The sequence below is a fragment of the Oenanthe melanoleuca genome, chromosome 1A, assembly GCF_029582105.1.
Source record: "Oenanthe melanoleuca isolate GR-GAL-2019-014 chromosome 1A, OMel1.0, whole genome shotgun sequence".
NCBI lineage: Eukaryota > Metazoa > Chordata > Aves > Passeriformes > Muscicapidae > Oenanthe > Oenanthe melanoleuca.
This window is the reverse complement of record NC_079334.1, coordinates 34,483,547-34,626,376: the sequence shown is the minus strand read 5'-3', so window position 1 is coordinate 34,626,376 and position 142,830 is coordinate 34,483,547. Positions and strand designations below refer to the sequence as shown.

General features: G+C 39.7%; 2 protein-coding genes across 3 annotated transcripts; one reads left to right on the top strand and one right to left on the bottom strand.

Moving 5' to 3' along the window:
* Window positions 1-21,716: 21,716 nt before the first annotated feature.
* On the top strand, window positions 21,717-84,286 carry ZDHHC17 (zinc finger DHHC-type palmitoyltransferase 17). The gene is made up of 17 exons (XM_056516314.1): window positions 21,717-21,801; window positions 38,025-38,128; window positions 43,044-43,166; window positions 46,406-46,483; window positions 47,819-47,963; window positions 54,063-54,127; window positions 55,365-55,527; window positions 60,072-60,197; window positions 61,412-61,554; window positions 63,837-63,939; window positions 71,053-71,175; window positions 73,075-73,137; window positions 74,252-74,345; window positions 77,632-77,715; window positions 78,100-78,257; window positions 79,060-79,154; window positions 81,161-84,286. The coding sequence occupies exons 1-17, from the start codon at window positions 21,739-21,741 to the stop codon at window positions 81,297-81,299; spliced, it is 1,869 nt and encodes a 622-aa protein (XP_056372289.1). The 5' UTR covers window positions 21,717-21,738; the 3' UTR covers window positions 81,300-84,286.
* Window positions 84,287-85,910: 1,624 nt separating this feature from the next.
* CSRP2 (cysteine and glycine rich protein 2) lies at window positions 85,911-94,464 on the bottom strand. 2 transcript variants are annotated; one of them, XM_056516389.1, is made up of 6 exons: window positions 94,355-94,464; window positions 90,694-90,812; window positions 88,598-88,766; window positions 87,524-87,656; window positions 86,824-86,917; window positions 85,911-86,218 (listed from the first exon to the last, which is right to left on the bottom strand). In XM_056516389.1, the coding sequence occupies exons 2-6, from the start codon at window positions 90,803-90,805 to the stop codon at window positions 86,142-86,144; spliced, it is 585 nt and encodes a 194-aa protein (XP_056372364.1). In that variant the 5' UTR covers window positions 90,806-90,812; window positions 94,355-94,464; the 3' UTR covers window positions 85,911-86,141. The 2 variants fall into 2 exon arrangements, with proteins under 2 accessions (XP_056372364.1, XP_056372365.1); XM_056516390.1 differs by having other exon boundaries at window positions 94,044-94,372.
* Between the last annotated feature and the right edge of the window lie 48,366 nt (window positions 94,465-142,830).

Sequence of the window (142,830 nt, the reverse complement as noted above, 5' to 3'; positions counted from 1 at the left end):
CCATTGTACTTAATTGTGTGTGAACATAATTTAATGAATTTGAAAACATTAGCCTAACCCCCACACTTTTTTTGAATGGAAAATTCTCCTTCCCTACTGATCAAATAAAATCCAATTTAATTTTGTCTTTATAGCTTGTGTGATCAATTCTTGCTTCTTAATGGGTAAAAAGCAATTCTGGTCTTGCAGAAGCAGTTTACCAGCATTCATATGTCCAGAAATAATTGTTGAAAGACAGAGAAGAGAGATTTTCAGTATGACTCTTTGTAACACAGAAAAAAAGAGAGAATATTTGATGTGATTGGCAGGTAAGGTTTTGTGTCACCAGGCCACCACCATAATTGAAATGAATTGGCAGGTTTTTTTCCATGGGTGTGGTTAAATCAATGCAATGATACCTAACATCATTAATTCAAATAAAATGTTGAAAAGAAATGCAAAAAATGGAGAATAATCTTTTGAAGGTGGCTATAATATTGCTCTTTTATACACATCTGTAATGGTAAATTGTCATAAAAGATTTTGGTGGAAACTTAATTTTTTTTTTTTCCAGGCCAGGCATTGAGCATCTGCTTCCCTAATTGCACTACAATATAATTCTTTATCATAAAATGAGATTTCTCCTGTGCACAGCATGTAATTTTTACTGCCTTTTATAAGTCCAGCACTTACTGTGTATTTATATTTTTGATTATTCTATTCAGCAATTAACAGTCTCATAGTTAATGAATTAACTTTTTCTTTTTCCCACTGGGTATCTGTGGCTAAAAGAAGAACTAATCTCGATATGTTGATCATGTTACACATGAATGAGAGCAACATGCAGAATGCTCAGAAATACCCAGACACATTTAACACTGGCAGCCACTAACGAGACTGTCAAGTGCCTGTCGAATTTCAGATGTTTCCCTTGCAAGGCTTGGTACTGCCTATGAGCACTGCCAACAGATTGTTAAAATAACCCCAGGAACACACCCTTTCTAGGTCACAACCAACTGTGAAGCTGAGTGCACTGTAATTATAGTGCACTAAATGAGTTACAGCTTGAGCTAATCACACCCCACTGAACTAAAAAGCTGTAATTACACAGGCAGATAATGTGAGCTTGGCAGGATCTCCTGTGGCAGCCTATGGTTTTCAGGGAAGGAAGATCATAGCTGATTTGCTGGTCTTTACAAGCTGGGGCTCAACTGGGCAAGTCTGTAATTCAAGAGTTAAAATCAAGTTTGTGGTCAACAGAGGGCAAAACTTAGTAGTATTTACCCAGCTAATACAAAAATGTTTCCATTGAATGTTTACTTGGAATTTGTGATTTTTGTCAAACCAACCAATATGATACTGGGATTATGACAGCATTGTGCTGTTTGAAGGAAGCTAATAAAATCTGTTGATGTAACTAGATAAAGAACTTGGGCCTCTGTATTTTTCTAGTGTTACATCTGTTCACCTTATGTTCCACTTATGAAAAAGTAATTAAATTTAGGGCTTCACATCTACCTCTTGATTTCCTGATTTTCTGAAGGTATAAATTTTACCTTATATTCCTGGAAAGGTACTACTATTTAGGCAAATTTAGCTTTATGCTACTAAATATTTAATTACTGGTTAGATCTTTATGAGTGGATGGGTTTGGTTCTGTTTGTGATGTATATGGGCTGTGTTACAAGCAGAACATTTGATATACTGGACCTCCTTAGCACCACAGAAATAACTATATCAATCTTCAGTGAAATGCTAGATTTTTGTATTTGAGAGCCTCCTGGTGACCTCCTCTTTACAGAGGAGCAAAGCTGTGATAAAAACAAGAGTGTGTAGGTGTAGGAGAAGAGATTACAGGCGACCTCTGGATCTCCTGTAAGGGGAGGGTTTGGGGCTGGAATGCTACATCAGTCAGCCTCAGGAGTAACCAGGAGACAGAATCATGCTCAAATCCTTGGGCTAGGAGCTGAGTTGTTCTTCACAATCAGTGAACTTTCTTGTCAGCAGCCAGGCCCAAGAGGAAGAAGGCTGCTGTGTGAAGCCTTGGCTATTATCAGCTGGTGAAAAGCAGTTTTTGAGTCAACAGGTTTGCTGTAGGCATAAGGCAGTGAAGTCTCTAGAAGCCCCTCCACAGCCCTCAGTCCTTGCATGATCAGTGTCTGCATGTTTCTGGTGAAATGTATACCAGAAGAGAAAGGGCTATGGTAACTATTGACATTTTCATGATGCCCACATGGAAATGAGTGCCCATGAACTCACATCCTTAGTAGAAGAGATTGGTTAGGACTTTGGTTCATTTTATAAAAGTTTCACTTATTTATATGTATGAAGGCAAAAGAGTCAAGCTGAAAATCTAAAAAATGGGGAGTACCATATAAATATTCAACATAATTAGATATTTATATTTCACGTGCTGTATTTATAAACCTTGTGTTTGTGTCTTGGCATTAAAGCACTGCATTAATGTAAATATTAAACTATTCCAAAACTTATATAAGGTATTTTTTATGCTACAAAGAAGGTTGCAAAGCAGAGTTTTCTTTTTAAAAATCTCTAAAAATCTACAAATAACTGGCTTCATTTTTATATTCTTCATTTTGTTAGCAAAGTGATCAATGTGTGAACAATGGTGGGTCTGCACGTGCCTTCCCCAGGAATAGTCTCTCATTAACCTAAACTACAGCAGTTCCCTGGAGCCACTGCTGAGACAGGTGATGCAGGATTAAGCCACCTGCACCCACTGCATCCCTGGAGACCCCTGTGGTTTTGTAGAGACCACTATGTGTAAGATGCCTTCCAAACCATCACTGTAACACAGGAAGGCCATGGTCACTCAGAGGCTTTGGAAAGCTTGATTTTTTGGCTGGGGGTCAAGGTGGTCAGGCACTGGAAAATGGATCTTCAGAGATTGCAGATCTTCCTTGGAGATGTTTAACTAACTCTTGATGAGATTCTGAACAATCTGTTCTATCCAGGCTTTCTTTGAGCAAATGATCTAGGTGACCTCCAGAGGGCCCTTCTAGCTTGAATTATTCTATGATTTTGGCAGAAAATCCCTCTCTACTGGGTCATATATAGGAATTTGCATTATTTGTAGATACCTAATAAAAGATGCTTTTATTGCCTTATTTGTTGGAAATATGTTTGATTTCTTGTTACTGTAACTCTCAACAGTGTCTGTACTTGTTTGACCCCATTGAGAAGGTAATAGAGGTCTCTGAGGCACACTATCCATATATATTGTTTAATTTAAACTCTGTGCTGCAAGATGGTGCTAGTCTTTCAAATTTTCTCCTTTACCAGGGCCTGTAAGTGTTTATGTCCTAAGCTGTATAACATAATAAGGAAAATAGCAAATTAGATTCTTTAGGAAATTGTCAGCATTTTAATGACAGTGCTCAGGCTGGAAATGCTTTAGAGCATACAGTGAAAGTTATTTGGAGTCCAAGGCCATCATGAGAATCAATGACACAGGTCTGAAAGCATGAAAGACTTGCATATTGTTTAGATAATTTTCAGGAATTATTTCCAATTCCCTTAAATGCATGGAAGAATAAGGTATTTGTGGTGTATCACTTCAGTGGGGTTACATCTGGGATAATGTTGTCTATCTTTCACTGTCAGCTGAGGGATATTTCAAGCCAAGACCCCAATTAAGTATACAGTATTCATGAGCTATGCCTGTGTTATTTACAGGATTGCACTTCATAATAAACACTATTCTGTATTGCATGGTAGATGACAATCAACATAATTACTGTAACCTGGGTAGAAAATTGCTTCTGAGTTATAATGAAGCATTTTACAAAAAATAGAATTACTCCAAGATGAGATAACAGCTTTAATGGAACATTACTCTTTTTTTTTTTTCCTCTCCCACCCGCTTTTTTTCCTCAACTTCAGTACTTTTAAGGCAATTCACCTCAAATGTGCAATTCAGAAGACCATAATCAGCAAAGTGGAAGACTGGAAGACTAGAATTTATTAAGATGCTATATTTAATGCACTCACATGTCTCTCTGGTTTGTCCTTACTACAGCAGTAAAATCATTATCAAAACACAGGGAAGTCTGTGCTGTATGTAAGTGTGTATGTATGTACACAATCACCCAGACCCATACATGCAACAGCATCACCAAATCCCTGTGTTGTATACTTTAGGGAAGAAAAAAAGTAAACTATTTGGTCAAACCATTACTAGAGGTCCTTCAGTATCAACCCAGATGGCATTTAACAGCTGCAGCCTGGTTTTTTGACAGGAAAGGGAAAACTAAAGGGAAATGACTGGCTATTGTATTCAGTTACATGGCCATGCAAGATTTGGGTAGCATAAAATGGTGCAGCCTCACCAATACAAAGAGCAGTTCCTCTCCTTGGTCATGTTGTGCAGCCAGAGGATAGCAGCAGCAGTGTAATTCCCTCAGCCAGCAATTCCCAGCATATGGAGATGTCACCACCTGCAGCTGGGCCCTGCAGCTGCCCTGCTTCTCTTTCTGCTTTTGTTTCTCATATCACCACCCAATTTTTGGATGGTTTCACCCAATCAGTTTTTCCAGAACTATTAATGGGTTTTAACCTCAATTGCTAGGTTATTTCCCAAACTGTGTACCAACAGACATGTTTAATTTTAGCTACCAAGATCCTAAGTTTATAAAAATTGTTCAATCCTTGTTTCAATTTATCAAGCAGATGATCTTCCCTGAAATCCATTTCTCTTCCTTTCCCCCTCCTAAAAAAGTTAATATTCATGCTTCCCCAATTATTCCTTGTTGCAAGGAAGCAACCCTTAATCGTTGAGACCTCCTGTACCAGTATTAAGCATTAACCACTGCCAAACATAAAAGTTCTAGGCACCTCTAAAAAATTATTTTATGGAAATTCCTCCTTTTGCTTTAGTCAGCATAGGGCTTACTTGAGAATGACTCATTTATATGTTTTCAGGATATATCATGAATGACAAGCTAAAAATCTTTCATCTCTTGTTTGTACATAGTTACTGCAGCTTGTCAATAAGCAATTTGGATTTTGCCCAGTTCTTGCAATGAAAGGCTGAAACTTCTTGTTTAATTGAAAAATATTTACCCTGTATGAATAATGGTATATTAATTACATATGGATTCTGAGCATGCTCATTTTGATTACATTGATTTTCTTCCAGAGCCTAAGGATTATTTTATCTTATCAAGGTATCATGCATCTACTATAATTTCTTTTTTACTGAGTCACTACTGAACAAAGCTATCTTAGGAGCAGGAAAGTCAAACTAGATGGTTCTACCAGTTGATGAGGAAAAAGAAATTCAAGATACAGCTTTTCCAGTCAAATTAAGCACCTTGTTAATTAGAGAAAAATTATGGGAGTGATGATACCAGTCCTGTAGATAAAGAAGAGTACAGACTGGGACACTGCTTTATTAGCTGCTGCTTTGTACCAGGAGGTGCTAGATTTTTAAGACCCAGTAAGAAAGGCATTCAGACTGTGATTGCTATTTATTAGCATCAGTGTTATAGAGAAAGACAGGTAGAATAGATAATCTTATGTTCTTCCAGATGCTGCTAATGCTGTGTTGTGCAGCTTCAGACTGACCTCCAGATCCCATCCATGTAGAAGTTTACACTACTTTATATTTTGTGTTAATTCCTGCTCTTTCAGGATTCTCTTGAAGCAAAACTGTTCATCACTTGTGCAGTCAGATAAAAGGATGTTTACAGAAGAACATGCTGCTGCAGTTTCAGATAAAGGCAAGGAGATGCAGGTGGTGTGTGTGCTGATACCAAGCTGCTTGCAGGCTCCTCTGTTACAAGCAAGCACCCAAGTCTACCCTGCAGCAAAGGGACCTGAGCAGCACAGCACAGGTCAGAAAGCCAGGCTGGAGCAGGGCACACCTGTGTGCATCACTCATGCCTCAATGTACAGTGATCTTCTGGTCATGAGCTCAGCATCTGCTTGCTACATCTGCTTTCTAAATCAATAATCATGTTTAGCATTTCTGTTACCATATCTTTATATAATTAGGCAAATTTTACGAGCAAATCATAAAAAAAATTACTGCAAATAAGAAGGAATGCAATTGCATGTTAAATAGAGAAGGTAATTGCCTAAGTCAATCTTACAGTTCACTTGGCAGAATGATGTATTTGGCACGTGTGAAGGAAGAACTTTAACTGAACCATAAAAGTTAGAGAGGTTAAACCTTTGAAACATGTTTGCTGGCAGGTTTGGATGCTTTTCTCTGGAGACCCTTTAATAAAAAGCCCTGTATATTGGTCTACTTGTGCTGTGACAGTCATAAATATGCCAAGTGAAATGCAAGCTAATTAGAAAGCACTTATTCAAGTCCTCCAGAGTGTATTAAGATGGCAATTTCACTTTCAGTCTACAGCTTACTCCTTTCTTATTCAGTCCTATTTTTCCTGTTGTGTAGCTAATATTGTCATCTCCATTCAGTGACAGGGCCATATATCTAGCAGACTTTTCAATGGAGATTCCTTTCTGTGGTCCTATTGAGCACAAGTCATTGTCTGGGGAGAGTCAGTCACAAAAGTCCTTGAGGAAGTGTGGCATCAGCTCTTTTTGTCCATCTGAGATTGATTACCCCTTTCTCCCCCTTCCCCAAATCAAACACACATGTCTCTTTGAAACTCAGAACTGGTGGAACTGGGCTACCTCCAACTGGGGCTATGGGATTTATTAGACTTGCAAATAGTATTAAGTTCCTGCTGGTGCTATATGCTGCTCCCCAATGGGATGACATGGTACTGACTCCCCTACAGCTACATTAAGAATACTCAGTAAATTTACTTGGTGCTTTTGGTAAAGCAAACAATCTAATGAGATCAGGAATGTTTATTTAATGGCAAGCAAGTTAGTTGGAGATAGGATGGTGAAATTACTCAAAACTGAACATTTAAATGAAGTTAAATGAAATTGTATCTTTACATTACTGACATTTTTGAGATAAAATATAAACCTCTAGAGTCCTTATAATTAAACTACCCTCTTCTAAAGCATTATCCTTTCCTGTGGATCAGTTACTTGAGTAATACTTAAACCTTGGTTCTGTCTGCAAATTAATTCTAAGACAGACTTGCTTGAGCTATTCCTTACAAGTGAAAATATTTGCTCTATTGAAGAGGGCTGGCATTTCGCTGCAGGTGCAGTTGGAAAATGGGTTGCTTGTGCACTGATCCTATTTATCTATAATTATGACCAATAACATCTCACTTGGCCTTGTTTAAACACTGCCAGTTAGAGAAGCAGAAAGTAGCCTAGATTGGGCAGGAGTGTTTGAGTCTTAAACTTTTGCATTTTCAAATTTAGGGTAATGGAAAGGGACTCTGGCCCTTTTCACTACTTTTGAAGGTTATATGGCAAGAATTTGACTGGAGCTGGATCTGTTGGAGGAGGGGTGTTGCCAGTAAGAGAAGAGAGAAGCCTTTGAGATGGATGGTCTGAAGACCATCTCTTGGGTGAAAATGAGGATGGGCTGCTTGGATGAATTTGAGTCCTCAGCTGTCTGGGTGTGGTAGTATAAGTGAACACAGAGATTAAGTTCATTATTTCAGTTTTACACATTGAAGGCCCCACAGAAGAGGATCTACAGAGGAGAGGGGTAGGCTCCTTCTGGACTGGGTCAGGTGTAGGGACAGCACAGTGGCACTGCATTGATCAGGTTTTTGGGGCTGATGCACACGTCTCCCAGTCACTTGCTAGGCTTCTGGGAGAAGCAACTCAGAGGTCTGACCTTGAGCAGGTAAGCAGAGGATAAATGAGAGAAAATGCTATCTCATATATGCCACAAATTTTGAGCTTCTTATTCCTGATATCCTCAGTTACAGGGGATATTTGGCAATGCTACCACCAGGTATTGGCACAGAGAAAGGTCTGTGATCCACTTTCTCTGACATGTAATAGGATTGACCACAACAAGGGCTAGGTCAGGACCACAGTCTGACAAATCTCTCAGGTTGCTTGCTGCAATGTCTCACTCACATTCCCAGGGCCAAACTAATTGTCAGTTTTGGTGTTTATTTGAGGGTTAAATTTTTCCTTCATGTCAGATTGGCAGAGGCTCAGCAGCTTTTCTTTTCCTATAGGGCATAGTGCTGGGTCCATCTGCCAGAAATCTCCAGGGATGTTTCACTAATGGCAGTGCTGTGCCTCTCTTGTGTTCTCTTTTCAGTGATGCTTTGGTGTAATTTTTGAGGGTTTTTGCCTTTTGCACGAATGGTCTTGCAGCTGTTACAGTCTCAGAGAATGCTTTGTGACATGAGGTTTAGGTGAGGGAGAAGATCTGTCCAGGATCTATCTGATCCTAATGTCTATGCCATGACAGTGTGGTTGCAGGGAGTTGAACTCAGTGATGCAGAGGCTCTTTCCCACCTGCTGCCTCACCCACTGCGAACTCACAGATATTGTGTCCCCCTTTCTGTTTAATTTTCCTATTTACCTGCTGCTCTTCAATTTCCTCTTCTTTACATATATGCTGCTCTGTCTGCTTAGAAGACTACCTAACAGTCTCAACAGAACATTTCTGAGATAATTGAATATGGTTAATAATAGCGACCTTGGAAATTGTACTATTGTAATAATTCTCACCCCTATTTTTAAATTCCTGATTTAGCTTTGGAGCCAGTATTTCCACAAAGTGCTGGAGTTGGAGGTGAATCTTTATATAGCTTGGAAGCTGTGACTATATGTTTTCAGATGAAACATGGCATTTTTTCAAACATAAATCACTTGGAGGCAGCAGCCACTTAAATTGGGTCAGAACCAGTGAATCAATGCAAGCAGAGAGGATGTTAGTGAAAGTAATGTGATTTTTATCTTCAAACTCTCATGAACCACTGAGCCTAGAAAACAAACTGCTGTACATCTTTGGAAAGCTGGACTGAATGATTAGCCTTCCAGTGGCATACTGCATTGATTTTTGTTCTTAAAGATATCCTGAGTCATCAATGGTCAATGAATTTTCAAATCAGGCAAACACACAGGCCTTTTTCTGGGAACAACAGGATGTTCTCTGCATCTCAAGTGTCTTGAACCACTTACCAGGTATCAGCCCTGGTGAAATAAGGACTACCCAGCAGGAGTAAATTGATCTTTAAATAAATAGGTTTTGTTCTCCCAGGGAGAATAAGAAAAGCAGACTTAGATATATCTATACCTATACCTATACCTATACCTATACCTATACCTATACCTATACCTATACCTATACCTATACCTATACCTATACCTATATCTATATCTATCTATGCACTTCTATGCACTTCTCAGGCAATGGCACTAATGGCACACCATGCATACAGTCTTCAGTTTTAACAGGTTCAGTTGCCTGATTTTCTAATTCTGTATGCATTGTTTTTGGAAATGTCCTCTATCTGCAAAGCCCTGGGGAAGAAAGTATATTCTTTCCAATTTTTGAGTGTGTGGGATTTGAAACACTAGAAACAGGCCAAAGCTTTGATGCTATTCTTGACATTTCAAAGTCAGCTAGGTTAAAAGTCAAACACAGCTTAATCACAGAGAAAGAAAAAAATTATGGCTAGTATTGCACTTCAGATGCACGAGACCCCAGGGCCTTGTTCCTTGTCCAGCCTGCAGGCTGTATACATTGTATAGCAGATTTGGTACAACTGGAAAATTACAAAGCAGTGCCTTTATGATTAACAAACACTTCATGAAAAAGAAAACTTTGTTTCAAGAGAAGATGGGTCAGAAATCCCCTATTCTTTCCTAGCCACCCCTTTTTTCCTCTTTAGTACCCTTCTTTCTCTATCATTTGCTGCCTGTTGTAAAGATTTGTCTGCAATTCTCTCTATTTCCTCCAAAGCTTTACAGATTCATGTTATTTCCTTTCTACTCAAGGGTCTTTTCCTGGTTTCTCATGTGCCCCCACCCACTCCTTAATTTGCACCTTGTCTGTTCCTCTTTGTATTTCTCAACCTATTTATTGAGATTGCTGCCAGATTAAGACAAGGCTGCTGGCAGAGGGCAGGACCACATAGGTGAGCTCTTTAAGGAGCAAACAACTTAAGAAGTCATTAGGCTTCAGTAATCTGCACTGTGCCCTTGGAGAAAGCATTGAGGTTCATTAGTGCCTAATGCAATAAGCACAATCACAGAGTGGCAACTTGTCACTGGGGCAAAAGGGAAGAGCAGATGCTGATCTCAGAGCATTGATTAATGGAAGTCTTAAGTAGTTTAATTGATATTAATGTTATCGTCCTGTCTACACCAGTGTTTGCAAAGATACCCACTGATCCATTTACTTAATAAAAGACCCCTGTAAATACTGGGCCTGGCTCACAATTATCAGTGCAATTTTGCACCAGCAGAACTTCAGTGCTCTCAATGGAGGTAGGCCAAGTTCAGTGATATGAGACCAGGAGCAGCAAACCTAGCCTGTACATTTTCTGAGTATTTTCCAAAGTCTTCAGTTGTGTTTTCAGAGTCTCTGCATTTCTGTTCAAATTCAATTATTCATGTTTGACAGAACCTGCTCTGGCACTATTGTGCTTTTAAAAACTGAAAACTCCTCCAAGGTACAGTACAGAAAAAAACTCCCAGAACCACACTATTGTCCTTGAAGGAAACATTGCAAGGCTGCTGATTCTGTTATTTCAAGCAGACTGATAGCTTTTTGTCCTATTGTGTCCATTCATAGTTGCTGAATATATTCTAAAACATCTCAATTACTCTCTACTTTACAGACATTTTTATTAGATCTATAATCTCATGCCTCATATCCTCAGAGGGTCCTCAGTACTCTGCCATTGCTAAACAATTATCAAGGGGATGCATTTTCTCCCTGATGGATTATAAGCTTTTCTTCCAGAGGCTAGATTTTATTGCACATTTTATGTCAGGACAGCAGAGGCTCGTTCTCTCTTAATTGTTCCCACTAGAAGTCAAAAGCATAAATACAGAAAGAAGAGCTGGAGTGATAATCCAGGCGAGAGAGAGCGAGCAATTTTTGATGTCCAACATTCTCATAAAAATTCATTTCATGTTCCTGCTGACCTCTTTCTTGTTGATTCATAGCAGATAAACAGAACACATCTCTCTTTTCCTCTGTCATAATGCATCAGAGAGGCCAGGCTCCTCTCCTAGCCAGCCTTTACTGCAGAATAACAGGCTACAGATAATTTTGCAAACTTTCATATGTTTGCTGTTCTTTCTGCCCATTCCTTTCACTTCATCCTCTTCATATCCTGAAAAACGTAACTCCACAGAAATCACCACTGAAAAAGCTTGTTAATGCTGTCCCCAGAACATGGTATTTCAGATATCTGTTGTGCTTGTACTTTCCACAGCAAAATTACACAGAAATATATTCCTGTCTTTCAGATAAAGGTGTCAAATTTATTAATCAGCTTTCTAATTAATGTTAAGTCTAAACCTCCATTGTCTTTCTTCCAGTCATCACAGTAGCAATGCCATAGATAAACAAGACTTCTTAGAAGCATTGCACATGACCTGCTTCATTCATATAATGGGCACTTCCAAATAGATATTTTAAGGAATATATATCTTAATGAACTGAAAGCTCAGCATGTGAAGGAATCAGGCTAGATTTCTCAGTATCAGTATTTGGGAGGTTTCCTACCAGCTGGCTGCCATGAAGTTGCCAGGACTACAGACTGCTGACATTCTTTAGGATCAAAGGAGAAGATGGGGAACCCAGAAGTCACCAACACTTTGAGAAATGAAACAGCAAGATAGTCACAATAGAATTTCTTAACATAATTCCAGTGGGTCCTAACAGAAGCAAGTAAAAGTGGAGCATTAGATTTTTCACTAAAAGGCCAATCACTACAATGATTTCACTGTTTTTGCTGAAAAAATATAAGGCTTGTATCTGCAAAAGTCTCACAATTTCAGGCTACTGCTGCCAAGTTTTCCTCATTTACTCTTCCTTCATTCTGAACACCTTCTTTGCTATGCATTTGACAAGCACTTGAAATACCACTACAAAACAAATGCACACAGATTCAAGCCATCATCCTTTTGCATAAATGTATTATCTTCAGAAACACCTACATTACTTTGGAGCCAAAGCAATTTTTAAAAATATCTGTCAGGGAAGTGATAGGAAACCGTATCACTCTCCAGTGGAATGCCAAAGGCAGTAGCCTCTGTTGGGTGTCACTCACAAATTCTCCCATCCTAGCAAAGTGTCTGTTGGGTTGATGTCTGAACAGTGCTATAGCTTCCACAGGTAGGATGTAGGGTCTCTCTCACCACCACAGGAACTGGCTTTTATCTACATAGGGTGCATGAGAGAAGTTGGACCAGGTCCCTCATTAACCACCTATGTCACCAGTAAACTGAGATGCTTCACTCTTGACAAGCAGCAGATTTGAGAAGGAGATAAATACTCATGATTAATAATAAAATATTTAATGTTTCCAATCCACTCTTGGGTTTTTTCCCCACCTCTTGTAAAACAAATGTTGCAAAAATGTTTGGGATTCGGTTCTGATGTGCATCTCTGACCACGTGCACAGCTGGCTCTGCATGATCCTGACCCTGAGCTGGGTTCACATGAACTGGCTCTGCTAATTCTGGAGCTGGGAGCCTTAGGGTGTTATCCAGCTGCCATCTGCAGAAGTGCTGCTCAGTTACTCCTGGTGCCACTCAATCAGCACAGAGGCTCCTTGCTGCAGCAGAGGGCTGCTCAAGCTTGGTCAGCCCACACCCGGGCTGGCTGTGCCCTGCTCCCATCCAGCACAGCTCTGCCTGTCCCTCTTTGACACAGTTATGCACAGAGAGGTTTTTGGGCAGTTTAGCTGGGTTTGATTCTCTGTATTTGGTTTTAATATTCTGTGAGTGGCAGAACCAACCTTGTCTTGATGGACAATTTTCTGCAGAAAGTGCAGGTTTAGATTGCATATGTCTAAGTTTTTATCTGCTTCAGTACACTACCTTGGGCAGAAATGTAGGAAAATATTTGCCATACAATTGTGAGGGAAAATGGAGTTAGAAAAGAGGATTTATTGATCTACTCAGTACATGAGGACCACAATGTTACCACCAGCCCTGACTGTCCCTGCCCACACTCCTGGGGCTCCCCCACACTTCCCACCCCATGTCAGCCCCCCAGGGCCATCAGCCCCTGCTCCAGAGATGCCACAGCAGCACCAGCCTGCAGCTTCCTACAACTCCTGTCCCATCCCCAGGGCAGTCACTGATGCTGGTGCCCCCCTGCTGCCCCCTCCCAGCCCAGCAGCTCTGCTCCTTTGCCTGAAGCTGTAGAAGTGATGCTAAGAAAAATTACTGAGTTAAAAACTGGGAATGCCAGACACGGGCTGTCAAGAAAAATGAAGATATTCATAAGAAACTAAGCATATGGTTTCTAGGTCTGTATTACATTTCATTTCATTTCACCTTCACAGAATTACCCCTTCTCCCTGTGAGACAGGCAGGGACTGGGTTAGTGTTACACAGGGGAGTTCACATCTATGCAACTGCCAGAGTATTCTCAGCTGCAGTATGCCAACCTGCAACTTTGCAGATGAAATTATTATTTTTGCTGTCAGCCCCCTCCTGCTCTATTAAAATTCAATTCTGTGGTGTAACTTTCCCTATGGACATGTTTTGTTATTTGTTTCCAAGACGAGACAGAAACATTCATGTGCTTCTAGCAACTGCTGAAACCTAAGAGAAAGAGCTTGTAAATTAGCAGCAGCATGCTACAGTATAATAAACTCCTTACTTCTTTTGCTACAATATATGACCATTTCTAGCAGTTTTAAAGCTCAGATATATACTCATCTATTAAATACCATTCTGTGTGCCAAACCTCTTACTTCCACTGTATTAAAGCATGAGTGAGCCTATTTTCTTTTTATTTTCCTTTTTTTTTTTTTCCCCAGGACCACTAAAACCACCAGCAGTAAATGAAACCCAAGGTGACCAAGGTCCTGCAAGTTTGGAAGTGTTGCCACTTCCCATTACCATCAAGATGTGCAGTCAGAGTGCTGGGAAATCTCTTAAGTGATGATTCTCCTGAGAAAAGGAGATGAGAGTCTTAAACTTTGCAGCAATCCAAGGGAAGTCTGTCTCATCAAGCTGCAAGAACCACCGATGCTATTTTGACTGTGTCACCTCAGCATCTGAAGGGAGATAACACAGTCATTGCATTGAAAATGTCTTGGCATCTAGAGACTACTTTTTTTATAAAAGAATCGAGAAAGAGGGTTAAAAAATCTGCCTCTTTCTGGAATTATCTACATTGCCCACGGTTTTTGATGTTTCTGATCAGGCATGTTTTTTGACTTTGATCTGCAAGCTCAGAAAGGCAGACTTGGAATAGTTCATCTGTAGATTTCCATCCTCTCCCAACCCAGATCTTTGCACAGCAGATTAGAGCTGTGTAGCAGGGCTGTCAGCTTTAATGTGACAGCTCTGCTGCCTGCATTTATTCCAAAAACAGTGCCACTGGTTCATTCCTCACAGCTTCAAGATTTGATTATACCAACTGTGCACCTCCTATACATTTTGATGTCTTTTATGATTCCCAAGTATACCATCTAAACATACAACTTTCTGAACTCCAGGTTTGTTTTTTTTTATAATCACACAGCATGATGTTTAACATGGTGCATTGAATATTAGGGATGTTTGAGTTTGCATTTCAGATTAGCCATTTTTATTCAAACATTATGAATGTTTGATGTATTTTACTTACTTTCTTATTTTAAAGACTGGTTGTGGGGATTATTTCTTCATTTGGTACCTTCATTATTCTGGCAGTCCTTATATGAATATAATAAAGGAATTTTCCCTCACTGTATCTATGAGTAAGTGGAAGAGGTTGTTGCTATGTATCCTTGCTTAGTCAAGGGCAGAAAACTGCTACCATTCTTTCCCATTAAAACACAGTTGAATTTATATTGGCCCCTATGCTTAGAGTACTTGCCTGTATGCAACCTTATTCACCATAAATTCAGCAAAAACCTAAATAAGATGGTAATTCATGCAACATTTTCCATCACAATTTTGAAAGCTTTTCATAAGTGCTGTTGGCTCATTTTGTCTGTCCTTAATTCCACTAATATAAAAAATCTTAAATACCCACATGGCATGTTTTAAGGACTTCAATAAGCCAATTAATTGTTCCCTACAACAAAAAACCCAAACAAAACCAATCACAGAGAATTTAAACACCTCCCATTAAAAGCAAATAGTCACCCCTGAGGTGATCAGGCAGTTGGACTAGATGATTATTGTAGGTGTCTTCCAACTGAGCAGTTCTTGTCTCTTGCTCTTCTCTAATATCAGAACCGGTCTGGGTTTAGTATTTTATTTGCTTTTTTACTACTTTTGATAAAGTTTCCCTCTTTTATATTTTTCCTGTACTATTCCTTTTTTCTCCTCTTAGCTTTCATGCTCAATGAACAAGCAGGTCCATCCCTGGCAATACACCTCCTTTGACAATGGGCTTTCCATATTTATTGCCATGACCATGATGACAACAATTCCTGAAGAGGAGTATAAGACAATAGCATTCTATGATCACATTATCTATAGAAGTGTCATATTATTTTATGTTTGGACAACACCTTAGTTACTGAAAATTATTTTAATTCAGCTAGAAAATTTTCATTTGTAAAGGAGAAGGCTGTTAGTCCCTCAGACCTTGCTTTAGATATAAGCAGGGAAAATATTTACTTCATTTGATATAAAATAGCAAAATGAATTAATTTATTAATTTTCAATCAAGGATTTAAATGAAATTTTTAATGTTATTTTTATCTTATTATATCATTAAGCCCACCTCAACCTAAATTCCTGAGGATGCAATAATTCCATAAAACCATTGTTGAATATTTATTGCTTCATTCTCAATGGTATCTTTTTAAAGTAGTGGAATTACTATTAATTTTATTTTATTGGTTTGTCACTGGTATTCATTTTGGCAGTGAGTTTCTGCCTCAGAAACTGCCTGTGTTTCAAAAATTCATTCTTTGGATATACTCTGCACCTTCTCCAAGGGCAGCTAGAATAATCAGCCCAAAGCAAAAGATGTAAAGAGAGGTCCAGGAGAACAAAGGATAATGAAAATGAAAATAAAAAAGGAAATAAGTTCATAAAGTGTAATCTAGTCTTCAGTTTCAAGTCTGTTCATTTCCCTTTACAAATATGGAGCATAATCCAGTGTCAGATGTTTTACAGGCTGTATCACAGTAGTCCTGGATTTCCCCAAAGAATGAGCACAGGCAGAACAAACTGGTATGTGAGGCGTGTTACTGAATGTGCCAAGAACAAGCTCTGGGGGAAAACTCACAGGAGACTAACAGACTCAGGTAAGTCAAAAATTATTTTAGTGCACAATCAGATCTACCTAGTCTAACTAACAAGAACACTTGGTAATAGCCACTTTGACTCTAATGAACAAAGAAAGGAGAGATGGTCCTCTGACATAAAAGAGAGCAGCAAAGTCATCCATGAGTATCACATGGTATCAAGATAAGATATTTAAAACACAATGAGTGGGAAACAGAAGCATATCATCTTAAAGGGGAAAAAAAAAAGTAGGAATAAAAAGTCAAGTTAGATAACCCCACTCATTTTCTGCACTTTAAAATCAATGCAGAATTTGTCAGCAGTGGAATTGCATCAGCAAAGATAATCACCTAGGGAAAAAATATGATTGCTTTATGTCACTCAAGAGCTATACATATTTCATGCTAATAAGATTATTTTGGCTGAAAAAAAATATACAATAAAATGCAAAACCACCAAAAATAAAGAGCAAGGGTGCTATGCTTAGTAGCAGCTTAGTTCTTACCCCTCTATGTTCAAATACTAAGTAATGATTCTACAAAAAAACCTATTTGAATGCAACAGAAAGTGACAAAAAGAATCTCTCCAGAAAGAGAGAAAAAGATATCGGATTCACAGGCTGATGTGCTTACTGTTTTGAAAGCACAACATTCATTTAGACATTTAGGATTCAACAAATACAATTTATTCAGGGTTTTTTTTTAACAGATGTCTAGCATCTTGCAGTTGGTCCCTGTTTTCTCTACGTGCTTATGTCATGAGCATCATATTTCAATAACTCTATGGGTAAATATCACTGAATATAATTTAATACAGGGATTTCGGGTCCAATTACACTGTGGGAAACTACATGTAGAAAAGGCTCCCTTTAAATGAAATGGGTGACAATTTCACCACTGGAAGGGCATTTCCAGTTTCCAGTAGTCAAATGGAAAGTTTGTTCCCTTGAGGAAAGTGAGTGGGAAATAGTACAAATGTATTATTTTTCTGATGTTTTATATCAAACATTGTCATTAGGCCTTTTTTAAGACTAGCAACCTCCTGGACAGTTTCCAAGGGAGCAAGTGGCTATGTAGCAAAAGAGAAGACTTTCTTAGCAGAGTTATCTTGTTCCTATCCTGCACCTGTCATTTGCAGACCAGTAGACAATATTATGGCTTCCTATCCCATCAAAAGAAGCTTGCCCCAACAGATACACTCAGGAGGAGTAGAGAAGCAGGTGACTTTCCCTTTTAGAACCCCTGTCCAGGCTGTATACACTTCAGACATCGAACGATAGTTCAGCTGGAATTTTTCCTACATTTTTCCCCCTTTTAGGAGGATTGCCTCATGGTATCTAAAACTGCCTGGCATGATATACAATGCTATTTGGCAAATATAAAAGGATAGCATAAACACAGCATCTGACTTTCTTCTACTCATGACAATGTAAATCAAGATGACCACTGCTGGAATTCAGAAATGCAAGCTGGTTATAAAACTGGTGTAAGAGCATTGCCAGGCTCTCTTCGGTGATGCTCAGGAACAAGCCACTGTAAGTAATCCTCTGCACTGGCTGTGCAGAGAAGAGCCTGACCACGCTCTGTAGTGAGGGAAATCACATCAGGCACTGCTCTCTTGTACTGGCAGCACTGACTGACATGTGGCAGCACATTACACGGTCACACGGTCGAGTGGCTGCTGTCCCCAGCCACGCCGGCTGACAGATGCTGCCACCGCTGAGTAAGGACACTTGATCCCCTCATGAATCCTCTCCTGAGCTGCCATGGCTTTCAGCCCAGGATGCTGAAATCTCACATTACCTTAGAAGAGAGGGCTGAAGCCTGCAGTGGTTCAGGATTGGACCTACAGCAGGATCTGATGGATCTGCCTTCCAGGCCGGTTGGGACCAAAACCAGGTTTAGTCATGCAGGTTTCATTCATATCCACACAACTGTAGAGCCCTGAAATACTATAACAGAAGCAGAGCCTGCAGTTACAGGAGGCACTGTGTTGAACAATTTCACTATCTGATTTCTGTTTTCAATCATGCATATTTAATATTCTCTTAATGCACCTGCTTTGAGAGCACTTTCAGCCAGATTATATTTTTAAAGACAAATTCTGTGGAGCTGTCATGCAAACTCACAGACTTTCAGTCACCCAAACTGGTCCAAACTGTGAGAAGTGGATGCTTTCCATGTAGGAGTGAATGCAGAGAGAAATCATAGACTTGAACAAATCCATGCAAGATGACAGGTTTTATACATTCATTTTGGTATACACATTTACATAGGTGGGTGTCATTTCCAATACATAAAGCACAAGGCTCAAACAGTAACATGATTAGAAAATGAAGCATAGATAGAGGATAATAAAGATAATTACTCATAGCCTCTCTGCAAACCTACTCAGAGAACAGGACCACAGCATGGCTTCTCCAGATATTTTATCTCTGGATAGCAAAGCTAGTTTTTTGGGTCACTGTGCAAGTGACAACTATGTAACTGAAAATTTCAGAGGTGCCTCAGTATGGTGGCAAATGCATCTCATTATTTATTAATTAGACTAGGATTAATCAAGACTATGTATGAAAAGTGAAGGATGTACAACTGTTCTAAAGATCCACGTTCTTGAACAGTTAGGTAAGGGACTTTTGACTTACCACCTATTTTTGTACTAAGACATTCCAATACTTTCACTTTAGGTTTGGACCTGCCATGAGAATAAACATTTAGCCTTAATTGCAATATTTTGTTGCAAAGGTAGACATTGTTTACCCACACTATAATACAAAGCTACTACTAAGAAATAAATGTTAAATGTCTTTTATTTCACTGTCACATTTCACAGTTTAGTAGAAGATAGAAGCTAAAAAGGCTGCATAGTCATGCCTAGTACTGAATCATGTGTACAGATGTCTATTCCATAAATGCTTTGTGTCTGCCAAAGGTTTTCTTTTCCCCTAACAGCTTGTTGAAGAAGATAAAATTCATGTTGCAGAATAGAGAATCATAAGACTTTGTGCTACTTACTTCCCAGTTTGGCTGGTTTTTAGCTCACCTGAAAATTAAAAGGTATCCAGACATTATGCCCCTTTTCACAGTGATTAGCATAAAGCAAAACAAAGGGAAGAAAATCTGTGTCTGTGGCACTGGTGAACTGTGTTCCTTTTCTGAGAATATGACCTGAAATAATTTACTAGTGTGTGTGGTGTTTAACCAATGCTACAGACTTGTCCCTATTGCATGCCTAGTTAAGTAGAAATGGATAAAACCTCTTTGGTCAATATGGAGAGCACTTCACACATCAGCTACGGAGCATTCAATGCAATCACACAGAAGAGCATTTCCTGCCATTGATCAACAATAATTCCTGGCATTTACAAGGCATCTTTAATCAGAGAGATAAAATTGCTCTGCAAGGGTAATAAATTCCCAGAGTGCCCCCCTGAATTAGATGGCAAAGTTTTTGATTTACAAGTGAGCAAAGTAAATCATAAAGTAAAATACTTGCTCAAGGTCAGATGGTAATTTTTTTGGCAGTGTCCAGAAAAACATCTAACCTTAAAGCCTTTTAGATTTGTGGGAAATAGGAGTAAACTTTGTTACTGTAGCAGATTATTGGGTTTCAATCTGCCACTTGCTTACTCTGCACAGAGCATAACCTCTCTGTAATGACAATGCAAAGCAATGAAGAATCACATTTCTATGCAATTATTTTAGATTGTATGTAGATTAGGAAAGGACAGGGAATACTTGAAGTGTGGAAAACTTTTTAAACTTCTGACCACTGCTAGCTTTTGAATGAGGAGCTCTAATGCAGAGGGACAGTAGCACAATCCTGTATTCTAGTTCTGCTGTTACTTGGCAGTAAAAGGGACACTTGTTCTGAAGAAAGATATAATAGGCTGCACATGAACTACACTCACAGATGAGGCCCCAGTTTAAACAGCAAAAATTCTCTATACAGATACATCTGGGAACAGAATCGGTTTGCAAATGTGTAAATCTGTGAAGAACAGGCTATAAATACCCAGACAGATGTCAGAGGATTTGTTTACAATCCGGTTCAGAGCTATGGGACAAAGCATAACTTCTTCAGAGTTGCAAGGAAAAATAATCTGAATAGTAAAAATACTATAAAGATTTTTAGTTATTTTATCACCCTTGCTTTTATTATAAATAGGAGTGATGAACTGTCATGATTAATAGGATTTCTATTTCTGGAGGTTGTAGGGGGTTGAAAACCCTCTTCCTCATGCAAATCAAATTGCAAATTATATCTAAGCCCTAGTACATTTAATAATGTAGACAGTTAAAAAAAGATCCTCTCCTGTATACTCTGTGTCTTGTTCTGCTCTTTTAGCACTTCAGTCCTTATGGTTTCAAATATGTGCTTTGAGACCTGTTTCACACCCCCGGTTTCTAAATCTTATGTCATTCTTCTTCACGATTTTGAATTTAAATACAGAAAAAAAAAAATAGACATTTATGGTTTAACATTTTAATAATGCTGCAGTCAGATTTTATTAGTGCTCCTCTGTTACATTTTGCATGAGATAGGAAAGAGAAATGAAGAGAATATCATTGTAGGGTTTTAGGCTTATGAGCTTAATGTATTATGATACAACAAAATGTATTATCTAAAGGTCCCTTTCTCACAAAGGCAAATGACAGCACCATAGATATAGCAATATAAAGCAGCAGTCAAACCAGCAATAACATTCTGTAATTGCAAAACCATTTTTTATTAAAATGTAATTTATTTAAAAAAAAAATGAAACAAAGCGCTTTAGGACTCCCGATCTTGGCTGTGTGCACAGTCCGCAGCCTGAGAGCAGAAATGACCAGCCGAACAGAACCAAGGCTGTTTTGTAACCTGTCCCCGAACCTGCAGCCACCTGGGCGGTGCGGGGGTGTTGGGGTGTGAGGAACCACCGGCCCGGTAGGGCACGAGTGGTTGGAAGGAATCGCATCCTCGGCAAGGCCTCAGGACTGCTGGGGGGCTTCAAACATTCCTGCAGCCGATGGCAAAAAACCTAATGAAAACCTTATTGCTTTATTCCCATGCTCTTTCTGCCCGAGCAGGCATGAAGATAACTCAACAAAAAATAGACAGACGTTGCTTAGTGCGGAACCAAATCGACATTAAAGGGGCTCTTTTCGCTCACATTCCAATCCGTAGTGAACCTCACTCCTTACTAGGAGTATCTCCGCACACCTCTGCCACACTAAATATTGATTCCAGGAGGACTGATACTGGTATTTCCAAAAGCACGGGGGCTGTACACCCGTATACTCACGTACCCTATATAAAACACGGTGCGTGTGCCTATCTGCACATCCATAAATAACCCGTACCCGCAGCCGGCCATACTCCGACACGGCCCGCCCGCGCGCGGGCCCTCAGAGGCAGCGGCGGCGCGCGGGGCCGCGCGGGCACGCGCACTACCCGGCATGCAGCGCGCGCGGGGCTCGCAGGAAGATGGCGGCGCCGCTGGAGGAGTACGAGAAGGAGGCGGGCTGCGTCCCCATCCTGCACCCGGAGGTGCGAGCGGCCCGCCCGGGGGCAGCGGGGCGCGGGAGCGGGGCTCGGGGCGCGGCCGGGACGGCGTCCCGCCGTGGGGCGGGAGGAGCGGAGCTCGGCGGGCGGCCGGGCGGGCGGGGTGCACGAAGGGCGGGAGGTGCGCCGCCGCCCCCCGCCGCCGGCCTGGGTGTGCGGGCCGGGCTGGGCAGGGCCGGGCCCCGCCGGGAGGCGGGTGCGGGTGGCGGGCAGCGGTGCGAGGTCCACCGGCGGCCCTCCGTGCGCCCTCGCCGGCGGTCCCGCCGCTCCGGGGCGGGGGGCAGAGGCGCCCCGGGAGGTGCCGCCGCACCGGCCCCGAGCGGCTGCGCTCCGGGCTCGGCGCCCGCCCCGCCCCGGCTGCGCGGGGGAAAGCGGCTCGGGGAATAGGTGCTTCCCTTGGGTTTGGATGGCACTGTGTGCAGCTCCCGCTCCCCATCCAGCCCTGCGCTCCCTGTGTGGCGTGAGAGCGAGCGCTCTGTTTTTTCCAGTGTGTTGACGAAGGGAGAAATGTTTGCAGGTAACATGTAGAGGTCGTTTCGTGCCATTTTTGTTACCCTTCTGTTGGGCCGCCCACCGTCAGCAGCATGTGTCTATTCTTGAGGACTAGTATGATTGTTTTGAAACGTATTTTAAATAGCTTAGAAAAGCTTTTACATATGGACTTGTCACCTGATACGTTAAGGACTGTAAGAATTGATTTTTCAGCCTACAAAACAGAGAAGTGCATATGTCAGGCTCCTGTTCTTGCTAAACAGATGGCATCTGTTCCTTAAACAGTATCTTAAACGACTGTGAGTTTAATTGGTGACTGAAAGGCTTTGTAGGCCCCTATATGCTAGGTCGTGTACCTTACCTACTCTACCTCTCTGAACTGTGCTCAAGAATTTAGAAAGACCAGTCTTTTCTGAAAGGTAACTAGCTAGTAATAAACTCCAAGTAAGTGTCTCGATTTTGGGGGTGGTTTTTTTTTTTGCGGTTTTGGTTTTTTTGTTCGTTTGTTGTTGTTTTTTTATGAGATTTATTTTAATGAATGTGTGTAGACTGTTGCTACACGTTTTTTCGGCCTAACTGGAGTCAAACTAAATGCAGTACCCTCAGTATCAGTGTCTGATGATTTTCAGAAGTGACACTAGTTTCCAGTAGTGATCCAGATGGTAGGATGTTGATGTTCTTTGAAAGAAAGTGTTCTTAACTTGTGGAAACTAGATAGGCAATCTAAGACTGGAAAATGGAATAAAAAGCATTTACAGCTTGTCAGAAATCCATTGTGTTTTAAAGATTGAAGACTAGTGTTTGTTAACTTTGAGTAATTACTATATAGCAAATTAAAATCTCTCATTGGTAGTGTAGCTAGTTAATCTGGTAGAATTTTATACTGTTCCTTTGATACATAAAGTTGAATGTGTGCACAAAAGATGGGAAAGGAAGTCAATATATATTATGTGCTGTAGCATCAACGGGAGTCTTTTAATATGCAATAAATATCACTAGTTTGGAGGGAGTTTCATTAGATTTTTCCAGAAATGCTGTGTGTCCAGCTAGATCTTACTCACAAGATAGTTTCTACATGGATTTCAGTAAGTGCTTCCTTATTCCCTGAAGTCTTTGTACAGATAAGCTTTAAAAGAAAAGGATGTTTTTCATGTTGGTGCTGAGACAGACTGTCTGTTAGCAGACTCTCCAGACTCTCTTAAAATCTTAAGGATTGTGTGCCATAGCCGAGCTGTATTGTGACAGACCTACCCACTGAACAATGCAGTGCATCTGAGCTCAGTTGTTTTTGAGGGTCAGCGGCCTTAATACATGGTGATTTCCACTTTTTAAGGAATTAGCATTACGTCCTTATATAAGTAGTGATGTTGGAGCATGTAATCAAGCATGTGTACATTTAAAACTGATGCTTTTTATAGGACTGTCAAAATCTTAACCACTTTTTTCATGGTGCTGTTGTTTGTTCTGGGTATCTCTTTCAGGTATTTTTGTATGCTTTTTTTAATGAGACTTTTGCTTCTTACTGTCTTTTTGTATTGACTAATTTGGATTACTTTCAAATTGCTTGAAGTTTTGGGGGGTTTTTTGTTTTGTTGGTTTTGGGTTTTTTTAGGAGATGTGCTTGTTTTTATCTGGTCTCTAAGACTTTGCATTTTGCCATAATATGAATACAATATTAATGTTGTAGGAAAGAAGTTCTAAGGAATAGTAAAATATTACTTAAATACATGTCATGAAAGACTGTTTAAAGTGATTCAGTAATTTTAGTAAGAAGAGGTAGAAACTAATGGAAACGTGAATGCTTTAGGAAACTTATGGTGGGAGTGCTTTTTGTGTGGGATCTGTGTGGTACCTTGCTGACTGAGTTCTTGGGCCTCTCTTGCTCCCTCCCTCATGAATGCAAGCTGAACTTAAGTAATAGACTCTTCTTTCCAAGGATATTTATTCTGCCTTATGACAAGTTCAGTTTAGTATGACAGTATAGATTCCACTTTTGTAGCTCTTAGATTGCTAGTGGAACAACAAGCTTCTGAAGATAATTTTAGTGGTGAAGTACAACAAATAATATTAATTGCACATGTGATACTTGTAGAATGATCTTATAGTATGTGATAATGCTTGGAGAACTGCTGGCTAACTGATAGATCTTGGAAATAGTTGTTAGGATTATTCCTGAATTTCATTGTTCCTAAAAGTCTTGGAGGAGTTGGTCTACTAGACTCAGAATTTTTCTTTAATGATTTGGACGTAATATCAAAATTGTCAGTAATAAAACTTGCAGACAAGCAAGATGGATAGGTGCTAAGGAGGGAGGATGGAACTGTACAAAACCATCTAGAATTCACATGAAATTATGCTGGTAAAGCAAGGCACACGTTGAAGCAGCTATATTCAAAGCGCTGAAGGTAAGGATCATGTGCATGGGATTGTATCCCAAAAGTTATTGACTGATAGGATACAAATATGAACAAGCAGTTCAGCAGAAGTTCTCAGTATAATGCTTTGTTTAAAAATGTATAAGAACAAGGAGATGATTTTTGCCTGAACTTATGGTAATGCTAATGATGAAGTTTTGTCTTTTAAAGTTATTTTTAAATATTGTATGGAAAAGAATTAAAATTTGTTTAAATAATGCAAAAACCCTGTTCACATTATCTGAAGAAGTGAGAGGTATCTTTTTTTTTCCCTACGTGAATGTTTTCTTACTTAAATCCAGTGCTTTATTCAGCTTATGCTTAACAAGATCCAGTGACTGGAAAGTGAAGTTGAATGGGGTCAAATTGAAAAGCAAAGTGGTAAATGAGGATGAGTAATCATTGTAATGAAGGAAGGAGGGCAGTGGTGGATTATCCAGCTGTTGATGTTTTCAGCTGGAGTTCAGCTATCTTTCTGTAGACCAAATGCAAGTTTTTTAATTCCACAAATGGATAACTGAGCGTTGTGTCAAATATGTGACTCTGGAAGAGTGTAAGCTGTGTTGTAGGGACTCTGATTCATATCCATGAGTTCTTCAGCAGGACTGGGAAGTGTGTGGTTGACCAAAGGGAGCCCTATGGGTGTAGGTCTTGGAGTGGACATGGCATTGGTTGACCTGCAGTGGGATATAGTAGCTCCATTATGGGAGATGCAGAGCACCCTGTTCTGGCAGAGTATCGCTGGGCTGAGTGGTCCGTGCTGGTTTGTTTCCTTCTCACAGTGTTCAGGTTTCTGAGTATGACAGAATAGCAAGCTCTGCTTCCTTTTATACAGTGTAGCCCTGATAGGGGAATGCTACTTGTGGTGATTATGTTTGTTATCTTTGATTAAATTATTTTAATAGGCCAGCAGACCTTCTGACTTTAAATTCCTTGGATCTTCTAAATAAGAGTAAATTCCTGGCGCTTCTATGGTAGATGATGATAGGTTTGGATGTTTTATTTTGAAATTCAAGGGGCAGGGAGGCAGCACAGTCTTAGAGAATGGATTTTTCTTGTAATGTTTGTATTTGAAAAATATTCTAGATGTGTGCCTAGTATGACTGAACTGCCAAAGGTATTGCAGCTGTCAAGAGCTGCATCTCGTCCTAAATGGTAAGAACTATTACTGGGGAGGAAGATCTGGATTGTTACTTCACTGTAGTGCATTTAGCAGTGTCAGGTGGTGTGGGATATATTTGAGAAAGATGAAAATTACTGTTTATTACAGGCGTCTCTTGGCCTTTAAAAAATCTTGTCCAAGAACAATCTTCCTGCAAAGTCGAAAAGCATTTTTAACAATTATGGGCTCTGTTTGACAGGAATTTTTCTAGATGGAAGCCATCATTCTTATCTTTCTTTCCTCTCCTTGTGGTTCAGTTTGTAACTACCTAGGAAATTAGAAGCATATATATTTGTATTCCTTGTTGATGATTTGAAGAAAAAAAGTAAAATTTTTTTCTGGTTTTTTTTTTTTTTTTTTTTTTTTTTTTTTTTTTTAGTTCTTTTCTGTTCAATATTTCAGTGAAAGGTGTGCCTTTACCATCCAGCTCTATTCTCCATGGAGTTCTGTAGATATTGTTGGCGTTGTACTGGAGATCAGATTGTTCTTAGTTGTCCTGTACAGATACAGGAGTTACTGTGTTGTTTAGTCAGGATCACTCTGGAGACTAGGCTTGCATTTATGAGCTCATTCAAAGATCAGGTATCACTTATTATACCGCTTAGAAAGGACAACAGAACTGTGACGTCTCAGACAAATTAACATACTTGATATTGAAGGCTGAGCCTTGCTTTGTGTATCTTGGGTAGTTTTAGAGGTTGAGGATGGAGAGGACTGCAGATCTAATCCAACCCTACATCACAGGCTGAAGTTTTTTAAACTAATTCTTTTTATTGCCAGAGTACTAACTATAAAGTAAAAAAAAAAAAAAATTTAAATCCTACAGTAATAGGTCATATTGCTTAACTGGGGAAGTTGCCCTCAAATATAATTAGTCTGTTTAAGACTTAAACATGTTTCTAGTCTGAATTTAATTTATTTCTCTTCATTACATCTTGTGAGATATCTATCCAAATATAGGTCTCTCTGTATCTATTTAATATGCGGATGATTATCAGTTCCCTACACTACTGTTATGGTCTGCATTCCTCCTGACCCTTTTGAGTCTCTCATGTTCATTTGTTCTTTCTGTATTTTGATGGCTTTGCTCTCAGTGCAGGAGCTGTAGCAGGAACTTAGGAGCAGAGCACTATTCTGGCAGTCACACAGCTGTGGCAGTAAACACTCCGTGGCTGACCCATCCCTGGAAGTCAAGGCCAGGCTGGATGGGGTTCTGAGCTCTTGTGACAGGTGTTCTTGCCCACAGCAGAGGGGTTGGAACTAGATGGGCTTCAAGGTCCCTTCCACCCAAGGCCATCCTGTGATTCCTGCTCATCATTCCCCATACATATATTTGTACTGGTTTTATTGGGAGCTGTGCCACACGGGAAACTTGTATGCAGATAATGACCATCCCTTCGAGGTAGTTTCTACGATGGGTCTTTATTTTAGATAGAACTTTGCTTTTGTTGATATTTAAAAAACCCTAATTTTGTCTTGTCCCAACATTCCCCAAGTTGTATTAGAAAGACAGTATTAGTTATTCCCTTTTTCTCTCTCCATAGACTCCCCGCCCTCTCCTCCCAGTAAGGATTATGTCTGTTGTTTACTTCTGGGTTGCATCCAATGGTAAAAGAGGATGGGTCAAGGTACAGCCCTGAAGGACCCTCAGTGTTATCATATTGACACTTCTCTGGGGGTTTCAAATGGGAGCTACTGAAAAAACAAAGATGGGGTTTTTTTGGAGCATATTCCTTAACTAGGAGAGTATGTATAATAGTCACAAAGCAAATCATAAGAATAAAGCTTGCTCAGCTGTGGTTTTTAGTACGTGCAAAATAGACCACATTAACTTCCATTATATTCTAATTTCTTAATCAAAATATCAGACACTACTAACCCAAACACTTTGGACATTAACTGTGTTTGACCATTGCTACTAATTTATCAAATGAAAGTGACAGGTTTAATTTCCTGTGAAGCCATGGTATTAGTCTTTGCTAGTCTGCTATATTATTAGTATTTGATTTTTTGTCAGTTTTATATCAAAACGTAGAAAAGCCAGCAATGACTTAAAATGGCAACCATTTATAACCTATATCATCTTGTATCCAGACTGCAGGAGTTTCTTCTGGCTTAATGAATAGCAATATTTACATCTTTTGGACTATATGGTTGGCCCAAACAACCTGTATTTTACAGAAGTTTAATACTTGTTGTTCTAGAAAGCATTTTATTGGGGCAATTTAAATTTTCTGGCCAGACTTTATTCTGCATTTACTGAACATTTTCAAATTTTGTGGTTTTGTGTTTTTATTGACAGTTCTGTCATTCTTTGTAATCTTGACAACTTTTGTTAATTTATTTTATTGCTAGGGTTCCTTCTAGGGATAGGGGGGTATTGTATCCTTTTGCTAGCATTTTATTTTTTTGTATTTTTCTAATTTGTCACGGTCATTGCTAATGCTTCACTTGCCATTCTTGCAAGATTATTTTAAAAATTGTTTTGGTACAGTTGCCTTTGAAACAGTGCAGTTTTTCGGCATCTGGTCTTTTTCTCAGTGGTAAAATTGTGGCTTCTTGGGCATCTGGTAAAACACTTAAACTAGTTTTCAGCTATTTACATTTTTTGTTCTACATATCTTCTTCTGATTTGGGCAGTAATTGATTTTAAAGTTAAAAATTTGTTTTGAGACATCTCTTAATTTATTAATTTATCTCTTAATGCATAAGAGATAAATGTCTGGTTTTACCCAAATTTGTGTTGATTCAGTTTGCTTTTGCTTATTAAGCAAAGGCCTTATTTCTCTCAGAATTCACAGAAGATTTGTCTTTCAACAGTGCTTGTTTCACTGTGCTTGCCTGTTTGCTTAGGAAAGTAATGAGACTTTATGAATGTGGAAGAAAATTTACACAATTAAGGAGGAAAATGTTTGTTTGCCACTTGCTTGAAAACTGAACAACATTGCCATTGGTACTGACATGTTTAGATAGGAGCAGTCTCAGTAATTGGTATTTCAGCATGCACACTGTCCTCTGGCTTTTCAAAGACAGTATGAGATAAAGATTTGACTTTCATGGTATCCTTGTAGCTGAGAGAAACACTGGGGTATATTACAGATGAGACTGTGGAGCAGAGTAGAAAGCTTTTTCTGAAGTCAAAGAGTCTGGCTGAATGGAAGCCTTGGGCCTGTTATGCCCAGTACATGGTGTAACATTAGACTACAATTTGTCTTGTGCAATTTTGAAATCTAGTAGTTTCTTTCTATGCTTGTAGGATGCCCTGAGGTATGTGGAAGTGTTTCCTTGATCCTCTCTATTATGGAGGAGGTACCAAAAGTGGAGGGTAGTGGGCATGCTGTGGTCAGAGCTTGGAAAGCTGCTTAAGATCAGAAGATGTCTCAAGAAGGAGGGAGTGCAGTAGCAAGAGGGAGGACATCAGAGCGTGCTCTGAGAACACTTGCATTGCTGGCTCTGAATGGATGTAATTTTTATGATTGGGTTTAAACTGTTCTCCAGTCATGGTGGAACCCCAACTCAGCTCCTTGCCCTTCTTGGAGTGAGCTCTTGAAATTGTGTGGCCAGTGGATGACTTGGGGTGGTACTTGCTTGGTGAATCTGTGACCTAATCTGACATCTTTACTGTGCTGTTGTGATAAAGGGGAGGAGGTAATGGAGAAGGTGCAGCCAGGACCAGGAGTGTGATCACCTGCCTGATTGCAGGTCACTTTGAGCTTGTCTTAAGCTGATTGTGATTTAGGTGCTTCCAGGTACACTCCTATGTCAGTGATGCTTGTCTGCTCCCAGGATGAGCCAGTTCAGGGAAGTAAATCAATAGAAAATGCATCCAGTAAAAAAAACTGCTGTGAATAACCTGCCAGTTCACTAAGCCTACTCTTGGGAGGGTCAAGTGTACTAAAGCACTGACAGAAGGTAGATGGTGAGCTGGCAGTCCCGGTTTGAAAAGTGTGGAGTGGAGAGAATGGGACCCTTCTGCAGTGTTAGACCATGGATTCACTAAGCTGTCTCATTTGCTGCAGAAGATTGTTTATTAACGTGACTACAAACACATTTCATGCACTTCCTAGTTGTGGTGGGTTAACCAGCCTGTGTTTATTAAAACTGGGAGTGGGAGTTTGCTCTGCTGGCTATTGATGTGAGGCTCCATTGGCTACTTCAAAGCTAAGATGGGAATGGTCAATTGAATTTTTTTTAAGGATTGAACAGAACTTGTACTAACTCTTTTTCTCTGTATCATCCAAGGAGAAAAGAGCATCTGTAGCTAGGCTGTGACTGCTCATTCTATCGTATGTGCTTGCTGGTGATCTAATTCTTGATGGATGGAAAAAGCATTTACCTTTGTAAAAGACTTTTAAGAATATCCTTTTCTGTGTATTTTAAAAAGAGGACTGTTTTTTTCTCCAAGTAGCTAAGAATCATTATTTAGGTAGACACATACTTTGGTGCATTTTTGAAGTTTAGTGGTTTAAAAGAATGAAATATGTAAACTAATCTCATGACCGACTCTTCTTTATGCTAGGTCTTTCAGGGATATTTTTTTTAGGGTGATGGCTCTGTAAGCTTGTGTATTGTGAAACCCAGACCTGTGTAAATCACTTGGAAAAGAATAGTTTCGTTTTTGCCAAAGACCTGAGATTTTTGGCTGAGAACATAATGCACCACTCCTTGAAAAGAAAGCCAGAAAGATATGTGTACATGTTAATGTAAGTTGCTGACTAAACAAAAGCTTTGTAGTGAGCTTTACACCATAGCATTTTAAACTTTTAATTTTTTTAACCTTTAAAAATGCTAGTAAATGTAGCTCTTTTAAATAGCGCTTACTTTTGATGCTGTGTGTGCAAATACAAAGCCTCTTGAAAAGCCTATTTGTGAAGCTATAGCTTCCTAAAGTATAACTGTACAATTTAGGAGCATCTTCAAGGAAATTACTAGAAAACAATTGACTGGTTGTGGGTGCTTATTTTGAAGAAACAAAACTTATCAGCTGTGCTTTAAATCACATGATCTCTGACCTCTGCATAGAGTGGTTGGATTAAGGGCTCTAGTTGAGCATCTCTAACTTGTTATGTAAAAAATTAGATCTGTGTTGGAGAGTGTGCAGGATTATGCTCTCAGTGTGATGCCTGACTCGCATGTGGGTGGAAATCTGTAGCAGCAAAAGGACTGATTTATGGTGTTTGAGGTGAGGCTTTTCTCAATCTTATTTCATCACTTTTTAAAGAAAACATTGTCAACTTAAATTATAGATTGACTAAAAAATATATTATAAGGCACAGATTTATTTCCATTGTTTATATTTTCTATAATTAGCTTCTCAAGGGATTTTCATAACGGCATCTTTTCTTCTACTGCATGAAGAAACTGTGCAATTAGACCAAAATTGTAGGAGGTAAACTGAACAGACTTCAAAAATGCAGTAAAATATAAAAAGTAATGGAAAACAGTAACAGAAATACCATTGAATAGAAGTTTATTTTATCATTTTGTGTAATTTAGTGCTATAATAGAGGCAGGGAGGATCCTAATGTTAATGGTTAAGGATTAACCCTTAAGGCAAGTCTGATGGTATATATTTGCAAGCCAAACACTGAACTTTTTTTTAAATGCATAGTTTGATCAGTTCATAAAATGAATGGTATGGCATGCTTTTTTCGCATGGAGAGTGTAGCCTGGTTTAGGCAGAAATTTTCTAGCATGGATTAGCTAAACTGAAGGTGTATATGAATCATCCTGGTCCAGACAATCTAACAGCTCATAGCTGCTGAACAGTCTGGCTCCTCAAAGTTACGAACCTACATGGCCCTAGAGAATTTTTAACTTTCTGGGCTAGGTGTTTGTGTGAGTATGAGAAGGATCAGACAGTTCCCACTTGATGACAGTCAGCAGTTAGATTAACTGTTGCAGCAGTAAATGTTGGGAGAAACTGGTTTCTAGAGAAGAAAAACTACTACTCTTCTTATGCCTGTAAAACTAACAAATTTTAGCCTCTATTTCTGTGACAATGTGGATTGAAGAGTTAGCTAAAGAGGTAGGGGAAGGAAAGTTACCATAAACTTTAGAAGAGGATCTTTCATTAAAAAAACTAAAATACCAGCAGTATCTCTTTGTTGTTGTTGTTTGTGTTTGATTGATTTGCTTGTGTTTATTTTGGGAGCATTTTTCTGTTAATGTTAGTTCATAAGTGACTAGTTTTTGTGTATTTAAATGAATGTGGGTGTTTATAATATGCAAATAACTATGTATAAATTTTTTAGAGATTCTTGCACCTTTTTAAAAGTAGGAGGAAAACTGGGAGAGCAAATTATAAAGCACTATATTAGAGTAAGTGAAGAACAGGGAAATTGAACACCCAAATATGGGGGAAGGAATTCTTTAATACTAACCTCCTGCTAAATGTAACACACATACATGAGAATTATTATTTAGCTTCCCTGAAACAGTTGCAGTCACTTCCAATTTTATGATGATTCTCTGACTACAGCCAGATATGGAAATAGTGTAGTCATCAATTAAAAAAGAAATGCTTTCTTTTCTATTAAGAAACAGGTGCAATAGTATGGAATATTTTATTTCTAAGTTTTTATTTTAAAATCTGTTAGTATTTTCTCTGTAAGTCTCAATGATCTTGGTCACCATTCAGAATTTGAGTGTCTGATTTTGATCATGGTGTCGCTTCCTTGCAGCAACATTGCATAAAGTTGAAGGAGAAGCAGACCTAGCCATCTGTTAATGCCTACCAGAGCCATGTGTGGCAGCTGTAAGCAGCAGTTCTTTCCTTCCTTCCTTATGTCCAAGCAGGCGTATTGACCTATTCATATCCTCCTGCTATATATAATTGTGAATTATGAAATTGCACTCTCAGAATAATTCAGTCTTGGTCATCTTATTCTTTTTTTTCTGCTTATTTTTTTCTGTAAATACTATTCTAAGAATCCTTCTTAAGCATGTTTCATTTAGTCTTTTTTTTTATTGGAAAAGATTAAAAGCTTTGAGTACTGAGGGGAAATGAGCATAACTTTATTATGTATTTGTTTGTGAGGAGGACTGATTGGAAATGCCGATATTAGCAGAGCTTCCAAGAATAAACACTTTCCCTTCTCCTCTCTGTTGTGCTTCATGCTTTTTCCTTTGGAGTTATCTTTTGTATATTGCATTATCTTTTCTCTTCCCATCTTACTGGTCCTGTTTTCCAGAGGAGGTTTGCTTTTTTTCTGTGTTGTTTCTTTTTTTACCAAAATACGTCTTTTTGTTCTTACTTTTAAAGCATTATTCTCTTTTGTGTTTTGTTGTTTTGTTTTGGTTTGTTTTTTTGTTTTTTTTTTTTTTTTGTTTTTTTTTTTTTCTCCTACGCTGCATTACTTGTGCATCTGTGCAAGCAGTCTGCACATTTTCTGACTAATGAGTAATGACAAAATAGCCACAGTTGCATATGAGTGATTAGGGCCTTGTCAAAGAATTGTCACTGAAGTGGGAAGCTCATCTAGAAGAAGTGATCCTTGGTAGGAATGGGGGAACCAAATAATGCTCTGATGAGCAAAATTTGTCTTTCTTGTAATCTTCCATATCAGCCAACTCTACCAATTTGTAAGTAGAATAATTTTCTTCAACCTATCAGCTCAACTTCTTGGTTGTTTAAAAGCTGAAGTGTGTTGTCCATGATTACTTAGTCAAATTAACAATTAGCATGTGCAGAAATATTCCTGCTGCCTTCTGTTGGCTTGCTTTCTCTCTGGAGCCTGTGTTTTCACAGGAGAAACAGATTCAGCTTTCTGTGTTACTAAAAGATTGAGTTTTGTCTGTTGACCCCCCCCTCCGCTGTCCTGTAATGAGAGGAGGGGCCGTGGTGTGACCACAGCTCCAAGTCATAAAGGGGCTTGACTTAGGCAGCAGGAGCACGGAACCAAGAGCAGTGGGTGAGAGTGGGCAGAGGAATGAACTTTATATTTCAGCGAAGGTAACAATGTTGGCTCGAGTCCTGCTTGAAAATGGCTCCTTGAAACAGAATGAAACAACTAGAAATCTGGTGTTTCCAACTTGCCTATTTTAAATCAGTGACATCAGGCCTCTGCCCTACTATCTTCTTACTGGTTTTCCTGACTCAGCTGGGGAATAGCCGTTGTCATTAAAGATCAAGATAGCAGAAGACAAATGCACTTGGGTTTTAGCTTTTCATCTTTTAATTGGCTGTTAAGGTTTTTTTAACAGTGGATCATCATTGAAAAATTAAATTTTCCTGGAATCAATATTTTCATCAAAAAAGGGAAAGCATCTTAACACTTGGGAAATGTTGTGAATGCAGTTTATACTCTCAAAATGTTATGTTGCTACTTTATTATCAATCTGTCATATCATATGTTTTATAGAGTCATAGTAGTTTCAAGAATTTAAAGTATATTCCTAAAATTTGTGTGAGGGTGTATGAATTTAGGGGAGGTACATTCTTTTAAGTGGTAACTTAAAAACCTGTACTCACAATTTTTCACTTTTTTATGTTTATTTCTGTGCCTTTACTAATGGAAGGCAGGTAATTTAGATCATTGTTGAATTTACAAGTTGAGCTTTCTCTTCTGTCCAGCAAGATGGAGGAAGTAATTCTATTTTGTGTGTTACTATTTTTTGTTAACTCTGAAAAGAGATACTGTGTCAGTGTCCTATGTGTGATTTCTTTCTAGTTTAGCTGCTTTTGCAAAATGCAAAATTCCCCCAGGTGTAGCACCACTGCAGTTGGTCCTGCTGGGGCTGGGCAGGCTGTGTGATGCCTGGGCAGAGGGAGCTCTGTGTTACTGTGTGTTACAGCAGTGTCTGATGGTTGTGCCTGCTGAAACCATTGTCTGTGGTAGCAATGCATATAAACAGAGATTGTGTTCATTATCAACAGGTTTTTTTAATGGCAGTCTTTTAAATTGCTATGGTCAAAGTTTAGAAATGTGCCCCCTTGAGCAGATACCTGGTTTGCATTCAGTCATTGCAGGTCTTCTAAGGGTCTTCTACTCCAGGCTGTCAGTTGTTTTCCTGGTTTTGGTAACTTGCCCACTTAGTGCCTGTGTAAACCTGTGTTGCATTGTCTTAGTATTAGTCTTTGGTTATTTCTTTCTAAATTATTCTTTCTAGAATAATTAGGAAAAATTATTCTTCTCCATTTATATTCTGGTACACTAGCCCTGCATGGGAATTTCAGAACCCTGAAACAATTATTTTCAGTTCCTAGTTGCTACTTTGCTTCTTTTATTTTTGCCTTGTCAGCCAAGCATAGTGTGTAAGCATTATTTGCTTGGTCCAAGTGAATCAAATATTACCGTGATTCACAAAATCCAAGTTTTCTTTTCTCCTGATTCGTGATAGCTTTTTGGCTTAGGAACCCAGAGGTTACTGTGCAAATTACAGCCATAAACCAGGCACTCATAATGCCAGGTAAGAGTTACCCCTGTAGAATGGCACTTAAAGTAGCCAGCATGCTGCTGTGAGCCAGCATGCAGCTGTCAAGTTGCATAGATAATAATGAATAAAAATTTTGAGTCTAAGATTGGGAATCTTTGTCCAGGCTGCAGAGAATTGACTATATTGGCTGGGAATTTAGATTTTATATGCTTTGCTGTGATTTACTGTTAAAGATTTACTTCCAAAATAAGCAGTGTCTGCATATTCTTCTCAGGCACATCTAAAGTAATCTTTTTTCCCACAGTTTACACTGTGGTGTAGAAGACTCCATGGTATGATTTTGGAGGCTGTGATGTTCATAAAACTTTGAGGGGTTTTTGGAATTGTTTCAATTATTCCTAAACATAAAATAGGAGCTCAACTCTCTCTATAAATTATCTATCTCTGGCTTATATAGTAGCTGGGGGAAAAAAAACCAGTTTGGTTAAGCCGTTGCCTTTTTCAGATACAAAACAAAACTATGTTTCTGAATTGTAAGAGGTTTGGTTGTAACATGCAATTTGGATGATAGCAGATGCCCTGTTACATATTTAGGTTGTCTCTCCTGTGGAGATGGAACAGAGCAATCTTCCTGCTGGGCTGGCAGTGCTTAATTGGTTCATCTAGGTAATTTTTCAGGCTAGGGAAGAAAAATTAAATGCTGCAGAATAACATTGTGGTTAAAAAAAAATAAATAAATATATATAAAAAAAAATATATATAATATGTATAAAATCTACTGATCACTTAGGTACTGTGTGAAATGGAAAAATTCGGTTTTTTGAAGAAAAGTCATGGATAAGAATAAATCGTTTTGAAAATGAAGGCTTCCTGCACTAGTCATCAGTGTTAACTGTGTTCTGGCTTTAAAGCTCTGAGTGCTTCAGTTTCTTGAAAGTTTTTTTTAGTATATAAATTTTCATATTTTTTCCAACTATATAAATTACTATATTAATTTAGTGCAACAAAATGTATTTAATGCATTAGAAATTCTTACTTGAATTTGTTTTCCTCCTATCTGGAATAGGTATATTGTATGTAATGAATACAAACATGCTCAACTGAAATTACTCAGTTTTTAAATAAATTTCAAGAGTTTTCAGATTTGCAACTAGACTAATTTCTTGATAGTTTACTCTGAAGTTATAACTGATTTTAGACTTCAACCTAAGAGGTACTTCAGCATGTTGAAATCTAGAAATACTTCAAATGTGGGTTTCAGACTTATTTTTTTAGCCTCTTTGAAAGAGATTATGTATGTAATATTGTTAAAGTAGAAATAGTTATTTTAAAACAGCAGCCAAGATGAGTACGTCTAAGGGTTAGAGGGCAGTTCACTTAAACTCCCACCCATTTAGTGGAGAGCTGTTTAATGCCCCAGGAAGCAAGAAAACACTTTGGCTCACTAGCCACAGCTGTGCACAGTAAGAAGTTATTTCTCATTGTGCCCAACATCTCCTTTCGTAGAAATTACTGCCCCTCTGACATAACTTGAGAAACAGAAAGGCCTGCTCCTGCTGGCAATTGGAACTGTCCCTACCTGTAATACATCTCTTAGTTGAGCTAACAGGGCAACATGCATCTTTAGAGAGAGCTGGTAGTGGAGATTAGTGAATATGAATCCATGCTAAGGTTAGGTGCACTGCATGATCATTGTCTTGACTCATTTATTTTTATTTTAAAAAAATTTAAAAACCTGTATAGTATAATAATGAACAAGTTGATTTTTTATTTCAGTAACTAAGTGGAAGTTGGAATTGTTTTAATTAAATACCTTCAATGAGGTATTTAAAAGTTTTTCCAATTTTTGATTAAAGGTAATAATTTTTCTCATGGCAGTATGTCTTGGGGAAAATGGAAAGTAAACAATACATCAACTGAAATGCATTTTTAGAACTTACAGAGAGCTTGGTTTTTTGTTTTTTTTTTTTTTTTTTTTTTTTTTTTTTTTTTTTTTTGCTTTTCCACCCATGTTGCAGTTTTCATGCTTTTTTATGTAGCTATGCTGAATTGCATGGCTATAGCATCTGCAACACATAGAAAATTGTCCAGAAGATGTATAAAATTAATTATTGCTGAGCTTTCATGTGTTTGTAAAGATAAAATGGTGTGTTGCTGCCCTAGAGATGTGTTAATGCAGTGTTTGAATATAGATTCCACCAAGGGAAACACTGAGCCTGGAAGTGTTTCCCTTCAGCAACAGAATTAAGTCAGGGAGTTGTATGTGCCAAAACGCACGTCATGGTCATGCCATTCACTTTTGAGACCCACAGCTTAAGCATCCACAGATAACAGCTGCTGTTTGAAATACAACATTTATTTGTAGTAACAGAGAGGAATTTTGTCAGTTTATGGCAAATAAACTATGTTATGTTACCTTTATAAAAGCAAAGTAAAGCAAACCAAAAAATAAAAACCCAAACCCTATACTACGTAAAGAAATTTGTTCTTAGTTTTTGTTAGCCTTCTATAAAAATACAAGGAAAAAAGCATAGAATTTGGCAGAACCCTGTGATTGCAAATCGTGTTTTCTGTAAGTGTTTGAAAAGTATACTGGGAAACATGGTGGCCTGCTTTCCAAAATGTAGAAATGTACCACTCTTACATTTGGATGGCTTTATAGTGCATTCAGCTGTGTACTGGTTCTAGTTTTGCTTATAATTTTTTTTTTCCTCAGAAACTTGGTGATTTGCGTGTTCTAAAAGCAGGTTTATCTTTTTTAGGAAATAAAACCTCAAAGCCATTACAACCATGGATACAGTGAATCTCTTGGACGGAAAAGCCACATTGATGATTACAGCACTTGGGACATTGTCAAAGCCACACAGTAAGTTTATTTCTGAATATTAGATTTGTCTATGTTTCAGTTAGAAACAGTAAAACAGGTTATTTGTGTTAAGTGGAAGTTAAACTGTATTTTTCAATCCAATAATGGGAGATTTCAGAAATAACCTCTCCAAAATTACTGTTACAACAAATTTATGATCATGGTATAAGAAATATGGGAGGAATTGTGGTAAGTTGTATATAGAGGTGGTTGCTGGACAGATTGTTGCAAAAGAGGATGGTACTGATGTTTATTTTCCGTAGGTGATGATAGGTAAATTTATATGCAAACATAAGGGGTTTGATCAATTCCTAGGTTAGAAAGAATGTGTCTCTAACTTCCCGTATCTCTGATCCTGCAGTCTCCATCCTACAATGAAACTAAGTTTAGTACTGAAGGAGGACTGTAGGGGTGAACTGAGTACAGACTTAATTGCTCTTCTTTATGAAGATGTATTATACAAATTTGTTTGTTCCACAGTCCTCTAGCAGACACTAATTTACACGACTTTTGAGAAAGTTGTGATGACATTATTTTTTAGTTTGCTACTGTTTGCCATTCAGAAACCACCACCACCATCACTTCTTCAATGAGCTGAGATAGTTCTGTAAGATTTTTATTTTTATTATTGTATTGTTAATTTCTATGCTTAAACCATTATGTATCTTGCAGAGAGCTATTTGACTTTTTCTTCTTAAGAGAAGCTTTTTCTTGCATTTTTTTCTAGAAAATAAAAAAACCTGCCTAAACTGAAAGCAACTTTGCAGCTCTGTGTGTGACACAAGCCCAATTTAGGCATAGAAAGTATGTACTTTCCTTCACTTTTTGTTTTCAGCAGTAAGGAGTTTAGCTTCCTGAAACAGATGTCTGACTCTGCTGTAGTTGCTTTAAATACTGAACAGTAGCACTGCAACCTATAATATTCACGTTAGGGTATTTTTAGAAATTAAAATATTGGCATGATATCAAACTATCTGCTTCTTACAAAAGTATGGAAGCATATTTTTCAGCAAAAGTGGTTTTAGAAGTTACCTATTTCTATTCTTGTATGCTCATTGCATGTTTGAAAACCTAAGATATCTTTGTCCCTCTTAACCCTCAGATTCAGGCTGATCTGTGCTTTCAGCTGAGTTGTTGCACTTGTTTTCTGGTCTCCTCATACAAGAACCGACAGCTCTGAGTTGACTTCTCACCACAAGGACTGCAGTTTCATATTGTAGCCCTAATGGTTACTATTGCATGGAAGGGGGACTGTCAACATGTCAAAATTCAGTATTTGGTGTTACTACGTATTCATACAAGGAGCACTTTTCACTGACTTTGTTGTAAACATGCCCAAGAGCATCTAGGTAGCTTTAAAAGTTGCACCGTCTTGGCCCTTCATGTTGCATATGTTAGAATGTGTGTGTAATTTTTTACCATCTTATATTTGGTTATGGCAAAATTGTTTGGTTCATAGAAAATCTCCACTGTGTTACTAAAAGCAGAGGCAGGCCACTCATTTGTATTTGAAATACTGTTTTCAGATCAATAGTAAAAAAATCATCCATGCTTGCCTTTGGTTTTGTTCCTCTGTGATATTTAGAGTTCTCACTGGAGCTCCAGGGAGGGAATGCAGTGTTGTTTAAAAAAAAAACAAAAAACAAATCAACAAAACCATCACAAGTGATTTAAAAGTGAAATTTAATGATGGTGTGTTGGATACTTCTGTTTCTATGGTCTGACAGCAGTAGCCCCCTGTCATCCAAGGCAGCAGTCATAACTTTTAATATGGTTAAAATAAATAATATGGTGTCTTAGGAAGCGTCCGGTATTAACCTGACCAAGTTGCTGCCTTTGTTTTGTTTTGAATCTTTTAAGCTGAGAAACTGAGAAGTAGCTGAAGCTCTCAGGTAGAGAAGCGTGTGATGGGCTGTCACTCGGAGAACAAAATCTGAAGCACATTAATGCTGGGATTGTGCTCTTCTGTTCTGTTGAGAGTGAATAGACACTCTTGGCTTGTAGAGAGTTTGATCAAATTCCAACTTTGTTGAAAGTAAGTTAAATGACCATTATGAACATGGGTATTAAACATTAATGGTATTAATAAGTGCTTTTGTGACTCTGGAAGATTGATTCCTTGTGCTCAAGTGTTACGATTTCATTATCACAAGATTAGCTTTTCTCTTAAGTTTTATTCAATGAGATCATTCAAAATGAAGTTGTGCACATTGTGAAATAGTGCAGCATAAAGTATGAATTGTGTTGAATCTCACCAAGGGAAAAAATTGTTGGATATATACTTTTTTCTCATCAGTCATAGGGTAACTGATAAAAAGGCATATATGGAGTAAATCAAATTGGTAAGCGTTGGCCAAAGGAACAGTTACTCCTGGCCCTTTTCAGCTATTCACAGGAGAGAGGGGATAGACTGTGGCACAGGTACGCATCCATTATTCCTGGTAATTTGTGCCCACAGTGTTGATTTCATTGCTGAAAGTGAAATGTACCTTCCCACATTAGTAATATGGCCACAACTGTCTAGACAAGTCAGGACTTTGGAACAATATTTAAGAGCTGAATTTCTTTTGTCTTTCAACACTGCTGTTAATAGTCTGTTAAGCAGCTCCCTGAGTTAAACCCTTTCTGTTGAAAACAAAACTGTCTTACTGTTAACACAAAAACCTTGAGAATGTGTAAAAGACTTTCATAGTATTTACTACCATTATTCATGGGAATGAGATTTCCAAAGAGAAGCAAGGATTTGTTTTTCTGTTAATTGTATTTCCTGTTCAAACAGCTTTAATTTGAATTACAATGATAGCAATATGAGGGAGTGAGCTCCTGGTTTACCTACTCTTTGTTGGCATGGTGATGTGCTCACCGTAGAGAGATTCCTTCCCATTATTCTGGCCAAATTTAATGTTAATTGTGCTGCAAAGCTGGCATTATCTATTTTCAAGAGTCTATGTGTTTGTAGACAAACGGCAGTAGGGTACTGGTTTTGAACGCATTAAGGTCAGAATATCTTTAACCTGCGATGACAAATAAAATGTTACTGGTTAGTTACTGAAATGGCTTAGAGATTGTGGTAGCATAATGAGCTTGCACAATGGTATTTTGTCCTGGACTAATCCCATTTCTTTCAGAACAAGACGTGCTCAATAATATGCTTTAATTATGCTCCATATTGATGTTTACAGCATCACCCCTCTAGAATTCACTCAGATGCTGAATATTTGTTAGAGCAATATATCAGTCTCCTGTGAGGATTTCAATCATACTCTCCATTACTCTTCAAGGGCATAGAGCCCTTTATAACAACATTACAAGCGTGATTATGCTGAGTGTCTGAAATAGGTGACTTTGTCATTTTCTAACCTAACAGTGCATTGTGAACCTTTGGAGAAGGCAAGGTGAGGTCAGCTGCAGCAAATTGATGGACGAAGATTGTAGGTTGTATGTGAGAAAAGAATGCTGCACTTCTGGGACAGAGCTGAAGAAATCATAGCTGCAGCAGATTCAGTGCTTTATTTAGTTGTAGAGAGCATGTTGTTTCCAGGAAGAGGAGCAAATTGTTGTAAATTCCTAACGTTTTTGCCAGGCAGATTTTGTCTGTCAAGATCCTTAAGACCTCTTCTGACAATCTAATAAATTGAAGATGCAGAAAATTGTATCAACAATTGTGACAATAATTTCCAGCATTTTTTATAGTTCTTGTGCAACTTTCCTAAGAAATTGAAAACAACATTATCTAAGTGGGCTGTTATGTCTAGTACTTTTTTAATAGTGTCCAACTAATTTCTGTGCTTAAATCTGTGATAGGCTTAGAAAGTGTTCCTGAGTTTTGTTGGCTTGGGTCATTTCACCATTCATTATGGAAGCACCATCCAGATTGAGGTTGCATTCAAATATGTGAAAGAAAAAGTAAGAATGGTTACTACCCTAGGAAGAAGGTCTCTGCATCAGTTATGCAAGCTGCTCAGGTGGAACAGAACAGCCTTTTCTAAGGCTGTCTCTTCTGCAGAAAGTAGAACATAGAAGCAGCATATGAGAAACTTAGTTAAGTCACTTTGAGAGGCTTTTAAAATTCTGTTTTAGCAGAAGTGATATATCACAAGGCATTGGCCTTGATTGCAATTGTCCTCCTTGACATCTGAGAAACCCCTGTGGGATGTACAGATTTTTGAAATGTAATCTTTACTTGCTTTTCTGCATTGCATTTTTGACACTAAAAATAGATGGTAAAACAGTGTAAACATAAAGGCAAAATTTTAATGTTGGAGTTACTCCTATACATTAAATGCCTAAGTCATGTTTATGCTTCCTGATTTGTTTCAACTTTCAAATGTGTGTGGAATTTTTTTCAAATGGCCGTACATCACATTTCATAGTTCTCTTTAAAAAAATTAATGTACAGAATTTCAAAGTGCCCTAATAAAGAAAATTATACTAACTTGTATCAGAAAGATTGCTATTTGTTGTCTTGAGAAGAATGGGAAATACTTGAGCTGCTAGTGTTTGTAATTGGTTTGATGATCTTATCTTCTGAATTTTGGAAGATACTGTTAAATCAGCTGGCTAAGTTTTATTTGATCTTCAAGAGCTGGAAAGAAAGGAGAACCAAAGTGGGAGAAACAAATGCAGTGGAGTCCCTGGGAACTCAACAGTTACTTAAATTTAGTATACTACTGGCAGATATTTTTCCTTGCTCTGCAGTACAGTTTTCTGTGGACAAAAATTTTCCATAATATCTTGATTAATGTAACTTTTGCCATTGGAAGTTTCTTGTTGCAAGACATTTGTAATCATATAGGAAAGGAAGGATTTTTCATTTCTGTTGAAGATTTTGTATTATGACCGAAAGTATGGTGTTTACTGAATGCATTTTAATCTAAAGTAAGCATTTTGACAAATGCTTGTTTTATTCTTCAAGATATGGAATATATGAACGATGTAGAGAGCTGGTGGAAGCTGGTTATGACGTTCGACAGCCAGACAAAGAAAACGTGACGCTTCTCCACTGGGCTGCAATCAACAACAGGATAGATCTGGTGAAGTATGTATTACACTTTAAGTTAAACAAAAATTAATTATGTCATTAAAAATGTTGATTTCTTTTTTTAACTGAATGTCTTTAAATTTCATGTGTCTAACTTGTCCTTTTTTCCTTGACAGTATGTCAAAGCTCTTGGCTATTAATGCATCTCTACCACTGTGATATGCAGCATTGCATTTTCTTTTATTCTTCTGCTATTTACTAGAGTGTATGTAACTACTGATATGTCTAACTATATCTAAAATTCCCTTCTCTTGATGCAGTTCTTGCACTTCAGATTCCTCTGTCTTTAGGGGAACTTGATTTATTTTTGTTTATATCACTTTATTGTGTGTTTTCTCACTCTCTTTTTGCAAGGCACTAGTTAATTTTATTTCTTCAGAACTAAATTATTTAGTATTTTCTCTTTTTGTTCAAGCCTATCACATCTTTCCCCAAGTGTTCTCAATTTCCTCATTATGTGCAGTGGAAAATTTCATTAAATATGTTGGCTATTAAACTTGGTACACAAAGATAAAGTTGTCTATTGTTGTGATACTAGATTTCAGTGTCTTGCTTAGTGGGTATTGCTAAGTTCACTATGTAAGTTCTTTGCAGTGAAGTAGCTTAGCAGCTTGTCTGTCAGGAGTGCAGGCTTGGAATTAGACTTCTCTTAGTATTTCTTCATCCCATCTATTTTGAGACTTGAGATTCAGTGTAGATAACAGTGAAACCCATTGATGAGGAAAACTACAGAACCTTTTCATATTTCTGCAAACCAGGGATAAGTGTCTGCAACACCATTCTGTTTTCATCATGGTATCTCTTCAACTCGATTTTTTAAAAATGCAAAAAATGACCTTATGTCTTTACAGTTACTTCCTACATTTCCCCATCCCCAGTGTAGGGCTTTTTCCTGACCAGTATTTCTTTTCTGCTTTTCCTTCTTTTAATAACAGTGACTTTAATAACATGTACTTTTTAATAATATGTACTTTGATTCCTGAAGCACTGAATGCAGGCTGAGATAGCTTTCAAATGCCTGCCAAAGACTTAATGATCCTAATGTGGAGATCAGTAGAAGTATTTTCTTCTTAAGGCAACCTCTTATGAGATCTGCTTGCTTTGAGTGTAAGTAGTTTGCTTAAATAGGGCTTGTATGCCTGGCATCTTCTAGTGGAAGCTTAGATGACTCACTGAGAGTGGGATTGCCCAGTTCTTTCTTTCTTCAGAGGCCTTCTCACCTAGCACATCTTTCCTTCTGCAAGATCTGCTTAGACAAGGAGATTTATTTTTCAGTCTGGGTTTGCAGAAAAGTCTTACCATTTTTGTATAATGATACCAAAATGCAGTGATAAATCTCAACCAAGTCTAAAAACACAAAATGTTATTTCAATGCACCATCTGGCAGCAGATTGTCGCCTTGTCTTTTCCCAGTTGTCAAACTGAAGTTCTTCCTTCTAAATAAAACCTACTAACCAGTAAGCAGTTCTGCTGTCAGAATCTGAACGTATTCTGCATTTCTGCAAGGACCAGTGTTTGAATGAAGACAATCTGTTTAGTGTTCACCTCCCCATGAGCGGCTGTCACATCAGAGAGATGAATCCAAGCTTTGGCTGTGAATTTCTGTGCTTTTTATCTAGACAAGATTTCCTTTGGAGCTCCTTCCTGAGGGTGAATAAATAGCTCCTCAGTTAGATACTTTACTGTAACAAAATTACTTCATTTCTTTACCATATAATGTGCTTTGTGTTTTCACCTAGGTGGAACCAAGACACTACCAAAATCTTTGTTTTTTCTCGTGGAGAAATAAAAAAAACATAACCTGTGCAGAAAGATGTCAGAGTTTTGTTCTTTTAGTGTTGGAGATGAGTGGACTGTTGTGCATCGATCGGAGTAGATCTTGTTTGTACTTCACACTGTGTTTTTTACTTTGGCAAATCTGTCCATCACATATCTGTTGTCAGTCTGTTTGACACACTTCATTGTGTCTGGTGGCTCTAAAGCAACTGTATAAAAACTTTTTCTTTACATGTGTTTAGTCTGACATGCATTTTTCAGTTTCTGTTCCTAAAGGTTCCTAAAAAGGCTGTTTTTGAAATTTCATTCTCTGAATCAATAAGCACTCTAAAAAATTAAGGTAGTTACTTAAAAGTAATGGTTTTCAAGTTGTTCTGTTCGTTGCCCTTCTTGCCATGTCTTGAAATGCGTATCAGAGTTTGAGATGCCAGAAATTCAATGCTGAGGATTTGAAAGACAGCTCGTGTGGGTGGGAGAGCAGTGTTCATATATACCTGACAGGTGTTTTCAAAGTGAAAAGTCAGTAGGCACAGGTACTTGAAATGTTCAAACACAAATCTGTAGCTAGGTGGTACTTTTCAAAGGTTAGATGGTGGTGAATGAAAATCTAGAAGCCTTCTGGGAAGGCCTGTATTTAGAAACATTAATTTCTTTCTAAAGCATGCATTTTCTTTCACAAAGGGAAAGTAATATTGCCAGTTTAGTGTCCCAGATAAAACAGCAGTGAGAACAGTTCACAGAAACATTATGAATTACTATTAATACGAATTATTGCAGTTAAAAATAGTTAACTTCTTTTGTTCTTACAGATAGCTCATCTTTTTATAAATGTTCTTGAAGGAAAAATAGTTTATATCCCATCATTTAGAAATATTTTAAATACTCAGATGATTTTTATCCTTTGATTAATACCAATTAAAAAGTATGTAAAAATCTCAGTCTTGCACTAAATGTTTAACTTAAATGTGATCTCTGGGATCAAAACTTTGGTCAGGTTTATTCCAGTGATGATATAAGCTGTAGGTCCAATGGTATGTAATTTTACTATTTGGCCAAAATTCTCTAAAACTGATAGTTTTCTAGTATCATCATCTTTAACCAGTAATTCAGAATTCCAACAGCCCCATAATATTTAAGAATAGTTTATTAAATACTTCTGTGGTAGCACAGTTTGCAGTATTGTATGGAGCGATTATTCTGTTTTACCTTAGAATAAAATAAGGAAACATCATAATGTTTAAGACACAGTAGGAGGCATCTCTAGTCTCCCAACCCACGTCAGAAATGCAACAAAATTTAAAGTATCTGCATAACCTCTAAAAGGGAAAGTTGTATGAAGGTAAGAAAAGGTTCTGGTCTGATCTCTAACTGCCTGTTTTGCATAACATGAAACATGCTCAGTTGTGTCCTTTCTATTTAACCAAAAAAAGCAATAATGTTTACTATTTCTGTTATTCCAGATACTATATATCAAAAGGTGCTATTGTTGATCAGCTTGGGGGAGATTTAAATTCTACCCCACTTCACTGGGCAACAAGGTAGGAAAAAATCTTCTGAAATTTTCTTCTCTGTTTCTTTGCTTAACATGGAGTATAGATAGTTTTATGAAATTGTTATATTTTATGGGAATTCTAGAATGAATTCAGTCTTAGATAACTGAGCTCCCTGTGAATGTGGTATGTTTGAACTAAAGGAGCTTTCAGCATATGTTTTTTTCTGATATAGAGGAAGATGATTGCTACAATAGTAAAACATGTAAAGTATAGTCGACTTACTTTTACTTCTGAGATCTTATTTTTGTCAAGTCATCTGAAGTTCAGTGGCACTTTTGCAGATGGGTCGTGGGATGATTTTGTGTGCCATTGTCCTTACAATGTTCTATTACATATGTGGATTTTTAAAAAATCTTTTCTTATGTAGAAGATGGTTAGAGAATGATAAAGGGCTGGAAAAATTGAAGACAGCCTTCAAGCAGTACCTGCTCATTCAGAAAACCACCTAGAAATAGATGGGAAAGAAATAGTGTCCATATGAATATTTTAACTGTAGATGGCAAAAGGAGATTTGGAAAATTAGCTTTTAGAATATTTAATGTATCAAAATAATCTGTTTGCTAAAGGTGAGGACTTGCTTGTTAGCCTCTCTTGAAGATTTTAGCTTCTTTATTTCTTTTTGTTACAAAGCACAGTCTGTGATTCTGTGTTAATAGCACATAATCTTGACTAAATTTCCTGGTATTCATTCTTACCTGTAACCAGTTCTGTGAAGCATTGTCTGAAGTGGCTCCTGCAAAATTGAAAAGGTCTTTTGCTTGTGTCATAAACTGTACTGACACTTAGGCACTGTCTCTAAAAGAAAGATATGCCTATGCTCATTATGCCAAAAAGATGCATAAGCTTTTAAGATAGTGTGGAGAAAATGTAGACCTTCAGTTTTCCTTTTTTCCTCCTATTTTTGTTTTAGTACAGTTTTAAAGCCCTACAAAAAGTGAGAATATCTAGCCAGTTTGACATCTTTTAAAATAGCAGGTTTCATATGTGGTTTGTAAAAAGTCACAGTAGACTAGATTTCTCAGCTATAACCTGGTTTGTTTTTTTTTTTGTTGACCGTCTTTTTTGCTATGCAGTACAGTTAAGCCAATTGCATGTTATGAGTGCATTATATGCATAGAATTTCTCATATGAATGAGTTTGCTTACTAACTTGGAGAATCAGATCATGGCAGTTGCCATTTTTAAAGTATGAGTTAGTGTGGAAGTTCTGATAGTGTAATTAACTCTAAACATATTTGTTGTATTTCAGTATTCAAATTTTAATAGTTTTACTGTATATAGTTATTCAGTTTGTCTGTTTTTTGTGTTTTATTACATTTAGGCAGGGTCACTTATCCATGGTTGTACAGCTGATGAAATATGGGGCAGATCCGTCGCTAATTGATGGAGAAGGATGTAGCTGTATTCATTTGGCTGCCCAGTTTGGACACACTTCGATTGTTGCTTACCTGATAGCAAAGGGACAGGTAAATTTTAAGTAATACCATGTTTAAATAGATTCTACTAAAATTTAGAGTAGGAACACAATTGAAACTTACACCTGCCATTAAGGAAATGCAAAATATTTGCTTGAATAAATATAAAAATAATTCCACGTCCTTTTTTGTAGACTACAGTGTTGATGTGCCACCTATTAAATTAATTTCCTGCAACAGTTGTCTGAGTGCTTTGGCTTTAGTTAACACCTCGCTAATGTAGTATATGGAAATTCTAATTCTTTATTTCTAATGAATATAATCTTTTAGTGTAACTGTGATAATGGTAGCAAGTGTTACAGAATGCTTCATAGAATCATGGTTATACGTGGATAAAGAATCTAGTGGCACATCAGTCAACAACTTTTAATTTATTGCTGTTCCTAATTACCTCCATGTGTAAGTAGAAAATGAAACACTAACAAATCTTCTCGCAGTAATATAAGGGGCTAACAAGATCTGTAAAGTGTGTATATAATGTGTATTCATTACTGTTCCTGTTTGTCCCATCTTTTGTTCTGTCTGCTCAAAAACTTGATCCTGTTTGCTATGCACCCTGCACTATAATTTGTAGATTTACTCACCCATAGGCATGTGCCTGAAGCACAAATTTGTTTTACTCTATAAACCATAGAGAAAAGTCAAAGCCTCCCTGTTATATGACAGTCCTACTGATGCTGTTCACACTTCTGTATTTTGCTTATTCTTTCAAATACCAAGTGAGATGTGATCCAATGGGTCATGTAGAATATGAAATCAGTGAGTTTGGTCTGTGTAAGACAAATATTAAATTTGCTGCAGAAAATTACTTACACCTGTACATGTGAAAAACCCCAAGCTATTGCTCCAGGCAGTATTCAGTTTGTATCTGTTTGGTAAAACAGTACTTAGTGTATGATAAAGAGTAAGCTAGCAAAAAAACCTCTGATCTTATTTTATATAATTGCTATTTTGTAGGAAATAATGATTGGAGAGGGGTGTGTATTTATGAGGAGCAATATTTGTATTTTCTTCTCAAATTATGTTTAATTGTGTGTGGGTTCTATGTTACCAGAGAAAATCTTGCTGATATTATACAAGTGTGAACTTGTTTGAAGCATAGCATTAACAAAGTACCAATAGCCTTTAAAGTATTGTGCTGTGATCATAAAGTCTCCCTGTGTTTGTTTTCATGTTTGTATGCAGATTTGTCCTGTTTATTTGAACATATAATGCTTCAATTCAAAAGAAGCTATATGTCTTTACATGAGTACCTACATAAAGACACAAAAATTGCCTGAAGATTTACTGTTACTTTGAAAACAGCTCTTCTTATCAATAGTTTTTAAAATACTGATTTTTATTAAATCCATCAAATATTTTCAAGTGTGATTTTGGTATTCTTTCCGTGATATAAATTTAAATTAATTTTAACAGTAATTTTTCATAGCACTTCCAAAAGTTCAACTTTAAAAATGATGTATTGATCTGTATGTTTAAAATCTAGTAATATCAATAGAATTATAATAAGAGTTCTTAAAATTATAGTTCTCCTACAGAAACTACATCATTTCTCTAGAAGCTATGGGAGTTAGATTATTCTATTTTTAAATTTTCTTTTAATTAGTACTGAGGTCATTCATCTCTTCCCTTTAATTCTTTCCCCACCTTCTTTGTGGTACTGAGATTTGGATTTGGAAACTTGAACTACTTTTGCTTCTGTGGGCTTACTCTTTATACTGCTACTTATTTTCCTTTGTCTTTACAGAGACCAGATACTCTTATATCCAAAGAATAGGCTAGCCCTTGTTCTGAACCTAATTCTAGTACCTGTGTGGTAAAGGACAGGTAAATAAATGTCAAGGGTCAGTGTAGGCTGTTGTGCTATGTTAGTTCAGATCCTGATGCCTTTGTGGATGAGTGTTGTCCAAGAAAGCCAGTTTTCATAACTGAATAGAAGACTGACAGGTGGATTAAGAAATTGCTCCTACATGAACTTAGCTTCAGTGTTGCTGTTTCACTTTCTTCTGGGCTGCAGCAGCCAATGGTAAAATTTTCAATCTCAGGCTTGAGTCCAGCCCTCCAGCTTCCAGATTGGGGTGAAGGAGAGGAACTCTTGGTCAGATGCCCTCTGGCCTTGATTGGAAGTGAAAAACACTTCAATGCCATCAAGTACTACTCAGCCAAGAGGCAGCAGTGGCTGATAGGTGTTGCTTTTTGTTTAGTCACACCTCTTACTGAATTCTGAAAGGCTGATAGCTGGCTGTATCAAAATTTGAACATGTTGTTTGTGTCAGTAGGTTACCTGGGTCAAAATCAAGCCTGGTACAAGTACAAGATATAAATATAATCAGAAATCAAATAACTGAGTCTGTAGCACAGTTCGAGCTTAGATAAGATCTTTATTAAAAAAATGCAAGAAAGAAAAATTGAAAAAGAATTTGAAGGCACTTAAAAATATTCAGTGTACAGTTTGACTGCTTGATATTGTGCTTATGCTGCTTAAAATGCCAGAGGCATATCAGGACCTTGCATACACAAACATTCACATGAAATAAGTTAAGATATGGATGTGGTATATGAATGGTTGAATAATGTGTCCTCATCCTGTGCATGTGTAACTTAATCACAGATAATGAGTGACTATAAAGTTACTCATATTGTAATATAATATAAGAAATATTCTAGTTCTAAAATTATAGTTTAACTATTTCATACTCATAGTTCAACTATCACTTTCATGGTTTAACTAGCACTTACTCCTGAAGTACTTTATTTTTTATTCCCAGGGTTGCAGTTTTGTATGTGAACTAGCGTTTTGAGCTCTGTAGGGTCACCTGCGAAGCTATGGCCTAGAAGTAGGTGGCATCTAGGTTGGGAGATGCCAGAGTGGTGCCAGCAGCCTTGGTTACTTGGTGCTGTGATCCATGAGCAGTGCTCCTAAGCAGTGTCACTTCACTTGCCACTGAGGTTCCTTCACTCCACTGTGCTCAGGCCAGTGTTAAGACACTGAAAAAACTGTTTTATTTCCTAGGCTGACTCAGAGTACATTACTTAGAGACTTTTAAGTCCAGTAGTGTTCTTTCTTATGACTCTCAAGACTGACTGTGTGTTTAATGGACTAGGGTATTCAGAACAGAGCTTTTGTTTGAAGGAATGAGGTAGGTTTCGTTCTGTGTGTCATCTTCCTTGTTGGTCTGTGCTCCATTTTATGGGAATCTTACAAAATCTCTGCTTCCAGTCAGTAACTAGCACGTCTTTTCTAAATTAAGAAATATTGTCAGACATACATCAGCCTTACTGATAAATCTTCTTTACTAAATGCTTTTAAAGCCTTTTTTCCTTTCCCTGGCCAACAGTTCATGTGAAAGGGATCTTTTCCTTATGGATAATAGGATTCTGAACAAGGATGTGATGGGTCTTTTCTATGAAGGTCTGTGTTTTGTGAAATAAGCCATAATAGTTCTAAAGAGGGACAAACTCCTGGTTTCTTTCTGTATGATTTAATGTAATTCTGAGTGGGATCTCTTGATGCATTATGTGCTTTGGAAAGGCTGTATTGTATCACAGTACTGGTTTGATGATTGCTTGTTAAATGTCCTGGTAAGCCTAATGCTGCTCTGATCTCTGACTGTTCTTCAGAATTCTTCCTTGTCAAGGCTTGCTTTCAGAAAGTAGTATTAAGCAGCAGAAGAGTTGCTGCAACTCCTTTTCATGCAGAAAGCTCTTTCTCCCCAGTATTTTTGTCTCTGAAAGCTTTGTGCTTTCTTTGTGCAATCTTGTATTAGTGTCCTAGGATTAAGTCTGGTTATCTTTGCATGTGCAAAGCTTTTTCTCTTTCAGAACCAGAGTTGCTGTACTTTAGAAACAAGAGGAAACTTTGCCAGTTGTGGTCCACAGAATTCATACTTGAACCAGATGCAGAGGGCAGCAGTATGTGCAATTTTTGATCATTGCATTACTTATTGTTGGAATCTTTGATTCTTGCAGTGCTTGCATCATGTCCTAACAGCACAGGCACACCCCTCCAAGAGCACTAATCAGTCACTGAGAATTAAACAAGAAAGTAATGCTAAAGTACCTGTTGGGACATACCAGAATGGAAGAACAGTCTCTTAATATGAATCAGCTGCTGAAGGTTTACTTTTTTGCCTCTGCCCTCTCATTGGTAAAAAACAGGAACAGAACTTCCTTTCTAAAATGTCTCACTTTTGGAGAGTGGAGAAATAACAAGGAATTTCTGATGAGAGCTTTGTTAGGGCATGTGTCTGTTATCCACAGCTGCATCTTTATGTCTGTACAACAGTGTTCAAGTCAGTCTTAGCTGCTTTGCCTCTCATTAAAGTTCCTTTGGAAAGGGATTTGCATCAGCCAACATGGTAGCTTAATATGAGTAATAGCTGTAGCCTGCCTAGGTAATTTATGTGCAGGGACTACTCTGGAGCTCATGGGTTTGGGTTTTTTGTTTTAGCTGAGTGTCACCTGGTGTGCAAAGCTTGCTTTGGATTTGTCAGGTGGAATCATTGAAGGATTGTTCTACTTATATCCAAACACGTTCCTGCTGTCACAGAGAGGTGCTTTTCAAGAAGAAATCTAAAGATGAAAGAGCGATTGTTCACACTGCAGTAATTTGTACAATCCTCCGAGTGTGTTGTTCACACAGTATGAACTGTGAATCAGTCATGCTTCTCAAGGATGAATGAACTTGAGATTGGGCTGTGTTTCTAGTTTCCTTCATGATTTCAACCACAGGAGATTAAAGGCAATGCCAGCAGTTGTATAGTCCTAGTAGGCTCTAAAGGGTCTAACCTATACTACTAGTATTGTGGATAAACAGAGCTGGATCCTGATCTTAAACCTTTTAACTCTTCTGAACCAACAGTACAAGCAAGTAAAAGTAACTGTTCTCCTCCATCAACTGTGTTTTAAATTTTTTTTAAAATTAGGCAACAGAGAAAAAACTTAGAAATATTAAGTTATCTGTAGGCTAGAGGTGTTTTAAAAGTGATTGTTTGGAGGAATTAAGTTGGATTTTCTGGGATAAAAGGGGATACCAGGATGCTGGGCATTCATAGACTAGTGGAGCAGATGAGGTTCTGGGGGTAATGGAAATCACTTTCTGGGGTTTTGGCAGGAGTTTCTCTAACAGAAGACTGTATTGAAGCACTTACAATCTAATTTTCATGGTAAGAACTGAGGAAAGTGGTATAGGAGGTGATGTCATAGCTCTGTTGCCTCTAAGGAAAACTCTTCATGTTCTGCATTACATTAATTTGCAGTGATTTTGTTAGTACTGGTCTGTGAAACCTGCCCTGAATGTGCTTGAGAGTCTAATCTGCCTTGAGGTATGTAGGAGTTACCATCTTCCCTAGGCAGGAAAAAGGAAAAAAATGCTTATATTTTTAATCCTTTCAGATGGATCTAAAGGAATTGTCTGAGTGGTGCCTTTTTGTCATTCTGTGGCTACCTTCTGTTAAATGTAATAACGTTTTTAATTTTAAACTTATTTTTAGCCATTGGTTTAGTCATCACTCAATTGTAGATCAGTTTTATTTCTGAGCAGATTGTTTTTATTAATGGCTTTTTTTTCAACCTTAAAATTCTCTGGCTTCCATTAACTGGATTTCCAGATCCATAAATACCTTTGGAACTCAGTGAACTAAGGAAAATTGCTTTGCAAATGGAAAAATAGATGCAACTAGCATTTGGTAGGATACGGGATTCAGACAGTAGTATTTATAGTAATTTATCAGGTATCCTTTCAAATATTGGTGCATTATTTTAATTTTCTTCTCCTTTTTAATGCAATAATATACCATGTATCTATATATATCTATATATATCAGATTAATAGTAAGTTAGAAATTACTGGTCTTACACAGCATGACTGTTTCATAGTTTCCAAGATAGATTGGAACAGTTATATTTTGGCAGTGGTGGCATTAATGTTTGTTTTAATTTTTTAAATACTATTTGAGTGCTTAAAGCTTGCCAGTTTTTCTTCCAATTTAGATGATTAGTCTTAGAACACTGCTTCTCATTGCAAATGTTGCATCTGCTGGATCTTGAGTATGCTTATTTACCTCACCAATTTCTTTTCTTTCGTTTTAGGATGTTGATATGATGGATCAAAATGGAATGACACCTTTAATGTGGGCAGCTTACAGAACACATAGGTAATACATGCAGTTTCGACTTTATCTTAGTGTTAACCAAGTGGCACTGAGTGGTGACTGGTTTGGGGGGTTTTTGGGAAGATTTTTTTCTTGTTCTTTCCACAATTGCCTTTTTTTTTTTTTTTTTTTTTCATTTAGGGTTTTGTGAATTGATAGCTCAGCTGCTTCCTCAATCCTGCCAGGTGGGATGAGGAGGAGAATCTGGAGGGTAAAAATGAGTAAATTCATGCGTTGCAATAAAGACAATTGAATAGATGAAGCAAAATAAGGAATTAATTTGTTACTTGCCATCAATAGGTAGAAGTTCAGCCATTTCCAGGTTAGCAAGGCTCTGTCACCTGTAACAGTTACTTGGCAAACCAGATGCTGTAACTCTGAATGTCGTCTGGTTTGTACTTCTCGTCCCCAGCTTTTATTGCTGAGCATACTTCGTGCAGTATTGGCTATCTCTTTGGTCAGTTGGGGTCGGCTGTCCCAGCTGTGTCCTCTCCCAGCTCCTTGTGCACCCCCAGCCTGCTCACTGTGGGGCAGCATGAGGAACAGCAGAGGCCTTGACCCTGTGTAAGCAATAGCTAAAACATCCCTATCCTATCAATACTGCTTTGGTCTCAAATCCAAAACATAGCACCTTAGCAGCTACCCTGGAGAAGATTAACTTGATTTCAGCCAAACCCAGTACAATGACTTTTTCAAGGGAGAAGGTACTGTGAAGAAGTGCATTCCTGTGGTGATGATTGGAGAAAATTGATGAAAAATAACACTTCTCCAAAGAGCAAATGTTTGAATTAGATTCCTGTTTGGAACGGCCTGTCTTCATCGATTGTTGGGAGGAAGACAAGCTAGCTCTTACTGATACCTGCCATTATCAATATTCTCATTCTGTTTTATTTTCATCTTCTGGGTTGAGAAGTGGAAACGTGTTTTGAACTTTCATTGTTTAAGAATATAATCATGGGTGTATTTTTACAAATCTGTTAGGCTTTGGTAAACACAAAAGTAGAGTTGTAGAACAAATATGTTTCTTGATACCACAGAATGAGCTGTCTTAGGGAGATCCTTTAAAGTCAACAGAATGGTGGGAAGAAATTTTGAGTCGTTCATAATTGACAGCAAAAAAGTCCCTTTGTTATTACATAGTGTACCTGATCAATGATCTTCGTAGAAATTGAATGCATCAACAAGAAGTTGGGATGTATTTGAGTTTATCTGTAGATCTAACAAGAATTTTCTTTTCTAGTGTGGATCCAACACGATTACTACTTACATTTAACGTTTCAGTTAATCTGGGAGACAAGTATCACAAAAACACAGCATTGCACTGGGCTGTTCTAGCAGGAAACACTACAGTTATTAGTCTTCTGTTAGAAGCTGGAGCTAATGTTGATGCTCAAAATATTAAGGTAAATGTTTGGTCTGTTTTAATTGTAAGTGGTTTGAGGCAGAAATGACAGAGCCTGTGATAAATCTCAAGAATAGGTTATTATTGTAGATGTAATGGGATTGCGAAGATGGAGCACAGGCAATGCCACTAATGTGTCATTTGGCAATTTTCTCCTAACAGTGATGCATAACCACTAGATTTGTGTCATAAAAGATACTCAAGTAAATAGTGTGACAATGATTATGTGTAAATATAAGGGAGTGGGGTGTGCAATTAGACTGCATGTGTGAAGACCAGTGTATTTGGATGCCGAATTGGAAACCTGACTGAATATCTTGTAGTGAAAGTCTGGGGTGACTGTTTGTTGGAGTGAGATGTGAGACAGTCCTATGCAGAGAGCTGACAAATGCTCTGGTTGATCTCCCAGTGCCACTAAGCAAATTGGAGGCCTGAAAATGCCAGCTGAAGTAAAATAAGCAAATGGGCTCTTTTTTTGCATGATTGCCTGATTGCCAGAATTTCTTAACAATGAATCTATATTCTGTACTAACAGAGCCCATCTCCAGTATATATTAGACCAGCGAAACAGCTCTTAGGATTTCTGCCATAGACTTGGAGCTTCTCCAGCCTTGGAATTCTTTGCAATGTGGTTTTGTCCATTACTTCCAGATACTCTGTATAATCAAATTAGATGCATTTTGCTACCCAAACTGTTTCATCTGTGGTGTCAGAGAAGAATTCACTTCTGGAAAAAGAATTCTCTTACTCAGTTTCTCTTCACATATTTGTATTTTCCACTTAGAGTGTTACAGGCAGAGTGGTTATGCTTGAAACAGAGTTGTAACTTAATTTATTTGTCCTTTTGCCATTTTTCTTACTGATTAAGACAGCCAGTGCCTATTTTGCTTGGCCGCAAGGGATAGAAATATATATACGTATATATGTTAAAAAAAAGTACACATCAGGTTCCTTGAAAAGCATGTAATGGCCTTTTTAAGGGGGCAGCCAAATTTTGCTGGCAGGTTTTTAGTTCCTACATCCACTTGAGAATATCAGAAATGTTCATAATCATGAATGAAAACTCATTAGAAAAAAATCACTTTTATGCATGTTTAAAACAAATCATCTAGACTCTTGCATGCACTGAGGTGAATATATATTAATTATTCCTGATTTGTAAGGTCATCTGGGTGGAGGAATTATGCTTCTAGTCTCACTTCTTGTGTTGAAAAGCTATTTTCCTCTGATACCTATGGTAAAAAATTAAGGTATTTTTATGGAAAAAGATCAGTATGTCGTACCTTGCTTGTCTTGACAGACTGATGAATGTGACAAGGGTTCTAAAGTCATCAGCTTACCTACATTTCTGGACTGTTACAAAATTGAAACAAAAATTTCTGTGTTTGGCTATATGAAGAGTTATCTGCTAGCCTGAAGTAGTTCGTGGTTTTTCCTTCTTTATTGACAGACAGCAGCAGTCAGTAGAAAAACAGGTTTTTGAACCTGCTGGATCATGGTATCTTTCCAGTCATGCCAGAAGATGTGTCTGGTTTTACTGACCACTGCCTGTCTTCTGCAGTGAAGTCTAGGTTTCTTGCATGCTTTCCCAGGTTTTTAGGATCTTCAGAGGATCAAAATTATTTAAGCAGTGGCAGTTTTGCCATCTAGCCAGTGACTTTATTACAGATGCTGATTTAAGTGGTAGTAAATACATAGGAAATACAAAAATTTGGTTGATTAAAGGTCAGTAGAAACTCAGTTTGGTGCCCCTCCTTTGGCTGTTCAGCAAAAAAAGTTTTTTCTTTGAGCCAAAAACTAATTAAGTGTTTGGCTCATGTTTCCTCATAAATAAAAGGAATTGTGAAAGGCTTCTTTCTGATGCAGTCAGTTCCAGAATTCTACAGCACTATCGAGTGAACTCCTTTTTTCAGATAGCCCGTGGAATTGACCAAGAATGGTGGTAAGACAGCTGAGATTAAAGAAATACATTGGCTGAAAGCTGTTCATCTTCTTCAGATGATGAAGTGACTGAAATATTGGACGTGAGCTTTGACTTTGTTATCAGCTCTAGTCAGTCTGTATTAGAAAGGCACGTGCTGCTTTCTGCCTAGGCTTGAAACAAATTGGAACCGGTCATCTATCTCAATAAGGTGTTCTTTGCTTTGCATGACAGTTTGTGAAGTATTTGAACAATAGCACTGCTATTGTAGAGCAAAGCTCGATACAAGCAGTGTGTTAGTCCTGTTTTGTACTTTACTCTCTTTCTATTGTGCTGTAACAAGAAATTCATGTTTTCCTTTTGGTAGTAAGATACTTCTTTTTTCGTTTTTGAGAACTAGATTAATGTTAGAGTTGGAAGCTGCTTCTCAGTAATGAAAGTAGAGTGATTTTCCTTGTTTGGTTGACTTTTTTTTCCTTAAGGAAATTGTCTTGTCACACCAGTAGACAGATTGGGCAGATGAGGAGAGGATATCCCAGGGAGCCAGATTATCACTGGGGACTTGGAGAGAACTTGTAAATTTTATTGAAGTGAGCAGAAACTCTTTTTTTTTTTAGTAGGAAGATATAGAGACCTAAAAGAGCTCTTACGGTCTATTGAAAGAATTTTAAAAAAATCTGTAAGTGAATCATTTATTCAACTTTAAATGTAGTTTCTTGATTATGCAGTGTATCTTAGGCTTGTCTGTGGAAGTCTACATGTGCAGTTCCCTATCATAATGACTCTTCAGATTTTTTTTCTGTCTAAATACTTTAAATATATATTATTGAAGCCTTATTGCTTGCTGACAATCTTAAATGTATTTCTAGATTAAGTTCCCCAATATATTTTTTTTAATTTTTAAGCAAGTCAGCTATCCACTACTTCTGTAAAGACAAGGACAATATTAAAATGGCCAGATGATGAGAAGCATAGTCAAAGACTTCGTTAAAGCTCCCTCAATTTTTTTATCTAGGCAGTTCCTAGGTGTCTCATGGCCCTCTAGTGGAAGGGATGCTCAGCTGGACCCCAAGACAACTTCAGGATTTACTTGGGAGATCAACTCCCAGAGGGGATTGCTTGTCCACAGGTAATTTTTACAGTCTGGATATATAAGGTGATACTAAAACAGCAGCATCTCTGGAATTTCCCAGATATTAGCAATTCAAGGTGCTATTAAACCTGTGATGAAACAGGCAGTAAAGTTTGATTTCAGGCATTTCTATTGAGAATGGAGTTAATTTAATCTGTTTTTTTAAACATCTGGCTAAATAACTTTGAAGCCAAGTTAAGTCATAAGGTTATTCTTTTTTAACTGATTTTGCTGGTTAAACTTCTCACACAGAAAGTGTGAAAGGTCCTGTAAAGCAGCAAAAAGCTTTACCTCATAATATCTATTCTATGCTATTTACTCTCCTAAAGATTTGGAGCAAGATTTCAAAGGCAGAGATGACAGTTAAGTACTCAGTTCCCATTGTCTTTCTGTGGGATATAGGTAGCTAACTGTAGTTTTTAATCTTTGGAATCGCTTCTGTCTGTAGTAATTATTGCCCTTTCTGGGTAGTTTCAGTTTCTAGTACCTGTCTCACTTTTTTTTTAGGAGGGGGCCGAGCGATGGAGGATTCAGCCATTTTTCAAGCCTCCATGAATGATTTGTTTAGGAGGGGAGTTAACTCCAGTAGAAGAGAGGAAGAGTCAAATGCAAAACTGAAGCTGGAGGTACCTGCAACTGGTTGTCTCTTGCCTCCTCTATAATTTTAGACCAAATCAATAACTTTTTCATTTAGCTCTCTTCCTAAATGTTTAAAAAGCAATAAAATCAAATCAGTTTGGTAGGCGCCTTTGGTCCCTGTATCTTTCGCTCTGTTTCTCTTTTGCTTCGTCTGTTAGTCCTTTCTGAAATTATGGAAATAAAAACAAGAGCCATTGCTGGCTTAGCATCCAAAATACATGAAACACAGGCTCAGAGTTGTGAAATAAGTTGGACGTGAGCACTCAGTTTGTTATTTTGTGTTTTCTTCCTAGGACTTTCATAGCTGAAATGAACCTAAGAACATAAGACTTGTTGGGGAAAAAAAAAAATCCTGGAAGCATTCCATGATATTAGAAACTTCAGTCTGCCAAAAGGCAGAGAATTATCTAAGAAGTCAGGCTTTAGACTTGGGAGAGTTTCCATGATCCAGTGGGTCGCGAGTTCTTATTCTTTGCTTGATTTCTGCTGCCTGTCAATAGCTGAGGGGAAGCACAGTCTTTCATTTACAGACTGATAGACTGTGTGTAGAATAGTGGAACATAGGTTTGTTCTCTGCCAAAGGCAACTATTACTGCTGTCAGGACATATATCTTGTCAGGATCATACACTTAATATGCGACTTATCCACATTTGTATAGTTATGAGAGAGTGAAAAACGAAAAGGAGTGAATGATGTTTGGTGTCAAGTAAGGTACAGAGCAAAAAGTATGCCAGAATGTAGTTAAACTGATTTAAAATGTGTTGGCTTTAACAGCCAATCTTCTGTTTCAAAAGTGCTCCAAATGCATTTTATTTTTAAATCGCATGTTTCCCACATTTATACTCTTGACAGGGAGAATCACCACTTGATCTTGCAAAACAGAGGAAGAATGTTTGGATGATCAATCATCTACAAGAAGCAAGACAGGCAAAGGGGTATGATAGTCCCTCCTTTCTGAGAAAACTAAAAGCAGATAAGGTAAGTAGTAGCATAACACTTTTATAAATCAATCTTATGGATGCTCTTGGTTTAGGGACTGTGTGTTTGTTTAAAAGAAGTTCAGGACTGTGGCTTCCCCACGTTTCAGCTTTAATGAATGTCTTTTTATTGTGACTAAAGTAATTGCAAAAGAAAAAAAAGGTGTTTTATTTAGGGCAGGAGGAAATAAAACCCTAAGCTTCCAATCACTAGCTTTTAGTTTTTGTGCTAACTACAAACAAGTATCGTTTGGTCTCATATGGTGGGGGCTAGCTGAGATGTTCCAAAACTGACTCTCAGCTAGCTGAGGAAAGAAGCATTTTGGGTATCTTAAGCTTTGATCTCCTTTCTAGTTATGTATTGTTTATTGTTACTGTGTTGAATGAAAGAAGCAGTCAGTCTTAGCAATATAAAGTAATACATAAATCTCTAATGTGGAGGTGTTTTGCTTTTCAGAGTATTGTTTAATACTGCAGATAGGAAGAGGCTGTAAATGAAGGTGTAAGGGTTAACATGCTGCTCTAGCATGAAGAACTGTTCCTATTGTTTGATAGTTTAAAAAGAGTAAATGTTTTCATCTTGGTATCCATCAACAGGTAGAGTGCTGGATATTAAGTGTTGCTACCACTGATTCGTTACAATTTTTTGAATTAAAGATATATTGCATCAAGGTGCTCAAAGTACTGCTACACCCTGTGGCACTTTAGCAATGATTATTGACTTGAAGTGGTTTGTACATTTCATGTCACTGTGCTTTAGTTATTTGGAAAGAGTTCAGTGCTCTCATCAGGAGTTGTATCCACACAGTGTAAGACAAAAAACATCCTATGTTTGTTCATAGATGCTTCAGGATGACTTAAAACTGCAGTTGTATGAGTAATAAAAACTTACTGACATTGTTATGTGCTGTGCAGCAGTTCAAACACTTAGGAATTCTTTAAAAACAGCTAATTTTACCTTGATTCTGGATTAGCAGCAAAGTCTCTAGAAGACAGTTCTAAAGCAAAGTTACTGATTTGTAATACAATTTTAGGAAGGTTTATTTTCCTTGCAAATTCACTGGAGGTTTGTAAAGACAGGAGATGAGAAAAATTTATGAAGATTTATTTCCCACTGTCAATCTTTCTGAAAATCTAAGTTTTGGTGACTATCCTGTTTATTATACAGTCTGTTCCTGAAAGTAGAGTTACTTACTTGTGTATGTTTCTATATAGGAATTCCGTCAGAAGGTGATGCTGGGAACTCCTTTCCTAGTAATTTGGCTGGTTGGGTTTATAGCAGACCTAGACATCGATTCTTGGCTCATTAAAGGGCTGATGTATGGTGGCGTTTGGGCTATGGTACAGTTTCTTTCCAAGTAAGTGTTTTACTGGGAGACTGTCTGTTTAGTGTGCGTGCAAGAAGTATTTTGCTGGCATCTTTATTGAATAGATAACCTTAAATTTCCGTTTGTTGGAATTGGTCTTTATTTCTGCAAAAGATCTTGTGCAGCTATAGCTCCTGTAATGCTCTATTGTCTTGTGAAACATGGAATTACCTTTGGTGAATACCACTGAGCTGAAAGAAGCTAACAGCAGAACAGAAATTCAGTCCTTATCCAGAGGAGGGTGCTGAATATCTGTCTACAAAGAGTTATCAGCATGAATATTGCAGAAAGCAGGCAATGGAAAGGTTACTATAAAGTAAAAAAGACAATGTGCAAGTGTACTATTAAAACTGTTTTCTTTTAATAATTTAAATGCACAAAGGCATCTGAAGAGATTTATAGAGAGAAATTAAGTTATAATCAGATTTTGTAGCTTTTGTTGTTGTGGAAGTAGGTGACTAAAGAAAAAGGCCGCTTTCTCATAGTGTCTTTTGTACATCTTGTTACCCAATCATAAAGACCTTTAGTTTTTAGTTTGTTTACTTTAAATATCTGTAAAGGAACCTACGAATATACATCGACACACATATACATGTAGTCATGCTCCACTGGATTTTCTGAATCTACATCATCTCTCCTTGGCTTTTCATTATCATGTGTGGCCAAGATAGGAGAACTTGTTGTATCCCCATGCTTAGGAGCTTTCTGATTTTCTGGGGTGGGATGACATGAATATTTAGAACCACTTACTTCTCTTTTCTTTCTATATAAAGAGGAAAATATATCTGCTCCTTAAATCAAGTTCAGAAGATTTTAGTGAACTTAGTAGACCAGGAGGGAAGTGGAAAGTTATCAGGTTTTTGCAGGATCTTGGTGATGATCGGTTTAGTCTTTTTTTCACCTCCGAGACTGTGCAATTTGCTGGCCTCCTCCCACGAAAAAACCTATTAAACCTATTTGCCAGTGCAAATCCTCAACTGTGCCTCCTACAGAAAGGAAGGACAAGATTTTTTTCCAATCTCTCAAGATCTATGATTTGTTAAGTTTTATTTTTTTGGCCTAAATGATATGAGTTCAAGATAAACATTTTTATTTTCTCTTATCTGTTATCTGTTTCTCTTATCTGCTTAATATTTAGTATAAATCCTTTTTGAAGTGTTTTTCACAAAGTCCAGGTTTGAATTCAAATTGTGCTGTTATTCTAATAGTGCTTTCTTTCCCTACACAACTTTAGCTGATCTACTTAGCTGTGTTTTCCTCCCTACTTTCACACACACAAAAATGCACAAAAGTCACTGAAAGAAAGGTTAGTGCAGAGTAACTACTGTGTGTCCAGATGTATATTCGCTTATTATTCATCAAATGAGCTCATGTTCCTTACAGGGTTTTCTCCAAGACCTAAGGAACTTCCACTAGAGAAGAGAGAGATACTGTAAGGGAATAAAGAAGTAAAATGGAAACTACTTCCTGCACGTATTTGTCTGTGGCAGCCCTGTGGGAACCACCAGCACAAAAAGCAAAATGGATCAATATCAGGATGTTTAGGCAGATGACGCAGAAATTTTATTTCAGGGAGGTTAGTTGTTTAGAGTGTCACTTTCCATAGGTTTCTTGGATGTGGAGTAGCCTAGTCATTCACCTGGTTTGTCTCACTGTATTTAGCTTTATTCAGAAGAGTCTTTGAAATGCAAAAGTGTGAGAAAGTGAAAATAATTGTGACATCTTAATTTTTTTTATATTAATGAAGCAGCATTTTATCTTAGAACTGGGCAAATGTAGTGGTATATGGGAAATTAATTAGTCTGGATTTTTTTTCAATGTTTTATTGGCAACTGTAGCAGAAGCAAAATATTGAATAATCTGAAATATTTCAAGTATATAGGCTGATAACACCAAGGTCTCTTAAGCTTTTTTCTTAGTGATGTAATTTTAACGTGCAGTTTTCATTGTATGAGTTTCCAAAATGTCTTTAGCAGTGGAATCTCTAAACTTGATATAGTTTGCAACCATTGTCCATGTTGCTAAGAATCTCACAGGTTCCTGACTGCTTTCACAGTGTAGTTTTGCATGAGTATTTACTCATTCTGCCTGTCTTGGCAGGTTGAAGTTCTCATGAACTCTGAACAGAAAAGTGAGGAAAATGTATTTATGGCATATTTTGTAATATCCCATATAGTGCATATTTTAATAGGAAATTTTTTCCCGAAGCAGTAGTTCAGGATTTACATTTTAAAAATTGTAACTTACCATGTGACATTGTTCCTACATTACAGGTCATTCTTTGATCACTCCATGCACAGTGCACTGCCTCTTGGAATATATTTGGCAACGAAATTCTGGATGTATGTGACGTGGTTCTTCTGGTTTTGGAATGATATCCTTTTTTATGTACAGTAGTATTTTTTTTGTGTTCATATTATGAGGACTTACACAGTTATATCCTGCATATAACAGTAAGTAATCTAATAAAGTTTTTTAAAAGGGAATCACCACTAAACATTGCTTTCTATATTAATGGTAACTGTTTTATTGCTTTAAAAATGTGCACGCTATTGCTGTGCTTTGGTAAGTAGAAGATTTTTCTCAAAATCTACTTACAGTAGTCTGCAGGATTTCCTGTGCTTTATCAACTTCTTATGTGGAGGTAATGTTAGCAATGTCATAAAATATTCTCTGGCTGTGAGGTGACACAATGTAATTGACTGCATTTTTTAGACATTACTCTGAAGAGTAGTAGGCTCTTCATGGTCTGTATCAATTCCAGTGGAATTGGTTTCATAGTTAGATCTTCCTAAAGATTTTGGAAATTCCATTTTATACAAACTTTAGATACATTTGCTAACTATATTTTCAGTTATTTTGAAAATATGTGTATTAACAATACTAGATTATAGAGACTCAGCATATTGCCACATTTTTGTGGTTTTGATTATCTGTCTAGATATGAATTTCCCTTACTCAGGAACGTAGAAATTGATTCAGAATTCAGTGGGGAATGTTAGCTTTCTGTAGCAAGGAAATAGATTCAAATTTTTAAACAACTTTCTTGGGTACCCTAGTTTCAGTAGGCAAGAAAACAAAGCAGAAATTCGATGTTTAGTACAGTTCTTATAGTTGTAAATAATTGAAGTGAATTTTATGGGGATAATGGTTTGGCTTTTTTGGAAAATGGTTTTCTTTTTATCCTGGAAGGAATTGCCATGAAATAGGATAGTAGCAGTGCTTTTGTTTTGGCATCTTCTTGATGTGTTCTGCAAGCTTAACTAAATCAGCTGTGTGTTTTTGGTTTGAGAACAGAGAAGAGATGCTGCTTTCATGCTACCTTTGGCTTTTGTTCTGCCAGTGTTTGCAAAGATACTGCTATGAATAGCAGTCCTGTGCAACTGGAAATTACTCTTATGGCATGTTTAAAGAAAAAAACAACCCAACAGCTTAAAAATTAAAATCTAGTTGCTGTTAAGTAAAAAAAAAAAAAAAGGGATAATTTTGTAAGTATGTCTTCAAATAGTTTTTTAGAAATGCTGATCCTACTATCGGTCTTTCTGCCTGACCTGATTTTTTATGTTTTTACTCAAGTTTAGTAGAAACAGTAGAATGAGAAAAGTGAGTACAAAATGAATATGAGAAAGATTTTAAAAAACAGTAGTTAGAAATAGAAGCTTGTGTTAGCCAATGCTGTTATGTGTTTTGGGTTGCAAATGTTGAGGTACTGTGAAATGCTTTCTTGTGCTGATATAACATCAGTTTGGACCTAATCTAAGAATGTGTCCAATTTTGATTTAAAGTCTTTGACCACATTAAAATGGCTGCACAATGAATACAACTTGATGGTGGCTTGTATCTTAAGCTGTCCCATAAAGCTGGCAAATTGTGAGGTTTTTATCCTGAAGCTCATATTTCATCCCTATTTGTACCAACTTGCTTAGATTTTTATTTCTGTTAGTTATTCTGATTAAATAGCTTGAAATTTGGATTTTTTTTTTCTTTTTTGCCATAGAATAATCTTAGATTTTCACTAATTTTAATTACCCTAATAAAACCTGACTTCAGAATGTCAATAAAATACTGTCCTGCTTCTGTCCCAAGGTTGTGTCTCTCAACCTTTGCAAGTCTTTTTGTGCATGGAAGTAATCATCTAAGACCTTCAGTTACTAATTACTTTCATTAGACCTGATACAATTCTCTGACAAGCAGTTTTAGAGACCAAGTGCTTGAGGCCATCTTCCTTTAATTGGTGATTTTTAATTGGAAGTCTTTGTAATAAGATTCCAAATTCATTCTTCTGGAAAATAGCCCTGAAGCTTTATTGCAAAAATGAAATTGCATGCCTCCTCTATTTTTGTAGCATAAGGCACAGCATTGTGGTTGGATAAAGAATTCCTGTATTTTTACAGCTTTATATGATTGCTTTCAGCAGACTAGAGTACTACTTTATACTTTGTAGTGTTCAAGTCATAAAATCCATCCTGGTAATTTGCACAAATTCTGTCTTTTACTTGGGGAGGAGAATTTTTGATGTTAAACAACTACCAGGAATTGCCTTATTGGAACTTTATATTATAAATAACATAAAGATCTTAATGGCTTCAGGTGCAACTTGAATACTTAGGTGTTTGGTAAGAATTTTCTTTTATATATATTGAAGGTATCTTGGAGATGATCAGATGATCTTGTGAGGTTAATCCTAATGGGACAGAAAAGGGCAGTTAATGCAATGTGTCATAAAGAAAAAGAAAACCAAGGATTTGTAGTGCATTTTCTTGAACTTCAGTGTGGTTACATGAAAAATACATCTCCAAATTCTAATGTTTAATGATGTGTCTTTCAAAAAGCCACTATTGAAAATGTACTGAATTTTTTGTAAATGTTTCCATTCTATTGGATTTTTCTCAGCAGCTTCTGAGTCTAGTGTATTTGATAAAGTATAAATCCTGTTCTTGCAGGGAATGAGGAATATAATCTGTGTATTTTTGAGTCTGTATATGAGTTTATGGTCCTATTCCTCCCTGCCACAGTTTTGCTACATTCTTGTAACTATATTTTGCTGTAACAAAGGATAGTTATGTCTTGCTCCATTAGTGTGTTCTAGTTTTCTAGTGTTTGCAGAGTAGGAATAAAAATGCCCTCAAAAATCCTACACGCTAAGTCACTGTTTTAATTTAGTTTTATTTTTAAAAGAAAAATAACTTATTTAAAATTACACTTTTAATAATGTGAGACTAGAGTTCCACATTTCGTTCTTTTTCATTGGTATTTATAGGTAGAACATTCTCTTGTGACCTGTAAATGTCCTACCAAGATTATATCTTGATTGTTCATGCAGTCTTTTCAGTTCCAGCTGAACAAATACTGCTTGTTATGTCAAAAGGTCCTTACACTGCTCTTTTTTTCTAAGATGTCAAGTGTTTACTGTAACCCGAAATATTAACTTTTTTTTCTGGTTTCTTCTGCTTCCATTTGGTGCAAATCATTGTGCAATTTTAATTAAGCAAGCTGTTATGACCATTGCATCCTATTTGGAATGCTGAGATTAAGATTATATAAGGCAATTTGTATTTTTAAAAATAATTTATCATTGACCAATACTGTATTGATTTATCTTATCTCAAATATACTTCACCAATTGATGGGGTCTAGGTTAAAGAAAATAAACATTGCCCACTTTTTCAATTAGGGATCATTTTAAAAAGAGGTGTAAGAGAATTCATAATGATTTTCATTCCTTCATAAAGCTGATACAATTGTATAGGATTAAAAAAACTGTAACATGCTAATTGGTACAGTTAAGCAGTTAAGAAAATGTTATTACCAAAATTACTTTCAGGAAAAGAGCAAAAAGCCTTCATGCAGAAAAAAAGAAGTCAGCAGCCATGTTTCTACAGGAACCAGAACTTCTGTTCCCATGTCTAAATACTTTTTCAGAAGTGAAAAAAAAAAAAAAAATTAAAAAATTCTGGGGTGGAAGAGATAGAATAACTGAATTTATTTGCAAGCTAAGGGATACTTTTATGTCAAATAGAAATGGAGGTGGAGGGCTTTTGCAGAGTTTCAGTTAATTACAAACTGATTTTATCTAATAAATGCCTGGTCAAGTGAGGCTTCTCATGTACTATCTGCTGTTACCTGCCTGGACTCCTAGCTCCAGACGTAGAGCTGTTACAAATTGGGGATTTGGAGCATTTTTCTTACAATGAAAGGTGGAGGGAGTTGAGCCTGTTGAGATTCAAGAAGAGATGACTGAAGGGGGACTCCATCAATGTGTGTAAGAATCTGAGGGGAGGGTGTCAGAGGATGTTTCCAGGCTCTTCCTAATTGTGCTAAGCAATAGGACAAGAGGCAGTGGGCAGAAATTGATAAACAGGAAGTTCCAGCTGAATCTGAAAAGGAGCTTCTTTACTGTGAGGGTGAGCATGCACTGTAAGATTGCCCAGGAGGTTCTGGAGTCTCCCCTCACTGGAGGTATTCTAGAAGTCTGGACACACTCCTGTGTGGTGTGCTCTGGTGTGACCCTGCTTCAGAAGGAAGCTTGGACCAGATGACCCACTGTGGTCTCTTCCAGCCTGACCCATTCTGTGATGATGTGATTATGTGGATTGGCAGGTTTATTAGCATGTATTTGATCTCTGACAGCTTACACTGACAGCTGCAGATTTTTTCTGTGTAGGAGAAAAGGATTTCTGATTAGTGAAAGGGCACATGTGGGTCATAATGTGCATTTTGGCTTGATTTCAGACTTGTATGATGCCTGATAGCAGGAAGCTGCATGTATTTGGGGCCTTTTAAATAGACTACAGCTCACCATGAAAAATTAACTTATCCCATGTGTACCTGACTTAGGGGTTGTGTGGTGCTTATTTGGTTTTAATTTTCTTTTTGGTGAAATTACCTTTTTCGTTCCAATTCCTGAATAATTTTCAGCATCTTGTACTTGTTCTAATAATTAAAGGATATTGTTCAGGACTAAAAGTAGAAAGTGTTTCTTGGGTGTTTCTCTCAATGAAGACTGGGGAAACTGCATAAAAGAGGACCAAATTAGTGGCAAGGCAGGAGGTGTGAATGCCTGGTATATTATGCATTTTGCAGCCCTTAATAATATAGTAATGTACGTTTTCCTTGTGTAGCTGTAAATGAGGATGTTAACACAAAATGAGACACTCTCTAGAGAACCAATTCCCTACTCTGAAGCTATTGCAAAACTACAAGGGTTTCTTACATATGAAGAGTTTTGAGAGATGTTGCTAAGATCTCTTTCAAAGTAAACTTCAGAGGGGAGTTTGGCATGATTTTAGGTACCTCTACGGTGGGCATTTGTATTGAAGTTTAAACATTCTTCATAGCCAGTGACAAGAAACAGCTACTTGTATGGGCTCTGCTTCTTTTACATAATTTAAGTATCTTGATACTGCTTTTTTTCTTTCTTGATGTCTGTGAAAGTGTACCGAGTGATTTCAAGTGGGTGAGATGACTCCTACAGCTGAAGTTGTTTATCTACATCACATACTGGAAATACCCTGGAGAAGAAAACTTCTAAATTATCATGTAGTCTCCCAGCTGCAGCACAGAAGTCCCTTATCTGCCACAATTTACACTGTCAGCATTGTACTCATCAGACACCACCATGATAAAAGGACAGGGAAAATAGGCTCTGGGGGGCTTCTCTTATGTTCTCTCTGTATTTGAGGGAGTAAAATGGGGGAAGGAGTAAGTTGAGACAATGGACAGCTGCTTTGTTACAGGGTATCCAAATTTAAGTTAGTAGAGAATTCCAAAGCATTAAGGTTATAAAAACCCTCTTAGTGTTTTCTCACATCTTCTCTAAAAGTCTAGACATGACATATGGTATTTGGAAATGGGTCATAAAATTGGTTCCAGTTGTACCTTTTAAGGTACATTTAATGGAAAACCAGTTTCCACTGGTGTAAAAAACCCAGCGATTATTTTAGTATTCTAAAGAAAATGTAATCTCTCTCTAGCCAAGCAATTCAGTTGCACCAGCTTATTCTTGGCAGCAGGTAGCTTTAGAAAAAAATAGGAAGAAGTTGAATTGTGTAAATTTTGAAGTAAGAGCTTTTCATCTCTAATGAATAAAATAGAACCATGAGTGTTTAGGTTATAGTATAGCTGGTGTTTTTTCCCCTCTGTTATAAACTTGCAGGAAACATTTTGTTACTGCAATGAATAATTGCCTTTAGTGAGCTAATACTAACTTTCTACTATGTAAGATATATTACTAAAATTTAAATTTAACCTGCCAGTATTTTTTTTATTAAAAATTCACAGCCAATTCCTTGCCACAACAGATGAAAACAAAAATTGTTTTGGTTTTGGGATATGCTTCACATGAACAATGAGACTTCCTTAGCATTTCAGAAGTCAAAAAAGAGGCCTACTTGTATTTGTTTGCATTTCAGGGTTCTTTTGCATCACAAGCTATTTAGATTTGAATGTATCTAAGTTACTCAAAATATAGCATAATTTGGGTGTTTTTGTAGTGTTTTCTGCCTGAGTACTAAGTGTCCTTTTTGTTTGAAAAATGCGTAGAGGCTTCTGCCACCACAGGTTTGTCAAGTAGGGCATCTTCTTGCAGTTATAACTGGCAGCTGACAGCAAGTATCTTTAGTCATTTTTGTCAAGTCTTTTGTAGATTTATGAGAATAAATAATTTTCCTTGTGGAAAAGAAACATCTCAAGTATTTGGTTTTTCCACATCACTGCTAAAAATGTTTTAATTCTCTGAAGAAATGTCAAGTGCTGTAAGACTAGCATGTTACATGGCAAGACATTGAATGCAGGAAATGTATTTTAAAACAAATGGTTATTTTCTGCCTTTATGGTAAGTGATTTTATAAACACTTCAGAGAATAATAAATCCTGTGGTTTTTTTATGTATTACACATTAGTATGTTAAAAATAACTTCCAGTGATGCAAAATATGTGTATTGCCTTATTACAAGACCAGGTTCCAGACACTACCTTTCTTGGAGAGAAGTGTTGTTGGGACATGATTGCCATACAACAGTGGCCATTGCAGCAAAATTCCTTCTATGGCTAGAAACAGCCCGTCCTGTGATATCACAGGAATGTCAAGCCACTGAAGACATAGGCAGTCAAATGTCTGTCTTATAAATAGAGCTCCAAAATGTTTATTCTGAAAACAGGAAATAGTTATTAAGAAGATAAATTTCATGGGATTTAATTTAATTAAAAGGGAGAACAGTTACAAAACTGAGCTATCGTTATTCATCCTTTAGAAGGATAAATGCTTTAGAAATACCTTTTGGAACAGACCATTCTTAAAAGTATGTTTTGAAGGTCAAGCAATGGAAGCTAGTTTCTTACAGCAGTGCTGAATTTTGTTAATTCTGAAGACAGTGACTTAAGGGCATTAGTAAAATTTAAATTTAGTTAAATTTTATTTTGGAATTATCAGTGAGAATATTCAAGAGGAAATTCAGTTTTACACTTGAGATTCCTTGACTGTAAACACATCTCAATTTTTTCTTTATACATCTTCCATTCCTTGCTAATAGTGTTGCACTTTTCTACAATTTTGGAAAATCCTGGAAATCTGATCCAGGAATCATCAAAGCCACAGAAGAACAAAAGAAAAAGGTAAAGCCAAGAGATACAAACTTGTTCTTCAACAGCCTTCCACCAGCTGATCAGAATAGTTTACTTTTCAGTACATTACATTTCAATAAGTTGTGTAACAAAAGGTTTAAAATATTGAAAATTCTCTCAAATTTATTTTTCAAGTATTAACTGGTGCAAAATTGCCTGTTGGTGATTTTGAGTAGCAAAATAAAATTGTAACTTGAGTTTTCGATTTTAAAAGTTTGAAAAGCAGTTAAGTGAAAAAGAAAATGTCAAGTTTCAGACTTCTGCCATACTGAAGCAAATAGCCCATTATGGGAAAAGTGTTAGTTAATTTTGTGAAAACTTTCCGTACTTTTAAGTGCCTCTAATTTTCTTTATCTTTGTATCTAAAAATATTAAACTGACAAAACACCAAAACCCCAGGCAGTTTGGGGTAGTTTTTTATTTTGGCATAAATGTCAAAGAAAATATAAATAATCTAATGATATCTAAGACATTGTATCATTATCAGCATCTCATATTTTGATTTTCAATTAAGTGCATTGTTCTCAGCAGCCAAACTGAGCATTGAATATGCCAAATTTATACAAACAGCAAAAGCGTTTTGTTTTGTTTAAGCTTCCTAGAAGCCAGCATTCCACCTAAAATCAACTTTGAGCTTCTACTTCATTATTTATTTGTGAAAAGACCTGTGTGGATCAAGATCAGACCACTTGAAATTATGTCCATATGTAGGAATGAAAATATAATAGCCATTAAAAGGATGGTGTAGATTAAATGATTTTTTTTATTTTGCAGTAGCTTATAGCTGAGTTCTTATTCAATGTGCAGATTTGGATTTACTCTGAAAATTCCTTTTCTGTTATTGCCAGTTTGCCAAAGTAAATTCCCAACTAAATTCTCCTCCTTCAACTGGACTAAATTAAGTAGAATAGTCAACTATGATAGTTTGGATTGGATTCAGCATACTTGCTTGAGTAGGCAAGTTTGGTTCCAAAAGCCTTGTTGAACTGGGTAGGAATTGCAGAATGCAACTTCTTGAGGCAGATGCATATGGCTGTGAATGTTATTGGTTTCTTACATTGCAGCTTACCACATGGCAAAATATTCTGCTACTAGAGGTATGAACCACTGTAAGGACGTGTATGTTACCTTCATGCAGTGTAGCATTTTCATAATTTGTCTTCAAGTATTTAATGCTGAGTTAGCTTTCAGCTTTGAAATAACTAAGAAAATTCATTTCAGATGACCATATTAAGTATGTGTAGAAATATGTAGTAAGCAACAATTTCAGATGTTGGTGTTTTTAAATATGTCACATCCTTTCTTCTGTGTTACCAAATAATCCAAGTCAGTCTTAAAGCTAGTGAAGGAATAAATAAATAAAATCTTCCTATAGTTCAAAAGCATAGAAGGTACACAGAAGTTTACAAAGCACAGTGATGTGGATCTAACTGAAGTTGTCTTGGGTCTGCACAAAACATAGTTAAAAGTTGTTTATCTGCTGTTGTTCAGTTCTGTTGTCCTGAGGTTTGGGATTTTGCTTGTGGACAATACTGAACTTCAGTGTTGAGTGTCAGACCATGCACATTCCTTTTTGCATTCTTTCATTAGTGTGTAGTATAGTGTTACACTCCCACTGAAATCAGAGGGACTAACTGTGAAATTGTCCAGAGTATCAGAAGTCACACCAGCAGCACTGAAATCACAGTAGGTGACTATGAAGAAGTATAAATTAGAATTAATTTAGAAGTAAATATGCATATTGGTTTAATAAAGTAGATTCAAAATCAGTGTCATCTAAACTGAATGTCTGTAGAAAGTACCTGAAATGAAGGGCTCACAGGCACCAGTCTGGAAATGCTTGTCACCATTTGTTTATATGCTAAATTCTAATTTTTATTTTTCTTGCAGACAATAGTAGAACTTGCAGAGACAGGAAGTCTGGACCTCAGTATATTCTGCAGTACCTGCTTGGTAGTATATTTTTTAATCAATTTCACAGTTGTTTTTTTTTTTTTCCCTTAATGCTAAGCCAAAATTAGTGTTCCTTTAATGAACGCATATTTGACCTTCCTCTTGTAGTTTCAAAGGCAGAATTTATTTGTACTATTTAGTCTAAGCAGTGTTTTCAATACATAATGTACACACAAAAAAAAAGCAACAGTGAGAGGGGGGAAAAAAATCACCATGGAAATTACTTGCCAGTTTTAAAATTCAGGTATCTAGTATGTCTACCATGTTGGTTGGATATACACCTTGAAAGTTATAAAAGTCACACATGACATTCCACTACCTCCATAACTCACAGTGAAATTATGTTGTGCTTCTAGTAAAATACTTTTTCAGAAATCAAGTGTGCTTTTTTATCTGGCAGTAGTCAGGAGCGGGGGGAAAAGATCTTAATTTTTGTAAAGCAAATATAATGTGCTTTTTCTTTGCAAATTAACTAGCAAATATAAAATGCAGAGCTCTGATGTATGTGGCACATGAATAATGTTTGTATCTCCGAATTTGAAGCTGGAAAATTATATACAGATGTGGCACCTTAAAAATGTGTGTATGTACATATATATAATCTCAGACCACTTCTTTCAAGACATAATCTTTCAAGAAAAAATTTTGGGAATAATTTAGCATTTTAAGTTCCATTGAGTTCTGCTTGTTGAGTCATATTTCTGTCTTTATAAAACAACCTGAAAAGTTTGTTAGTGCTTGCTTTTGAATGATACAGAATCAGGGAAATCAAGCTCATTCTATATTTTTATCATTACAAGCTGAAAGGAGGCTGGTTGCTATACAAAGCTCAGTAGCTCGAGGTGATAGAAGAATTTTGAAAAAATTCTTTGTATAAGAAAAATAGTGTGAAAATCATTTCAGTGCAGTTATAAGGATGTTTGTGTTAAACAGTCTGTCGATTAAGCTAAATAGTTAGGATTGCCTTAAGAATTAGCTTCATATTTGAAGCTCTCCGAGGAATTAACAATAGCACAATCAATTTACATTTAAAATGGAGGGCTTGTGTTTTCTTCTATTTCAAATGTATCAGGGTAACTTCCCTTTCTAAGGAAATGCTTGTTATCCGTTACAGATACGGAAGCCGGTGAGGTCCAAGCACTGTGGTGTTTGCAATCGATGTATAGCGAAGTTTGATCACCACTGCCCCTGGGTGGGGAACTGTGTAGGTGAGTAATTCGCTAAAATGCCCTGCAAGGTTTTGCATGTTCTCATTTCACAGTAGAAGTGACTTGGCTTCTTAAGAAAAGCTTTTCAATATTGAGCTTAATTCTTTTTCTACATGTGATTCTCTGCATTATTCTCATTTGTATTTGTCTGTTATATACTCGTCCTCAAAATTGTTCTATGTCTGATTCAGTTTGTTACATATGTATTTTAAATGAGATAAAGTTTAGTGATGGAAAGATGCAAAGCTTAACTGCTGAAAAGGCACGGGACATTTCCACAACTGATTATTATCTGTTACATAATCTGAAAATTTTAATTTTGACCAATAATATTCAGTAACTTATTGGTAAAGTAAACATATTTAAAATTGTTTTGATTATAGACATTAGATACAGAATGACTTCCTGTTGAGATGTTCTCCTCTTTTCGACCATCCAAGCTGTCCATTGTTCTCCCCAGTGATTATGAAATGAATGGATATAGAAAAGATACAGAGTCTCTAAATGCTGCCATTCCCTGTCACACTTTTGGGAAACTTATTTGAAAACCATTATTATGCAGGGAGCACTGAAGACCTCTCAGCTAGGAAATGAGTGCAGCATGCTTCATGTGTTTAATTTTTTAGGACGCAAGCAGAGGTAACTTTAATCTTGGGGAAGAATTAACACCTGGGTTCACAGACGGTTGACAGTTCATAAAAGCTTAGTTGTAGTCCTTTCAAATAATGTCATAATCAATAATCAGAGTAGTTTGGTCTGAAAATCAAAAGTAAAATAGTGGATTCAGGCATTTAAAAATAGTGGGTCCTGGCATTTAAATTGTAATAGAACATCTCTAAAGTCTCATTGAGATCAACCTATATTACCCCCTTCTGTTTTATGTTTCCTCTAGATGTTACTGTCTGAGATATTTTTGGTCTATATTTTAGATGTTTTACAATGAAAAACTGAGGAATTTTTCATTCAGACAGGCAGGGGAGCATGGGCGCAGGTTTTGCAAGAATACTGAAGAGTATGTGTCAGTGGGACAGAGAGACCCAGTATTCTAATCAGTAACTGGAAAAAAACCCAAAAAACAAATGGGGGAGCAAAGACCTTAGTTTGTGTGTGTTGGGAAAGTCTATGAGTGATGGGATTAGAGTAGGTGTAGGAAATGATTTTAAGTAACAGTGATAATGGAAAAGTAGAATCTGTCTTTCAGTGGTGGGGTACAGAGTGGGATAAATGAAGGTGAAAGTAAACACTAGGGCCCTTGAAAGTATGCTGGGAAAAAGCATTAGAAATCATGGTGTGGGAGCTGGAGCTGAGCTAGAGGGAGTGATGGTCTGAACAACCTTATATGGCTTCTCTGTCTCAGATTGGTACATGGTCACTCTAAGCATGGGATTGCAAAACAGAATCCATTCTTAAAACAGCATGTGTGGTATGTTTGCCAAAAAGGGAAACATGAATCATGCCTTTCTGGAAAGGTGGAATTTGGATGTGTGTGGAATGTGTTAAAAGGATAAGAATGTTGCTAAAGATAGGACTGAGAAATCTTGTAAGAGTGTTTACAGACACTCTAAAATAAATCCTTTGGGGATAAAACTTGGCACACAAAGAGACTTAGAATATTTTTTTACCATTTTGAAGAGGTTAACAAAAAGTGGAGACTATTTGAAAAATAAATTAATTGGCATCAGGGCAAATTGTTTTCTTCAAGATTTTAGTTAAAATACAGCAAGCAAATCTCTAGAAGTGATTATATTTATCTTCTAAATGGAGTATCAAAATAGCATTACATTTTTTTATAGTTATTTTTCTTTATTTTAACTGCAGAGGATGATTCTATTCCTGCCAGTCCAGGAGGCAACTGTAGAGCACAGCACTGTGTTTTGCCTAATCTTATTCAAAATACAGTTTCTCCAGTTTCTTTTTCACAGATTTTTTTTCTTTTTAAGCTGATCAAGACTGTGCTATTTCATTTATAGTTTTAAATGCTACACCCATCTTTTTTATCTCACACATACGGATTTCCTGTTAGGCAGAATTTGGTTTAGTATCATTAAAGATATTGCTGAAAGAAACATCCCATCAGATGCCTCTCAGATGGACTTCTAGGCCACTGTTTAACTTCTGTGTTCTTTGTAGAATGCCTTTTATGAAACTTAACAGTTCTGAAAATTAGAATGCAAATGAAATGGTACCTTAGGGGCATTCCCAACACTTTCTCATATGCCCTTAGGTGACTGAAGGCAGTATTACAACATAATTTTGTGTTTACAGGAACTTGTTTGATTTTCATGGAAGTGGCTTATGTTTAGTCTAGCTTGTGTTGTATGTATATTTTTCCTCATTTCTTATTTATACAGTCTTCCAGCTCACTTGCTAAAAGCACTTGATTATTTTCTACCTCCAGAGGATGCTCTTGTTGTAGCAGGGAAAACATTTGACATAATAAAGAAGTAAATGCTGTGCTGGTAAATGATGACAGCCAAATCTTTTGTAGCCCATTATCATCTCTGTGGGTTTAGTTTACAGCCTAGAGCTGTTGGAAGGTTGCAACACTGGACATATTTTACAAACAGAAGGAAGGCTGAGTACTTCAGAATTATGATGTACTCTCATAAGAGGCATATTTTTAGCTCTACTACTGTTAAAAATAGATCAGTCTTTTAGTAACTGAATTTTCTTGCATTAGAATTCTGTCTAAAGCAGGGTTGTTTTTATCCCATTCATTGTTATAACTAGGTTCTTAGGCCTTCTCTGTTCAGTTACAGGAATTTGTTCTACAAGTTTTACTAGATACTTTGTTTTTAACTAGCTTCATCAAGCATCCAAACATAAGATGGGCATTAGCTAATTATCAAGGAAGGTTGTATATTTACTCATATTTGTTACTCTTAAGAAAATGAGCTCTGCAGTTTGGTTTTTCAGTGGCTTTAAAAAAATACTTATTAATATGTAATTCTTGGCTGTTAAGGACTCTGCAGCAGCTGTCACCAACATTGCTCTAAATATTGTTAGTAATTTTATTAGTTCATGAAAGAAGTTACAAATGAATTAGTGAGTTGCAGTTGTAATGTGACAGAAAATTAAAGTTGCTTTGTTGTCTGAGAAATAAAAGAAAAATCATAAGTAAATCAGTTAATTTCACTGTCTTGAAGTTATAGTGGCTTAATATTGTAGAGTAATGTTTCTGTGTACCATAATAAGCTGTACTTCTAAGCAAGCAATTAAACTTTCTGGTGTAATGTCTTTCTACTGCTGAAAGTGTAGTGATTTGGTCTCTGTTGTGCAACTTTAGGAGCAGGGAACCATCGTTACTTTATGGGATACCTGTTCTTCCTGCTTTTTATGATCTGCTGGATGATCTATGGATGTATCTCGTGTGAGTTCTTCTTTGGCTTTGTTTAAAATTGCTTCTAAATACTTTAGCTGCTCATATGGATTTTTATAGATCTTTGCTCTATCAGAGTTCTGGGTATTTTTATCCTGGAATTGAACTGCACATTAATATTTGACTATATTGGGTATTTTAATATAGAAGATGATGTTTTTCCTGTCCTAGATCTTTTTTTCTTCATCACAGACAAGTATGTGCATATGTCATATATTCAAGGAGTTGAGAAAGAAAGAGAGAGCATGTGAAGCTCTTCTGGCACTTGTAATTTTCTTATTTAAATTAACCTATCCTAATATGGGCATTATATGTTGCTGTACAATAAACATACCTTGAATCTTTCATATATTTTTTTACTTTTTTTTTCTCTAGACTGGGGTTTCCACTGTGAGACAAGTTACACAAAGGATGGATTTTGGACCTATGTTACGCAGATTGCTACCTGTTCTCCGTGGATGTTTTGGATGTTTCTAAACAGTGTGTTTCACTTCATGTGGGTGGCTGTGTTACTCATGTGTCAGATGTATCAGGTATGGCAGAGCACTTCACTCATAATGCTGTGTCTTGGGAGTGACATAAGAATATCATATAGTTCTGTCATTTAAATTTTCATGTCCATTGTGCTTGAGTGAGTGTTCAGTCTCTCGCTTCAGGAGGCAAGTATCTGCTCTCTCTCAGTATTAGGCATCATTCATTTCTAATTCACATGGCCCTTTTTTTTTTGTGCAAGAGGTTAAAATGCCTACCTCCTGCTTTTCATTCTCAGAATGACAAGGTAAAACAGGCCAGAAAAAGACAGTAAAGACTAATAGAGAATAAGAGCTGTGGGGCCAACTTACAATAATGCTGTATGTTATTAAGAGAAAGGGAGTAGTAGCTTGAAAGAGGGTGCAATAATTTCTTACACTGCTTCACTGTGGGTGGAGGCCATATTATTGTACTCTAATCTGACCAAACCCAAGTCTTCTTTATCTTTTCTAAGGAAAGAAAAGTCATACTGTAAGCCTTGAAGTATGACTTGTCATTAATGAACCATGAGACTTAATCTTTCCAGAAAGATTTCCTGGAAATAGAAACTGTCCTCTAAGGCTTAGGTAAAACTTTTCAGTGAGTTTAAGTTTTGTCCATTTTTACAATACTCATTACTTACAATGTATATAAATTTCAAAATCTTATAGTTTATGTTTGCTTCTGATAATTTCCCCAGTCAAATACTCGTTTGTCGAAAGAAGGACTTTAAACCAGTAGATTTGGTATTTTTTCAGTCTATCTCATGCAGTACTTGGTTGCATGTTTTTTATGTGAGCTAAATTGCTTATTCTTCCTCTTAAGATATCTTGCTTGGGTATCACTACAAATGAAAGGATGAATGCAAGAAGATACAAGCACTTTAAAGTTACAACCACATCTATTGAAAGCCCGTTCAAGTAAGTTTTGAAGCCTATACAAATATCTGATTTGTGTAGCCTTTCATACATTTGATTCATGTTGCCTGTTGAAACGAAATACACCTAAATACTTTCAGAGTATTTTCTCTGCTTGGAGTGCTGAATCTTGTCAGCTATTTTTACAGTCACACATTCTGTCCAGTTAAAGGAAATGATTAATGTAGTGTAGGGTGCATAAACACAGAAAATAATGCTTTCCAACAGTGGTTGTATTTCACTGTAGAGTTGATGGGGAAATAAAATATCCTCTTTATAAAGCAGATGCTCAAACCAGAGGAAGTTGCTTACTGCAACATATCTATGTTGACCTGGACATTCATTTCCACACAGGGCACTTTCTCCTGAGTAATACTGTGCTGTTGAATTTCCTCTGTTCAGTAGCTCCCCTTTCCCTCTACTCTGAGAAAAGAGGCTTCACTTTCTTCCTATTCATGAGGAAGAGCATGGCCAAAGCTATTTGTGGGGAAGGGAGCAGGTTGTCCCAGGAACTGAAGTGTGTGTTGTATGGGTGAGAACAAGCTGTTGCATACAGGGTTTGGGCATCAGTATGTAAAAGAGTAGGTTGGGATTCTGGTTTCTGTAGTGATGAGGGTGCAAGATGAAAGATGGAGGCTCGGGGATGAAATAGCACTGAGCTAGGAATACAGGGTCATGGAGCAGCCTGTGGAGCCAAAGCAGGACATAAATGAAGGCATAAAGCTGGTATATTGCTGGGTTGACAGCCTGTTACAAAAGGAGCTGGAAAAAGAAAAAAAGAACATCTTATCCTTCTGCATATGCTGTCGACCCCCTGGGAGCTCCTGCTCTTTCAGGTGCCACATAGGGAGAAGATAGGACATGGGAATTGTGATCAGGAACAGTCAGCATGGGTTTACACAATCCTGTGCAGTGTGGTCTAGGATGACCCTGGTTGAACCAAGGATCCACTTGTGGTCCCTTTCAATCTTGCCCATTCTGTGATTCTGTTATTTAGCAGATGGATTTCTGTGCTGAAATTTTTCTGAAATTTGTGTGGTCTTTTTTGATATCTCTTCATACAAAACTTGTAGTGAAAGCAGACAAGCATCTCTGTGTAGTTGCAGTGTTCCTACAGATTGGAGTTGTAACAAAACTAGATAATTACTTTGCCTGGAAAACACAGGGTGGTGCACAGGATAGGAAAAAAGTGCTGGTTTGATTTCAAATTTCTGTCACATTCACAAACCATTTTAACTAAATAGCTGCTATTATAAAAATTATGCCTGAAAATAACACCAGATGTCTGAAATAACTGACTTAGCATCACCTGTCACATGAAGCATTGACATGAATTTTATCTCCTCTTTGCTTAGACCGGCTCTCACACGTACCATTACATAAGCTTCTCTTCCAGAAAACTGTGATCTATTCAGCCCATGTCTAATTAAGTTAAAAATGCCTTGTTAAGAGTTTTTATGTAAGTTTCTTAAATATATAACAGTTAATTTATTCAGCCACAGAAAGTGGCTTGAATAGTTCATTTAATTCAGATAACACTTTCTTAATTTTGTGTTGTCAAGGGACCTGATGGATCCTAGACCTGCAGCTGGTGAACCAGTATGTATGCAGAAACAGATACCAGGAAAGATGGAAATCATTCTAGGAAGACATTCACTTCATGCCATTTTGTTTTGCATCCATCTGTACAATGATACTGTCCTCTTAGAACAGGTTGTGCTAAATGGTGGTGGACTGCTAAGAATATTTTTGGTAGATAGTGGAAGAAAGTTGGTGTCTTGATTATGTCTAAGGATCAAACATTCACCAGTCTATGACCACTTCTTATTTCAGAACTTGCTCATCAACTTGCTTATTAGGTACAAGCATAATTCTGAACAGAGTTGGTTTTCTAAAGTCAGAAACTTTAAGGATGAAGAATCAGAATTTGTAGGTAGGCAAAAGATTATGTACTTTGTTAGATGAGCTATGATATTGCTTGCTAACATGTGTTTTTCTTTTGTTTTTAGCCATGGATGTATAAGGAACATTATAGACTTCTTTGAATTCAGATGCTGTGGTCTTTTTCGGCCTGTTATTGTGGACTGGACAAGGCAGTATACAATAGAATATGACCAAACTTCAGGATCAGGCTACCAGCTAGTGTAGCACCACCTTCATCCTGTGAGCATATCATACTGAGTGGTGCCTGAAAAATTTTCTCTCTCTCTCGACTCCGCATCCCTTGAAGAGTAGCATGCTATGTGTAGGGCTGATGATGAATCATAAGGGTACCTTTTCTTCATCAGAATTTTATTAACAAAAGTAAAAATGGACAGAATAAACTGCCAAACCTGATGAGGAAGAGGAGGAAGATCAAAAAGGGATTTTAACAGTTCTTAACATGAAAATTATTCATGACAACATATTCACAGTATTTGTTATCGGGTTTTTTATTTATGGTCTTTCACAATGGAGCATGAGATTATTGACATAAGTAGTTATATTGTGCTGAGCAGAAAAGTTTGTATCCCAATATCAATAATTCCACTGAAACAAGAATCTAGAATCTAAAGCTAAATTTCATGATACAGAGTTCACTGATCGCTATGTTGTAGTTCCTGTAATGTGATTTTTTTAATACAGATTTTCTGTAGTAAGATGTGCATTGAAAAATGTGCTTTTCAGTACTGTTAAAAACATCCTATGGTGGGGATCCCCTGTAACATGTTAAGTTATAGTAGTAGGGCACGTCAGATAATGTTGAGTAAAAATGTTGCCCACATTTTTTGGTGATTGTTTTTGCCACCATTTAGTGGTACAACTAAATATTTGTAATAACCCTGTTCTGAAATAATGTAGTCTGAAATAAACAACTGCGCCAATAAGGAAAGCTTTTCTGTCAAAGTTAAAGCCCTGCTTAAATGCATGATACACCTGTAAAATTAGTTTACAGTATATAATGTTCAGGGAAAAAAATGTGGGGGAAAATAATTATCTTTGAAGTAATCGTATAAGCAACTTACAAACTAGCAATGTTTTAGTATTTGGTTTGGTCCTCATGCAGTACAGTGTAGTTTATTTGGAGACACGTTGGAAGGGAAATTACATGGGGGATACCTCAGATGTAAAAGCAAATGTCTCAGTTATAAAAAAGCAAGATAGTTCTAAATTGAATGCAATTGCAGAAGAGGAACCCAAAGTTGCCTGAAATGCTTATTTCATTTGGATGTGAAATAATGGAACCCAGACTTTAACAAAAACAAAAAATTAAGAATCCCCATAGCAGCACGTGCACACAGAAAATGCAGAGCAGTGTTCTGAAGAAGATGGTGTATTGGCACGTGGAAATGGCCCTTAATTTCTGTTTTTAAGTTCTCATGCTACAGATGTGTTTGAAAGGTAAGGAATGATCTGAAATTGCATTCCAAAGGGGCTTTTCTTGAATGTGATGCACTGATTTTTGTTATGGTGTTTTCATATACTCATAGTGAATTGTTCACTGCTTCCTTAACTATTGTTTACAGAGAGACTGAGAATCAGTTTAGTTCTCTTCTAAGTGCTGTAGCAACCCAGTGGTTCGAGGAAACCTGTGAGGGGAGTTTGGGGAGGGACCTGAAAGCAGATGTCTGAGACCAGTGTAAAGAATGTGTATCTGTATATAAATAATTTATCAAATAGTTTTCTCTCTGTGAGTGTGTGTTTAGTGTATTTAAAGCTGCTCATTTTCATTTTATTCAACCAAAAAAGTGTAGGAAGATATCTAATGAGCTTTTAGTGATGTTAAATATTGCTGTTAATAGGCATTATGCCCTGCAAATTCACTGCATGTTTGATGCTTGGCAAAATTAGCGTTTTCTGTAATATGCAGATTACAGGTAATAAAGCAATCTAGTGGTATTCCCGGCCCTTGCCTTAGTAAGAGGAGCAGTGAAACTGTAAATAGTTGATGTTCAGTATTTGCAAGTAAACATTTTTTCTGTAGTTGTTCATTGATCTCAAGACACACACTTAGTTTGCAAGTACCAGATATCAGGATTTACAGAAGTGCAGCATTAGAGTCCTTGAATGTTTAATACTGGAAAAATCAACGTTGTCTTGGACACTTTTAACAGGAGAGGTTTGGGTATAAGGGTGTCAAGAAGCTTTGGCTACTGTTGTCAGACAAAATTTGTAATCTTAACAAAAACATGCTCTATTTCTGTGGAAACAATTTATTTCAGTTATTCATATTTTTTCTAATCAGAAAAAAAGCATGAAAGCTTTACACTATGGTTTGTTTTAATCACCAATGATCATCTGCATATTTGTTCATTCATTTCTTTTTTTTGCATTTTAGTTGGGGGTCGGTTGACTTGAGGAGCTTTAATACACGTTATTAAATATCACCCAGCCAGCAGAAGAGCAGTTCAGTGCATGATGCAAGTTTTGGTCATGTTTGCCCAGTAGCATTAACTGCCATGAATTGCATCATGCACTCCATGTCAAAAATGTTTGCAAAAGAAGAGGTGATTCTTGGTAGCAAGTTCTGCACTTCTTACATGTCAGGAACTCTCTGGTGACAGATTTGTTGAGACCTGTAGAATCTGAGCGATAGTAGCTAGTTGTGAAAACTAACTTGCATATATGGATTTGGGATGTATGATGTTTCCAGTGCAAAATGTAACTTGTCTTGAGTAACACTTGATGTGAAATCATAAAGCAAGCGGGGGGAGCCAACTATGCAGCGTTTTTCTGTCAAGTTATCAAACTTAAAATTCACTTGTTGAACCAAAACTGCATTGCTTCTGAAACTTAAGCTGATCCAGACCAACAGGAGATCAGACCAACTTAATCTGACATAGGTAGAATAAATAGGAATTTTGTCTTGGCCCTAAACATGTGCTGTTTCTTTGCAGGTTTTTGTATTCTTTGATGTCCACCAATTTTTTTTCAATTAATGTGTAAAACAGCATCACTACATTTTAAGCTGTGGATTTTTTTGTATATTATTTATAATTGTGCCAAGTATTATTTTAATACTGTTGAGATCTTGATGTGTATTACATTGTGAACAAAAAAAAAAATCTGTAAAATGTTTAATAAACTAGCTCTCCTTACATAAATTAAATCTGTTAAATTTTGTAAGTTATTAATCAAATAAATATTGACTCTTAGATGCAGTGTTTGTATTGACTTGGGGTGTGATTTCATACAGTGTAGTTTGTGTCCAGTTTCAGAAGCCTTTCTGGAAGGATGTACAGGTGTCTTACAGATGGCATGTACCCAAATCTGTACAGATGTGAAATCCTTATGAGTTACTACACTCATAGGATTATTTATTTGTGGTAAATTACACCATTGCACTACCAATTAACTAATTGGCTCTTCTGGTCCATGCTAAAGGTTAGAGTTTGAATTGAAACAAGGTAACAATCCAAGTTTGAATTTAACCAGGATATTTATAACCAGCAGTATGTATTAAAATATAAGGCTAGACTTTGGAGCACATCTAAAGGGAAGAAAAAAGTCTTTTCTACTGAGTCTTGGTTTGATATTGACATTGAGAATTGTAGTGCTGTTCTCTCCTTCCCCAAGTGTTCCTGGTGAGGCTGTGTCCAGGCTGACCACCCTTTGGCTTGTCAGGAAAAGACCAGGAAAGACTTTCAACCTGTGCTGAAGATCTCCATCCAAGATTTGCAGTGCTCTGTCAGAGGAATTGCTGTCCTTGGGAGTCCTGATGATTTGAGAGCTGATTCCTGGGTTTGGGGCTTTTTTGGAAAGAAGCCAGCCCTCTGCACCCTCATTACAGCTTGACTAGAGCTCAGTGCCTTGCACCTCCCATTAGCTGCCTTTTAATAAAATCACTTTCTTGCTGTGAAAGCAATGTCAATGGTATGAGTAGCAGGACTGAGGGTTTTCCCCCATGTTTCCTAGGCTGTGCTGTTGCTTTCTGCCTCACTCCCACCTGAAATGTGCTGCTTCAGACTTAACTGTTGTCTTTTTCAGCTCTAATCTTTCCTACTCGGTGGACTGGACAAGCTCTTGGGTCACATTTTGAGCTGGCTATTTTTCCTCCTATCCACATGGTTCCTTTATAACCTGTACAAAATGCTCTCTGTGTATTATTTTGAGTGCAGTACATATTTTTCTAATTAGGCTTTTGGCTTGAATTGCTTTACTGCCTCAGACCATGGTCATAGATGTTGCTTGAAACTGTTTTAGACCGTGCTGACACATAAGCATTCCCAGTCTTGAATGTATTTGCATAAATCCAGTGTTGTGAAGGGTTCTTTTATCCCAAAAAACTATCAGCCTGCTTCCCAAACCAGACAAGAGTTTCAGGTTTTTTTTTTTTTTTTTTTCAACCTAGCTTCTTAATCTGCAGCAGTCCTGGTGGAGTATTCCTGTACATTAAGTTCGGTACCACAGCATGCACAGCCCCCCAGAGTATTATGGTGAAAATGGTTTGGTTTTTCCTCTACTGGAGACTTTACTGCCAGAGACAGGCAGCCATTTGGACCCACAGTTACCCCTTATCTATCACTTTCAGAGCTGTGTCCCTGTCCAGTAGATGAAGATTTACTGCTTCTGTGCAGCAAGCAGCTTGTTGCCTTTGCACACACACATGTGATGGTGTGATACTGCAGGAGAGTCATTCAGCTCTGAAGGCCATGGCTAATTATGCCCAGCTTTCAGCAGAGCTGTGCATCAAGTTTGTAAAGCCTCCTTCTTCCACCCCTGAAGTACCCAGCAACACTCCCCTCACTTTTATTGCTGACAAAGCAGGCAACACTTAAATTTAGGCTATATCAACAAGCAAAGCTTTATTGAATTGATACTCAATATTATAAGTGGTACAGTGTGATACACAAGGCAAAGAAAAAAGCAGCGTGTGTTTGTTTTTAAAATCATGGGCTGAACATACACTACAGTAACTAGTATCTGTTTCACAGTAGTTAGTAACATTTAGAAAGCTCTCTTGTTCCTTCTAGCAGGATCGCAGCAGAGCTGGAAGGCATTTTTAGCCCCTCACTGGGCATGAACCAGGGCACCTGCACCCTGGCCATACCCAAATCCCTTGGGGCCAAAGTTCTTCGCGTAACAACCTGTGAGAAAGATGAACACACAGTAGCTGAGTCTTCTGGCATATTAATTAAGAACAGCACTGTCTAGGCTAGGCCTCTCAGCAGCCTCTCCTCAGGCACTAGAATATCCTCCTGGGAAGCAATGCTTAGAAACATTTTGTTAAGCTGCATAACTAACAGGACTAAACTCAGTAGCCAGGACTCTGGTCCATGTAGCTCCCCACCCACTCCCTGAGAGCAACTCACAGGTTGGTTCTGTGGCTTGGTATCTGTGAAGGCATTTTTTGTCATCAAACATATATGGACTTATCCATCGTGTGTATATCAAGTTTATGTCCACAACCACTCAAGAAAGCAGGATGCCAGCTGGCTTGTTTTCTTATTCTGATCAGGCACAGGGCAAGGCTGCTGCTGCATTTCTCAGTATGGAATATTTTACTTGATGCAGATGTCAGCTACATCAGCAGCTTCAGTAATATCTGTTTCATTTTTTACTCTGTTCCTATGACTTACAGAGCACTTCCATGTGAAAATGAGCCTCCAAGTCTCTTATATCAGCTTGACTACTTGTCCCTGTATGACATTATCTTGAATCATAAACAAATGGTATTTGCTTCTTTTCTCACCTTTACAATAGATTTCTCCTTCTTTTTCAGTTAGGGTTGTAGATTCTAGGCTTTTTCCACACTTGGCACATCGAAAGCAGTTCTTGTGCCATGGCTAGAGAAAAATAAAAGTGATAGTATTAATACACAGGATGCCCAAGTTGGTAAAAAAACCACATTAACTGGAGATTTCTGCATCACTGTCGATTAGAGACTGTTGCAATGAAAACCAGCTGAAGTGCACCAGTTGCAGATGACCATCTGCATTTCTGTGAGCAGCACACCCAGCATCCTGCTCAGAGCAGCATTCTGAAAGGTTTGGGCTTGCCATGATCAATTCAGAGCACACCTTGGCTCTCTATAGTGAGTGAGTCTGACTCAGTATTTTCAGAGACCATCCCCCTTTTGCTGAAACATTCAACCTCCCTCACAAACTGCACACCTCAAGATTGCTTCCTCTCCTGGGTGAGAGGGGCTTCTGTAGTCTGCTTCAAGTCTCTAGCATGAGATGATATTAAATCTAAGGTGATCACTCATCACTCTGCATTTCAAATGCTTTTTTTCTCTCCAATTAAGTTGATTGATTTGACTATTTCCAGTGCAAAGAAATGAAATTTAAAAGTAGCTGCCCTGCAGTTGTTTCCCTTCTGGAACGGACATAGCACCTTGCTCAATTTAAAGTACACGTAGCAAGTACAAAACAGCACATGCAGTTCCTTACCTTTCCAGCTCCTATTACTTTCTCTGCTGCATAAACAGAATCTCCACACCTAGAGCATTTCTCTGTCCCTCCAAACTTCTGAGCGAACTTGGAAGGGTTTGGATTTGTGGTGGGCCGGTGAGGAGAAGGCGTGCTGAAAGAAACAGGATGTTCGTTTTCTCTACTCTTTTACTAAATGATCTCTTGCTCTACTTAACAACATGAACCAGCATCCAGCACATGGTACAGAATAGAGTACTGCTGCAAAACTGGGTAAGTAAGTTACCAGCAAAGCTATCCAATTACACTTGGTAGGGGAAAAACCAAAGCCATGACAACAAAAAGAGAAAGGCCGTGTTTTAAAGGATAAAAAGAAGCTTCTGTAAAGGCAAATTTCCTGAGAAGCCTTCCTCTTTTCACTTAACTAGAAGACCTGAACTCTATCAGAACCTGGATTTTTCAGATAGTAAGCCACAAATAATTCTGTTAAGTTCCTGTCCACTGATCATAATCAAGAACCTGAATGGATCACTGAACCCGGCTGGAAAGCATACATCATGTAAACATTAAGCAATAATTTGGGAACTTGCATGAAGCAAATTGTGAGACATACCTCAGCTTCTTTCCACATGCTTTGCTTTACAGCAAGAAATTAATCAGACTAGGAATGTTTACTGTTTAATGTGACTTTTGGTTTTGGCTATAATTAAGCACAAATGGTTCTTCATTTGCTAGTTAAAAATTCATTCTGCTTGTAGCCCCAGATTCTCAGCTGTCCAAATCCATCCCTGCAAGAACCTCTTTGAGCTCATGCAATGCCATCAGCAATCTCCATAATCCAATCCCCTATGGCTCATTCATAGAATGAGTGTATCTTTGCTTGCACTAACTCCTGCTTCTACTGTTTTGACTCACACAGTCACCAGTGGGAGCTTTGTGCAATGCAGGTTCAATGCCCTGCATTCGACTAGACTGGGGTATTTTGCAGCATTTCTATTCTAAACATGAACATAAACAAAGTCCAGCCTGAAAGACTCCTCTGAAAACAGTACTGAAGGACAAGGGTCATGCACCCCTCAATTTCAGTTCACTCACCTCTCAGGCTTGATGCCTAGTCTCTCTCCCCTGTCCATGTTCAGCGTGCCTGCCCCTTGGCCATATCCATAACCTTTTGGGCCATACTTTTTCCCATAGCAAGATTTGCAATAAACTTCAGCATCATGGATTGCTACAGTTGTGCTGTCCAAGTTTTTCCGGCAGACCACTGGACATAAAAAAAAAAGTTAAACTGCCTTAAGGGACTATTTCTGTCAACACACATAGTAAGCCAAATATCAAGTGAGAAGTGATGTTATGGGTTTCCCTATCCAAAATTCTTCCCATTAGGCTGTGGGACCACCAGAGATTAGAGGGAGCAAGTTGCTGCTTAAATTTAGAATTCTGCTTAGCCCCATAAAGGGCTTTATTCCCTCCCACCTCTTCATGACCGTGACATTTAAAACCTGGAAACTTGCCGTGGTTTGATGAACGAGGCTGCTCAGAAACCCAGAGAGGGCAGTCAGCAGTTTCCCTTGACAGATGCCATACAGCATGAAGCAAAAGCCCATCAGGACAGAAGAGCCCCTGTCCTGCCCTTTTGGCCAGCGTGGGGCTGGGAAAAAAACCAAACCTTCAGGGTTTCCTCTCCCTCCCACCTCAGTACTGCTTCAGGGCAGAGCTGGGACTGGTTCACAGCTGTCACCAGAGGGGCTGTGCTTTCCTGGCATTCCTACGTTGTCCTTCAGCACAATGCAAGCCCTCTACTCAAGGTTACAGTAGAAGGGAGAACTATTTCATTCTTAAACCTCCTTTTGTATGCCAACTGGCACATTCTTTCCATCTGAAACAGCATTATGCCCATGAAAATAAATTTGGGGAGAAAAAAACTGAAACGCCCTCATGAATTTTTTGTTTAAAGATTTAAATGTCTTCAAAACACTGGGTGACTTTTGCTTATGGCCATCATTAGCTCCAAGGTTCTTTTTATAAGACACTAATATCCAATAAGTAAATCAATTCATGCATGTTTGTTAAGTCTACGGACTCTAACCCCAGCACAAGTATGCACTAAGGAAAACCATGTATTCAGACACACTAGAGCCATTGTTTTACTGCAAGTTCCAGGTTTCTTTTAATAGTAACTCCCATAAAAGGCTGAAAATGAGGCAGCTGAGGCATCTAATCTTTGTTTTTCATGACCACTGTAGAGCTCAGGGAAAGGAGCGTAGGTGTGCCGAGGCTCTCGATGCCAGCACAGCACACCAAGGTTAGGCAGCACACTTAACAGCAAAACTTGTTTGAGAGGCCCAGCTGTAACTGCAGCCAATGAAGGCTAAACCCTAGCTCTGCCCATATGTATTAATCACCAACAAGTAGGGCAAAAAAGTACCTCATGTTTGCAATAAGGTAAAATTCTCTGATTCAGACAGAGAGGCTGTCTGCTTGCAGAGTAGGAGCCTCCAATTCACAGGGACCCTTTGTTCCCTTCATCTAAGCAGAGGTATTTTCAGCAGAGAAAGCGATTTTCAATGCCTCACTGGGCTCGTTGGTTGGACTGGAAAATAATGCTTTGGACTCCTTTCATCTGAAATAAACCACAGGCCTCTGTGCCAAGAAAGTTTAGGCTTTTGGCTGTGCTAAAGCATCAACAACTTGGCTGTGCTCGTGTGCACTGCTGTCCTGGTCTGCACAGGACTCCAGGGCAGCAGTTTGATAACTGTTCCTTCAGCTTCTGCCAGCCCCAGGACCACGGGGAGAAGCCCAGCTGAGTTCAGATCAGTGCAAACAAGGCTCTGCCACTGGGCTTCCTCTTCTGCATAAGCAACACTTAATCCAGGTTTCCAACCACAAGATTCCTTAGACTGCTGAGGAAAAGGCTGGCAAGAGTTCAAAAGGATGTTCTCTGCTCTGAGACGTACATCCCACCCCTTGATATGACAAAACCTCTCCAGAAGGTGAACTCTCCCCTTGGGACTGCTGAGCCCAGGAAGCACATGGGGAAGCAGAAATCAACCCCAACACATGGACAAAGTCACCTCTAGCCATTCCCAGCACATCACAGGTACCAGCTGAGTCTGGGACACCTGTGGAGCAGCCCCTTGCTGCTGTGACCCCCACAGGTATACAGCAGGAGAGATTTGGAGAATACTTACTGCAGAGGAAGCAGCAGCGGTGGAAGCTCCTCCCGTCGCACTGCACCTCCTCAGCATGGTAGACGGTGCGGCCACAGGCGCCGCATTTGTTGCCACCTCCCCAGTTCGGCATGGTAGTTCTGTGTGCCCAGCCAGGCGGGAGAGGAGAAGGGGAAACTTTGTTAAACAGTGTCTTCCACCACCCCGGCCCCAGCACAGCTGGGGTTACATGCTGCTTTAAACCAGATCTGTGAAGTTTGTGTGGCATCAGAGCACAACCCTACAATTTCATCAACTGTTTCAAAACGTGACTTTCCGCTGCGTGAGAAGTTTTTGGGAGCAGTTCAACTTCCCAGCTCTTCAGATGCCAGACCAGACTTAAAGGCTTAGGCAGGCTCTCTACGGTTATTTGTAAAAGCAGACAAACTGGCAAGGGGAACAGAGACCACTGCTGCTGAACATCAACAAAACACAGACACAGTCTTCACGAGCCATGTCCTCTGTGCCTGCCTGGGATTTTGAAAGTTACATAAATTGGATATGCACAAATTACAGTTTCATGCACAAGAGCTTTACTGTACCTGGAACAAATGTCCCCCCAGATGGATATAATTTCAGTTTCTATGCTTCATTAATGCTCGGCCTCTTGTCTGGTAGAAGCAAACCAATTGTGCCAACAATGGCATTTTGTTTTACTGCAGGCCCTGTCATTTGGGATGTGGTACAAGCCAAAGTTCACTTCACCGGAAAACCGCTTATTAGGGTTGTAGGAATGTTGTGAACTCCTTTGAGATCACACCTGCACTTCAAAGTTTAGGGGAATTATTTTCCAGGGACTCCACCCCTGTTACACAAACTGCACCTTTACCAAGCAGGTATATCAACCAAACCCAACTGCTCACGTTAGCCACAGCTGATTTCAAAGGAAGTGAAACCCCCTCTCCTGCATTACTTGTAATGGACACTCAGAAAACTGTGGGGACAGGCATCTCACCCATTGTGTTAACCTGCAGCCTTGGGAACAGTCTCGTACATTAAGCCAGAAGCAGTGGTGTCCCATCTCAAGCTGATCTGCCCCCTCCCAAACTCCCCAGTCACCATCACCAGCAACTCCCTCCCAGCTCCTCCCATTAACTGTCTGGGGTTAAAGTTCCAAAGCAGAGTCCTGCCCATCACCTTCGGGATTTCTGAGGCTTTCCTCCCGCCACCACCACCATGAGCTAACACAGACATGTTTGCTGAAGGCTCATCTCGCTGTCAGCACTGAACTGCCCTTGGCTTGTGACTGCTGTTTAATGCTGGCTTGCTCTCCTGCACCTCTCACCAGCACAGAGGCCAACAGCAGCCAGACAGGGTTACTGCCCCCATGAGCTCAGCCCAGCAGAGCTGCTCAGCACTCATCACCCCCAGTGCTCCGTACTGACCCTCATTTCACACAGGGTTTTTGGGTGAGGTTTGGCCACTGGAAGCCCAGAGGGCACCTCCTGCTGCCCCACCCCATCACCAAGAGCAGAGTTGCCACAGAAGCACTGCAGTACAGGTCAACTATAAGGGAGGGAGGGAGGCTGGGAAAGAATTTCTTGGGAGCTTCTGACTTTTCTCAGCAAAACTCACCTTCAGTCACCCTGAGAAGCTCTCCTAGGCCTGACAAGGAGAAGATGTAACAGCACCCCCACACAAATCCCACAGCCTGGTGCCTTCAGTGAACTTTGCACTCATCCATCTGAGCCAGAAGCAGGCAACTACTGATCTCCTTGCCTCCCTCATCAATACAGAGGAACTGCAAGTGCCTCCACAGGGAGCCAGACAGCACTTTGCTGTGAGAGCTCCTTTCTCCAAGGGGCTCTTCTCCCAGCCTGTGGGACAGGCATCAGTGCAGAGCCAGCCACCTCGCACCCCAGGCAAGGTAGAGCAGACTGTGAGCAGCAGTTTTGGCTGATTCTGTGACCCATCCTGCTTGGTGAAACGAGCCTCCTGCCCCAGCAGCATGAGCAGCAGTTCAGCAGTTTAAGGAATGCAAGGCAGGATGTGGGGTTCCCAAGTAAGACATGCTGCCAGGTAGCTGCTACAAGACCTTTGTCCAGGATAAGCAGAGAGCCATTCATGGCATGCGGGGAAATAAGATTAGTCTATTAACCTAAATTGGGGCACCTTAGGTACATTCCTGAGCAAGAGCTTAGGAAACTTCCCTCAGAGTGGCTGAGCAGTGCCTTTTGCACACCAACACCAATTACTGAGACAGCCCTTTGTTTAATACTTCCATGGGATTAGCATCATTACTGCTCCATGGTTTAGCACTAATACCCAGACCTAGCTCATAAAATTAGTTTTATGACATTTCCCACTTTGCTTTTGTCATTCTTGGCACAACTGTACAGTCTAAAAATCAAGATTCCATTTCTTTTATCCAAGTGCTTGGCTGTGCTACTGCACAGCAGCTGACATCAATCACAGCAAAGAGCGTCCTTAGTTAAAGAATATAGGCTGCACAACGTTTTGGAAAAGGAATGCATCGACTGGAAAAAAAAAGGAGAAAAGATTCCTTTCCACTCTGTATGCTTTCCAAAATGTAAATGGTATTTGGTACAAGAATTACCTCTGTCTTTTCCACTCATCACCACCATGCTCATGTTCTTTTGTGCATTTACATGAGCTTACATTATTTTAATAATTTTGTTAACAAACAATAATTTAGTTTTCATGCTCACTAGAACCGAGGACCTGAATCAGGTTTCCCCAGATTTTATGCAATATTGGGCAACACAGGGTGCAGCTCCACCCTTTCTTCCCGAGACAAAGTACTAGACGACCCGGCAACCTTAAGCTAACTCAAAACTTCTGATAAGGGCTTTGGGAATCCATTAAATAAAAAACAGAAAGGAACTGAAGTCGGTACTTCAAGGTAACCGTATTCTCTTCCAGAGAAAGTACTTCCATTTCCACGATGTTCCCATGACGGCTTGCGTGGGAAGCACAGCCAATATTTCCCCAGTTACTTACCAGCAGGAGCTCCCTCCCGGCAGCGGGGCGAGGGGCTGGTGCCCTGCAGCGTGTGGGTGCCCCCGGGAACAGAACAGCCGCCGTGACCACGGGGAACAGAACAGCCGCCGTGAGCCCCGGGGAACAGAACAGCCGCCGTGCCCCGGCACAGCTCCCGGCCCCCGGGAACAGCCGCCGTGCCCCGGCACAGCTCCCGGCCCCCGCTGCCCAGCAGCTCCCGCCGCCCGGGCTCCAGCCCCAGCCCCACGGGCAGCGGGCTCAGACCTCCAGGCCCGCCCCAAGCCGGCCCCGCTCCCTCGGGACTCTCTGCCTAGTCCATGCGGGCCTCCGGGGAGCTCAAGAGCAGCAATTAAACATCCAGGTGATCTCACCGCCAGCACCGACAATCCTGGCTTCGGCTGCGGCTGGGTGGCAGCTGCTTGTACCCAGCACGTCACCCACGGGACAAGCCGCCAAGTCCTTCCCGACCCGTTTGTTAACAGCAGCTCTAATCCGAGAGACAGACACACAGAATTCCAGGCTGTCCGGTTATCCTAGACGGCTTTCTCGGGGAAGCCCGGTGCGTGGCAGCTCCATCACTGGGGCGGGTGAGCACGGCCCCCACAGCGGCACGGCTCGCGTTGTGCCGCCCGCCACCCCGACCCCTGCCCGGCCGGCCCGGCCCACCCTGCCGGGCACTCACCTCGGCTCGGCTCACCGCGTCTCGGCTCGGCGCGGCCCCGCGGCGCCTTAAAGGGCCGGGGCGGAGCCATGAGGGGCCGGGCCCAGCCCGCGGCCCCGCTGCCCGCGCTGGGCCGGGCCCTCCGCGGCCTCCCCGGGGGCGGCCGGAGATGTCCCAGCTGCCGCCTCCCGCTGCAGGACCCCAGCTTGCGGTTTCACCCAGCTTTGGGAGTTTGCTTGGCGCTCTTGCAGGCTCCGTCACCGTGTTTCCCCAGGGCTCGGGGAAGAGGTTTCCCGGGACGTGAGGAGCAGGCGACGGCAGGAGCCCGTGCTCCCTCGGGGGACTCGGCACTGCCACTGCTCCAGTGGGGACTGGTTAGGAGAGGCCTTAATAGTTTTCACAAAAGGCCAGCAATTAGGGCTGTCTACAGCATGCTGGAGAAAACTGCCCGAGGCTCCAGCTGCTTTTTATAAGAGTCCCCATGTCGCAGTTTGCCAGGGCTATTGCACGCTGGCTCTGTGGGTTTGAGGATTATGCACAGCGCTCCCTGCGTCTAGCGGGAGATGTGGGTTCATCCCCTGCTCGATATCAATCCCGTACCAAATCAGCTCCTCGTAGCCCGCAGGGATGCCAGGCAGCACGGCATCCGAGCCCTCCTGCGAGCCCTGCAGTGGGATGGGCTGTGTGCTGGGGGCACATCCCGCTGGGTGACATGCAGCCTGTGCCCAAACTGCCGGTGCTGTGAGATGGCTGAGAATGATCCCCACCAGGCCAGAGAATGAGAAGGGTTACCTGTTCACTCCCTTAAAATGGCTTTCCATGTACTGCAGCCTGCGTGCTGGCAGCTGCGACTTGCTGAGATTATTTTGCTTTCCAGTTTTTAATTTTCTTTTTTTATTTGTAATGAATCTTGAATGATCGACTGTGCTTGATTTCTGTGTGTCTCAGAGTCCTGCTCCATAAGCAAAGCCAGTATCTGTTCCTGTGGAAAGAAGTTGGTGCTCCCTGTGAGCAAGACCAAGAGTCTGACCTCAAGCATCATAGCAAAAACCCGAGCCTAGGCTTTGAGGGAAGCGAGCACTAGGAGAAGCAGAAGTGTTAAGAACTGCTGTTTCTTGAACTGGAGGTTGCATGAAGGGGGAGAATCTCTCAAAGCCGGGCAAGAGGCCATGAGTTAGAGTAAGCTGACTCCATTTGCTGCAAGAAATGCCTGTGCTCTCTTGTCCAACCTGTGCTGCTCCCAGCCCTGCTGGAACCACGTGTGATGATGCTGTTATTTACCGTGTCTCCTCGGGTAGCCTCAAGAGCTGATAGGTTCTGTCTTTTGATACATTTCCTACAGACTATAAAAAATAAACAGCAGAGATCTCAACGGGAAGAGAGAAGCTTTGCAAACCTAGCAAGGTCTGACCATACTCAATGAAAGGAAATTCTCACTGTGACTAAGGGGCCATGCTGGTATGAAATAAAACACCTTTCAGTGGTGAGGCACTGCTGAGTGAACTAGAAGACAGTCTGACATCCAGTATTTCATTTTCTCATGTTTAGTACTTAGTCAGTTTGTCATAAACAGAGTAACTACGAGGGTCAGACATAAGTATATCAAATAAGTCCATTACTATAGGAACAATATTAAGGGATACATTCCTCCAACACTTGGGAATAATACCTTGGAATGAAGGAAAACAAATGAAAGAATGACAACTTTTACCATGTACTTTTCTTTTTATTGTTATGGGCTATTTTTGTCAGTAAAATTTATAAATATAAGTATGTATATGTATATTTGTTACCTATAAATACATAGTTATTTTATTTATAGCCATACTTATTCTATCTCCTCTGCAGGTCTCTTTTTTTCTTTTTCCTGAGAGCATAGCTGAGAATTTATTTAAGATAAAGCCTGAATCTAGTCCTGCTGCATTCCTTCTTGCTGTCCTGCACTCCTTCAACCTGTCACCCTACACATGCCTGCTGTTGCCCAAGCAGCCCACTGCCTCCTTTACCTTCCTCAGCCTCCTCCTGACCTGATCCTATCCTTCCCTGTGTTCCTGCCTAGCACCTGCTGTAAACTACTCTTTCTGACTCACCCAAAGTTTCAGGTGATGCCTCTACTCACCAGCCTAGGGAGGAATTCCCACCAACCACCGTGGCAGGCCCATGTAGGCAGCCTGGCTTCTCCAGTTTGCCAGCTTTTTGCCTGACTTTTGCCATTTTGAGCTCAGCAAATTATAATTAGGACAGTTTGTTTCTGAAGAGTGGTGTTCAAGTGTATTAACAGCTCCTGTTCCTTTCCCCTGCTGATTCAGCAGCTCAGGAGTGGGGTGGTGGTATGTGTGTGCTCCCTCTCTGTTCTTCTGCTTCCTTAGCCATGGGAAAGGCTCTACACAAAACTAGTTCTCCCTTTGCATGTAGAATTCACCTGAAGCACATTTATCACCTCAGAACAAATTTCTCAATGTTTTAGCCATGCCATAATTTTATGCAAGAGTTGCTTTCCATGTTTTGAAAAGCTGAGTAAATAATCAGCTTGTTTGACCTAGTTACTTCTCAAAAGACTTGGCACACATCAGTGTACTCAGGCCTTTTGCATCCACTAAATACCTTCCACTCACCTGGGATTATCTTGTCCTCATTTGATCTTGTAAGCATGGCCCCATGGCAGAGTCAATCTGCTCTGCTGGTAATCTTTGCTATCATTTTCTGAATGTTTATCCTAGTCAGTCCAGATCTTACTTTGCAGGGAATATATTCATATTCTGACACTGTTTTTGTGTCAGAAGTAGTTTCATACAAATACTGTTACTACTGACTAACTACTACTAACTACTATGTTCTCATGAAAGCATAATTTTACCTTTTTTTTTTTTTTTTTTCTATTAGGAAAGCTGTTTTGAAGCTAGCATTAGAGTTTATTGTTTACCAGCCTGAGAGGTCAGACACTGCAGTGATTCCCATTGTACCTTGGTTAATTTCTCACTGGCCATCCCCCAGACTTGCCCCTAGTAAAAGTGATTTTCAAGTGCAATATCAGCTAGTGAAAAATTAATTTGTGCCTAGCATTACCCAGATTTTTCCTATCACAGAAGGAACTAAACTTTTAGCTAATTTCCATGTCTAAGCATCCATGCATCTCAAGAGTGTTATACATTTGTTCTACTATAAATACAATAATGACAAAATATTGAAGTTTGCACAAATCAATGAAAATACAACAGACAGTTCTAGAGTTTACCAGAGCTGTGATTTTTGCTTTTTAACTGTCTCTCCAAGTCCAATGTACAAATATGGAAAGCATTTTTCAGTATGAGAAGACTGTGCTTTCTAAGGTTATTGATTTCTTTATCATTTGCCATGTTTTTATTTTATTTTACTTTAGGGGCTCCAAGCAGAAGTGGAAGCAGCTGCAGAGCCACCTACAGTTAGAAGTGTGAGCGCTGATGGGATTTTAAGGAGATTGAGCAGTGGGTTTTGACTCAGAGGCTCTCAGATTCCTCCCCAGTTCAGCAAAGCTTTTGGGACCCAGAGTGTTGCTGGTCCCCCAGGGAGATGGATCCATTCATTCTGAGGGTCTTGCGTGCAACACTTTAGCCTGAGACTTAACTAAATGAAACACACGGTTTTCATCTAATCCTAGGTACATTTAGTGAGGTAAAGCATAGTGTAGGCTGCCAGTGAGGAAGTTATCAGATTATATCACAGCACTGTAAAAACCCAGCAAAACATTGAAGTTACTATATTGAAGTTCTAAGAGTTTGAGCAGAGGTTTCTGAAAAGTCTGGGGAATCATGAGCTCTATTTTAGACGCCAGCTCAGCAGAATATGAATACCTGGACTAGTAATGATGTCACTTCCCTGGCAGGAGGCATAATCTAGGCTGAAAGTATGGATTTCTTTAATAAAGCACGATTTTTTCACTGTACCCTCACAAGGCCAGACTATCTCTTATGTTGTGCCATGGAAAAACCTGCAGGCAAGAGCTTCAGTAATATTAGCCATGTACGAGTTCTGTTGCTGACTGACAGGATATCATTTGCAGAGGACAAAATCTGAGGACCCACACAGCTTGTTCCAATAATACTGTTACTGATTTTGAAGAGGGCAGGGAAATGTGTTTAATATTAGATATAAAGCAAAGAGGGGATAACCAGGTGAAACACTCTGCTGTTTTCATAAAGCTTCCCAGCTCCATCAGGCTGCTGAGGGAGTTACCAGATAGCAGATAGCAGTTTCTCCAAATACGTAATGTCAAAAAGCACTAGTTGGGCCAAAAAAAAGAGCCCATCTGATCTTATTTTCCCTTCATTGTCCCCTTTCCCAGTAACTCTTAGGATTCTAAACCCTTCTGCACCATGCCAGCACCTCTGCATGCAGCTTCTTGTCCTGAGAAGAAGAGGAAGCTCAAAGGCATATTGTGCCAGGGAGTTACATCACCTGTGAGCAACCTTCCTCAGAGCCACTGGCAGTCTTGTGCCAGAGCTCCCTGCTAAGTATTGTGAGAAAGAAGAGGGCGGACGGTTTCCAAGTTGTATTGTGTTGCCATTACCTGAAGTTTCCAGCATCCTTACATCAAAGGAAAAGCATTTCAGGCTCCACAGAAACAGCTAGGGGGTGGTCAGCAGTAAACCCAGCAACATGCTGATGCTTGCTGCAAACCTGTGCTACAAAAGCTGTCCCTGCCCCTGGCAGCACAACACGCTAAGATGCAATGATGCTTTACCTTTCCCAGGCTAGGAACATCAGGTGCAGAGAAAAGAAGTAAAAAATTTGGCAGTAAAACTATCCCCTTGAAGGAAAATAAGCAGAATAAGAGTGTGGTGGGGCTGGTAGTTTCTAGCATGTCTCCTTGCAGCCAGCAGTGCTTTAATTACCATGACTCTCTGCAGAGGGGCTTGGTGGGGTTTTGTTCTCATCTGAACAAAACATGAGCATCAGACTCTTTTACTGACTGTAATGCCAGTGACAAGCACGTGCCATTTGGGAGTGTATGAGCATGCTGTGAAGCCTGTTTTTATCCAGCAGTAGAAAAGGAAAGGGTAGGTAAACCTCATCTCACATTGAATCTCCTGTCAGGATAAAGACAGGACTCTTCATAAATATGATTATGCTTCATTAACAGCCACTGAAGGGGAATAGGTGGCACTGGTGGCATCTTAGTGGTGCTCCTAAGACTGAGTGTGGCAGCAGCAAGAGCCAGACATAAAATACAACCCCCCCTCTGATCCCTTTGCCTGAAAACTCAGCCCCCGAAGCAGGCTCCCTCTGAAAAAGCAAGGGTATTCTGGCTGCAGGCAGCTTGCCAAGGGAGAGCTGTTTCTGAGAGCTATTCCCAACCTGCAGAGCTCCTGGTTTGGTGCCTAGCAGCTGTGAGCCTAAGCCCCTGTGGTGAGCCAGCAGCAGCACTGCATTTGTGCAATGCTTTTCTCCGGTGGATACCAGCTACAGGTGAGGCTGCATTAGCTCCTGCCATGAAAGTGAGCTTCCTTTAAGCTCTGGATGATCCCATTTCTGTCTCTGACATATCCCTGCTGTGCAGGATCCATGGCAGCAGCTGTGTGGCTGTCTTGATTTAAAAGACAAATCTCTGCCAAGGAAGGTGGAAAACTTCCTGTAATGGAAAGATGCCCCCTCCCTCCAGCCCATTTGTGACTATGTGGCACAACAGTAATACTTCACATCTGCATTCTGGAGCTGAGCTGCTCACCTCAGTGCTATCTGAGGAGGAGAGAATACCTTGTCAGTTCAATCAGCTAATCTGGTTATTAATTAATTTAGTTATCATCACTGGTAGGAGTATTTTAATTACTTCTATCACTAAATAATTATTTGAACCACTAAGACCAGGTAATAATAGTACCATAGAAATGCTGATTGTATGCAAAGGTTTCAGCAAGGAGAGAATGTCAGGACTGAGTGCTTGGAGATATGTTTGTGACTGTATAAACATAAAAGCCATTGTAGTGCACAGTGAGCACCTGATGCAAGCCGCCCAGCAGAAACTGCTCATTTGAGATGCAGTTTTCCCCCATCAACAGATACTAGAACTCCCCATGTCCCTCAGCCCCAATCCTCATTCCTACTCCATTCCTGCCCATGCTTTACCCCTCTTATTGGCCACAGCATTAATCAGGATGCTCAGCAGTCTCCAGTTAAAACCAACTGTGCAGAAATCCTACCTAGCGGCAATGCTGCATCATCAGGAATAAATCACTGGAAGGCTCTCTGCGTGTCTGTGGTTTCTTTGGATAGCAATTTATGACCCCTTCCACACACAGCGAGTGAAAACAACTGTGCTTAGGAAGAGCACTTTGGCCAGCTCTTGCACATCACACAGTCTTGGCAGTGATCCCTTTTTTCTTGGCACAAATACAGAAGCTCTAGGAGGCTGGGGGTGTCAGAACCTCGTCTGCATGGCGCCGATGGTCAGTTCTCAGTGTTGGCTTAGCCATTGTTGTTAGTGCTGCGTTCAGATTATGACAACCACTGTCATGTAATGCGTGGTCTGTGACAGCCACACACTGTCCTGCTATGATGGACCAGTGCCTGTAAAGTACAGATCTCTTTTGCTGAGAAATGTGGGCATAAAAAAGCAATGAAAGAGCTGAAATGATTCCTCTGGAAATTTTATCACTCGGAAAGAAGATCCAGCATCAACAACAGTGAAATTCCATGGTCAGGAAAAAGCCTAAACAAATTCCAATATTTTCCTTAATTGGATTACAAATGTCACCTTTGGAATACATTTTGAAATCAATTATTCTTTTCTCTTTGTTGTGCTGTCAGTTTGTTTTTTGCACTTCATTAAGCAAGGCAATGAAATGAGGCTGTTGTGTTTCTTATTGATTCTGCTTTGTGTTTGAAGTCAGTTTATCTTTTTAGATGTTAGGCCACAGAAAACTGTTTTCTTTTCTGGCAGAGATGAGATAACTATCTGCACAAACTTTAAAAATAAGGGAATTGTCTACCACAGAGTAATTTCTGGTCTTCCTTGAAGTGTATATTCTTCCATATACTTAATTAAAAAAATATTACACCCTAAAAGAAATTGTAAGGAGGTTGAGAAGACAGCTTGCTTAACCCAACCCCAAGAGGATATGTACTAACAGAGATTGAAGGGGAGGTGGCTGAGATTTATTGTCTAAAGGGTAGGGATTAAAAAAGGGTTTTAAAAACGAATGTTCTGGAGGTTGTTTTGTAGGCATAAGTGGGGACACTGTGGAAGGCAGAAGAGAAAGAGTCAAGTTTGGAGTGAGCATAGGAAACAAAGACAGTAAACAGGATAAATGTGTAAATAGGGGAAACAAGATGAGTGGTACTAAGAGAAACTGGAACAGAGATAAGTAGAAAGATAATATGCAAGATCCTAGTGGAAAATATTCTGGAGGAGGACAAAGAACCAGCCTTTAATGCTGTTTGACACTGGAGACTGGCCTAGGGAGACAGTCATCATGACTGCATGAGAGAAGTTTTAGTATTAGGTTAAAAAAATATTTTAAAGTTCAGAAGTTTATTAACTCCAAACTGGCTATGAGATGCAGGAATGCATGTATTTTCTGTACTTCTTGCAAGTTGTGTCACTGGTTTTACAGTTAGATTTATTTTTGATTTTATTTTTTGTCCTGAGATTTTTTTTTTCTGCAGCAGTCCAGATGTTCAAAAGCTTTAATAAGCAACACATTGATTGGAATTTAAGGATTTAAGGATGATATTTTCTTACTGAAAGGTTTATTCTTGTAACTGAAAATAGTTTGCACATTTTGTCAGAGACTGAATTTTAAGTGAGAAATATAGCTGTATCTATCTGTCTATCTATCTGGATGCAGATGTGGACCTGTTGGAATGGGTCCAGAGAAAGCCAGAACAATGACCAAAGGTCTGGAACACCTTGTATGAAGGCAGGCTGAGCTGTGGGAGAGGAGAGGAGAGGAGAGGAGAGGAGAGGAGAGGAGAGGAGAGGAGAGGAGAGGAGAGGAGAGGAGAGGAGAGGAGAGGAGAGGAGAGGAGAGGAGAGGAGAGGAGAGGAGAGGAGAGGAGAGGAGAGGAGAGGAGAGGAGAGGAGAGGAGAGGAGAGGAGAGGAGAGGAGAGGAGAGGAGAGGAGAGGAGAGGAGAGGAGAGGAGAGGAGAGGAGAGGAGAGGAGAGGAGAGGAGACACCTTATAGCACTTTTCAGTACCTAAAGGGGCTGACAAGAAAGCTGGAGGTCATGTTGGCTGGGGCTTTGAGCAGCCTGGTCTACTAAAAGATGTCACTGCTCATTGAAGGGTGTTGGACTAGATAGCCTTTGAAGGTCCATTCCAACTTAAACTAATCTATGATTCTATGATGCTGATGTCTGTGGTTTTTTGATCCTAGGCTATACATTATTATTTATTCTCTATCATTTTCTCAGCACAAGTACACACCCACCAGTCCAATGTAAATCAGCTAAATATTTCTGCTCTCAACTGAAAACCCGTAAGTTATCATGTTGTACCCTGCAGTTTAATACTGTGCTTTGTGTGCACATAACAGCCTCAGTGAAATGGTTCAGAGTGGGAGGAACAGCAGAAAGTTTTTGGCATTTCTCTCTCCCAGGGGCTGGTGTAGGCCATGCTGGAGCAGCTCTGGCTGCCAGCTGCTGGCTGCAAAACCCTCCTGAGTAGGAGATCTCCTTGTCTAGCCAAGGCTGAGGCCAAATCAAGAACCCACTAATCACAGAATCATAGAATGGTTTGAATTGGAAAGGAGCTTAAAATCAGCCTAGTTCCAACCCTCCTCCCTGTCCCTCCACCATGGCAGCTAAAAGAAGCCCATGGATTTCAGTAAGTTTTGGATGTTTTTTTCCCTCCTTTTCCCTGGTCAAGTGAGGATGGCAGCTAACATTGTGATCACTGAGCAGGGGCTCAGTTTTAGAGAGCCATATCCCTATCACAGCTGGTTGCAACTATAATTAAAGGTCACTGATTAAAGGTCAGCAGTCTAGTCTGTAGAAGATGAAATGTTAGGCCATACTGCTCTGGTGCTGGTCATTTAGCAAGCAGCCTGCTGTCTGTCTCTCCTTTACCATAGGTGGTTTCAGTCTTGTTCCTGCAGTGAGCCACAACTTCTCTTTGTTCAACAGCAAATCTTCAGCACAGCTCAGGCCAAACCCTGCAGAAACAGCAGTGGAGCAAAAGTGCAACAAACACTGGAAAATTTCAGCAGGTATTGCAGCATTAAAAGCTTATTAATTTTTCAATCCAAAACCTAACCATTTTGTTCACTTTACAAGAGAAATAAAAGACTTTTATTTATTTTAGTTTCTAGCCTATGATAATTTGGTGTGAATCAAAAACCCCTTGGCATTGTACACATTCTTCCAAACCTGGCTTTCAATGTTCTAAGAGTAATTATGTGGGCTTGAAATTCACAGCTAAAATTTGTTTTGATTTATTTGTGTGCAATTGTTGTCAGGCAATCAGATACTGTTTTCAATTAGGCATTATGTTCCCAGCAAGAGGGTTAACAGAAATCAAAAGTAATTAGCTCTCCTAAAAAACAGCCATTCTATGCCAAATACAAGAGGATTTTTATTTTTGCAGAAGATGTAAGGTGAACTAGAACTGCCTTGCAGGTTAGCACAATTTTTACTCTTTGGTTATTCTTTCCATGGTCTTTAATAATCAGAGAAGGGAATGGGGCAATTCCACTGCTTGTGGTGAGTATTTGGAGTCTGGTGGCAAAACCGGTATGGAAATCAGCTGAGAGATGAGTGTTCAACCATTGGACAAGACTCTTGCTGATAATTTGGGGTAACCAAAGATGGTAGTTTCCATCAGCTGCTTTGCTTGAGCAGAGGACTTCCCAAATTTAGGACACACAGCAGAAGCTCCCTCATGTGCATATTGCCTCCTCTCTCTGCCCACCTGCTGCTCTTACCAGTTTGGTCTTTCAGGAAAATGTTCCCTAAGAGCTGGTGTGCTTCTCTTGTTCTGAGGGGTGGCAGGCACACTGGTTAGATACTAAATCAGTTTTTGATCATGCAGGTTTACTGCAGGTTTACTGGACACCTTGGGGGCTTGGAGATGTTGGAGATTTCAACAAGTTTCTTTCCTTGCTTCCAGCCCATTGTTTCACAGCCCTGCAATAAGTACCAGGCTGGCATGGCACTCAGCCAGACATTCTTTAGCCTGTTTGCCCATGTTTTGTTCATTGTGCTGGGATCTGACTGTATGTGCTCAAGCCTGTGCCAGCTCAGTGAGGCTTTCACCACTGAGATGGAGACTCTGCACTTGCCTGTGGATGTTTGTGTGGGTCAGCACATCACTGGGGCCTCCTTTGAAATGAGTTTCTATAAATGAGGGAACAATGGATTGCCTGGTCCTGCAAGTGGAGACCATTGACAGCTTGCCTGTCATCAGGACACTGCTCTTGTTGCTTTGGACAAAGGAAATTTTCCTTCTTAAATAAGGAAAGTCAGTGATTCTTGTAGTTGTTTATTCTAGCTACTGAAACTTCATATGACATTCAAATCTCTGTGAATGCAATGCTTGTGTTTTCTATGCTAATCACTTGGTAATATGTATGGAAGCAGTTTCTAGGGACTGTTCACTAACTCACACAAGCATTTCCTGATACTCATTTTGCTTTCATTGCCTTTTTGCTCCTCCTGCTCTCGCTATATGGAAAATGCAGGACATAACATGTTGCTTAATCCTTTATTTTCCCCCAGGCCTGGCAGTCTTTTCTACCACCTTCATTCCAAAGCCTTAATCTGACGTGTTTTACTCCTCCTTGCCTTGGAGCAGCCCTCAAGGTGGTATGGAATGCACAGACACATGTGCATGTGTATACATATCTATATACAAACTTATTATTTTCATGTGGACTGGGAGGACAGCATGGTTTACATCATCTCACATCTATTGCCCTGACCTTTTCAAATAACTCATGTGAAGTTTCAGTGCTATTTTAGTTTGTCTTAGTAGGAAGTTTGCAGTTGAATTTATATAGTATTTTATAGATGGAGTCTTTTTTCCCTAGTGCAACTCCACTTCAGGGAAGAAATGTTGGAGAAAATAAATATATATTAAATAAATTATTGTGCAATATACCACTAATATATGAATATATCATTCAATATACTCTAATGTTAGAATTTTACTGTGCTATAAATAATTTCATATGTAGATGAGGAACAGACTTTTGATTTACTACTGTCTGTCTGAATTAGTCATATATGGTAAATTTCTCTAAAGGGGTCATATTTGACCAAAGGTGTCTGTTATTGTTGGCATCAAGTGATATGCTTTCTAGAACTGCTAGACTACTCATGGCACTAGACCAATTTGTTATTTTGGTAGTAGATAAAGTCTTTGTTTAGCCTTCTGGCACTCAGTGTAGCTCTTAAAAATGGTTTTCTTTGTTTTGCTAAGGTTTTCTGTTCCTCTTAAATCTACTCTGGTCTATGGGGTTTTGTCAGAGGAGACAAGAGCCTGAGTATTAGGTGTTCTCTTTCTTGGATGTCTTCCCAGAAGGCTCAGTTTCAGGTGGGTAGGAGGGGGACATGAGCAGATAATGTACAATACTGTGCTTGTACATTGCAGTGTCAGCACTCCAGCATTTGTCTAAAACCAGCAGCTGTCACTGTTGCTGACACTCACTAGATGTCAGATATGATTTTCATACTATACAACAGTACCTGGAGAGGTTGAATCATACTTTTTTCCATGTATAAGTGTTACCTCATTGTGTACAACTTGGAGTCAAATCCAGCAGAGGACTTGAGCAGTTAAAGTGTGGGGATTTTTACCTGATGGCAAAACTTCCTCAGTTCCTGATTTTAAGATGGCTGGACCTGCATGTTTACACAGCCCCAGAGCTGCCCTAGCTCTGGCACAGATGTCACCTCGGGGTGTGGAGGATACCAGAGACCAGCTGGGATCCTAAGGAAAATGTTCCTGCCCCGCAGCCATTGCCGTGCTTAGCACACAGGCAGGATTGTTCTCACAGAAATACCATTGCCAGCTTCCCTGAAGACAGCTTGTGGTGCTATTGTGTGCGACAACCTTGCAATTAGAGCAGCTAACAAGAGCCTGGGAAACCTGGATTTAGGTCTCTTTCCAGGCAGGAGGAGGGATGCCAGCCCTCTCCAGTCCCCTTGCCAGGCTCCAAGCTGCCCTGTGGGCATGGGACTGTCGCTTGTGGGTGCAGAAGGACCCCTCATTGTTGCAATAAGGGCTTATCCACCCTGCTCTTCCTTATGCCTAGGGCTGCTTTGGTTCATCACTCAGGGACTGCATCCTGTAAGAGCATCCACAGGAGTCTGAGCATCTCTACTACCCCCAGCTCTGTGGGCTTGGTCCCAGCTGGGGCTTTCATTCTTTTACACAGTTGAGACAGACTTCTGTGAAGTTCAGGAGGTCAGTGGGCTCCACTGATTTACAATCCAGAGCAGCTTGCTAGATTCAGGCTCTGTACTTATACTATTTTTATTGCAGAAGTTTCCAACAATGCTTTTGTTTGGTCAGGGATTAAGTAAGTAATTTCCCTGATAAAATGCCCACTTAAGGACATACTTAAGTTCCCAACAGCTTGAGTGAATCTTAAGTAGCTGCTTTGCAGAAGAGAGCTGTGACCCACAAGACCTGATTTCACTGTCCCTGCTCAGGCATTGTAGTCAGTGGGATGTAGGGGCTAGTATTGCCATGCTATGGCTCAGGTCTTGGAGCTGAGTGAGGGTTTCAGGCTTTGATTCTTAGTAGAAGACATGACCACCCCATTGTATGTATAGCACAGAAATGGCACTGTGCTGTCTTTCTGTACTCTCCTGCCACAGCATGTTTTCTAGACAGTTCAACAGAGGTGGTAACCTTAAAACATTTTTTCATTTGAAGCTCATAAAATGACTCCTCAGCCCTTTGAACTGAAGCACTTCCATATTTTCTCAAGGCTTTTATTAAAGTGCCAATCAATGAAAGCATCTCCAGGAATCCAGTTTTCCAGGAGACAGCTCCTCATTCATCACAAGTTCCAACTTTCACTGCAAAAGGCCCAGTTCAGCAAATGTAAACCCAAAAATTTACCTTAAGTACCTAGGGAGCCTTGCTGGGTACAATTCTTGCTTTCATTAGCATGTGTTTGAAAAGCCTGAACACAGAGCCCTGATACTGGAAATAGTTATGGTGGTTTGACAGCATTTATTTGGAAATGTCACTCCTCCAGCCCTCAGGAAAGCAGCAGGTGGGCGTCACTGATGCCCTGTGCTGCAGGTGCTCTGATAAAAAAAAGTTCAAATGATTTTTAGAGGGATGAAAATATGTTTTGACACTTGGTTACTTTTTATCCAACATGTGCCTAGTCTGTTCAATTTAGATGGCTAAATGTCAGCTTGCAGTGTTGCTTAAAATGGGGTGTGCTTTGTAGCCTTTTAGTGGTTATTTGTGGTTTAGGCATCTGGATCTTCTGAAACTCAGCTGAAGGAGCTGTTGTAGACAGTCCTGAGTCACAGGTGTGTGCAGTACCCCCAATATCCCTTTTTTCCTGGGACCTTGGCTCCTGGCTGTACTCCCACCTTTTGGGGGGCCTGAGAAGAAGGACATGCTCCAACATCCTTGTCTGTAATTCCCTAATTCTGGAATCAAGGCTTTGAAAGCTCAGAGATGTCCTTTGGTTTGTTTGTAGTTCGTGTGAAATGACAGGACAGGGAGTGTTGGGTGCAAAGAAGGGATCCAAAGAGAGCAGCACTTAGCTGGTGGGGCAGGCTGGTGAGCAGCATTGAGAAGGCTTGAGAGGTACAGTGTGCTATTGCTGGCCTCACCCTGAAGTCCTCATGCTACTAGTGGCTCAAGCAGGCTGTTAACATCAGATGGTTTGTCTGTAAGAGGGGAGGTATATACAGAATATACACAGAGTACATACAGAGTACATACAGAGTTAGAGCATCGGTGTTTGATGTCTTACAGTGAGGGAGGGAACTGTAAAACTGCAAGTGAAGAATATGCTTTAAAAAACATTTTTGAAGGGCAAAAAGGGGGTGAGGGGTTGGATAGGAGGGCAGGTCTCTTGGCTTATAGCTAGAATGGATTTTAACACAGAAGAGTATTGTGGGTACAAGAAGATTCAGCTGCTTTTTGGTTCAGTGTTCTGGCTAGCTCATCGCTTTGCTTGGTTTTGGCTGAGTGGCTGTAGTGGCTTGTTTCCATGGTCATTGTTGTCTCATCAGCTTTGCTCAATTCTTTGGCATTTTCAAAGGGACCAATTAAGGCCATTTCCTTGAACTTCATCATTAGAGACAGTGCTCAGTTTGTGCATTCTGGTTACTTGCCAGATCTCATGCAGCTGTCCCATGTTTGGAGACTTGTGTGCAGCTTCATTTTCTAGAACTGGCATTTCTCCTGACAGCAGAAGAAAAGTTTTCTACCTGTCTTGAATTTCCCCAGGCCTAGAATGATACCCAAGAGGAAACTGGAACCAGTGCTTCTTTTATTTTAAATAAATCTGCACAAACATCTGCAATGAAGGGGAATTACTGGGAGCAGGGTCCAATGGGAGCACTCCATAGGGTATGGGAACATTTTGTAATGCATAGGATTTGGGTCTTAATTTGAGTTTAGCCAAAAGAAAGGTGTCAAAATGTTGATCTTTCCAAATTCTTTGCAGCATGTATTAAAGTTGGCCACTGAGATTTTACTTCAGTTTGTATTGGGATTGTTGATACAAGTCACTAATATAAACATTACTAAAAGGTTCATTTTTCTCCTTTAGCATGGCTTCTAGTGCTCTGGAGTTTTCAGTTTCGGGTTTTTTTTTTTTTCTTTCCCCCCTGACTATTACTTACTAAAAACACACATTTAATGGATTACCTTTTTGGCTAGATAGATATTTTATGGTGTGGTCTGTGATGTTTATTGAACAAAGCTACAGCCTGGGTCAAAAGTGGTGCAAAATTGCAACTGGGCATTCCTAATATCTTTTAACAGGAAAGTAATGTTGAAAAAGTATAGTTGCTGTCCTACAGTACCTGGCAGTGGATGCATTCTCCTACTTGAAGATTTCTTAGCATCTTGTGTCATGGAAATGAAACATATTAGATTTTTTTAGATGAGAACAGAGGTGTGCAGACATTTTAATCACACTCACCCCAGCCAGGAACCAAGCCCCACACAGCTGCTCATTCATTCCCCCACCAGCAGGATCAGGGAGAGAACTTGAAGGGTAAAAGCCAGAAAACCCATGGGTTGAGATAAAGACAGTTTAACAGGGAAAGCAGAAGCTGTGCACACAAGCAAAGCACAACAAGGAACAAACTCATCACTCTCCATGGGCAGGCAGGTGTTCAGCCATCTCCAGGAGAGCCCCATCTGTGTAACAGTGACTTGGGATGACAAACACCATCACTTCAGATATTACCTGCTTCCTCCTTTCCCCACCCCCGTTTTATACAGCTGAACACGATGTAAAATGATCTGGAATACCCCTTTGGTAAGTCTGGGTCACCTGTCTGGGTGTGTCTCCTCCCAACCTCCCAGGCACCCCCAGCCCCCTCACCAGCGTGGCAGCATGAAAAGCAGCAAAGGCCTTGGCTCTGTGTAAACCCTGCCCAGCAATAACAGAAACATCTCTGTATTATCAACCCTGTGTTCAGCATAAATCCTAAACACAACCCCACACCAGCCACTGTGAAGAAAATTATCTGTACCCCAGCCAAAACCAGTGCACTGCTCAGGAAGTTAGGATCAAAGAGCAAAAATTATGCTTCATCTTTTCTTTATTTTTTTTTTCTCTAAATGAATTAAACAATTCAAAATTAAAAAATTATTTGCTCCTGTCCTGGGCTCTGGCAGCCTGAAATGCTGATCTGGTAATGGCTGCTTTGCAGTAAGATTCCTTCTCTCTTTTTTCTTTTTCCCAGCTCACCTATTTCAAATGTATCCATCAATTCCTCTAAGTCCTTGTAACTGGGTTTAATTGAAAAATTCAGAAGTTATTTGTTTCCAGATACTAGTATAGTTAGGGATGAAAATTCAGCTTGGTCCAGGTCATGCTGTACAAACAGTAAATGTACTTCTGCTAGAGAAAATCACTCCATTTGCAATGCTTTGAATGAATGAGCAATCAAAGTGATAAATGTCATGCTTTTATAGTTTTTTTTTTTTCTTCTCAGGAAGGACTATTAAACAAAGAATTCATGCATTTATTTTCTATTCAGTGCTCACCTGGATTCTGTACTGAGATATGCAGAAGCTGCATCCTGCTTGTGTCTGTGGTACCTATTTCAGCAAGTCACCTCAGCTGAAGGCACTGGGGGTTATACCACATGAATATGTTGATTTATGCCCAGGACCACACGTATATTCCCCATGAACTGGGGATCTACTGTGCAAATGCCCTGTGGAATAAACACTAGTCCAAGGGTTTCCATCAAGTACAGTCATTGGCAGAACTTGTTTTGGATAAGCAATGAACCTGGGTCTCCTTTTGAATCCATGAAACAATGTTCTGCTTTTTGAAAACTGGCTAAGAAGCTTATTTTCCAGTAGATTTCCATGCTGAACAAATGAATGCAGGAAGTAAGGAGAACTAAGTACAACAGCAGATGTAGGTAAGGAGTTAATAGCAGGAGCAATGAAGGCTTTAGGATGTGGTAATTTTTTCCCCACTGCAGTGTTACAACTCTCTTATATTGTAAAAGAGAAGATGATTAACCATAGCTGTGTTGCTATAATGTCATAAAATGGATGGGATTGTATCTTTCAAGGAGACTATCTAATGATCCAGTAGCATGGATAACTAACTGCAGATTTCTCTGCATGACAGGACTAGGGTTGTAATAACAGCTTGGGAATAATTCTGGTACATTTTTCCATTAACAAAAGTTAAATTTCTGGAACTTTGATAGATTTTTAAAGTAACGTAGACATTTCTAACCACTGGAACCCACATCTTTATTACAAAGCCAAACTGTTCTCTCTGAAACCACATTATGCATGTTGTAACAGTACTCTCCCACAGATGATGAATACTTAGGACATATTTTTCCATGTGAATCATCCATTCACTTAAAAATAAATTCTCTTCTTAAACAAAATACAACCATGTGACACATTTTGTAGGTTTGTCTCTCCTTTTCATTAGCTTATCGATGTTTTATTACTGCCTCAAATAATTTTCTGATGACTTCATTATTTTTCCTCTTTGCCCCTTCCTCCTCTTCTTTTCAATGTAATATGAAGCAGTTTCCAGTCTCACTTTGTTTCTAGCACAGCTCAGTAAAATCAGTTTCCAAGAACTGATCCTGCAGTGAGATGAGTGCAACTAGAACTGTAAGGTTCCTTGAAACCAGTGGTCACACAGCTGTATATGAAATTGCCTGACTGCATTTCTCTGCTGGATAAAGCCCTTAAAGAGAAACCTATCATTGCAGTTCCTGAGCCTGATCCCCTAAGAAAACAGTCTCCACAATTTTTTAAAATTTCCTTCAAAACTAGAAAGTTACAAGGGGGCATGAAAAGCATATGTTGTTGTACTGCTGGTGCTCTGGGTGAGCATCCACCACCAGATGCTGACTCTTGCCACAGGTGATATGGTTTTCATGGTTATTATCTGACTGTTTCACAGCCCCAGATAAAAGATAAACAACATCCTATGTTCCAGGACTGATTAGTTTTGATAATTGTTCTGCTGCTTGCTTTGTGCAATTTACTTCTATAAATACACACTAGGGGAATCATTTGTCTAGTGTACCATGGCACAGTAATTTCCTATATAATTTCATCCAACTGCTGCAGGAACTCATTTGAGCAATTGTTAATTAATCATTAGCAGTCATTAACTTTGGGTAGCAATGATTGCTAATCAAGATTTTCATGCTGCATTTTTTATTTCTGAAGGTTCTTAATTAATCAAATTAGTAACATTTTTATTATTTGAGAAAAAGAAACAGTATGTTTCTAGCAGAACTGTTAGTTGCATCTTTGCCTTTAAAATCTTTGCATGCCTTCAGTCAATGTTTTTTTTTTCTGCATAGATTGCTGGAAAATATTTTGCAGTTTAAGTTAGCAGTGCTTTCCCATTGCTCATGCTATTGGCAATTATGCTGCTAGGAATGACCATGAAAGTAATGACACCACTCCAACTATTTCCCTCATGGTTCGTTTTCTTTGCCTCATGCCTCATGTCTTTGAAAAAAAGAAAAAAAACCCCAGATATTTATAGTATTTTTAATGTCAGCTTTTTCTCAGTGGTGTAGCTAATAATAATCTATTTTTCTATTAGTGTACCCTTGTGGCCCATCACCATCATGATTGTAGATGAGGTAGATGTTGCTACAGCAAGATTTTGTGCAGCTCCTCAATAAAGGAACATTTAATTCCAATTTTCTCTTTCACGGAAGTGACTTTGCAGTGTCTCCTTAGAAGAACAGAGTGGCACAGCCCATGGATGACAGTGGGATGGAAACTTTCCCTCAGGGAGAAAGGTTGGCCAGGTATCTCTGCTTTCCTTCCTCCCCACCTTTGCCTGCTACCCTGGATAGCAAGGGTGGTGGGAAGAGAGGAGTAAAGGCTGAGCAGAGCTGCAGCTGGGCTGCACCACATCCCCAGCAAGGACCTTCACCCTCTGCAGCTGGGCCAGGCTGCACCAGACCCACACAGAACTTAGGGTAACCACGTGGGAGAAACTGGACTTAGAGAGCCAAATATTTCCCCTGTGTGAGGAGGTGGAGAGGCAGCCCAGAAGATGTCAGGTTAACAGTGGAACCTTTGCAAGCACTGGGAGGACAAGCACAATGGGCTTCCTAAATTGGAAACAGGATCAACTCCAGCACCCCGGCTTTAGGCAAGCAGCTCCCATATATGTGCCTTCACTCTGGCCAGAAATGTTAATAATTAACTCACAGGGCTGTGGGGTACTTGAACAAGAAAAGAGCAGCATATTTGAACAGCACCTAAATCCAGCTGAGCCTCCCTGAGCTGCTGGACAGGGTGTGACCCACCAGCCTTGGGACTGAGATTAGCACTCCTGTCACTGTGGTTACTGAGATAAACTGGTCACACACTCACCTCACTGGGGCTGCAAACACTAAAGCTGGCAAGTCCCTTGACAGAGAAAATGCTGTTGAATTGTGCTAACACTTTATCACTGCTGCTTGCTGCACAAATACTTGCCTATTTCACCTATTATGAAAATACATTTCCTATAGAGCTACAGACTGCAAGGCTATGAAAAGTAAAAGGCTGAAATCAGGGTGATCTTTTTTCAAGGAATTCCAGAGGAATGAACAATAATTTGCCACTAATTGCAAAGAAGCTTTGATAAAAACTCTGAACAGATTCCCAACTGCACATATTTTCCAGAGGCCGCCTGGTAATTTTCAGTAAAATCCAAGAACAATATGACTATTAACTTGTATGTTAAATGTCATCCAGATTTGTTCATATCATTCTCCTCTGCACTGCATCTTTTCTAGGCATGTTTTCGTAATTTATGGTGTGTGGCCACATTTGGGCTCTCTCAGTTATACACCCATGGAAAAATATTAGATGAAGGTCAAATGAAGCCCACGGGGGTGGTGATTATCTTTCCCATTTAACTCTTTGAAAGGTACCAAAGTCACCTTCTAGCCTGTGGCTTCATTTGTGGACAGATTGCATCTGCACAGGTCTCTTCCCACATAAAGGTGCAGTCAACTCTTCCTTGAAAGGAGCAAGGTCAGGAGCAGTGATGGTGTTTGGTGGCACAGCGAGCCCTGCAGGGATGGCTTGTGGCACTGTCTGCTGTGCCAGGGCATGTGAAATAATGGGATGTGCTTGTTGAGAAAATCCCAAACCTCCTCATGCTTGGCCAGTGCTGCTGATGTCTGATGGCTGTAAATGTTCAGAAAACTGCCAGCTATTTGTGAGGCTGTGCTGAAGGCTTCCCAATTCCAGTGATGCTGTTTCGTTCTTGTGAGCATTATACAAGGTACAGGTTGGGTCTGCTTAGGTTTGTTGCCATTTTAACTTCCAATAGCAGTAATCAATACCAGATGACTTAAGTTACCAGCCAAACAAGACTGATGGATGGTTGAAGCAGTTTGTAGTACCTCATGGGAAAGTTAATTGTACAAATTATTCAGCGAATATTGCAAGTTCTCAGACAAATAGAACATTTGAATATTTTGCCAGCGTGAAAGATCTATGTCTGTGCAGAATATTATTTTGAATTCATATTTCAACTGACTCATGTTTTATTTCTTCTGTGTAGCTGGCCTTGTTTTGTCCTATTGATAGAGGAAGTAAAAAATGCATGAACATGTTTTGATTCCCCAGTTCCCTATTTAATAAAACTTATTAAAAAATTAAAAACAAGCTTTAAGGCACGTCCTGCTTTGTGGTTAGTTCTCTTAAGAAGATTAGCAGACAACCCTAGCTGTGCTGTGGTCCCAGCTGCCAGTGGCTGAAAGGTTGGGATGCACAAGTCATTAAAAAATAGAGGTGTTGATATTTTTAAGTTGCCTGAATAAGAGGTCCTGATATTGCCTAAACTGGGAGATGTGCACAATAGTCATTAGTTTGAATTCTTTGCTGACATTAAGCCACAGAAAGAAATGCAACTGACTCTAAAGATCTAGAAATACTTTTAGCATAAGACTTTTTATTTAAAAACAAAAATGCCAGCTATTAGAATTTTGTGTTTAAATACTAAAGGTCAGTGCAGATGAGATTCTTTGCATGATACATTGTACTTGCCAAGCATGTAGGTAAGTTTGTGTCCTGCTTTAAGGTGTCATGACTTTGGTATGGCCACCACTCTTTCTGCATATTTGTTGGTGTGAAGGTACCAAAAAGAAATTTTGTATGTCTCTTTCTGATTTAAAATGTAGAACAATGGTAGATGCTGATGTGGTTTTTTTTCTTGAAAAATAACATGTGGCTTGTCATTTAATGAAGCCTTCTTGAGAACTTTTGTATGAAAGAAAATGGCTTGTACCCCAGCAAAGCACTGACACTTTGCTGGGACATGTTGGTCTAATTCTTTGTGGAGGAGAATGTGACCAGGTAGAGCAGCAGGTTGTACCAAGAGAGGAGAATGTGTTTTTCCTGGGGACAGCAGTTTTCCCTCTGAATTAAGTTACAGAAGCTGATCTGTGGGATGGAGCTGAAGAGCCAAGGTGTCTGTCTGGTTTCTAGAAGCTTTTACCCAGAATGATGTGCTGGATTTAACTGCACTGGGGCGTTCAGTTAAGTGACAACTCAAGCTTCCCAAAATACCTGAAAATCTGGTGTGGATGCTTTGCACATACTTGATCAAAGACATGTATCTCACCCACGGGATCAGCAAAGATAAGGATTGAATGCTTGAAAACCATTGCATATCTTTGCAGCTGGTGTTTTTTAACAGAAAATCCATTACAGCTGCAATTCTGGGGCAGGCACAAAGTAAAGATGCACAGGGAGGACTGTGAGACAAGCCCTGGCAAAGGGCTGAGAGGGTCAGAGCACGTGCATCAGCTTCCCCCATTCACATCTCAGCCTCTGGGTAGGGTCTGCTACAAAAGACAATGGCCACTGACATATTTATTGAACTGGAATAGTCAAAGTGCAATTTGTCAACTCTAGTCTAACAACAGGGAAAAAGAGCCAAACAATATGCTGTAATAACACCCACTATTAAACAAAAATGCTTTTCATCAAGACAAATTACAGATCTGCACCTCAATTCTCCTATTGTCAGAAAGCACTAAGGTAACAAAATGCTTATCCTTTAAAATATTTATGCAAAAGGACATGGATAGCTCTGATATCTTCGTTTTTGCTGATTTATGTCCTCTTGTATAATAAGATATTTTTAAATTACAGCCTTCTGATAACTTTATAAAACAGCTATAATTTCTTTTCTCCCTTTTTTGCTGTGCTTTGTAAAGTCACATTACACTGCAACATTTAAAGCATGGACGGAATTTGACAGTACCTCATACCAAATGTACCTTTCAGGAACAAAAATAATAAATGCCCAGGAAATTGCTGTTTTTACTGTTATTGTCCATTTAATCCATGGAAAGGGAGAAAAATACACTGCAAAGTTGGTAAAAGACCCACTAGCTCAATCTGGTTTTCAAACACAGAGGAAACTTCAGTGGTGTTTTCTGCAAGCAGGAAGTTCTTGAACTAAGAAAATTTCATTTAGAAGCTACTAATATAAATGGTAAGCTTTGCCCTCTATTCTGCAAATAAGTTTTCCATGTTTTTGTCCTTGTATTAGGTGTTCCATTTGAGGCCAGGCACATTTTGTAAGGCCAAAACCTCAGTTGTCATTAGATTTATGAATCAGTTTGGCTGCAATAAGGAGCTCTGAAAGGAATGAAGCAATCTGACATTTCTGCTATAGGAAACAAGTAATCTTCCACAAACTCAAAAGCATTTTTTTTTTTTGGTTGCTTAATGATAACATTCTATTCTCTTCCTGATTCACATGTTTTGGCCCTTGCAAATACCCTTTATCTTCCAATTAGTTTCCCCATTACACGTATAATTGAAGACAAATCAGATTATGGTGATTAGCATATATTATAAATCATTTTACTAATTTCTGAGGGCATATTCCTACAAGGGATAACAGAAATTAGAAGGCTAATTAGGCCAAAATTACCTTTGCTAATGAATCTAAGCAGTAGTTAAATCCTTGAACAAAAGAGACATTTTTGCACTTTGGAGGTTGAAGGTTTGATTCTCAGGAACCAACTTTAGGAATAAATCTGTGGAGTTTCAATATCTAGAAAGGGCTCAGCTCCAAAACACCTGAGCTAATTCTCTGAAAATCTGCTGCCATTGGGTCTAACTGTGGGTGCTGGAAACTTTCATAAAATAGCTCTCTGTGAAGTACAGCTCTTTCCTCTGCTCCTGGGACTCACAAGGAAAAAGAAGAAGGGCTCAGGAATGAATGCCAAATTTTATTTGTGGTGAGAGGTGATGGTCAGGCAAGAACAACACCCCTGTAGAGGCAGGGAGTGTGTCCATGTGCTTGCCCCTGTTTCCCAGACAGAGATGTTGCATGAGCAGTTGATGCAGAGTCACTTTAGTCAAAGTGCCAAAGCCAGAAACCTGCAGTGGAGGAGTTCCTTGTGCCTGTCTGTCCATCTCATGTGTGCACAGGTCCCACTCCCTTATTGAGCAAGAAAATATTCTGAACTTGGGAACAGTTCTAACACAACAAAACATCTCTAGGTGTCAAAACACAAGCCCAGAGTTGAGGAAACCCACTGAGATTTGAGGCCATGCAGTGGGTACACAGCCTTTGAAGGTTGGTTGATTCCAAACATTCACATGCATTTGAGCTGTTGAATCTCCTTGAAATTAGGAACCAAAATACCTTTGAGGGGTATCCCCATCATAGAGTACTCTATCTGTAAAGAGGAAAAAAATACTTTCTACTTCAGATATGCTAAGTATGCTGAAGAGGTTGGAGTGGTTCAACAGTAGAAATGAAAGGCAATAAAAGTACTCAAGATCCACCAGCTAAGATCCACCCTGGCCTGGACTCACAATGAAGTAGCACTATTCACTATTCATTCTCCTTCCCCCCACTTCTCCACTGGGATAGGTATCTGTGCTCAGCCTGGAACAGAGTGCTTCTTCCCCTCATTCTTAATTGAGATGTATGTTCATTCCTGTTTAACAGCTCTATTTTCAGATGATAATTACCTGCTAAAAATTTGGGCCTCTGAGCTTAAGCTTTCCAGACCAGGTTTCTATCCTGGATTAATTTTATTTAGATGTGTAGTTAACAAAGAGCAGCTATTTTTGTAGGCAGGGAAAATCTCCCATCATCTGAAGGAAAAAAGAAGAAAGTGATAGATTGTTTTGAACAGCTTTGGTGTCAAAATGGGTGGGAGCAAGTAAAGACTGAAATAGTATAAGAAAATAGACCTTGGAGAGGTGACAAGACTTTTGGAATTCCAGTGAAGCTAGCCAAGGTTTGGGTATGATAGTTTCCATATGTAAAACTGGTTTGCACAACCATTTCCCCACTTTCTGCATAAAATGAAACATTGCTGCATGTGGTTATAGTATTTTTTGTACACGATGGAAAACCTCCCTGACTGGTGAGGTGGGCTGTTCCTCCAGCACTCTGCTACAGGTGAGAGTGTGGGAGGAGTGAACATGTATAAGAGAACAAACTTTAATATTCAAAGGTGTCCATTGGAAGTGATGGGGTTTGATCTGTCCAACAGCCAGACAGCTTTTTCCTCAAAAAAAAAAAAAAAAAAAAAAAAAGGAAAAGACCTGCTATTGCAGTCACAGAGCATGTGTGTGTGTAGACTGAGCTGACTCCAAACTATGTGCCTCAAGCTGTTAGGATTGAAGCAGAATGCAGTATACAAGAAAGTGTACTATACATATCAAGAGGAATATTATGGACTCTGAAACTGAAAGAAGAGAAGTAGGTAAAAGGGGTAAAAGGCTTCTTGGAGGAATCGAGTCACATGAGGGGCTTGTAACCATTTTTCAAATCTATCTCAAGTCCAATGACAGTTTTCAAAGTGACACTGGCAAAACAACCTTGACTTTGGAAATTAGTTTAATTTTCAGCACATTAACATAATTTTTTTATTACCAGTTTGGATTTTGAGGAAATGAAGATGATTAAAATAACAGGAAAACACCTTTCCTCCCCATTCTCCTAACTCCTAATACCACCCAAGCCTCAGATTCCTTTGTTTCTGCCACCCCTCACATCCAGCCCCTTCCAGCTCCTGTGGTGAGGTGGTAGGCACTGCTAGATGGTGGATCTGTGCACAGGGATTTCTTTCAGCTACTAGTTCCTTCTTGCTTTTCCCCATCTGTTCACCAGCTGCAGGAGTGTCCCTGCCCTGACATGGGTCATGAGTCCTCTGAGGTACTGCCCCAAGCACACAGCAGCTTCTCCCAAAAGTGCATCAGCAGAGTGCTGCCAGGGAGGGGAGAACAAAATACCAAGTGTAGGTGCAGAAGAAATGCAAAGGAGGTCAGAGCTGCATGTGTGAGTCACTTGGCAATGGTGTGGTAAGATCCCTGGTGCACAGCAAGCAGTGTGTCTGGGAGAGGGGTACACACTCCTGGCCAAACAGCAGGCCAGGAGGGGCTTGGGCTGGAAGTCCAGCTCCAGGAGTTTGCAGGAAAACACCCAAGCCCAGGATGAGTGTGATGGGGTTAGGTTGTATTACGCCCTTCCTTTAAGCACTTCCTTTTGGCTAGGTCAGATTTCTGCCTCTTAACCTCCAATGCTGGCATAGTCAAGGACTGTAAATCCCTCTCTGGAGGGCAGCCAGCTGAAAAGCTGGTCACTACTGCAGCAGCTTGTTGTGGTTTAAGGTCTGTTTGCCTGTTCAGAAGACACTACTGGCATCTCTGCTCCGTGTGCAGTGGTCTCCATGCCCAGTTTTTGTGGAAGAAAGCTAAATCCTAGCCAGAATTAGGTGAATGGTGTTATGCACACTATCACTGGGCAGGGATGAAGAGACTATAAAAAAAGAAAAAGCTGAGAAAATCCTAGGGATGTAAAGCAAAATTCCCTTAGGGAATTTATTGTCTTATATCCTGAGTGATGAATGGAAGGGTTCCCTTCCATTTTCCCTGGACATCACTGCCATTCAGCACCTGTGCTTCCTCTTAGCCACAAAGTCTTCCTTCCTGTGGGCTTGTACAACAGCTTGGTGCCAGCCCTTTGGCAATGACATAAAGCTCAGCCATAATCCACAGCTTTAGGCTGAGCTCTCCAGCACTGGGAAAGCCTGGCCACCAAAAATTACCATCTTCACTTGGAGGAGACCTGCCTTGAGTGGAGCATGAGTGGAGCAGCTGGAGACCTTCTAAAACATGTAGTTCCCAGTCTTTCTTACCCCTGCCTGACTGTGCTGGGGGTTGCTGTTTGATTGATCTGATTGTCCTTGTCCTCTGAAGTGGGTACCCCTCAGAGGGGTGTCCTTGAGCTTCAGGTAGAACCTGTTCACACTGACTGTCTAAAACCATCACTGCAGCACATATTTAATCTCTTTAGAACATTTGCTTAGCCTCAGGAAGGTTTTCTGTTAGTGCAAGCCCTAGGAGATAGCCTGATTAAGGTTGAATGAGTGCAGTTTTACTGCCTGGGGAAGAAACGGTTTCTGCAACATAACATGCAACAATTTATAAGGCTTTTCTTCCCTGTGGCACTTAGACAATATGTCAAGTGCAAAGAATTCCAGCCAAATATAGAATTCAAAACACAAAGAACCTTAATTAATTTTCTGGAAGAATTTATCATGGGGGAATCAGTGGGAGGTGAGAAGCAGAGCTTTTCACTGTATTTCATTTTCCTTAGCTCTATGTGACAGTAATTGTCTCTCATCATGGCTCTTTCCCGTAAGCATGCTCAGCTACAGCTGGTTAGACTGTGACAGATGGTGCCAAACCTCTATTGTTTGGCTGGAGGTGGCTATTTTGGAATTGTTTTGCTTTGAAAGCAGTTCTCTTCCAAACTTTCCATTCTCTCTGAGTCCAGGAAAGATCTCCAGTGAGGCAGGAATCCTTGTAGTGATGTAATGAGTGTAAATGTACCATTACTCTGAGACAATTTCTATGGGCTGATGGATGGAAAAGCTGAGAAGCATTCCCATGGCTGGTTAAGCATTCCTGCTGAGCCACTGCTGGAAAGCCATGCTGCAGGACAAAGCTTTCACCAGAGAGCAGGCAGACTTGTTGTGTACGATTAGAGCTGCAGGGAGCTCCAGCCAGGCTTACCCTGGAAATGCTGGCTGCAGGAGGAGTGTTGGCTGGGTGCAGGCATGTGTTTAACACAGAGCAGCAGTGCCAGCAGCCCTGGTGCAGAAGCAGCCATGCTAACACAAGTGCTCTGGCCAGCACAGTGTATACAAAGCATAAGAGCTGCAGACTCCCTTTCCAGCACTTGGCATCCACTTGGGGAATTGAACTAGAACCTCCTGTGCACTCTGCAGAGATGAGGCCTTGGAGGAGGAATTATTGTCTCTGAACTGGGCATAACACACTGCCCAGGTGTGGGATGGTGGCTGCTGCTGCTGTCCTGAGCACAGCCCCAGGAACCAGTGGTTCCCACTGGTGGAACAGGTTGCACTTTCAAACAGGGACAAGCTTTGGGTGCAGAAGGAGCTGGTTCTTCCTGTGCACTGGGAATTGATTGCATGGATGTGCCTGTACTGGTGTCTGGTCTCCTGAGAGCTCAAATCAAGACTAATCCCCATTATTGGTAAGTCCTTACAAAAATTCTGCTAAGAAGGGTAAATCTTGGTAAACAGCCATTCCCCTTGGCAAGAGCCATGGCCAGCTGGATGGAGCAGGCTAAGATAGCTGGTACTGACTGTTTGTTCAAACTGAGCACCCCCATTGATACGTTTCCAGAGCCAGCATATTGCAAAAGCCAAAGGGACCTTGGGTAGAAGAGATTTTGTTTATTGCTGGGGAGCTTGACATCCTGTAAGAACAGCTTACCTTGCTAGAGGCTAGCCAGTGGGAGGGAATTTGTGTTCACCAGACAAATGTAAATTCCAGTGAGGAGATTAAACTTGTAAGAGTCTTATGGAAAATAAACATCCTGGTTAGGGAGGGAGGCTGGAGAAACAGCACTAAGTATAACCATTGAGTGCTTAGCCTCAGCAAAGAGTATTAATGGATAACTTGATATCCAAAGTGCTAAAGAAAACCTCAAAAGCCCATTTGAAAGGAGTTAAAGAAACTCTGTGTGTATAAGATAAGGAAAGAGGCCAACAAACACAGCCCTGTTGAAGGTGCTGGAAGTGATTCAAGAGACAGGAAGAAGATCCAAAAAGCTGTTAAGGCTGCAGCAGACCCTGCTTGCAAGGGTAATGGGATTCTGATTTTCACAATCTGAGGTGCAGGATGCAAGTAGGAAAAAGAAATTTATTCTCAATGAAAACATAACCATTTGAGTAGAAAGGACCAGAGTCAAAGCCATTACACCCTTACTTCTGTTATAGTTATTATCTGCCATTTTTCTGTCTAAAGCATATGCTTTTGTGAAAGAATAGGGTGATAGGGCAGAGGGTGTCCTGCCAGACCTTTATTTGACAATCTCTCTCTCTCACACACGAAAAAAAATAAAAGAGAAAAAAAAATAATTAAGCAGCAGGTATTTTTTGTCTTTACAGATTATGTAAAAATTATATACTGAACTACCTAGACAGAAGATGGACATGGTAAAACTGGTCAAACTCTGTGAGCTCCCTGAGGTTGTATCTGTTCTGTGATCACACCAAGTCTTTGCACACAAGGCCTAGATGATTATGGGCTTCTCCTCCCAAGAGAGGGTAAGTTCTTGCTCCTTTTTGCACTAGAGAACTTTTTCTCATATGCTCTACAAATAAATGCACACATCCTTAGAAGTATCCTTTAGGAAAGTGACTTAATATGGGAGGCCTGATTCTGCACTACTCAGTGCTTGAAAGCAGAGGGAAACAAAAATGAATAAACAACTACAATGACTTCTTGGGTTTGCTAGCTTTTTTATTTATTTAGCCAGATTTGCACAAGTGTAAATGATTACAGAATGTGCAAGGCACCAAAATCTGCAATGTAATAAGGTGTCAGTGTTACATCTTGGTGGGCTATGCTTTCTTGAGACAGCATCATAAGACAGAAGCAGACAACTAAAGAGCTGTATTCATCCTACCCATGGAGGGACTATGGGCTTGTTTAGATAACAAACAAATTATGATACTAAAAAAGGGAAGTGGTTCCATGCCAGCATTCAGGATGAAAGTTGACAAACTACACACATAAAAGAATACACCAGGTGCTTATAGAAGGACAGGCAGCAATAGAATTGTATGAAACCATTGCTTTAATGTGTACACACAAAATCAGGAAGGTCAAAGTCCTGGAGCTGACTAGTGAGGGATGTTAAGGATACCAGGAATCCTACAAGCATGCTAGTTGCAAGAGTGGATGCAGGTCTCTTGGAGGAGAAAAGTTAATTTTGGACAATATGGAAAGAGCTGGGAAACTCAAACAACTTTTTGCTTTGTTTTGCACAAGCAGAACCTGCTCCCAGACCACCGTGTACATCAGCCCAAGCTGGATTCTGGAAGGACAGGCAGCAGTGGGGAACAGCAGGGCTGGTACTCCCTGGATGTGTTCAGACCTGAGGGGCTGGATGAAATTCTCCTGAGTGCTGAAAGAATTGGCTTATGTGATTTCACAGTGGGTTGGCTGTTCTCTGTGACAAATCTGGAGACTGGGAGAGGTCTGTGACAACAGCATAAAAACCTGTAATAAGTCATTAAGAAATGGAAAATGGAAGAAATTACCTAGGAAACCTCACTGTGTTAAGGCCAGCCAACTTCACTTTTATTCCTGAAAATATTATGGGATATATCTTCTTGGAATCCATTTACAGACATAAGATGGGCAAGAAGGCACTCAGAAATAGTCAATATGGATTGCTTATTACAGCTGTGTGACTGTGTGGAGAAGAGAGCCATGTGGGCCATACACTGTGACTTTATTAATGATCTTGGTGCCATCCATCACCCACAGCATTCTCATCTGAAAGCTGGAGAAATATGGGCTAGAGAAGCAAAATGCTTGGTGGACTGAAGAGCAGCTGAACCTCTGGACTCAAAGTGTGGCTCATGTCTGGTTGGTGGTCACTTATGAGAGGAGTGCTGAAGATGTTGCTTAACATTTTCATCAGCAGCCTGAATGATTACACAGAATGAACCATCAGTGAATTTATACAAGATATTTAATTAAAATAAACAGTTGACAAGATGAGTGGCAGAGCTTCATTCTAAAACACCTTTGCTGAACATAAGGGCCAAGCCAACCTAAAGAGCTCAAATAGTTTAACAAGGTGAAATGCAGAGTTTTGCACCTGTTGTAGAATAACCCCATGTACCAGCACAGGCTGGGCAGTCACTGACTTGTTCTGCTGAAAAAGTCCTGAGTGTTTATAGGGGTGGATGCTGGCAGGGCACTCTCATTGCAGATAAGCCAACCACTACCTCACTTGCAAATAAGAGGAGATCTAATATAGCTTTCCATTAGCAAGAGTCTTGGGATGACAACAGTCCTGCTTTGAGTAGATGGTGTTTAAAGTTATATTCTAACCCACAGATCCATGATCCTATAACTTCAATACCAACAACAGCTTAGTCTTTAAGTGTTTTTTTCCCTTTGCAAATATGTATGAATGACTCCACTCTCTAGGTATACATCAGTGTGGATTTAGACAGTACTTCAATTTTACACATAGTCATCTCCCTCCCCAGGCAAGAACACTTACCATGAAATCATAAGGTAGACAGAGAATATGAATGTGTGTGAAAGTTGGGAGCTGGGCCAGTTACACTCCTACCCTGGATATTTCTGGTTGTCTTAAAACTGTTTGCTTTATGGCTTAGCTAATTTATGTTGGTTGTTATGAGTTTTGATAGCTGGGAGGGATTGGGTTATAGTCCTTTCTAGTTTTCATTACTGGCCTGTATAATTACAGTTAATAAAAGCAATGATTCCTCAAAATGCACTTTTTGTATTCCAGGTGTCCTCAGACGAGAGAACAGTTTGTCTTGTTAAACACTCAGCTTTTACAGCAGCAGCATAAAGTCTGATCTTCTCCTCTGAATCATGGGAAAGGATAATGAAGCATGTCCCTTGCTGAGAACAGGGTTTTGAAATTATTTTCTCCATCTTGCCCTTGTTACTCAAACCCCATTTTGGTATGCTCATTCATACACCCACTCTCTTTCTAAAATGGAAATGGAATGCTTTGTGTTTGTGGGGATTAGTGACTTGAGCATAGCCACTGAGTTGAGATCAAAGCTCATGGGAAAATGATGAGCTAGATTTTCTCCAATTAAAAACACAACAGAAACCTTTTCAGAGTCCTGTTGTTGCAGTGGCATGAACACCTTTGGCCCAAATTCATCCCAACACATCATAGGCAGTTAATAAGCCATCTAAATTAAGAGTCTAAATGCCTTAAGTTCTCTTATTCCTGTAGTCAAGGGATTCTGGAATGCCATTTATTCCTCTTACAACCTGAATTACTCTTTCAGACTGTCTCTCACTGGATGCTCAGGAAGCCTTGGGTGACTCAGGGAGGCACTGCAAAACTTCCATTGTGGTATGAAACACAGGATCTAGATATTTTTCTATGGAAATATTACAAGCTGTGGTTAATTCTGTTGGTTGTATGATTTGCTGCTGTGAGCCAGCCCAGGGCTGACACACTGCTGATTTACTCCATCCCATCTAGAGGATGCTACAGAGGAAATGAGGGAGTCAGTAACCTCAGAGACTCTGCTGTGGACAGATGGGCAAGAGATTAGCTGAGGGTAAGATCAGAACTTGAGAAACAGTTCCACAGCTGAGCCTGCACAGCAGCCTAGTGCTGTCAGCATGCTGCAGCTGTCCCCCTCCATTTTCTTCCCTCCTTTTCCTTCTTTGAGGCGTCAGACAGGCTGTGAGATCAGTATGGTGTGAGATGGTTAGAGTCACTTCCTTCCGCACAGCATTTTACACACTAAGTGCTTTGAGGATAATAACAGTAGTTTTCTTAGGGCAGGATTGCCCCTTGTTAATGATTTCTCTACCAGCAGCTTATGTGGACTTCTCCTGGACCTGAGCTGATTCAATCATGTTATTCCTCAGCACCATCTCCAACTAGTTCTGAAAGATGGCACTGTCTTTCTTCTCTCTAAGGAATGCAGTGAGTGATGTCTCCCCTTCCATTTATCACACTCACCAGGAATTTTTCTGGACATGCTAGTTGTGTCATACTTTAGGAAAAGTATTTATTGCCAGTGTATGGACAGAAATAGAAAAGGGCACCACAGAGACAAGCTTTTGCAATGGTCAGGGAAGATTTTTTAAAAACTGTACTAAAGAGTCCAGTATATCAAGCTAATTACAGGTGGCAGTTGGTATTTTTTAGCTTTCTTCAGGTTCCACCAGAGTATGTCCATGTTTCTCTACTGTTCACCTATCCTGGACCAGTGTTAGACTGTGCCATGACTGCTGAACTGCTAAAGGAGGTTGTCTGCATCCTGGAAATCCTCTTTCCTGCTGTCAGCCTAGAAAATGAATCCCAAGCCTCAAGAGTTGTTTCTATGAAATAATGGTGTTGGTACCCATGAAAGATGCTGGCTTTCCTGCTCAGATGTCCAAATACATATTTAGCTTTTGTTTCATGCAGCCACCCACTTGTTTGAAGTTGAAAGCACATGCTGAGTGTTAGTTTCCTTCTTTCCTTGTTTCAAAGTGTACAATCCATGTCTGTATAAAAGTATCTCTAAGTGTAGGAAATCCTTCTTCCTTTCATTGTGCATCTATTGGACATGTGATCCATTTGTGTAAACAAAAAGGGAAATTTTGAAAAAGTGGAAGGAAAATCCCAAACGCTTAATTGAATTAACACATTTTTTGCCTTTTAATAGATTGTATTTACCTCATTTTCCAGTGTTACACTCCTGAAATTTTCCACACATTCCTGAGGGACCCAAATTCCTCCCTACAGACTCAAGGTATTGGATTAATCAGGGATGACTCAGATGGCTAGAGACAGATTTCCACCTCTCTGGAAATAATCTGGAGTATGCATAATATATACAAGGAATAGAAATTAGTTCATTTAGGCATAAGTGGTGCAGAGACAGGTAGTGTTGCAGCACTCAGAAGAGCTCTTTGTAGGGCAGAGCCAGGCAGGCTGGGCAGTGGGGCAGCTGTGGGTGCCCCTGTGGTGCTGCCAGCTGCAGCATCCAACCTCTCAGCCACACAGCACCAGGGACCTGCAGCAGCTGACAGAGCATGGCTGGCCTGGAGCAATGGCCACTGATGTGTAGCCAAGTGTTTCCATAGGACTTTGAAGTGCATTTTTCCTTTGTGATTAATAGTCTTGCTTTCCCAAAGAAGCACAGAACACATTTTACTTCCCAAGGACACCCATGTGCCTGTGGGCAGGAAGGAAGCACCTGTGGAGGTGAGCAGACATGGCAAGGAGTGTTTGCTCTGTGCTCATTTGTGGGGATTTATTGCAGGCCATTTATTGGAGCTCAGGTGTGTCTGGCCAGACTGAGGAGCGTGCAGTGATCAGGTGCAGGCTGTTCCCTGTGCATCTGGCAGGACCTGGAAGGCAGCATTTGGCATCCCTGCTCTGTGTACTGGTGTGTACAGCACCCACACGTTGTGTGGCACTGCCACCCATCATCTGGCACAGATGCACCCCTGTCCCCAGGGGGACCTGGCACAGCCTGGGCACATGAACAGCTGAGAGAAAGAGGCCACAAAGATCTAACACAAAGCTGCTGCTGGAATGCTGGCTGCCCAAGCTGGTTCTGCAGAATGTTCTGGAGATTTGTGGGGCTTTCAGCTGTGGTAATTCAACATTTAAAAACAAATAAATTCTCCTGCCCTACTTATCCACTAGACGATGATGTTGATCCAGAATAGTCACAGTGCCAAAGGTCTATTCAGAGTGATAGGGGCTTTGAATCCTGCCTGTCAACACTGGGTCTTGACATATGTCTCCTTGGAAATCCATGCTACAGGCTAATCTGGCAGGCATGGCTTCAGAAGAGCCCAGATTTCCTGTAAAAGAATGGCAGGGGAGTACTCTGTGGTATTTCTAATCCCAGTTGCTTTAAACTCTAACAGGATCTGTAATGCTATAGTTGTTCAGATAGGTGCCTTGACATTTGTTTTCTTCTCCTGGCATTTCCCCATTATTTTTTGTTGAAATGCATATATAAGAAATAATATTCTATTTTATGGAATTGGTCAGAAACTGGAAAAAAAAATCAATTAGAGCAGGGGCTGATCCCGTTTTGTAGTAACTTCTGCCCATTGCTCTCTCTTCTCCAGGGCTGGCAGCTCTCTTCATTCCCAGGCATCCTCTTCATTCCCAGTAATGTCTGAGATGAGGTGCTATTAAATATAATTAAATACATTTAGAAGACACAATCTACCACCCTGGTGGTGTCTATAAGAACAGGTGCTTAAAAGCTGTGTGGAAAAAGAGAAGCCCATTATTCAAAGTGCAGCAAACTACTGCTCAGTAATGGTTTCTGTCAAACTGAATCTCCATGCCCTACTGTTAAAACCCAGGAATCTGGTAGAGTATTTATTTCCAGAAAACCCTCTTTCCCCCTACTGTCTGAAAATGGCCTCTTGGTTTTAAATGATGATTTTAAAATACACCAGAAATTAATTTTCCTACATTGGCTATTCACTCTGCCTTAAGAATATATAAAAAACAGATGGGACTCATTTTCTCTTACTTGGTCCAAACATTTCAACAAGTAGGTTATTTTTCTTACCAGCCTTTGGACTCCCCACTGTTCTTAACAGGATTATTTGGATAAATAAACTGATCCAACTTTGACCCTTTAGTAACCATTCACCTGAGGCAGAGCATGCAGAATTTAAGGGAAATAAAGGATGTCTGTTCTGGTAAGAAGTGAGCTAATATTGCTTTACTATGAAAAGACATAAAATTATTCTTGTCTGAAACAAAAAATCATGCATTTTTGGCATAAATACCCTGTTTTATTTCTGATGTAGTTGAACAAACACCAAAAAGTTAACAGGTTGGAACAGTTTGGAAAGGAAAAAGAAGGAAGGCTTACTCTAACTACCTTATGGTTTGCAGATGTTTCAGGTAGGCACATAGACATCTCCTTTGTTTCAGAGTTATCCCTGTAGGATTTTGCCAGTGTTCAAACTGATTTTTCCCTTTAAGGCTACCTTAACTACAATTGGAGGAAAGCAGGATATAGTCTAACATACAGCAAAAGCAAGATAAAAACAAACAGTGAAACAAAACCAGTTTCCACTACTGACAGGAAGGGAAAGTTTTCAAAAGTTGAAACGATGAATAAAATAGGGCAGACATCCTCCTTGTTCTTCAGGGCTGAGAGAATTAACAATACAGGGATGCAATGAGATACCTGTATCAGTGGTAGGTTTCAAGGACAATACTGAGGTGGAGATCCTGAACCAGGGAAATTAAAATCTGAGCAGTGCTGTAAGTGTGCAGGTCACAGAAGAGGTGCAGGTTAAATTAATGTATGTCATCCTTCAACTGCTTTCCAAGCTCTGATCACCAAGGAGCTGAAGCTGTAGTAAATGGTTCCAGTGGCTGTACCTACCTTTAGGATGAAATATTTTGGTGCTGTGAATGACAGCCAGGACTGAGGTGTTCTGACATGCCATATTGTGTAATGTTTCTGGCTTTCTCCTCATTGCCTGGTCTTTTTGTAGAGGGATTGTAGGTGCAATTGAAGTGATGCTATGATAGAATGGAAGCAGGAGTGGGACTGAGGCACATTTGTGCCTGGTGACCAAAGGTACAGGTGACACAAGGAAGCATCCATTGCAAACAGATGCAGCAGTGGAAGAGGGAGTTACCTGCTCCTTTTGTTTCTGCTGGGCTGCCAAAAGCTCCTGTTTGCTCAGATGTGCTGGTAGGGCTACACATGAAAATCCCTTCCTCTGTTCAGTCCCTGAGGGCTGATGTGACCAACTCCTCTGAATGGAATTGTTTGTTCTAAGGAGGGGCTGAGGAGATGCTCCCCTGAGGAGCAGGGCAGAGTGGGAGCAGTGGTTTGCAGCAAGCTAAGAGTTCTTGTCTGTCAGTGTGGCATTTGTCCTGGGTGTCAGGCCCTGTGAATTTGGCCCAGTAATTCATCACCCTGTAAACAAGGATCTGGTTCCAACTGTGAATTCCAAGAGCAGGCATATAATTATAATGTTTTACCAACTCCTTCACCTAGAACTGCATTAGGACAGCTCTATGGCAACTGAGAAACTAGACAGTTGTGTAAGAGTGTATAGGTAATTGCACTGCACTATAGTTTCTCTTTATATTTTATATTGTGGGAATAAACCAAGGAGACAGAGCAGCATATTTGCCAAGAGGTAAGGAGATGACCCTGCACAAGATCATTTTGTTTTGGTATGGGACATGTCACAGCTGCAATAGTGTTCTGCTCTGGATGAGAAGGTTGTGCAATGTAATTTTAATGAAATATTTGATTCCAATGTGAATATGGTCCCAATGTGAATATGGTGTAATGAACACTGTGTACCAGTCACCATTAATGTTGACTGTGTAGTGACCTTGGGTAAATTAAATAATTGCATCTCTTTGTGCATAAGCTCATCTTCAAAATGTCCTTTTCACAGATATGTAGTGAAGATTCATTAGTTAATTCTTACAAAGTGCTTTGAAGACATAAATAAATATAGTTATTTCTTTAACAATGCTGAAGTTTTGAGATCAAGAAGGCATTTTACCCTCTGCATCCTGCTGCCATTTGGGGGCTACAATGACTGTCCATAGTAAATGCAAATTTCACATTGATGTTTCCACATAGCTGTTAAAAATCTACATGGTCACTGGCTATCCACTGTGTGTGAGTGCCCAATCTTTTATAGCAATTAAGGAACAAATTATAGTCATTTTTGCAGAAATTGTACACTAGAGATGAAAATCTTTTACACCTTCTGGCATGATTTGGCACTTTAAGCAGGTACAGGGTGATTTGATTTCAATCATTCCTTCATTCATCTAATCCACAGCACTTCAATTCCCAGGCAAACAGCAGAACAATATCTGGACCTGGGGATGTCATTAAAATGAAACAAGTTTGAAATTCATAAATTTGTTTTATGCCAAATCCCTGGAAGGCATTGGCATGGTTGTGTCTTTTCTGAGCTTTCAGATGCATGTACTAAACTGATGTAACTTCACTTCTTATGTTGTAGTTTAATGTGCAATGGGAGATCTCTCTAGCACAGTGAAGCAATAGAAATCTTGAATTTCTCAGAACTACTGAGAAAATATACATCTCGTAAAATCTGACTAAAAATAGTATTAATTTCCAAACATTAGATTTCCACCAATTAAAGTTAAATTAGACTTTGTCCCAAATTGGTTGTTGTTTGATTGTTGGTACCCAAGCTTATTTTTGGGGTATTTTTTGCCAAAAGGAACAGCACTGCCATGGAAATAAAGAGGAGCTAAAAACTATTACAGTCATTCAACATTTTTCCCTTGTTGGGAACATACAGTTATTATCATGCCTCCATTTCCCTTCTGTTCTTTTGGATTGGGGCTAAATGGGTTCATTTCCACCATGAAAGGAGACATACATGGAGACATGGGGAAAACAGCTGTGTGTCTGGAATGGCATGAAACAGACCATGGAACAGTGGATGAGAGTACTTTCCTCTGCCAGGAAGGGTTAATAGGAGGGAAGGAAGACCGTGGCAACCATGAGCATCATTCAGTGATGACAAAACAAACCATGAAGCCACAGGTTTTTTGGCTTTGCTGCCATCTAGCAGAAGATGGACAGCCTGACATCCATCCACCCACTGGGACAGAGAATATTAGATTGCTGAGGTGGGTGGGGGATGATGTGCCTTATGGCTCAGGTCTGAGCTGGCCATCCTGGCCAGGTGACTCTTAAAACATGGCTTGTTTCTGGAAGAGCAGATTTAGAGGCAGAACTAGCTCCTGTAGAGGCACAAGCACTCCTGCTGTTGGAGGAGTGGAACAAGCTGTTCTCCTCTGTTGGCACTGCTGGATTGAAGGAGATGTGCAGCCAAAAGAACAAGACTTAGGAAAGTTCAGATATGGTCTCTAAAAACAAACCTCCTGAGAAAAATAAGAGCCATTATCCTTTCTGAGGAAATGTGGTCTGTACACACTCTTTGTGTGTACAGACCACATTTAAAAAGAGTCAGTTAATAGTATCACTCACCTTCATCTTGATCAAGGTTTGGTCAAGGCTCATGCTGAAAATCTGTTTAGCTTCTAACACATTTCAAGCAAGAGGTTAGCTGATTCTGAGTGTATACTGCTTTATCATCTGAAGGGTCTTGAACAAAACTTAGTTACATAATGATCATGTTAGGCTCCTAAATGAGTTTTCTTTCCTGTAATTATTAATCCTCCAGCTTCTTTCTTTCTTGCAATCTCATTTTCTCCTGCAGTGTATGTTCCTTTTGCAGGGACAGATAACTATGTCATTTATGGTCTGTGTTCATTAGTTCACAGGCAGAGGAAGCAAAGCAGACTGTACTCTGATTTTCCCTTTGTGCAATGGAAACTGCACATTTATTATGGTTTTGTTGCTGAGGAGAAGTTCAATTGCTAATGTAACTTAGGCTAAAAATTTGCAGAACTAAATGTTTCGTGTTCTGGAACAACTGAACTGATGTGTGTTTTCCTGGGAGGGAAAAAATTGGCTAAACCTGGGTCAAGGTGTCTTGGGAGGCTCAGAAACATTATGATAATGTTATGCTTAGGCTCAGACTAAGGATTAACCAGGTCACTCAGCCTGAAGGTTTAACTTTAAAAGAAACTGAGACAAGATAAGAGGACTATATACACCAATCATCCAGGTAAGTTTGCCCTGTAGCTGTGTTCTTTATATGTTTGAAAATAAATAATTCTCCTGCCAGGTCCACTTAGACTGAATTTTTTAAAGATAAATTGAGAAGTTTTGTTCCCATTCTTCTTCTTTTGGACATCACAATATGGCAAAGGCCATTTAGCTGTGAGGAGCATATCAGAAACTATGAGGCCCACACTCAGCTGAGTTTCTGTGATGCTGCTTTTTCCTTGGGCTTATAAATACAGCAGTAAATCACATTCTAGGTCTCTAAATTGCATTAGATAACATATGAATGCAAATACATGTCAAGCAGTTGAAGGAGTGCCTTGGGGAGGGGGTGTTGGCCACCCTTCCATGCTGGAAGGGACAGGGCAAGCCTTGCCTTCCCAGGGGAGCTGTCAGCTGGACAATCCCCTTCAGCCCAGCACGGGGAAGCTCCCAAGGGCAGAGGCAGTTTCACACATTCAGCACCCCAGTAGGAATATTTTAAAGTGATTTTATTTCACAAGCCTTCTTCAGCTATTCCTTTTGGCCAGCCCCAGGAGATCAGCAGGCAGTGGGGTCTGTGCTCAGGGCTCACCCCACTGTGTGGTGCTGCAGTGCAGTGACATGAGCTGCATGTTCCTCCTGGGGCTCAGCCTGGCACAGCTCCATGGGTAGCCTCTGCTCCTGATTGAGAAGGAAAACAATCATGTATGCTTAGGTAAAATAAATTACTTTACCCAAGAGAACCTTTAGAAAAAAATTGTTTTCAAAGCATATTGGCAGTGTCACCAAATAATTGTTTTGAGTCCAGTCAAGTTACTCTCATTTTGACAAAATACTGTATTTGAGTTATCTCATGCTCTATAAATGTGCATTTAAGCCATTGAAACAACACTATTGTGGCAGTACAATTATTATTTAATGCCAAATTAAAATAAATTGATTTTTCCATCAACACACTGATGCCTTTAGAATCATTTTAGTCTTTCTGAAGTCCTCACCAATGCATTTCCTTTATGAACTGGGAACTCCTGAAAACTCCAGAGAACATTCCTTTTTTATGTTCTCCAGGTCCAGACTGGTGGAATTTGGGTTGTTTTTGAAAGGGAGCTGTATGTGCTATCCAAACCAACCTTTAAAAGCAAAGGATGTGCAAAGTCCCAAACAGATTCAAAGAAATTGGAGTTATGTGCATGTTTCTTATATTATTCTGAGTGATGGCTTTATTAAACCACTCATGGCCTGTGATAATTTCTGTGATAATTTGCTTGCAGTTGGTCTGGTGATGGGAATGGAACATGGGTATTTTAGTGCAGTCTCCTTAACTGTGGGATGTTGGTGATGCTCTGAGCATGCTTTAACTGGAGTTAAATTTTCAGGGCAGGAATTATGTTTTGAGATGTCCATAGGGGTCCAGTACAGGAGACCAGCATGCTTTTTATGCAACCAATAAATGCAGCTAACTAGAGAAGGCAGAGAGTTGTGTCTTTCTTTTTGCAAGGGATGTAAGGAATGGCCTGGAAAAGGACAGTTTGTCCAACAAACATGGAGCTAGCTAAAATCAATTTACAAAAATCTAGTATTAGATGATGAACTTATGGGCTACTGGTAAGTGACTAAAAGGAAAGAGCAAAGCTGCCTAAACCACCACATCTCTGTTATGAGTGTGCATTTATGCTTTCCAACATACATTCACTCTTCAGTGTGTTTTATTCATTCCTTTTAACATATTGTCTGGTTTTCCCACAGGAGGGGAAAGTGGATCTTTTTCTAATGTCGTCTCTATAACGTTTTCACTTCCTCACTCACTCCAACAGCTCTCTGTGTGCAGATAACTGCATGGACAGTTTAGCTTCCAGCAGAGCCTTTCATGCTCAGGAGATGTCAGCCATGGAACAGTCATGGAATGATGCTCCAGAAACCACAGTTTTGAAGCATGATGCTACCCACACAGAAACTGTTAATTTTCTCATGTGAAGGCTAGTAATTTTGTGGAAAAAATGCCAAGGGCTATCAAAGAAAAAGCTTTCTGAAAAATCTCAAAAGCTCAAGGCTTTTAAAAAATGTTTTCAGAAAATTAAAAAAAAAAAAAAATTGAAGAAAATGTGAAGAACAGCATCTTTCTCTCCAAGATGGAAACCATAAGCAGAAATAGAAATTATTGTCTGTGCTCCCCTGCTGTTGAGATATTTCCAGTCTCAGAGAATTTATGACTGATTGGGAAAACTCCTACCTGGATAGAAGAGCAATAAACATAAGGAAAACTAAAAGACATGCCAAAACAGTGTTATCTATGCTATTTAAACTGTTTAGAAATTGGGAAAACCCTACTCTGTTTATGTCATGCATAGGTTTAATTTCTTGCTTAGTAAGGAAAGCTGAAATCACTTGCTGCTTTTTGGGATATGAGTGCAACATGATCACTCTGTAATGCTGGGGAGAAGAGAAGGGAGCAGTACATGATGGACATGGTCCCTGGAGGCAGGAGCATCATTTGAACCTTGGCACAGCCAGTGTCTGACATCATCTGAGACCAAAGACTGCCAGGTTAGTAGCTATTATCTTTACATAAAGAGGCAGCAGTTATGCACCTTAACTTCTGTCTGGAATTCCCATCCAACAGAATAAATGCCCAGTGCACAGTTTATGCTTTGCACATATCCTGAGGAGATGTATGTACCTGGCTACAAAGAGAGAAAATCAGGGCAGGCACTGGCAAGTTGGCTGGACCCAGAGACCTGTTTTATCCTTGCTGTTGAGCTGTTGTCAGCAATGCTGCATTTCTAGGAGCAGCTTGTGCATTCTTTCCAGCTGGGAATACTGCTGGTGCTTGTCAGAAGCCCAGAATAAAGCACTGACTTGCTCAGGGTCCTTCTAAACCTCCTCTATGCAGGACTCTCTGTCACATACACACACACAAAAAGCCCAAGTACCCCAAGAAAGCCTCAAACAACATTTTTGTTACAGGATATCTGGGTTATGAGCATATTTGGGTCTTGAATGCAGAATTACAGATTTCATTATCAAAGGCTGCCATCAATTTGAGGTCACTTGGTGAGAGCTTTAGCTGTGCCAAACTGAGTGGCTGCAGTTTTGCTGCTGCTGGGGACAAGAAAGCTTCTTGTTCAACATCACAGTTGGTATTTGCCTAGAAATCAGCAAGCTGTTCATGTGGACAAAGCTTGGCAGAACTTGAACATATCAGCACTTGTGTAGTGAAGGATGCTCCCACTTGCTGTCCTCTGAGATCCTCATTATTAAGATGCATTTGTGTCTAGGACTTTCTGGAAATTGTAAGTTTCTTAGAGCCAAAATAAACCTTTGTAATTCTCTATCTGGAGAAGGTGTTTGGAAAAGGAACCAGCTGCAAGTGCACTAAGAACTGTAAGAAAATGGTGTTGAATAGATGATGAGGAGCACTGCTAGCTGGGCTGTTAGGAGCTCTTGGAGACTATTCCATCTCCCCATTCTCACATTTATAATGCATAAAAAATATACTCTATTTCTATTAAAAATCTACCTATCTAATTATATATATAGCCAAACAGTAGTTTTATAGGGTGGTAGACTTCATCTGTCTGTGTTAACTAGAATATCCATATAGCACTTTTCTCAGGTCTTCAAATACATCATACTTGGAATGTGATTTTCCTGGCCACAGCAGATTGTGGCTTGGGCATGGTGGTGAAGTGCTCACAGGCATTTGTTGCTAAGTAGAAATGTTGCTTATTTTCATATCAACTGAAATATTTTCATTGTGTACAGCTCCCATTCCAGATGTGCATTTCAGTGGCATAAAATCAGAAGCTATGAACATCTTGTCACGCTTTGCTCCAGGGACAGTGTGTTGATAAGACAGAATTTAATTCAGATAAATGCAGTGAGATAACAAGCTTATGTGGTGTGACCTTACTGCAGGCATTAAAAAAATGTCTTGCAATGAGACACCTTAGCCTAACTAGCATGCTGCCAAGATATTTTTCTTAGGCATTAATTTTCTCCACATCTCCAGGTACAGCCATTGTCCTCCAGTCAGAGAAATCAGTCCCACAAACTTCACAAAATTGAAAGCCTTAGGAAGCAGAGATCAAAGCAAGACCTTTTGATAGTTTTGTTGTTTGTGCAACAAACACTCTCCCTGTAGTATGTCATAATATGACTTCTAAGTGTTTCCAGTGATATTTAATTCAGGTCCAAAGCAGAATTTTTAAAACCAATGTTATGGCATAGCCTGTGTCCCATAGGAGTGGCTCATTTGCTCCTAAAATCCCCTGGAACTGGGTCACTATGCAACAGGATAGTCATTGAAAAAAATCTACTCCCAAACAACAGGCCAAAAATGCACAGTTGAATTACACACTGGTAAAAATAGGAGGTGATTGTGGTAAGGCTGAATGCTGAATCCACTAAACTGAGAGTTTAAAGAATACCTTCAGTGTTTTATATATAGATATATATGGATATTTTGCTCATGGTATAACTTTTACTATCTTGAGAAAAAGCACAAAAAGGTTTGACTTCTCTAGAAGAAACCACAAATGTCATTTATGGATTCAAACTGATCTATGAGTTTCTGCTGACAGAATTAATTACTTACCTGAATGAGCAAAAGTTTTATTCTGCAATTCCAGTAGAATAAACAACTCAATAATATAGGGAAAGGGAAGGGAAGGGAAGGGAAGGGAAGGGAAGGGAAGGGAAGGGAAGGGAAGGGAAGGGAAGGGAAGGGAAGGGAAGGGAAGGGAAGGGAAGGGAAGGGAAGGGAAGGGAAGGGAAGGGAAGGGAAGGGAAGGGAAGGGAAGGGAAGGGAAGGGAAGGGAAGGGAAGGGAAGGGAAGGGAAGGGAAGGGAAGGGAAGGGAAGGGAAGGGAAGGGAAGGGAAGGGAAGGGAAGGGAAGGGAAGGGAAGGGAAGGGAAGGGAAGGGATTCTCCATTGCCTTTGCCAAAGTCCTTTATGGAAAGGGCAGTGTTACAAGTAAAACTGCAGTCAGTAAAAAAAGCCACACTACCATAAGTAGTTTTACAGAACTTAATTAGGATGTGCATCTGGTTTGCAGTGTGGAGAGTTATGGGACCCATCAGAATATGTCAAAATGCAGTGATAAAACAGGAATATGTGGGAGAAGACATTCATATGAGGGGCTATCTTTTGGAAATGCAGGATGTTTGACTCAAAGGGTTTCACCCTCAGCTAATGCACACAGGCAGAAGCAGCCCTGTCTCCAGCTGTTGTGCAGTGCTGGATGAACACCAGAGCTGTGCCAACTACTGGAATCCCACAGAAGGTCAGGTAAAGCTTCAGGGGATGAGAAAACTGGCATGAGAAAATATCCCAGTGCAATACTCAGTGACTGATTGCTTGGATTTGCTGACATTTTTCACTCTTTGCAGAACTGTTTTTGAACTGTGTGATCATCTCATAGTTGTTTCACATTTTCCTAGGTTGAAATGGAAACGACCTAACTTCTATTCTGGTTAGATCACTTACTGTAGATCACTTACTGGCTGCTGTTACCACAAAGGTTTCTGAATTTATTTTCTTACTCTCTTCCTCCATAGAATTGGTTTCAGCTCAGCATCTTGTCCTCCAAAGTTTTCAATGGGTTTTTTGCCCCTCTCACATACAATTTCAAGCTGCTGTAAACAAGTTTTATTGCTGGTGAGCAGACAGGAAACAACTTGAAAGGATAAGAAAAATTAATTCCTTTTAGAGAAGAGGTTGAGTATCTTCAGCTGTAGTTAGGCAGGTATTTGCACCTCCAGTGTGGCAATTAGATGATGCAGTGCTGGGCTGTTGGAGGGCAAACTTCTTATGATACAGCTATCTAATATGCTGCTAAATAAATAAATAAAAAAAATTTATATATTTTAGCATTTTTAACAAATGCTCTGACTGTTTGCTAGAGGAAGCTTTAGCCAGGTGTAGTAGGGCACAATTCCCCTGGTGCCCCCAGGGTGGGTCACTGTTTAGTGAGCAGTGGCTGCTGCCATCAGCCCACAAATGGCTGGCTCAGCTGGTCCTGGTGAGCACAACAGAGAGAGTGACCACAGATCCTCTGGTTGGAAAGAGATTTAATCCATCTCTTCATGCTGCTAGTCATTGATCCAAATGCCCTCTGGTTGAAGTACTGCTGAAGGGGGAAGCTCTTTTCACTCCCATCTGGTTATGATTGATCTTCTCAGCCAGGCTTCCTTTGGCCAAGGAGGAGCCCAAGACAAGAATGGTCTCTCTCCCTCTTAATTACACTGGTTTAACAGAGGATCACTAGTAATTAGAGCCCAGAGATGCCAGTAGGTGTATGTGAACATGGTGTCAGTTTACAAGGTGATATGTTAAAGCTGACTCAAGCCTTTACACAATCTCTTTCTCATTACAGAGGTGTAATTAATCACTTTGTCTCATTAGCACACTATTGGATTAAACAGAGTCATTTTAACCTTCCTCCCTATCTTGGAATCTACCCTCACACAACAGAAGCCAATTTCCTTTGGAAAATATGATCAAGTCTTGCATCTGTGTGGATGTGGCTCTGCTGAGTTAAGCTAATTTTAGCCTTTTCATTACTCACCTGAACCTGAATGACATGCTGAAGTCATGAAGTCTTGGAGACATCCCTGGTCCAGACATGTCATTGCTAAGCTGAGGAGCTTGGCTGGCTGGGTCCAAGGTGGGATCCTCAGCTGATGAGGGCTGTGGTGAAGAGAGCTGAAGGTGAGACAGTGCCCCTGCTCTCTCTTGGGAGCTGTTTTAGGCTTTATGGCTGGTCCCACCCAGGCTAGATGGTAGCAGCTGTGCCTGGGCTCAGCCCCTGGCTCAGCCTCAGACAGCCTGGTGGCTGAGCTGGGTGATTGCTGGGCTGCAGCTGGCCATGGCTGCTGCCTCTGGGCACAGTCCACACTCTGATGGGCATCCCAGCTCCTGGCTGCTGAGGTGCTGCCTCCACCAGCCTTGCTACCACCCTTGGCTCCCAGCTATCCTATGGGGAGCAGCTAGTCATGCTGTGCCCTGCCACAGGCTTTTGGGATTCACCTGATGGAGAAGGATCCAGACCTTCTTGGTGCCTCATAGCCCTTCATGGGAGATATTTCAGGGAGGGATTGCTGCTACTTGTCTTTGCATCTCATTTTTCTTTTAATATTGGCCAAGCAGAATCCCTCCTTGACAATGAAACAGAGCAAATAAGTATGACCCAATTTTGTGTAGTATTACAAAAATAACATTTTTTCTGTGCAAAATCATAATCCAGACAAAGATTTTCTGGGCTTCAACAGACTTAAAAGGTTTATGAACCTTTGAGATTAATTTTGCTCTCTTTAATTAAGCTCATGTCTTGAGAAAGCCAAGGGGAGGTTTACAGACATCTTTAACAAATAACAAATGGCAAGGACTTTGCTAGGAAAAAGCTGGTGGTCTGGTACTTTCTTCCTGCCTGCTGTATTTTCCCAGAGATAACAATTCACTAGGGTTGTGCAGGACTTTGCAGCTTGCCTTAACTTGAAGAGATGTCCAGAGAGACTCTTAACAGGGCAGGAGGGAGGCTGGCGCCTAAGTGAATCCTTTTATCCCCTCCAGAGGCTCCTGGAGCTCAGCCCTAGCTGCTCTGGCAGGGCATTACATAGTTATCTGATTGTACCAAAATATATTCCCTGAAACATTTTTTCCTCTTTAATTGTGTATGCTGGGAAGAGCTTTTGCTTTCTCAGCCTCTTAAAATACTCTTTTTTCTAATGCATTTGAAATGTTTTTGTAAATGTCTCATAAGCATAAGGGCTTCAAACTATGTGATTTCTGCCTCACACTGATGGAGAGGAATCTTGCATTAAAAATCAGTGTTCAGACAGCAAGGGAAGGGCATGCCAGGTCATGCCAAGACCATCAGGCTTGTACTGCAGGAGCACAAGGGCAGGTTTTGATGCTGTCCCAACCCAGGAGGCTCTGACATGTCCAAATAATGGGAAGACCCAAGCAAGACTGAGTAAAAAATCCCTTAATTATTTTTGAAATTAATTTCAATCAGTGAATGTATTATCTGATTGTTTCTTAATATCTCCTCAACAGGGTTGGTCCCTGCATTCTTTCCATCTTCCTTCACATCCACAAGCTAGATCCTCAGGTCTTGTGAGGCCAGGTGATACTCCTGGTAGTTTGACATCTCTCTGGCTTTAGAGTAGTCAAAGGCTGCTTTGCTCAGTGATGTGCAGTAGAATTCAAAGCTCCAGAAGCAGGAGACTGACCCTCCTCCCCTTCAAGCCAATGTAGATCAGGAGTGAGTCCACTGGAACCACCAGTACTGTTACTATAAGGGCAGAGAAGAACGTGAGTGTTTGAGTATTTGCCACTTAGGCCTAGAGTGTCTGTAGAGACATTTTTAGCCATTGTCATCCAAACATCCTAGTTTCAGTGCAATAAGGATGAAAATCCTAATGTAGGTGAGGTGCCCAGTGGGGGATTTTGTCATTACTCAGGGCAAGCCTCAGAGCAGAGCTCCAGCCAACTCCTTCCTAACATCTTCTACCTTCTGTTCATTTAACTCCTGGTGCACTTCAGGCACAGAACTAATTGTTACCAGTTAATCAAGAATTTGAAGAGGTGTAGGGTGATTAAATTACATGTTGGTTGGTTATCAGTGAGATGCAGAGACTAAGAGGAGGCAAAGTGTTTTTCTTAGCGGTGAAGAATTGGCTGCCCAAATAGGGAAGTGTTTCCTTCTGGACAATTTATTGTGGAATCTTTATATTTACTTCTTATTTTCTAGGCTTTACATTTTCCCTTTTCTTCCCAAAAGATTAAACCAAATTGGCCAAATTCAGCTGCTGCTGCAGGCACTTACCAAGACACAGTATTTTACATATATTGATGGTTTCATCACCTTTGCTATCATGCCACGCTGTGGGGATCAGAGTGTAAACTGCTGGGTCATAGCTGTCAGTTTTGAAACAAGGCAGCAGCTGTTGGAAAAAAACAAGTTTCATGCTCCCCTCCCACTCAGATTTGCTATATCATCTATGAAATTACACTGTTGTCACATCCAAGGTGAGAAATACCCAGCCAGAGGGAGGAGAAAGGCGAACAAGCCTGGCATCTCACATTCAGGGCCAAAATGAGAATTCATTTATTTGGAAAATGCAGGAAAATTGAAGAGCTCCAGTTGAGGCAGCAGGTTTTGTCTCCTAGGAAGTCTGGTGACAGCAGACTTGTCGGTCCCAGCATGTTGTGAACAAGCAATGCAGCCTTTTGCCACCCACAAACAAAGTTACCGTGGCCTGCAAGGGGAATGGGGGAAGGCTTCATGCTCTCAGAACTTAAGCTGCTGTTGACTGACACGATTAGAATTCAATTCATTGCTCTAGGAGACCTTGGAGGAAGTGCTTGAAAAAAGTATCCTGAATTCTCATCGCATTTCTGGTGCAACGAATGAATCTGGAAAGAATCTGGACACTAATACTTCCTGCACACATGGATCTTCTCAGACAATCACAGCATGGCTTGAATTTGCCTCAGCTGTGTGTGAAGCCTTTCTTTTCACTCCTTTACATCCCAAGCTATTACATTTTAAATTTTTAAGCTGGCCATGGAGCCTTGCTCAGGAACTCTGGGCTGGAAGTAGAAAGCATTGCCATGACCCAAGCACCTCTAAGGACACCCTCCTTGTCGACCACGGCAGCTGGACCTGCTTCCCTGGACATGGGGGAGCAGGCTTTGCTTGCTGCCCTTTGGAGGCTTCCCTTTTGCTTGCCCCTGGCTGGGCTTGCTGGCAGTGCCCAACACTTCCAGCACCAGCTGGCTCTGGGCTGCCCAGCCCAGGCTGGGAAGCACTGTGTTCATCCACAATGGTACTGCTTGTTAATTTACCTTTTTCATAGAGAGAACTCCATCAGATGGAGTTTGGTGTACTCTATTTTTTCTTCAAAAAAAGGAAGTTTTAAGAGCACCAGTGAGGACAAGAGCTGTTGGAAGATTCAGCCCTGCTCCTCCTCAAGGAAGTGATGGCCATGGTCCCATCAGTGCAGCTGGATAGGGTTAGAGCTTGTGATTCTCATAGTGTATTTAATCTTATTAAATTTCTAATTTTTCCTGTAGCAATTGAAAGGGAAAGGTATTATTGTTGGAGTAGCAGGTCAGAAAACGTCCAATAAAAACACTGAGCGATCTGCTGAGCTTT

What these genes read in the sequence shown, in the direction of transcription:
- ZDHHC17 (XM_056516314.1), top strand. Translation starts at nt 21,739, where the DNA reads ATGGCGGCGCCGCTGGAGGAGTACGAGAAGGAGGCGGGCTGCGTCCCC. An exon ending in AACAGGATAGATCTGGTGAA is followed by an intron (nt 43,167 to 46,405) that starts GTATGTATTACA and finishes CTGTTATTCCAG; the next exon opens with ATACTATATATCAAAAGGTG. An exon ending in ACCTGATAGCAAAGGGACAG is followed by an intron (nt 47,964 to 54,062) that starts GTAAATTTTAAG and finishes CTTTCGTTTTAG; the next exon opens with GATGTTGATATGATGGATCA.
- CSRP2 (XM_056516389.1), bottom strand. Translation starts at nt 90,805, where the DNA reads ATGCCGAACTGGGGAGGTGGCAACAAATGCGGCGCCTGTGGCCGCACC. An exon ending in CCGCTGCTGCTTCCTCTGCA is followed by an intron (nt 88,767 to 90,693) that starts GTAAGTATTCTC and finishes TTTTATGTCCAG; the next exon opens with TGGTCTGCCGGAAAAACTTG. An exon ending in AGGAGAAATCTATTGTAAAG is followed by an intron (nt 86,219 to 86,823) that starts GTGAGAAAAGAA and finishes TCTTTCTCACAG; the next exon opens with GTTGTTACGCGAAGAACTTT.